The sequence below is a fragment of the Pelodiscus sinensis genome, chromosome 16 (assembly GCF_049634645.1).
Source record: "Pelodiscus sinensis isolate JC-2024 chromosome 16, ASM4963464v1, whole genome shotgun sequence".
Lineage (NCBI taxonomy): Eukaryota > Metazoa > Chordata > Testudines > Trionychidae > Pelodiscus > Pelodiscus sinensis.
Genome location: NC_134726.1, coordinates 17,826,455 through 17,970,633, shown reverse-complemented (window position 1 = coordinate 17,970,633; position 144,179 = coordinate 17,826,455). Strand labels below are relative to the sequence as shown.

Here is a 144,179-nt window from a genome sequence, read left to right as displayed (position 1 = left end):
AGACATAATTACTAAAATATGAGTTGCCTTGGAAGGGGCCTTCAAACTGATCAGCAAATTGACATGAATGAGGTCTTAGTGTATCCAGAGGGAGCTGATTCCATCCTATCATCTCTGGCAGACTACACCACGTCATATATTTTTCCAAATTAATTTAGCAGAGGTACATATCCCCAAAACTGACATCCTTTTCAAAAGACACAAACATCATATACTATATGATAATCACTGGGCTATATATCTAGTTAAAAACCTAAGATGTTGGGGGGAGGGGGGGAGAGAATCTAGACTTCCTCCTCTCATTCCTCCAGACAACTGTATTCTCTCTACAGTTTTGCCCAGCAGAGTATAAAACACATATAGCAAAGTGCAGCTTAATAAACTTGTTAGTCAAGAGTTGTTGCCTCTTTTTGTAATGGTTATAAAAGCACTTTTGTTTAAAATGGAAAAAAAAAACCAAGTAAAGAGAATGCAGTGTCCCTTATCTTTGTGATCATATATAGCCTTAACCAGGGGATTTATCATAGACTGAGACACAAACATTGTGGGAGCCCTTTGTTAAAATATTGCTTATACAGAAGATCCCTGATTATGAATTTTAAATTAAGATCTGGTGTTGATTGCCTGACTAGCTATGACAACTGAATCTGTGCTCATTTTTTAGCATTACAATTTCCAAAATGTCCCAAAATATGGGTTTAGATATAAAGCAAATATTTTTCTAGAGCTAATAAAGCATGTACATAACACGCACACCCTCAGATCACGTACAAGATATAACAATCAAACTTCAGGTAGTCTGAGTTAGTCTGTACAGGATAAACTTAAAAAACAACATATGGTCTGGTAGCACTTTATAGACTAACAAAACATGTAGATGGTATCATGAGCTTTTCATGGGCTCAGCCCACTTCTTCTGATGACCGGAGTTTTGAGTTTAGGATATGCAGACCCAAAATAAATAGGGGAGAGGGGGGGGGGGTGAGATGAAAAAAAAGGAAGAGGGAGGGAAACAAGGAGCAGAGAGTATGAAAATATCAAAGGGTACGTTTAGACTACAAGCCTCTTTCAACAGACAGCATCTAGACTGCAATCACTTCTTTCGAAAAAGTGAGCTGGTTTTTTTGAAAGAGAGCACCCAGGCAGTCTGGATGCTCTCTTTCGAAAAAGTCCTATTTGCATTCAAGAACGCCTTTTTTAGAAAAAAGGCATTCTTCCTCATAAAATGAGCTTTACCACAGTTGAAAAAACTGCCATGTTCTTTTGATTTAATTTCAAAAGAACATGGTGGCAGACTAGATGCAGGGGAAGTTTTTTTGAAAAAAGGCCACTTTTAAAAAAAACAAAAAACAAAAAACCCTGTAGTCTAGACACCCAAAGGGAAAAATAAGTAGGCAGAACTGGTAACCTATAAGCACCTAAGATTGGATAGTTAAAAGAAGCAGGGTGGGTATTTCAGTTTTAGGAATGCTGGAGAAGTGAAAAAACAGATTGACAGAGCCAAAAAAAGTACCCAGATATGAACTACTTCAAGACAGACCCAAAAGAGAAAAACAACAGAATTCTTGTCATTACCTACAGTCTACAACTCAAACCCATCCAACGCATTATACACAATCTGCAACACATCTTGGAAAATGATCCCTCACCCTTAGAGGCCTTGTAGGAAAAGCCTATTCTCGCTTACAGACAACCCCCAACCTGAAACTAATTCTTTCTGGTCATCATGCTACACAGCCACATCATAAGCATCCAGGAACTCACCCCTCAATCAGCCGCGGTGCCCACTCTGCCCACATATCTATACAAGCAAATTCATCACTGGAGCCAACAAATTAAGCTACCAAATCAAAGGCTCATTTAACTGCACATCCACTCTGCCATCAAATGCCAGCAATGCCCCATTGCTATATATATTGGACAAACTGGACAGCCCCTACAGGAAAGAATTAATGGACACAAATCAGATATCCATAAAGGGAACATACAGGAAACCTGTTGTAGAACATGTCAATCTACCTAATCACTCTTTAAAAGATCTCCAGGTGGCTGCCTTGTCACAAACCAATTCTACAAGCCAAATACACAGAGGCGCGTTGGGTTGGAATTACAATTCATCCACAAATTCAATTCTCACACTGATGACGGATGGCTAGGACATTATCAACCTAACATTCCATGAAGGTGCCAACAGCTCTTTGTGTAGATTCTTGCTTTAGTATCCTTCCTATCTAATTGCTATTCTATGATCCTTATCTGTTTGTTTTAACTATCCAATCTTTAGGCACTTATAGGTTACCAGTTCTGCCTACTTGTTTTTCCCTTTAATATTTTCATACCCTCTGCTCCTTGTTTCCTGCTCCCTTCCTTTTTCTTCCTTCTCCCCTATTTATTTTGGGTCTGCAAATCTTAAACCCAAAACTCCGGTCATCTGAAGAAGTGGGCTGTGCCCACGAAAGCTCATGATACCATCTATATGTTTTATTCGTCTATAAAGTGCTACCAGACCATCCGTTGTTTTTTAAGTTTAAGATACAGCAATGTTAGCCAAAAGAAAAAGCAGGCATTATATGTTTTGGAAAAAGTCTTATATCTGAGTTCACTGAGCAGTGGTTGAGAATGTTAACAAAGCCATTGGTGTCATCAGGAAGAATACAAACTTTTTAATCACTTTGGAATCATCCTAAATGTTTGCTTAAGACAAGTACGTTCATGTTGGGAGATAAGGTAGATTATTTCAATTGCAATTTTCTTTTTATTGTTCTGTAATGACAGCAGAAGTGGTGAGATTTAAAACGCAAAAAAACCCAGTTCATATATAGAAACAGAAACATGAATTTTGTCCTATCATCCCCAAGCCCTTCTGTCAAACAAAGTCTCTACTTCAGTCTTTCAGAAGTAACATGCCAAATTACGTGCTTCTGAAAACCATTCTACTATATCCTGTGTCATCCTCCAGTGGCTAGACCACATACAGAATTCCATTTATTTATGTCTAAATCTATGTTTTGCAAGTATCTCCATATGTCAAGTTTATTATAATTCCCACCTTATGCTCAAATCTTGAAAATTTAACAATTAAGAGTCCAAACAAAAGGTCAGACCAGTGGAGGTACACTGATGTAAGATGAGAATTTGCCCCCAAAATACTTATTATACTATTTCCAAACAGGATAAACTCATACTTTTTTTAAAAAGTGTTTGTAATCAAATACTGTGCAGATATTTCGAGTCAATTTTACAGTAATTATTTACATATGTACTCACACCTCTCCTGCCTAAAAGTCCAATTATGCAAAACAAAAACTACTATTTGGGGAAAGAAATAACCTGGAGTGACACATGAGGAGAATTGTATCTTTTCCTTTCTATAAACAAAGTGGGGTTTTTTGTAGTTTCACAGTTCACATTTAAATATCAAGTTTCAAAAATAAATACCTACCTCAGAGTCCTTTTCATCCACAGAACTCAAAAGCATTGCACATTTCTTGAACAACTGACTACATATGATATGATTGCACATTAAGCTGCTTTCATGTCACTTTCAAAACTGACAATTTTCTGAGGTGCTGAAAGTCTAATCTTTCACACTTAAGCCATGTTTGTTCCAACAAACTCTTACACAGTGATAATAGCACCTTTCATCTTTTATCTATTTTACCAAGTACCTCCACTCTATCCATAGATAGAATCAGCTGAGGAAAAGAAGCTAAATGACTTTGTCAAAGGTCAGACGGAGGCAATGTCAAGCTGAAATAAGAATGCAAGCACTAATTCCCCATCCTATTTACTTATTAGAAAGATAACTTAACACATACCCAAACAAAACATAATTAAACATTAAGAATGAAATGTTAGTCCCATTATAATCAATAAAAGGGGCCAGAATTTCACTTAGTGTGTAAATCCTTATAGAGAAAACATAATTAAACCAAACTAGTAAAGAAAAATTATAAATTATGTAAAAACTATTTCAATATGAAAATTGCAAAATATGGTTGTTTATTCTCTAGCCTTTTTTAGAATGTATCAAATTAATTAGAACACATCTCTGTAGAAACCTAACCACAATTAAGAAAAAAATAGAGTCTTTTTTCTTTAATATGATTACCAAAACAAGTAAACCTTCACAGTTTGGAAAGTTACTCAGAAAGTCTCTTTACAGAGTGAAAATTGCACATAGTTTTGCTCTGCTTAATTTCTGATTTTTGAAGTCAGAGGTGTCGTTGTAGATATGTTACTGGAGGGGATTCTACACTGCTCGCTGGGCTCAGAATATTTGATTCGTAAGAATTTGGAGTAATTCCAACCATGCCATCATTTTGAGGTGTTTCTCCTTTCAGAAAGTCGTCATCTTCATCTTCATTTGTACGCTACACAAAGAGAAAAAAAATGTCAAGTGAAGTCAAAGATATAAAAGTACCTTAAATAGAGTTTAAAGCCTTAGGTTTTAATTTCATCACCACAAAAAGTTATCAGAACATCTTAAGAGATTTACGGGAGTATATTATTTTGCCCAGGAAAATAAAGCCGTTCTTGTGAGGTTCTCAGTCTCTGCTTCAAAACATAGTTTATAGATTTCACTCTACAGAGAAGCACGTCTGACCATGAGATACATGTGTCTAGACAAGTGGAGAAAAGGCCAAGTAATTTGGGCCTTTCTGGTATTCATTTGCTAAATGTGCTTTATCTTCTGGCAAAAAATACTGAAACCCAGAAATGTGTTTTTAATTAAACTCTAAAATAATTCAAGTGTCACAATAATACACTCTGCCAATTAAACAGATAAAGCAAGACCAAGTCAGACAATTACCACAATACATATATACACCAGCAATACTGCTGCATTATTCATATAGCACTAACAGTGTCCTACGTACTGTATAGCATACAAAGATACAGTCCTTGCCACAAAGAGTTTTCAGGCTTAGTCATAAGTTTCTGGCTGATCGGGAAAGTCCTGAGGACTTTCTTTTTAAAAAGTTCAGGGTCTGTGGGCCTCACAGTTTTAAGGAGTTGAATGAAGAGAGGTGCCTGTTCGGCAAATAGATGGGAAGACAATTCCACATATAGATTGCAAAGTGTACATAGACAGGAGTTGCAGAAGGTTATGAATCAATTAGATAATGTGGAGATAGCTGTTCTAGGAATACTTTATATAGGCAGATGCTGAATTATCGACATGGCAGAGGGGAGCTTTAATAATTTAAATATAATGTGAGAATAGATCCAAAAACATCTCTGTAAGTGGCATCCACAAGGGTTTAATGAGTAAAAAAAACCCTAAATCTCTTATACTATGCTGATCTCTATGTGTGCTAGCATTCTAACTCACAGCCCACATGTCAGTTCCTCCTTCAATCACATCCTTGTACCTTTTTGACAATTCACAGTCATTGGCCTATAGCAGTGGTGCACAGCCCATGGGTCGCGACCCCCAAGCCCAGCCCACAGCTGCCCACATCTAAGTGCCACGCAGCCGCCGCAGTTGAAAAACAGTTGTGCACCACTGGCCTATAGTATTAGCATCAGAGTACAATTGTTAACACACCCACAAAAGGAGAGATCAAACAGTTACCTAGGAGCCATGATGATACTTCCTAAGGGTATGTCTACACTACCACTCTAGTTCGAACTAGGGTGGTTAATGTAGGCAACCGAAGTTGCAAATGAAGCCCGGGATTTGAATTTCCCGGGCTTCATTTGCATCTTGCCGGGCGCCGCCATTTTTAAATGTCCGCTAGTTCGGACTCCGTGCCCGCGGCTACACGCGGCACGGACTAGGTAGTACGGATTAGGCTTCCTATTCCGAACTACCGGTACACCTCGTGGAACCGAACTACCTAGTCCGTGCCGCGTGTAGCCGCGGGCACGGAGTCCGAACTAGCGGACATTTAAAAATGGCGGCACCCGGCAAGATGCAAATGAAGCCCGGGAAATTCAAATCCCGGGCTTCATTTGCAACTTCGGTTGCCTACATTAACCACCCTAGTTCGAACTAGGGTGGTAGTGTAGACATACCCTAAGTTAGATAAATAAGGCATTTTCTATGTACACAGAACTTCGTTAATTCATAATAATTCAGTGCTGGTTTCCTTAAAAAAAATTACTCCAAAAATTGGAGTGTTTCCGTAATATCAATTGATGCAGGATTTAAGATTTGTTTTTTTAACCACAAATAATTTTTTTTTTAAAACCCACACACAGATGACTTCTGACAGGAAGGAGTTACCTTTTTAAAGGGTTTCTTAAGCTCTTGAAGATCTTCCATACTCAGTTCTTCCCAAATCTGATAAACAGGATCAATGATCTTCTTTGATCTGAAAACATAAATTGCAGTATAGTATAAATAAGCTGAATAAAGTTGCACACAAGAAGTTATAAACCAGGAATATAATTTTTATATTGAAATTCTTACATTTCTCTAGTGCCTTGCAAAGGATCTTATACATTTTACAGATTAATTCCAATAACACTTCCCATGGTAGGTAAATTATCTCCATTTCATAGATGGTAAGATGATGCATAAAGAAACCATAAAGGTTTGCCTGAGGAGACTGCCAGTGGTAGGACCATGAACAGAACATAGATCTTTCAATTATTTATTTTAATGTATAAACAGTGCTCACACAGCCAACTATAATTTTCTTCTAGCATGTAATCCTACCCGCAGGATTTACTGAACTTCTGTCCAACACTTTTGTTCCTTTGGAGAAGGGGTAGGGAGCCTTTTTTGAGCTTTGGGAGCCACTGACTCACAGAAATATCAGTCAGGGGCCACACACAAGTGAGAAGCAAAATTAAAACAAAACAAACAAAAAGAACCCACCAAACCTTCATTGACCTGGCACTCGTGAAAAGGAGAGAAAAATCCCAAAAAAACCCTCACACATGGTCCTCAACAGAGAGAGAGGGGAAAAAACCACTCCCCTCAAGCTCTAGCCCCCTGGGGGTCATGCCAAGGCTCAGGACTTATCCCCAAGTCTGGATAAATTCTGGGGGCCCAAAACTAGTAAATTTTGTGCCCCCCCCCCAGGCTCTGGGCTGGGGCTAAAAATGAGGGTTCAGTGGGTGGGAGGGGGCTGCCAGAGACAAAGCTGGGGGTAGGGGTGTAGAGTCTGGGCAGGAGATAGCATGCAGGAATGGCCTGATGGTGGGGGTGCAGGGTCTGGAAGGGAGGGGCATGCAGGAGTGGGTTGGGGATGTGGGGTCTGCATAGGACAGGGCAGGAGATTGGGGTGCCCACCTGATGCAGCATCCCATGAGGAGGGCACAGGTGTCTTCATTCACTGCAACGAACAGAGCTGCAACGCTTCCTGCAGGCACCGCTCCCTCTGCTGCTCCCATCGGCTAGGATTCCTGATGAATGGGAGGTTGGGGAGGCAGTGCCTGCAGGGAGCCACTTCCTCTCTCCTGCCAAGTAGTGCTTGTGGGCCAAATCCGGCCTGTGACTCGCCTTGATCTGGCCCACAGCATCCCCCGCCAGTGCCAGCTCTCTGCTGCAGGAAGAGTAGGTGGGAGGGCCTCATGAGCCAGATCAAGGCAAGCCGCAGGCAAGATGTAGCCTAGTGGTTCCCAACTTGTGTTCCGCAGACCCCTGTTCGTCCGTGACAGAATTGCAGGAGGTCCATGTAAACTTTAAAAATAAGGATCGGGCCCACAGATCCTCTCTCTCCCTCTTTCTCTCTTTCTTGTTTCCTTCTCTTTTTAATCCTGCCCGGGGGCAGAGAGAGAGATTTTTCTGTACAAGTTAGGATGGTTATCTTTGTATGTTAAAGAACGCATGGACACAAATATTTATAGATAAAAGAATACAAACATTGCAGGCTATTGAACTTCAAGAACAGCTCATTTACTGAATAAAAAAAAGTCTCTGAAAACAAACCAGTTGCCCCCTCGCACATGGCACCAATCCCAGAGATAAAGAAACTACCACTAGGACCTTTTGTTTGCTAATATTATGAATGGGACTCATTAAAGAAGGGTAGATAAAAGATTACTTCAGACAAATTTTTGTTTAACAAATACAGTATGAGAGGATGGACCATTTTCCCTACCTCAGACCCAAAATCTATAGGGTGTACACTTAACTCCAGTTCTCCAGCTTCTGACATTCTCAGTCCTATTAAAACAACTTAAGCAGAACTAGAGTGTTTTGACTTACAATACAACGATATATTTTAGAAGAAAGGAACAGTCACTGTAAGTATGTGTTTTCAAATTTCTTTTATGCAAGGCAGAAATTAGTTTATTTGCATTTGAAAGCTGTACCTTTTGAGAATGTAAGGATCAAAGGGGAAAAAACTGTCAAGAGGATTAGTGCAAGTCTGTACAGAATCGCCTCCACTGCTGCTTCTGATGACTGGTAAAAATTGCCTGTTGTTTCTTTCAATAATGGTGTAGCAGAACACCAACTGGTATTTCCTTAAACAAAAACACAGATAAGTGTAAGCTTCTCTAACTTCAAGGGAAAACAAATAATTTCAGAAGATATTAAAGTGGATTGAAATGTATTACATAAATATCTAAATTCTAGCACAAATGTCCATTTTATGACTGACAGCAGGAGTTAACAATACAATCAGAATAAATGGAGCTTATAAATGAAGTCTTTCTAGCCCATCTATTTACTCTCATCAGAGTATATATACTGTAAACAGTATAGCAATCTTTACTATCTCAAAGCAATGAAACATCTCTACTTAACTACAAGATTTAATTGTATCGGTTAGCTATAAACCAGTCCTGCTCAGTATATAGGTAATATGCCAACAGTGTAGGGGATACTGTATATTATACTGTCGTCTACAGTAATTACACAAACATACACACAAAAAAAGTTAAGTCTCTGAAATACTACATTATGATTATACATCCAGATTGATATATTCCACATAAAATTTAAACTGAAAAAATAAACAAACAGATACCTGGTGATGGCAGCAAACAAGTTAACAATGGAGGGTAAGCAAATCTTCAGAGGATTTAGCTGACACATAACTATGCGTTCAAAATTTAAGTTCTGCAGGTATGCTAAACCTTCAAAATAAGGATGGTATACAAATAAATACTTAGGATTTATTCAGTGTTTTTCCATATTAAAAACATAGCAGATTTAGCTTAGTCTCACAATCCCAGGAAAGTAGTTGACAAATCACCCCAACTTTTTGTTTCCCTATCTGTAAAGTAGTGACTTTTCCTTAGCGCCTTACAGCAAGTCAGTAGCAGAGTTCATTAGAACACTCCCAACCTTATGTCACTTTCTTATTACTACCTTAGGGCAATGTCATGTTTCTCCTGGTTCAGATAATACCTGGAAATAAAGTGCAGATCATGGTACAAAGTGTGGGAATTCTCGAGTGACTTTTTAAAATTATTCTGCATTAAGATTTTTCAGAATTAATATTAAAAGATCACAGTTTTGGCTGCATCGAGCAACATATGATTTAGGGATACAGTTGGGGATGTTAACTGGTCAAGCAGCTGCATGTATAGAAGGGAAGCTCTTGCAGAACATTTAAAGAAGGTAGAGAGAAAAAATATAATAAGGATGTTCCCTGGTCAGGCCATTCCATTATATGAGACTTTACTAATATTTTAAGATAAATGCAAGAAAACTGTGGAGCACAAAAGTCTGTACAGAGCAAGTAACAGAATTCTGCAAGTAGAAAACACAAATAGCATGTGTGATATAACAGGATTCCATATTTAATATGCTGTTTCAGATGCATCAGATGCTTAATTATGACCAATCTATCAAGAAATCAATTGAAAAAGCCACCTAACTCTAACATAGAACTATTCATCAGTAAATCTTCAAGTTCTGGACCAGCCCCCCATGTAAGTTAGAATAGCAGCAGGTTGTTCTAATTTATACTCATTGCTCAGTCTTACATGATCCTTCCATCAGCCAGGATCATCAGGTTAGGACACTCCAGCCACACTCCAGGCATCAGTGACTGAGGGGGTGGAACAGACCCTCCAAATCAGCTCTGTGCCACCCGGGGAACCCTCCACCAAATTAAAGTCACTTGCACTGGTAAAACAACTCAGAGCACCCACTAGTGGGGCCATGAGTCTGGCTGAGTGACTTTATCTGCACTGATTCTTACTAGCTAACAAGCAAGTTATTTAGCTCTGTATTCCAATACAAATTAAGAATGTTAAATATCGGTTAAATATCGGACTATTTAATATGAATAATCAAGTAACCTCATGAATTTTTATCGATTAGTCGACTATTCTATAGTCCCCAGGGATGGGGCTGGCAGCCAGTGCGCTCCTGGCCCCACTGCTGAGGAGCCCCTTGCCAGGGGGAAGCTAATCTGTGAGGGGAGCCAGTTTAAAAACTAGCTCCCCTTGCAGACCAACTGCCTGTTGCCCCGTGCTTCTGTCTTTGATCCAGAGGCAGCAGCAGGTGGCATTAGCCCCTGTCTAGGGAGGGTCTGAGTTCCCAGACCCGGCGTGAGCTAGAACTGAGCAGGATTTCCTTTCCACCTAGAGCCTAATACACTTTAAATGCAGAGCTGCAGCAGCGGTAGGTACTGGACCCATCGCAAGCCAGGACTGAATCGAGCTGCTGGCCAGCCTGCTAAAAAATTTATTGGCAAGGGATGGGGGAGGGAAATGCGTGTAGTCTCTAGCATTAACCGATAAGCTTTTGCTTATCAAATAATCAGTTAATCAATTATTATTATTATTATTATTAATCAATGTCTATTACATCCCTATTACAAATACAAAGTCTTATGCATTTTGTTTAAAATACAGCAAGTTAACCTTCCCGTAATTTAGCAATCAAGATGATCATTAGAAAATTAATTATTTTTAGAGCTTGCACATGAATTCTGCTTTACACTTTGAACCCACTCACCTTTTCTTAAGTTTCCATCCAAAAGTTGCTTGTGGCGAAAAATTAAAGCATAAAACACAGCCTGGCACGTGGAGTAAAAAGGTCCATGAAGAGCAACATCACAGTAAGCTTTTGTCCCCGCATCCTGATTGTCAATGTATACGTGCAGCCAGTTAACCAACAGATCCATGCATGCTTTCACTGTACTATAATGGAGGAACAGGGTCTATGAGAACACCATTTGAACTCACGTATGAAAGATATTTTAAAATATTTAAGAAATGTAGTGTTTACTGTTTATGCAAATAAGCACAGAAATAATTTCATAAATTAGTAGATTACTGTTAGCCTTGTCCTCTGTACCAGCAGTTACTGAATTGTTTAGAACAACACTGAGAACCCCAAGCATCAGGAAGATTAAAGTATTGGGAGGAATGATGAGCCCATGAGAGGACACTTACAAACTGGCCCACCAAATAACATGTTGGGAAATCTTGTCTGAGCTGTGAGGCACAAACAACAAGAGAAATCTTCTGATTCCAATGTCAAGTTAGGTTCATCATTAAGGCCACATCTTCTTTGCCTGGAAGATTAACGCTGCAGCAGTCGATCTTCCGGAGTTCGATTTAGTGGGTCTAGTAAAGACCCACTACATTGAATGCTGAGGGTTCCCCCATCAATGTTGGTACTCCTTGAATTGCAAGGAATAAAGGAAGTTGATGGGAGTGTTTGCTCCTGTTGATCTCTTGCTGTGGAGACAGTGCCAAAATTCAAATTAAGGTACATCTAATCCAGTTACGCAATTAATGTAGCTCAGGGCACTCAACACGTGCCCGTGGGCCACATGTGGCCCGCGGCTCGTCTGTTTGTGGCCCACGGTGCAGTTTGGGTTTATGCAGCCTGCAGGTGGGAGCCAAAACAAAAAAGTAGTCTTCTATTGATATGCACTTTAGTAGTTAAATTCCTGCACTGTCATTGCTCATTAAAAGTACTGTCATATGGGTGGAAATTGGGTAAATGATGCATTTTATTAATATCAGCAGAAGTGACTTAAATGGTGCCTGTGTGTTGTGTAGTCTTGCCTTAATCTTTATATTCATGCCCGTCGGTGTGAAAAGTTATTTGCATATATTTGCATGTATATGCAACCACATTTAAGTTGCAGCCCTCGGCATGTGCTGTGAGTATCACTGTGGCCCCCGGAGCTTCCAAAGTTGAGTAGCCCTGACGAAGCTGGAGTTGCATATCTTAATTCTAATTTCTGTGTAAATATAGGTGTGGCTTTAGTCCACTGCTTTTAACAATAGCATCAGAAATCCTGAAGACAGGGTAACATTAACACACACACACACACACACACACACACACACAAAAAAGCTACTCATCTACCTATTGAGCACTCATAATACAGAGACTAATCTATGAAATGAATAGGAATATTTGCCCAGAAGCTTAGTGCAATGCCTACCACACCTGAAGATGTATATTCAAAAACGAGTTTAGGGGCTGAACATCAGCACCTGCAGTTCCAACAAAGTCAATGAGAACTACAGGTTCGCAGTACCTCTGATAGATCTGGTGTTTGGTTACCTCACTCTCACCCAGCAGATATTAATCTACATCCCATAAAAAAAATAAAAAGAAACTTGTTGGAAAACTCCCAAAAGGCAAACAATAAGGACGTTTTAGCTCAGAGTTATGGTTCTCTGGCAGAGTTGGGGGAAGGAAACTGGCACATAATCTTTCCATACTTAAATCTAATACATGCCATAAATCCTTCATTTTTGCCATACACAAAGTATAAATTATTTAAAATGATCTCGCAGCATTACTTACGCAATTGGAATAAATTTAGCCCTTGCCAAGAAGCTGCCAATGTAACTTCCAGAAGTCTGTCTGATCAATGCAGGAGTATTTGGATTCTGCAATTTTTTCCAAAGGTGTTCTAAGAATGCTTCTGCAAACCCCTGCAAAACAAGACAAATACATATTCAAATTATTAACCCTAGTGCTGATGCCATCTGTAAACATAGACTCTTAAACCAGTGCATTTATTACTGGTATAAAAAAACACAACACCTTTCAATACCAAAATGTTATTATAAAATGTATAACTACAAAAAAGAATATGAAGAGAATAAAAAATATATTCCTACAAATGTTAAAAGGGATCTCCTTTGAGAATTTGCATACTTTGTTTTTTAACATTGTGCTAGCAAAGTGTGAACTTTGTTATGTGCAGGAAATCTGCCAGCAGATTCAGCAGTGTATTGCACACGAAATATCTGAGGAGATGGAGTGGAACAGATTAAATGTAATTAAAATCCTGCTCAAAATTAGGGATGTGAAGGTTTATCTGGTTAATCAGTAAGCTTCAACCTTAATGGATTGGGGCCTGCCATGCACAGGGGCTGCTCTGGCCCGTATTGAGTGCCCCCCGCCCTACCTTTGATCAGTTAAATGTTTTTATCTGGTTAGCCAGTTAAACTGGATTTTACATCCCTACTCAAAATGAGAAGCTGAATATATTCACAATCTTGATGACATTTTTTGATACATGCAAAAGAAGCTGTATTGCACTGTATCTCAGATTCAATGATCTAGCTGGTTCTTGTAAACAGTGAATGTATTTCTTGTGTCACTTTGAATAGATTCCAGTAATTTGTGGTTTAAGACAGTATTGAATAAGCAATTTATATGGGAGAATTTGTAGTGAAGGTTGGGAAGGAGGAAAAAAAGTAAAGAGAACAGGGATAAAAAAATATGCCTTTTCAGCATGATCTGGAGTGACTGGGATATCAGTTAAACAACTTTTTTGGCTAGGGGAACAAAATAAAAACATGCAACAGATATAATAGAAGAGGTGCACTTTAAGAAGTCTATGCTTGTACTTACCAATTTAAAGCTACAGATGTAAAACATGAAATACTGTACATGACATGAAGCATGGGTTGGCAAAATGAGCTTGTCAAAGACAGTAACCAGATCCCGATATAAGTCCTTTGTATTGTTAACTTCAAGCTTCCCTACACAAAAAAGAAGGAGGGAAGGGGAGCTTCTCCAGTCATAAGGGCACTTGAATTGTTCACAAAGTTGAAGTGAATATTTTAAAAGAACACTACTAGACAAACTACATTCCAAATACTAGGGTCTATAACCCGGCATTACGATAAATGCATCCCAATATGAATTTCAGTGAAATTTTTTTAGGTTTAGATTTAAACATTCCCCAGAACTCTCATATATGCAAATACTGCAGTACAGTGCTATGCACAACAGCCAGATTATGAAACTAAGTCACAATGTAAGGATGTTAGATATCGGTTAATTGAATAGTCGATTAACCTCATGAATTCTTATCGGTTAGTCGACTAGTCTATAGTCCTTGGGAGTGAGGCTGGTAGCCAGTGCATTCCGGCCCCACTCCCGAGAAGCCCCCTGTCACTCCACGCTGCTGCCTCTGATACAGAGGCAGCAGCGTGGGGTGCCAAGCAGGAGCTGGTCTCTCAGGGGAGCTGGTTTAAAAAACAGCTCCCCTCGCAGACTAGCTGCCTGTTGCCCCATGCTGCTGCCTCTGATACAGAGGCAGCAGCACAAGGAGGCAGCAGCCCCTGACCAGGGTGGGGGCTGAGCTCCCAGACCTTTTATGAGCCGGAACTGAGCTGGGCTGCCTGCCTGACTGGCTCCCAATACACTTTTAAGTGCAAAGTGGGAGTAGGTCCTGGACCCGGCCCGAGCCAGGACTGAGTCAGGCTGCTGGCCAGCCTGCTAAAAATGTATTGGTGGCAGTGGGTGGGGAGAATGCGTGTAGTCTATAGCATTAACTTATAAGCTTTTGCTTACTGGTTAATTGACTACTTTCTTACATCCCTATCACACAGTATCCCTGTTTAAGACTAGAGAAATACAAAAAATAAATCTTATTTTTAAATATTCTTTCTTGCTCAATAATTTAGAGATTTAGCACCATAGCTTTCTTCTTTCCAATGTTCCTTTCAGATATTTGTTATAAATTTCAAGAGGAAAAAATGCAACTGTATTTCTTCTGCATTTCTCATTATTTGAACTGAGTGGTTGGTTGCAGGATATCTATAAAATAATCTATCATTCTAATGATCAAAATAATCATTAAGTAAAAGCAAGGAGGCACTGAGGATATTACAGAAATTTTATAGCACCAAGATGCCACAGAAATCCAAGGTAGGGCAGGAAAAAATAACACATAGGGCCAACTGAATAAAAACAAAAAAAAGCTCAGACAGGAAAAAGAGAAAGGGGCTCAAATCAACAGATTAAGGACCAGATTCTCTTCACTGTTCTTTCCCGTTGTGCCAGTCTGGCAGCACAAAGTTGTTGAAATGGTTCTCCACATCTAAGGAATCACCAGATTCCTCAGACAACACAGTTGGCTCCTATACTTCATCTCATTTGGCCTCCAAAATGGGGGACATGTCAGATTGGAAACAGGATGGTGGAGTACTCGGAACACTGTTGCTACAGCACTTCAACTATTCTCAGGTGGTGTATAGCAAGTTGCTACACTTTACTTTCAAGCAGTCTCATTAGTTATACTCTAAACTGAAGCTGGTATAAAAGCATTCCCAGCAGCAGTAAACCAGAACTGGGGGAGGAGCAGTTTCCTTATTGTCCAAATATAGCTATGCCAACCAGATATTTGTTAAAGCTTGAAAAAAAAATCTAGCCTATGTCAGTTTGCTAGGAGAAGAATTTTACAGCTGGAAAATCAAATTCGAAATGACCTGCATTAGCAGAACATTTACAGTTATATTTAATTACTAACAAAACAAAAGGCTCAGGCACATTACCATCTACATGGCAGATATCTTTAATATAAGAAAACAGAATGTTCATCAAAATATCCAAGCGCTCTGCTAGTGGGTGGGCCATCGTGTCAATCCTAAAAACATCTTTGTCCTCCTTTGTTTCTTCATCCTCCTCCTGTCAGATAAAACAGTTAAAGAGCTCTAATGTACTATACAAAGATGGTAACAATAAATAAATTAAAACATACCTTTTCTGTTGGAAGTCATATGGTTAGCACTACCAACATAATTTAAAATAATCACATCAACTATGTAATTAATTCTTGTGTGACTTAGTTATAAGAGTTAGAAGCAAATATATACAAATATTTCTATATTATACTAATGATGGCCTTAAGTCAATTACCTACTACTCTGTAATCGGTTCTAAATGTAGTTGTGCATATTTTTGGAGTAAGCCCCATTCCGCTTTGGGTGTAAATAAATCTCTGACACAGTGAGAATAAGTTAATAATTATCAACTTGTCCTAAAATATTTATTCTTTATGTTAAGGTGTTGATGGTACATCACATAAACTAGTAATAACTTTTTAATAGGAGTAAAATTCACATGAATTATCTGGTTTGCTTCCAGATGTTCAGTGATATTTTAACAGAAGCTAGAACTTTTCCTTCCAATTCTACAGCATAGCATTAGGGGAACTGTATCTGCTGGAGGTACCAACTTTCAGCAAGTCTAAGACAAAGCTGAGGCCCTATGTTCCTTACTGTTCTCTCATGTAGGGGTCCAACCTTAACTAGAACTGGATGGAAAATGGTATAGTAAAAGCTCTGTAATCCAGCACTCAATTAACCAGAAAACTCAATCAGCATTTCTAATATCTCCCAATACACATTCAGTTTAGTAACCAGGACTTGTCTACTGCCCAGCAGGTTATGAAATGGCACATTTTGCATTTTAGTTTTATACAAAAGATTCAGAAGGCAAGTGAGATGAAATCAGCAATTTATTCAAAAAGCATCTTCCAGGGTATGTCATAGGGTCATTATAGATTCAGCCCAATCTCCTACACCTTCTACATCTACAATGATAATTGATGTTGATAATGATTACTTTACGGCACTACAAGATCCTAAGAGATTTCTGAATCAAAGAAAACACAAACTATAATTAACATAATTTAATTTAAGTCTACTTTTAGTGATCTGTGCGTACAATACGCACTGCCCATAGTGATCTGACGTGTCATAAGATAATGTACTGTACAGAAAACTCTTATCTGTAAACACCTAAGTGTTTCAAGAAACCATCCACCCTGCAGTACAGTACTATTACTGGATTGGTGAGTATCTATCAGCGCCATCCCAAGGGAAGTGCAGGACCTCAAATCTGCACCAGGCCCAGCCCCCACTTCACTCCTTCCCCTAAGCCCTGCCCCTGCTCCATCCCTTCCTCTTACCTCAAGCCTCTACCCCTGTTCCACCCCCTTCACCTCTTCCCCTAAGCCTTGCCCCACTCCACCCCTTCACTCCCCTGGTTCCATCCCCATCCTTTCCCCCAAGCCCCTGTTCTGCCCCAAAGCATGGAGCCAGAGGGGGTTGCTCTATATCATCCAATGGAATGGTATCTGTATACTATTTTATACTTGATTCATTTGATCATATTCTAATTCTTTGAAAATTCATATTCCATTGATAAAGTGTGAATCTCAGTTAACCAGACTATTTAGTTAACGGGCACCTCTACTTGCCCCCAACATGCCAGATAAAAGAGTTTTTACTATAATTCCATTTTGCAAAGGATTCTGAAATGTGTTTTTGTTCCAATTTAGAATGAAAAGAAACATTTTCAAATTTTTCCATGAAAGAACTGCTAGAAGTCTTGACAAGCAACCAGGTGGACAGTTTGGAAGCTCTTACTCCAGGACAGCCTGCTTGGGAGATTGCTCTGTAGTCAAGGACCCTGGAAATCCCAGTACCATGACAGCTGGTTTGGTAGACTGTTGTGGAGCTAGGGAACTGAACACTTTAAGATCTCAGGATGCCAAGATCAGAGTTCTGTCAGTCATCTAGGGGGCTGCCAATGTGTCAGGAGCCTGGGCTGTTTAACAAAGACAAACAAGCTGTCTGGTTTTCAGTGGGATTTTGTCAAAAAAATCAACATGGTCCTTGTAGATGATAAAGTTGCAAATTCTGACAAAATGTTTCATGTAATTGTTTCCAATCAGCTGTATTGTTAACCCATGTGCTAGGATCCTGGCCAAATTCCATTTGAGTCATTACTTTCCATTTACTAAAATATTGCAAGGCTAAAATCCCCAAATTGACTGAAGTTTTGGACATTTCTTAGCAGTTCATTTACAACCTAGTTATAACGAAGCAAGTTTGTACCTCATTGCCACTTTACAAACAAAATTAATGACTCTTATGTGTCTTTTAATTTTTTTAAATATAAAAACATTCATTTTTATAATTATTAGATGGCCAACCATGTCAAAGAGTCCTTCCTCTGTGGTTTTTTCTTTGCTGTCAGAATTATTAGCAGTTTCTTCAGCATCCTCAATATCTTGTCGGGGGGCACTTACCTGTAGTTAGAATTAAGAGAAAAAAAATCAGTTTTTTTAAAATGAAACCTTTGGTGCAAGAAAATGTAACCACACTGTTTTCTTTAAGTCAGATATCTATGTCATCATTAATAGAGTTTAGGAATGTATGCTTTAAAAAACCCGACTATATTAACACACAGTATAAACTTTTTAAAACTTCCAGGAACTATATTTTCCTAATTTTCAAAGGGTTGGGGTAGCAAAAAGACTTCAGGCATGATCTGGTGGCTACATACATAAAACTGACTCACTAACTCAATTTCCTGGTTGCAGAAAAGGAGATCTAGTATCAGGACATGTGGTCAACAATTATTACTGTACAAATTCTAAAGGTTCTATTTTTGAATGGTCTCTGAATCCCTGACCAAACAGGAGTTGGGAATATTTACAGGGGAAAGTAGGATAATCCACAGATCACTAACAACCTGACAGACTGATTTATATTGAGGTGCTGTAAAATGGAGACCTGTGAATTCTTACATCAAAATACTTTAATGCACAAAAACCTTCTACATTACAGATCATCCATCTGTGTTCAATACTTGAAAAGTAGAAGTATATAAAGATGGGTCCTTGATCCCAGATTCTAATCTCCAGGATGTGGATGCAACACTATATAATTCAATTAGTCTCTAGTGATGTGTGCCACTCTCTCAATCCTGTAATCCATATCTTATTTTGGCATGTTCAAGACTATGCTATAGAATTTCCATGCAAGGGATAATGTTGTATACCATATATGCTGCCACATCTGAGAACAACTGTACACTTTTAGGGCAGAGCTTCAGGTCTTCGGTTTCAATTTATCAGCTTGTGTAGTTTAAGATCGTGAACCCTATCTGAGTGTAATTTCTGTTGAGTTCTAATATTAAAAGAATCATGTCACTGCTAGCACTTGAGACAGCAAGTTTTTAGAAGTTATTTAGTTCTATACTTACATCTAACTTTAATAGCTTTTCAACAATAAGTTCCAAAATTTCAAGCTTCAATGTTGGAAGATACACGGTAATTCGCAACAGGTTATGAACATAACATTCCTGTAACACAACATTATCATGAATATGAATTTTTCTCTTGAATTTTAAATGACAGTCATTTCTTTCAAAGATTCTAGAAGTATAGCTACAAAAATGCAGAACCACAAAATACCACTTATCAAAAGATTTGAAACAGATGTGTATGTTGAACAACTTACAGTTCTGTCCTAACTTCTAAAGAGTTGCTAAAACAAGCTAATACATAATTCAAACAATGTTCTTAAACAAGAAGATGAAGGCATCAGTAAATTGCCAATTTTTTCATAACTATTTTTCCAAGTGTATCTCAACAGCACATGTTCAAAAGTGAAATCTGCTTAAAGTGAACTGAAATAATGAAATTGTGTCACTGCAATTCCTACATTATGAACAAACTGAAAAAATAGTAAATCTATGAGAGTGAAGTGTTGTGAAGTGTAAAAATATAATTAGGAAAGCCCAAAAGGAATCTGAAGAACAGCTACCAAAAACTCAAAAAGTAATAGCAATATTTTTAAGTACATCAAAAGCAGGAATGCTGCTAAAAAACAAGTGGGGCCACTAGATAATCGAGATGCTAAAGAAGCACTCAAGGACCATAATGTCATTACAGAGAAATTAAATGAATTATTTGCAGCAGTTTTCAAGGGTGAGGATAGGGGGGAGATTCTCAAAGCTAAGCTGTTCTTTTTAGGTGACAAATCTGAGGAATTGTCCCAGATTGAGATGTCATTAGAGGAGCATTTGGAACAAACTGATAAACTAAATAGCAATAAGTCACCAAGACCAGATGGCATTCACCCAAAAGTTCTGAAAGAACACAAATATGAAATTGCAGAACTAACAACTGTGGTTTGTAACCTATCCTTTATATCACCTTCTGTACCAAATGACTAGAGGAGAGTTAACATGATGCCAGTTTTCAAAAAAAGGGCTCTAGAGGTGATCCTGGAAATTACAGACTAGTAAATCTAACTTCAGTACCAGACAAATAGGTTGAAACTATAGAAAGAACAGAATTGTCAGACACACAGATGAACGTAATTTATGGGGGAGAAGTCATGCCTCATCAATCTACTAGAATTCTTTAAGGGGGTAAATAAGAATGTGGACAAGAGGGATCCAGTGGATATATTTGTACTTAGATTTCCATAAAGCCTTTGACAACGTCCCTCACCAAAGGGTTTTAAGCAAAATAAACTGTCATGGGATAAGAGGAGAGCTCCTCTCATTGATTGATAAGTGGTTAAAAGACAGAAAACAAACAGTAGGAATAAATGGTCAGTTTTCAGAATGGAGAGAGGTGATGTCCCAGAGCAGTCTGTACTGGGATCAATCCTATTCAACATATTCATAAATTAACTGGAGAAAGGGGTAAACAGATGGCAAAATTTAAAGATGATACAAAACTGCTCAAAATAATTAAGTCCAAAGCAGACTATGAAGACCTTCAAAAGGATATCACAAAACCAGTGAGTGGGCAACAAAATGGCAAATGAATTTTAATGTTGATAAATAAAAAGTAATGCAGGGTGGTATTATGTTTTCCAACTATACACATAAAATGATGGGAATTAAATTAGCTGTTACCACTCAAGAGGGAGAGATTGGAATAATTGTGGATAGTTCTCTGGAAACATCCACTTAATGTGCAGCAGCAGTTAAAAAAGGCAAGCAATGTTAGGAATAGTTAAAGGGACAGAGAGTAAGACAGACAATATCTTATTTCTTCTGTAAAAATTCATGGTATACCCACAACTAAAAATATTGCATTGAGATGTGGTCACCTCATCTAAAAAAATAAAAATAAAAAAATAAAAAAAAATCTTGGCACTGAAAAAAGTTCAGAAAAGGGCAACAAAAATATTAGGGGTATAGAATGGCTGCCATATAAGGAGACATCAATAAGTCTGGAACTTTTCAGCTTTGAAAAGAGACAACTAAGGGGGGAATATGACAGAAGTCTATAAAATTATGACTGGTGTAGAAAAAGTGAATTTAAAAAAAAAGTTATTTACTCCTTCCCTTGACACAAGAACTAAGGGTCACCACATGAAATAACAGGTAATAGGTTTAAAACGAACAAAAGGAAATACTTCTTCACACAATGCCCACAACCTGTAGAACTCCTTGCCAGAGGATGTTGTAAAGTCCAAGACTATAGCAGGGTTCAAAAAAGATCTAGATAAATTCATGGGTGATAGGTCCATCAATGGCTATTAGCCAGAATAGGCAGGAACGGTGAACCTAGCCTCTGTTTGTCAGAAGCAGGATTGGGTAGCAAGGAATGGATCACTTGATGATTACCTGTTCTGTTTATTTCCTCTGGGGCACCATGTATTGGCCACTGTTGGAGGACCAGATACTGGGCTAGATGGACCTTTGGTCCAATACGGTATGGTCGTTCTTTTGAAATAGATGAGTTCAGAGTGTCCTGCTGTTTTTAACCCCCACTTGGTAAGAGTCAAATAAATGTATTTTGCACACAAAACTACATTAAAAGAAAATTTTTAAGATTGCAAAGTCAAGCACCAAAAAGTTATGAAACACTAGAACACTATTATCCATATGCTTTATGATTCAACCTTTACTTACATGACCACATCCATTTTTCCCAACAATTCCAGCCTCATTCAGTGCACATAATGTTCATTTAATAAACAGCTATTCAATACAGGTTGAACCTCTCAAGCACTCTCAGGACCTGACTTGTGCCAAACCAGAGAATTTGCCAAACCACAGGAGGTCAATATTTTCTAGCAGCATTATATTGAGAGGCAGGGTTGGTGGCTGTAAACAAACTTTATGGGACTGCAGAAAAATTGGCCACACCCATGATAAGTGGACATCTGGCCAACTAAAATCTCTGCCTGCCAGAGTCTCATGCTGCTCAAAATGGCTGGCTGCTCCCTTTGGCATTCTATGCTGGGTTGGGGGAGGGAGGGAGAGGATAAAGCTTGGAGCACTGTCCCCAGCAAAATCTCTCAGGGTATGTCTACACTACCCCCCTAGTTCGAACTAGGGGGGTAATGTATGCATACCGAGCTTGCTAATGAAGCCCGGGATTTGAATTTCCTGGGCTTCATTATAGCATAAAGCCGGCGCCGCCATTTTTAGAAGCCGGCTGGTGCGAACCCTGTGCCGCGTGTAGCCGCGCGGCATGGGGTTCGCACCAGCCAGCTTTTAAAAATGGCGGCACCGGCTTTATGCTAATGAAGCCCGGGAAATTCAAATCCCGGGCTTCATTAGCAAGTTCGGTATGCATACATTACCCCCCTAGTTCGAACTAGGGGGGGTAGTGTAGACATACCCTCAGCTCTTACTGATTGGAAACTGGCCAACGGGAGCCGAGATTTTTGCTCAGGGGCAAGGGCAACACACCAAGCCTCCTCTTCCCCCCCCCCCCCCCCCCACTGCCTGAAGCAGAGAGCCTCAGGAACAGTGGCATGGGGCTGCTTCAGCTCACGGGCCAGGTCTCGCCTGCCCGTGGCATAGCTCCTAATAACTACAGTTGTTACTGTGAATGCTCAGCACTTCTGAAATTCAAACACAAAGGTATCATGTTGGGTACCCAAAAAATGAAGAATGCACAATTAGTGACTATCTGAAAAGTTTGGTTTAACTGACTTGCCTAGTATCACACTGGAACTCTGTGACAGAAGGAGAGAATCCAATTATCTAGGCTAGCATTCAACTGCCTTCATCATGAGACTGTTCTCTACCTTCTTGGAATCCCCTGCTTCATTGACTACATAGTTTCCAACTTCTGGGAAAAAAAAGCTGGAGTTCTACAGACAACAGTCTCTTTCACTACAGAACCCTGATTCATACTGTGCAACGACTAAGGCAATAATCCGGGGGAAAAAAGATTAAAGAATGTACCATAAAGCAGATGCATAAAGGACTGAAATTAAGTTTGCACAAACAATTTTAATACTGGTTTATACTAACTATTGAGTGCTTGACTTTGTAACCTTTAACATAGTTCTTGTGTGTAACTTCCCAAGCTTTTAAAAAAAGCAAACTGAAAAAAACAACCACCCAAATTCCATCATGTGGCATCACACAGACACCATGCGGGAGGTCAACAGCACACCTCTGCCACTTGAGCGAACAATAAATGGTAACAGTTGGCAGACTATCATAGTCTATGTGGACCAATGCTAGAGGGGGCCGTGACACTCTTCCAGTGGGTTTCGCAGATATTTGCTAACAGCAGAAGAATAAACTTGAAAAAACAACAAATAGTCTGGTAGCACTTTAAAGGCTAATAAAACATGTAGATGGTATCATGAGCTTTCGTGGGCATAGCCCACTTCTTCAAATGACCAGAGTTTTTCTGAGTACAGGGGAAGAAGGCAAGGTCGTGGAGCACCCATGGGGGCACACATCTCAAAGAACAGTCATTACTGAACAGGGTATCTTCCTTCTCTTCTTCAGGTGATGTCCCTGTTGGTAACTACAAAGCAGTACTCAACGTGGATGGTGGGAATCAGAGTCACTGGTTGGTGGCTGAAGACAGCACCACTGTAGCCACTGCCGTATCAGTTGCCAGTTGAGTCATTATAGAGGAATGCCTGGAAAGGTGTGGTCCGATGACCACGTGGCTGCTCAGTAAATATCCTTAAGAGCCACGTTGCTTAGGAAAGTCATGGAGATTGCAGTAGCACGGATGGAATGTGTCCTTGGTGGCACTATAAATGGTTTGTTGTGGAGGGAATGGCACTTCAGTATACATGATGATATCCATTTGGAGATACGTTGAATGGAAATTGGTGTGCCCTTCGAATGTGCTGCGATGGATATGAAGAGGCATGAGGACTTCTGGAATGACTGCATCCTGTCTATAGAAAAAGCCCGCATTCTGCGAATGTCCAGGGTATGGAGCATAGTGTCCCTGGGGGATGCATGAGGTTTAGGAAAAAATGCTGGTAATTCTATGGGCTCATTGACATGGAATTCCGTGCTGACCTTGGGTAGAAATGTTGGGGGCAGTCACAAGGTCACTTTGTCCTTGATGAAAATTGTATATGGTGGTCTAACCATCAGGGGTCCTATCTCACTAAACTCTCCTTGCTGAGGTAATAGCTGTCAAGAATAGCACCTTCATTAGAAGGAACGTGAGTGGACAAGTCGCCATATTCTCAACAGGAGGTCTCATGTGACAGTCTAGAAAGAAGTTTAAGTCCGAAGTTTAAGTCTGATACAGGCATTGGCTTGTGGTATGTCTCACATTTCTTAAAGCCTGGCAAGCTCGGCATTATGGAGTCTGTGTAAGGCTCGAGCGTTGTTAAAGTCTCAATTGCTGAGATTGTCACTCTCCACTTCCTTTTATCTTCTTTTGCCCCCTCCCCTTTATTTTAGTTTATTTTTTTAAACAAGGGGAGGGATGCCAGCACTGCTAGCAACTACATTCAGAACTGATAGTTCTTGTATTTAAAAAAAAAAAAAAAAAAAAAAAATCTAAAAGACAAACAGTTACAAGAAAACGCCTGAAGGAAAAGGTAAATATAACTTATAAAACTTAAATATAAATATATCTCTGTGAGGAGAATGAAAGTCTGAGGAGAAAAAAGAGCTCTGTCCATAACCGAGTGCGGTAAGTGAGGAACTGAATGAGGAGGGGAGAGGGTCAGGCCGCGCGCGAGAGGCACCAAAGCGGGAGCAGCGGGAGGCACTCTTCATGCATGTCCAGCAGGTCCAACTGGGGCTGGGACACACCTGTCCTCTCTCTTGACCATGGCAGATCCTGCTGTGGCTTGGGCCAGGACAGAAGTTGCAGGTCCAGGGAGGAGAGGCATCACTACTTGCCGCAGGTGTGCAGCTACACAACTTAAAGGGATTTTAGGATGGCAAGCGGCAGAACACTGATAAAAAGTTAGCTCCCAACCCCCAACTCCTCAGGTCAAGGCCTTGCTCCAAAGAATAGGGATGATAGAGGTTTTCAAAGAACCAGGAGGTTTTAACATGGACAAAAACTTATTTTCCCCACACCTCATTCTCAGAAATAACTCAACTGTTTTGGCTGAAATTTTCAAGAATTACAAAAAGAGAGACAGAGACACAAAGATTACTCCGAGGCAGGCACCCAGAAAGAAAATTTCAGGCCAAATGGTTAAAGTTTTAAGCAACTGAAAACAAGATCTTGTAAAGTATTGGGATACTACTGGATTCTCCTCTCAGTGTCAATAAAGCATCTACAGAAAAAGTATTGCTTTTGTTGAAATTACTTAATGGTATTAAAATAACATTATTTGCTACAGTGAGCAGTAAAGCACATATATTAGACTATGCAATGTATCAACATGCCGAACTATAGTATTTTCTACTACTTACACATTTTAAAGATATACATAGTTTGACTGTTCTTACCAGCGTTCTTTCTGATTTATTAATGAAAGGAAAGTTTCCCACAAGTATCGGCATGAGAAACTGTGGTGTTCTGTAATAAGGAAAATACAGAAATCTTTTAAACAAAACAGAAGAAACAGTAAGTGCACGAATTGACTCTTTTTACGAGTGAAGTTTGGAACAAGCCTTTTTAAGAGAATGTTATTTTCACAACTGTAGAATAACAAATTGTACAAGCTGTTTGCATAGGACATTAATGTATTCTATAACCTTCCACAAAAAAAGTGTTATTTTTGTATAAAATCAAAAGTTCCCCGCATTATCTTGAGGGCAAGAGTGGAAAAAAAAGTTAGAGAGCAGACTCTTCCATTGCTTAATTCCACAGAAGCTCCTCCAGTATTAACGTTAAGCTGTCAGAATCTGTTATTTGAAGGGAGATGTTGGAGAGCAACTGCTCTGTGCAGCCTGGCCTCCCTGTTTATCCAGGAGACTTCCATGTGGAAACCCAACTGAGATAAGCAGGGAGGCCAGGCTGCACAGAGCAGTTGCTCTCCAACATCTCCCTTTTGAATGAGCCCCGCTTCCAAGTGGTGATGGCTCAAGGACCAAAGTTTCACAAACTACCATTACACACAACTGCAACCTTCTACAGGCAGTCCCCGGGTTACGTACAAGATAGGGACTGTAGGTTTGTTCTTAAGTTGAATCTGTATGTAAGTCGGAACTGGCGTCCAGATTCAGCCGCTGCTGAAACTGATCAGTTTCAACAGCGGCTGAATCTGGACACCAGTTCCGACTTACATACAGATTCAACTTAAGAACCCCAGGCGTCCCCAAGTCAGCCGCTGCTGAAACTGATCAGCAGTGGCTGAATCAGGACTCCTGGGGCAGAGCAGCTGGGGTGCTTCCAGATTGGTCCAGTAGCGCCAAGGAGCGGTGCTGTGGGACCAACCGGCAGCGCCCCACCTGCTCTACCACAGGCCCCGGGCTTTGCTCCACGTCTCCCTGGTCTGCTGGGGGGGGGGGGGGGGGGGGGGGACACTAGCTGCGTCCCACCCCCTCCTCCCCCCCAGCAGACCAGGGAGCCGCGGAGCAAAGCGGCGGAGGACCCGGGCCGGACCGCAGCGCTTCCAGATCAGCGCCACGGTCCGGCCCGGGTCCTCCGCGGCTTTGCTCAGCATCTCCCTGGTCTGCAAACCAGGGAGACGCTGAGCAAAGCGGCGGAGGACCCGGGCCGGACCCGCGGCGCTTCCAGATCAGCTGGAAGCGCCGCGGGTCCGGCCCCGGGTCCTCCGCGGCTTTGCTCAGCGTCTCCCTGGTCTTCCCCCACCATGTCCAGGGTGCTCTATGCCCCATATTCTCTCCTCTATCACATTCTAGGAGAACTGTGTGCACTCCCCAATCTATTCTCATGGCAGGATTTCTGTTCTCCCCACTAGTCTTTCCAGGACCCTGCTTTCCCCCTTCCCTTTTCCACTCCCCCCCCAGCAGTCCCTGCTTCCACACCTGCCCACCCATACAGTTCCCATGTTAGGCCCTTACTTCCCTCATCACCATCACTTGCCAACCCCCAATTTCTTGTTCTACTCTCCACCCACCTCCCTAAGCCTGTTTTTCCCCAATCGTCAAGTCCAATTCCCAACCAATGCTCCCCTTAGGGTCTCTGTTTCCCCCATTACCATCCTCTAACTCCTCACACTTCTTGATTCCCCAAGAACTTCTACACCCTCATCTAGTGCATGCTGCTTTTCTTCCCCACACTTGCACGTTTGCCCTTTCCATCTCTGGGTTCTCATTTCTCGCATCGCTCCACCACTCTCTTCCTACAACCCCTCCCTGAAAGGCTCTTATTTCTATTAAGAATCTAGACTACAGACAGACAATCACCGTATGCGGACAGTCAAGATGCTGCCTCTCATATGTTTAGGCATCAGAGAGATTCCTATGCCTGCAGCACCAGGAAGTTTTGGAGCCATGATATTCCTCTGAGTCAGGCTTTTCTAGTGTTGTGATTTGCATCAACCACAATAAGGTTTGTGGCTACTGATGCCTAGAGCAGTCCATGAAACACAGGAATTGATTGGATATAGCATTCTCAAGTTACTGTGTTACAGACAAGCAAACACCATAAAGTTGCAAGTTAAACCTTGCTTTGCTCAGTCAACTAGTTTACATTCACCGATTGGTGAAACAAAGCTTTGCATTGACAAAAAGAACATACAAAACTGGATTGATATACTTACGAAGGAACATATTTGGCTACAGTTTGCAGTGCTCTATGACATGTGTTAAAATTTCCAGAAAGAGCTATAAAAATAAAAAAAGAATTGTAATGAATTATTTCTTTTATCAAGTTACATGCAAGGGGCAACTCTACAAGTCAGCATAAATACATTCGGTTAGCTACCCAAGCTTTATAGTTCAATGCAGAAATTACATTTACAAGTTAAATTTTGGAGTCTATTTACTTCCAATGTTACTGTCCACATGTAAATACAGTGAATACTAAACCATGTTCAACACTAAATAACTATCAGCAAAGCAAGTATTATTACAACCCCTACGTCACTGATCTCCCTAGAGGTCAGTGTTTGAGTATAAGCTGAGAAGGTGCATATTTCATGCACAAAATTTCACATTTTCACCTTTTTAAAAAACTTGCTAAGGGCTGGAACTAATTAAAGTATATAGAAAGAAAAACATTAACTGCTACAGGAATTATACAGGTCTTAAAGGGTCAGTATCTTAAAGGGTCAGATTATACTTTTCTAAAGATGTGCAATATTTGGACAAAAAAAAAAACCATAAAAGGCTCATGTCACTCCTATAAGAAAACTACAGCTCTAGTAACACATCCACCAGCAGAATATATGCAGGAGAGTCATTTTAGACAGAGTTAATGCCTGTTCTTGAGTGACAGAGAAGGAAAGAAAATTCATATTTTACAAATATTTATATTTTCTGTAGAAATTCAATCAGTTAAAAGAAAGAGCAACGGTTTTTAAGTGCCCCTCAATTGTGACTTGGTTTTATTTTCTTTACCGAAATCAAATGAAAAAGAACATAAATACCCAAGTTAACTTGATTTTTATAGCAATCACTGTTCTAAGCCTTTGAAATATATATCTATTTCCTAAGCACTCATCTCAATACCACAACAACTGTACCAGTCATAATGCTCTAAAAGGGCCACATTATGATGCAATTAATTTCCATAGGAGATATGTGCATTCAAGGGCAGGAGGTATGAACATTTTGTACTTTTTCTACACAATGTTTTCAATAATATATATCTCCATTAAAGCTACAGTAAAACAAGTCTGCAAACAAACATTTAGACACTTAGAAACATTTTTGCTAAAAGAATTAATAGAGCATACTTAAACCATGCTGCATTAGTACTCACTCTCCTCATCATCGTCAGAATCAGAAATATCCACATCATCCTCCCTTATGGTTACTCGGGCTGATAGGAAAGAGGATGATTATTATGTAGCCATATAAAATGTAAAGATGATGATCTCCACTGCACACAGATCAAAGTATCATTAGAAGATTGATGTCTTTTGAACTACAGCCCCAAAATTATCTACATTACAACAAAAACATAAGAGAATCACAGGGTTTTTTCCCATTTTGGGAGCTGGGAAGATTTTCCACATGACATCGTAATAACAGCTTCACTTTAGAATTGTGTTTATTAAAATTAGCATAATTTTGTCTAAGCTATTTTAGGAAAAAGATTTATCATCAATTTTATATCAATTTTCTAAAAATCCAGGACTTTACAGTTAATATAAATACTCTATTGCAGGGGTGGACAACCCATTCCGGACGAAGAGCCAAGATATCAGTGGATCCAGCGCGAAGAGCAGGGGCAAAGTTGTTGGGGGAGGGGAGAAGAGAGGGAGGAGGAGAACAGGGAGGAAAAAAGGACTGCCCCTTTAAGAAATGCATTTAGAGGCTTTTTGGCCACATCAGGCTCCCACTGTCCGATGCCATCTTGCGGACGCCATTTTTAATTACCGTGCCGGACGGCACCCTTTCCCCAGCGAGCATAGGGAAGTGGGAGGCAAGGGCTATTTTCAGGAGCAGCTTTTCAAACCAGAGGGGGTAGAGCCGAATGCGGCTCGTGAGCCGCACATTGGCCACGGCTGCTCTATTGCATATCAATTGTTCAAATAAATGCACAATATACAATAAAAAATGTAAAGTGGTAATTACAGTAAAACATTCTAATTTTGCATTATGGATGTTAATAGATAACCAGTTAACTGGTTACTCAGCAAGCATCATCTTTAACCAGTACCCAGGGAACAGCCCCCGTGCTCCCAGCCCACACAGGACCCAGAGCAGCTGAGCTGAAGTAGCCCATGCCTGCAGTGCAGGCAAGGTGGCGGGGAGAAGACTGATCCAGCCCGCCCACGTTTAATCAGTTAACCAGTTAAAATTTAACCAGTTAACCAAACAAACAGGATTTTACATTTCTATTATGCATGCATGCTAAGCTAATGTTTGGATAGTGAATAAAAGATTACTAAAAAACTTACGGGGTGTAAAATGTGAAACAATCATGCGGAGACATGATCTAAGGTACACAGTTTGTGCTGACACTAGATTACTAAGAAAACCCAAATATTCTTCCACCACTTCTTGACTTCTGCTCAACCATGGCAGCTTCTGTAGTATTGCAAATAACACGCTGTTAGAAACAATAATGTGAAATACAAAGACATTTTGAGAATTCAACCACTAATCTCAAGATGTATTATTTGGATACTATACTTACTAACAATATGCTGACTAGGTCCTCAAAGTCTTTGGTCAAGTATGCAACAGAAGCCCGAAATTCCTGCAGCCAATTAATGATTTGGGCATCCTTAAAATAATGAGACAAGATAGATATAACAAATTCAATAATATGCCCTTACAAGTTAATACAACTCTAATTTCAGAATCTTCGAAACCAAATCAAATATGACAACTGTGTGGCTATTTCCTCATCTACATGTCATGAATTTTTATAACTTCTATTACTGTGAGTTAGATCACTGGGCAAACAGAAAATTGAGCTTGAATTTACTTCAGTTTTAAGAATAAAAACAGTGGCACTATAGATGAACACAATCTTACATCTAAATACATGACTTGAAATTTCAATCTTACTAAACAAATCCATATCGTTAAACTACCATAGAAAGTAAAAACAGAATTCAAAAGTCTGGGTGCCTGCTTTTCCCCTCAGAATCCATTTGAGGGGATGATATTTCTCATGCAGGCATTACCACTCCTGCAAGCCAGGGACTATCTGCTTCCCTACACCCACTCTTCTCTTGTCCCTGTACAATGCTTTCTGAAGTGCTGAAAAGTGCAAGTGTATAAGGGGTTAGTAGACACTATGGACACTCCAGACAAAGCATATTGTCTCCCCATTAATCCTGAGGGAGTCTGCCAATATAACCTCATGCTATGTTACCTCCTAAACAGAACCCCCTCTGTGGAGAGAAATCACCCCTTTAAGCAGTTGACAGGAAACTCCCTGGCAGCATAGCTTCAAAGGACCTGAGGAGAGCAGCTTTGGACTCTGGGGCCAGTATAGGAGCAGAAGGTTTTTGCATGGAAAGTCCTGTAACCTCTGACAGATCTCAGAGGACCCACAGATTCTGAGAGAAAAAAAAAACACACACTATTCTTTCACAGATGCAAAATATCACCCTCTCCCCTCACCTCTCCTCTCTCCACACTACAGGATCAACAGAGGAAATTTCACACAGAGGACCTTAAGTCTTTCTTCTTCAGGCCTCAGGTAGGTGTTTTGGGTTTTTTTGCAATAAGAGGCAATTGGACCTTGGAATAGTAGAGATGCTGTAAATTAGCATTTGAATAAAGTAGCAGAACTGAGAGGAAATTTGCATGTCAGTGCCCCCTCATCAAATTTAACCCCCATCAATGGATTTTATATATAATTTGCTGGTTTTGAGAGGCAAAAAATCACAACAACAGCATTAGGCATACTGCAAAGTAATGTAAATTTGCAGTATATCTTTAAAAAATACTTTTATCTTCACAAGTTAACGAAAAAGCAAATATAGTCAGGTTAGATAAAAAGCACTGCCCTAAACTTAACCCACTAGAAATAAATCTTAACAATTAATATACTTAATATTAAGCAAATACAATTTGTCCCACAATTACATTCAGTCTCAGAGGAAAAGCCAATTATCTCTGACCATTTATTTTACCTTTATTTCTGGATCTAACAGCTGATGCTTTAACAACTCAAAGTCAGTAGTTTCACCCTGGTAAAATAAATACAAACTGAGTTGTACGATACGGCAGAAAACAACAATTTGAAATACAAGCTTATCCTCTACACTTAATAATGATAGGAATGAAGACAATGGATAAACCCTAGAAATTCCCTGAGAAACACAGCAGTAGTATTCACAAATTGGTTCTCAATTTTAGCTAACACTGTTTTTTAGGAAATAACTTATTTTTGAAAACAGACACTTGTACAGTTACTATTTTATAAAATATGATTATCTCTTTGCAACCTTAGAGTACAGGCCATCCATACTATAAAGTCCAAGATACGTTCCAAAAAACATGGACTTACAGTGAAACAACTTAAAAGCATGGCATTTTTTTCCCCGCAGCTGACTTCCATTTGCACAAATTGGAGGTTTTTTGGCGCAACTTAAGAGCAGGAAATGGGAGGACTTATATCAGTATCAACGACTTTAGTATGTAATGGATGTATATCAGGGCAACTTATAGCGGGAACACCCTGTAAGCTGCTGGGATGGGCATCTAATTCTCCTCTTACTGATATTAGGGAATCACATGCATTGTAGCTTGTATAGGTAAAGTTTACTGCACACACCAGGGACTCCTTGTATTCCTTCTTTCCACCACACAAGGACCGTGTGTGGCAACCTATCATTCCCCTTTATATTAGGGACTTCCTGAAACTCCCCATGCTCCTACTTCATGCCTGAGGGCCTGTGTCCCTCCCCATACTCCATTACATAATATGCCTCAATCTCCTTTATCCAGGGTTCTGTACATCCGCCATACCTCCTTTCTCTCACATCAGGATCCCCCATTCTTCCTCCCACATACCCACAACTCTGTGTGCTCTATATCCACACCTTAATCTCTATGCCAGGGACCCTTTTTTGTGTGTACCATTTCCCCCATCCCAGGATTTCTGTGCCCAATTCCCACTATCTCCTGCTACCAAGATCCCTAGTTTGCCCCCATGCTAAGGGTTCTGCCTTCCATTCCCACCTTCCCTACCCCCATGCTAGGGATTCAGTGTACTCTCCTTTCTAGGGTTTCTATAGTTTCTTATAGTAAACAAGAGTATAGTCACCTTTTGGTATTTTAGTAAGACATCTATCAACATCCCAACTTACTAGGGATATTAACATGTACTCATGTACATGGTTAACCAATTAACCTGGGCTCATAGGTTAACCTGCACAGTAGGGATGCAACAGTATAGTTGATTATCCTATAAGCAAAAGCATATAGGTTAATGCTATAGACTACATGCATTTCCCTCTCTCTCTCCTCTCCACCTTGCCAGTAAATTTTTAGCAGGCTGGCCAGCAGCCCAGATCAGTCCTGGCTTACCATGGGTCCAGGACCTACCCCTGCTGCGACTGCACTTAGTGCATTAGGAACTGAGCAGGCAAGCAGCCCCGCTCAGTTCTGGCTCACACCAGGTCTGGGAACTCAGACTGCTTCCCCAGATGGGGCTGCTTCCACCCCGTGCTGCTGCCTCTTTGTCACAGGCAGCATCACAGGGCGACAAGCAGCCAGTCCACGAGGGGAGCTGGATTTTAAACTGCCTGCCTTAGGCGGAACAGCTCCTGCCTGGCACCCCCCACACTGCTGCTTCTGATACAGAGACAGCAGCGCGAGGTGGTAGTGGGGCTCCTCAGGAATGGGGCAGGAGCGCTCTGGCTGCCTACCCTGCCCTTAGGGACTATAGAATAGTCAACTAACCAATTCATGAGGTTACTCAACTATTCAATCCCTACTGCACAGTTACATATACTCCTTCCCCTGCTGCCTCTGTATGAGATGCGGGGTGCAAAGGGGAGTGGGAGCCGGTGCACGAGGGAAGCCAGCTTCAATATACCAGGAACCCGTATTCTCTCCCCATATCAGGGACTGTGCACAAGTTCCCATTCAATACTCCACCACCATTCTTTTTTCGTCTGGAAGATAAATTATACTATGCTGGAAAGCATTAATGGGTATCATCTATCAGCTGCTTAAAACTATAGCAGTGGTCTCCAACCTTTTTACACTCAAGATCACTTTTTAAATGACAGAACAAGCCAAGATCTACCGCCCCGCCCCTTCCTTGAAGCCCCACCTTCTGTATTCTCCTCCTCTCCATCACTTGCTATCCCCCAACCCTTATACTGCTGCTTCCTCCCTTCCCCCAATTCTTCTTTAGGAAGAGGTTTTTCCAACATTTGGCCTGTCTAGACTGGACCAAATGTCAGAAAACCCCCTTCTTTTGGAAGCCCCCTTATTCCTCATGGAAAAATTGGGGTGACCTAACGAGCATGTTTGCTCTTCCACTAAAAAAAGCGGAAGAACAAATGCATCCCTGGATGCAGAAGAGTTTTTCTGGGATCTCTCCAGAATCCTGAAAAACTCCTGCAGTCTAGCCATACCCTCACTGGGTTGGGACAGGATGTGTAGGCTCTGGGGTGGGAATAAGGGATTTGGCTGCGGGAAGGAGTGAGAGATGCAAGCTCTGGGAGGAAATCTGGATGGAGGAGGATGTGGAAAAGGGGACGCTGTCTCGGGGAGAGGCTCCAGGCCAGGCAGTGTTGGAGTCAGATGTAAGGTTAGGGTACTAAGCAAGCCACAGGCTTGTGGATGTGAGGGTTCAGGAATTTGGGTTGGGGTATGTGAGGGGCTCAGGGCAGGGGGTTCCAGTGTATGACAGGCTCAGATCTAGGGTCTGGGGGAAGGGGGCATGCAGAAGCATTATGATGCTGTGGCCAGATGGGGGCTTGGCCCCAACAGGGGGTTTGTTGACCAGGCTTCATTTTTAAATAAAATACTATGTCAAACACAAAAAGTTTCTGCATTGTCTTTATTTATGAGAAGAGCAGGGAACCTGTTTCGAGTCAGGGGTCACTGATCCAAAGAAAAGTCAGTTGGGGCCACACAAGTGAAATGAAAACACACACACACCCACCCCTCCTCCAAAACCCCCACAAGCCTCACTAATGTGGCCCCAACTGTTCTGGTGGGAGCAGGGGACATGGTACTGAGGAAGGGTGATAGTGGGTTCTGCAGCGGGGGGCAGGGGAGAGAGAACAGGGTGCCAGGAAATCGGGGGACAGGTTTCTGCAGCAGGGGACAGGGTGCTAGTGGAGACAGAGAGTCCCCTGAACCCCCCTTCTCCCAGGATTCCCCTCCCCCTCCAAAAGGAGGGAAGTCCTGTCGCATGCCTCCTCTGGGCCCGATTCCCCCCTCCCGCAGAGCAGGGAAGCCCACGCATGCGCCCCCTCGGGGCCAATCCTCCCCACCCACTGAGAAAGGAAGCCCTGTCGCATGTCTCCACCGGGGCCGAGCAGGGAAGCCCATGCACGTGCCTCCTCAGGGTAACCCCCCCTCCCGCAGATGAAGGAAGCCCCACTGTGCACCTCCGCCATGAGCCTCCCGCAGAGCAGGGAAGCCCCCATCAAGCACCCCCTCCAGGCCCGACTCCCCCCTCCCACAGAGAAGGGAAGTCCCAGCGTGCGCCTCTGGAGATTCACCGGGTAAGTTCCTGGCACACCACAGACTTGGGGCAAGGAAGCAGCCAGTGCTTTTCCGGAACCCCCAGAAGTGACGCACAACTGCAGGACTTCTGTCCAGCCTGCAGGAAACTGCCACTACCTCCATTGTCTCTCGAGGTAGGTAATGAGGCTTTTTGGGGTGGGGAGATATGGGGGGCCCGTAACGCCTCATGATCAACTGGTTGATGACCACAGAACTATACACTACAGATAAGTACAGTGGGGATTGAAGCTCAAAGCTATGTTAATCAAGGGGCAGGAGCTCCATACAGCCCTCCGTTTCCCCCTTTCCATTTTCTGATTTGCCCCAAAATCAACAGGGTTCCAGCCACTACTGAGCCCTAGAACATTCACTGAAATTTTGGAATTCACTGGATGTGACATTCACAAGCTATCACATCACAGACAGATAAGGTTGAGTTGAATGCAAGGCATTCACAGGTTTGCCCAAATACCCAAATGAGAAAGAAGAGTTGGAAGAACCCCTCTGAAATCAAGAGACATGTACTAGTGTAACACCTACAGGTGGAACCAAACCTGGGACTTTTGAGCTCAGTGCATGAGCCTCTACACAGCTTGAGCTAAAAACCAGCTGGCTCTCAGCTGAGGTTGTATAGTACCCTCATTCTTTCTCTCTGTAAGTAGTCTACCTGCCACTAGGACACACCACCTTGAGTAAGCGTGTGGATTACACTGGCATCAGAGAGAGCTTGACTCCACCTGCTTAAAATGAATACACTGGCATAAACACCTAAATACGCTGAGAAACAGTCTGTAAAGAGTAAGTAAGTTCAAAGTAAACAAGCGTCACCTCTTGGTATTTCTGTAAGACATCTGTCAACGTCCCACCGAACCTGACGGTTTTTCTCGGGGGCGAACTGATGAACTCATCTCCTCCCAACATGTTAAGCGCCTACAGGGCAAGACACAGATTAGCACAGCACGGAGGCACCTCGGCAGCTGGGCTGCGACATTTCTTGCATCGCTCCCGCCTGTCAGGCAGGTCACACGGCGGCAAAGCAGCCGAAGGACGCGTCGGGGAGACGAGAACGCCTCACGCGCGTTTCCACAGCGGGAAACCACGACCCGCCCCCCCTCGCGCCCCCCGCTGTTCTGCACAGACACAGCCCAAGCGGGGCAGGGAGAGGAACAGGGGCAGAAACGCTTCTTCCGGCCCGCTCCCCTGCGCCTCACCTCCGCCGGCCGCCCCACGCAGACTCCGGGCAGAGGCTTGCGGGAGAAACTCCGCAGCGCTCCCCGCCGGGGGTGGGGGAGGTGTCTCAATTAGCCGTTGAGCAGACACCACGCGCCGCCCTCTGCTCGCGCCGCGGGGCCGGCCACCTCCATGCTGCCTTGGGACGGGAAAGGACTGGGCGGCCTCCCGGAAGTGAAAACGAGGCCTCCGCACCCATAGAGAGGCTCGCGCGCCGGCAGGAACGGAGCTCTGCTCTAGCTCTGCTCTCGCTGCTCCTGGAGGACTGGCGCGAGGAGCCGGGCGTGTGCAGTGGGGGGCGCCCGGCCTCTGTCGCGCCGGGCAGCGCCGAACACCTGCGGCCCGGCTCGAGGGCTTCCTCCGCTGCGAGGGTAGTAGCGGCAACGTCACCCAGCCCAGGGGATCTCAGCCGGGGGAGGGGCGGTTCCGGAGCTCCGGCTCTCTAGGCTCCCTCCCGCCCTCGTCCTTTCCGCCTTCCCTGGGCTCCGCGTTCCCTGGGCTGCCGGCGGCTCGGACACAACCAGCCTAAGTTCTCCCGAAGTAGCCCGCGGCCCCGGGAGCACCAGCGGCGCTGGGCAAGGCTTCATCTTGGCGGGGCTCCACGGCGAGCGCTCAGGGTGTAGGGGCGATGGGGGTGCCAGAGCAGCGGCTGAATCAGGACGCCTGGGGCAGAGCAGCTCAGGACCAACCCAGCAGCGCCCCAGCTGCTCTGCCCCAGGCGTCCCCAAGTCAGCCGCTGCTGAAACTGACCAGTGCTGACTACAGGAAACCCCTGCCCTGGGCTTCCTGGAATCAGCCTCTGATCAGTTTCAGCAGCAGCTGACTTGGGGACGCCTGAGGTTCTTAAGTTGAATCTGTATGTAAGTCAGAACTGGCATCCAGATTCAGCTGCTGTTGAAAATGATCAGTTTCAGCAGCGGCTGAATCTGGACGCCAGTTCCGACTTACATACAGATTCAACTTAAGAACAAACCTACATCCCTATCTTGTATGTAACCCAGGGACTGCCTGTAGTCTCTTGAGGAAGATGAGACCAGTACCTGCCTCCACTCCCTGCCTTCTGCCTCACTTAAGTCAAACTAGGCTAGATTCACAAAGTGGCAGCTAAGATAGGGGTTTGTAAACACCAGTGCTGCCTGATTCTAGAATTTAGGTGCCTAAAGTGGCAGGTAAGTGCCTAAGTCCCATATGGAAAATCTGAATGCAAAAAAGTAAGTAGGGAGTTTAGAACCCTTTAGGGCTTAATTAACTCTCTTGGGAAATGTAGCTCATACATACTAAAATCAGAACCAAGACTGAATATCAACCAATGAAAACCCTTTCATATTTTTATGCAATTTAATGTGACAGTGACCTTTTCTGCTTACGTTTTGAGAGAGCTCCAGAACATCATCGGAGAACAATGGTGTTAATCCCCCAGTCTCTCCCCTCCTCTGATTGTCTCTTAACGAATAACAGACCTGCTCCTGTGTTCCCAGACAGAGAGTTCCACCCTGACAGCTCCTAAGGAAGTTCCTCAAGACTATGAGAAGACAGTTATGTAAGAATGTAATGTGTGGCATTAGAGACCAAAGGTCATCCATCTTGGAATGTGGGGTGTAGATCAAGTTAACTTAGTCTGAACAAAAACATGCCTTCTGATCCTGCAGTCCACCACCAACCTCTCTCAATGATTGTTTCTTTTATTTAAAAGTATAAGCCCTTGCATTACTGAAAGCAAATATTTAGCTGGGATACACCTGTTCCTTCAGTCTTTAGGCTTGAGACTAAAACCTGCAAGGTAAAGAAGTGAACGTAAGAATGGCCATACAGGGTCAATTTTTGTTGTTTGAATATCTACGCAGTAGGTACATAAGGCACTTGTCATATCAGTTCTGAGTATTTTGTACTTTAAAAAAAAAAGTCTGTCACGCACCTGATATTAAGCGCAGTAACCAAACGCACAACTGATTGAAAGGACAAAGGCCAAGAATAATCTTATATTGCTAGAGCTATTTCAGGTGCATTACTAGGAGAATATAAAGTTATTTATTCAACTAGACTATCATGAAAGTCTGTGAAGCTGTAGGAAGGACTTTTCCAGGGAGGGAGGTGGGGCAGTGCTCCTCCCTGTGTAGCGCTGTGGCCCATGTGGGGGGGAGGAGGTTGAGTTTGCATTCTTCACCTTCGCACCTGCCCCCGCCCCCCAGAACTGGTGCCAACCCCTGGTCTACATTGTCCATGGCTATGTCTACACTACAATGATCTATTGTAGTGTAGAAAGGTACACAAATTGCACTCTACACTGGGCCAAATTTTGGGAAAAACTTCTCTTTCGGAAGACAGGCCTTCCAAAAGAGTGTGTTTGCTCTGCTGCAAAAAAAAAAAGCGGAAGAGGAGACACGTTCCCTGGACGCTGCAGAGTTTTTCCAGGATACCTCCAGTATCCCAGCAAAACCCTGTAGTGTAGACATAGCCCCTGTTGGGGGGAAAAAAAAATCAGACTTCAATCTCTAGCCTGTCCCCCTGGAACTGTTCACCAGCAATATTCACTGCTGAAAGTGAGGTGGTAGGCACGGTTTGCTTTTGTGTTGTGTTATTTTAACTTTTATAAGAGTTGCCATGTAGCACTCCAGAATCCCACTGAATCTGTTTTCAGTGCAGGAAGGGATTACTCTTAACTTTCGTTAGTGTATGGAAGGCAGGGTGCAGGAACTGAAAAATATGGTTGTAATTATAGTATTCAAATCACTTTATTATTCCCACTACAGGGTGCATACAATGTCTATGTTCATTCTGAACTTTTGTCTTAAATTTTAAGAGTTCTTACCCATTCAGCTATCTCAAGATAGAGTGTACAAGAGCTTAATTAAATCAACATTTCAGAATAATGGAATAAAGCTTTTAAATTATTTTGTTGAACACGGTGCATCATTTTTATGGATACTAACAGTCTGAAGATTGATTAATCTGTCTTGTGTTGCTCTGCTTTTTCAATAACCTTTTTAATGTTAAAAATAGTTCTGAACAGATTGGCATTTAGGATCTTTGTTTTAGAAAACAATCATTTTGCTTTTAGATTATCCGACAAAAACTGTTTTAAACATTGGCATTACCCTCCTGTCTTTTACCTGTTTAGCTCTCTAAATGGGGATCGTCAGGTCTGTTCTTCAGTATATTTGCTGTTTCATAGTACACTGACAAAATATTATAAACCTGTAACAAGAGGAAAAGAGAAGCAATAGAAATACAGTACAGATTTAAGTATCTAGATCAACTGCCCTGCATGGATAGTTTCTGAGTAACTATTTCCAAAACAAAAAAAATCTAGTTTTAAAACCTATACTAAGTCAGAGATTAATAGAATATTTCTATTTTTAATTTGTTAAATAGAAATAATCTCATGACTATGTCAGTAACATAGGTTCAAAGAGAAACTTTTGCTATTCACAACTTCACAAAAATATTGTTACATGAAATACTATAAGGGAACATTAAGGACTTCTGGGAGAATTCTGCACCAAAGCACATGCAGAATTGTGTTCATGCACTCAGAATCTCCTTTCACCCCCACAGAAATGAGTTGCATAATTGTTAACTGTCACTGGGTCGCACTGAATCTAGCAAAGCCCAGCTTTCAAGCAGAAACAGATGTGGAAGGGAGGAGGGGTAGGTCCCTGGCAGCTGGAGTTCTCAGAACACCCTGAAAAAAGGAGGTAGCATCCAGGAAACTACAAGCCTGGAATGCAGTAGCATTAGGTTGTTTCTCTCTCTGGATCCCTAGGCTCTGGGGTATGTGTGCAAGTGTCTGGGCTGGTGGCCTACCTTATGGCTGGGTTCTGGGAGGAAGGGGCAGAGAAATAGGAACTGGGTTGTCAGGTTTCCTTCACTCCTCTCTAAAATAAATACATTACGGTTTTCTTTAAAGTGAGAAAAGCACTGACTAAATTTAACTTTAAAAGCACACATAATAAACCATTCACAAGTGCAGCAGTCACTGCAAATCAGGGAGGAACTTCAAAATCACGCTATGTTCTGTTTAGCTCTCAAATGACCATTCCTATAAAAAATATGAAATTAGGATTTGTAAGTCTGTTAGGGTATGTCTACACTACCCTCCTAGTTCGAACTAGGAGGGTAATGTAGGCATACCGCACTTGCAAATGAAGCCCGGGATTTGAATTTCCCGGGCTTCATTTGCATAAGCGGGGCGCCGCCATTTTTAAAACCCCGCTCGTTCGAACCCTGTGCAGCGCGGCTACACGGGGCACGAACTAGGTAGTTCGAACTAGGCTTCCTAGTTCGAACTACCGTTACTCCTCATTCCATTGAACTAGCGGGGTAGTGTAGACATACCCTCAGTTCTGTCAACAATGCAGGACCATCACATTCTTCCCATAAATTGATTATCACTACAACAATAACTTACAAATAAACATGACTGTTTACAGGAAAGCTTAAGTGCACTTATGGGGAAATCCTTAAAATAGTGCTACATTACTATACTTCTATGCCTAACCTTACTGCAGTCTGCACCCCTTTGGTTCTCAAAATATGTTCTCGCACCCCATATTAAAAATCGTTGAAGTAGGTCAGTTTTAAACCTAAGAAATATCATAAAAATCTGGCATGTCTTGCACCCCCAGAAAGGGCATCTCGCACCCCCAGGGGGTGCATGCACCCCAGGTTAAGAACCACTGTTCTATGCCTTGTATGTCTAAATTAAAGTACCACAGTTTACAGACAAAAGTTATAGTAGTTCCTAGTCAAATCCTGAAGTAATTAACTTGGTTAAGAGCACACTAATGAACCAACAATTTTCAACATTCTTAACAATTGCATTAGGAGATTTACTTTAAAAAAAATACATCTGGACCTACCCTAATTTCTTTTAAAAATCTGCTATTAATGTTACAGTTGCAGTCTTGCAAGTAGAAGTGATATGTTTTGTACCTTAAACAAGGCAGATGATCTCAGGCATCCATTACTAAGAAAAAAAACCCACCTTTCTCAGATTCTATCTAGGGAAACAGAACATGAAGAACGAAGAGGAAGCAGCCAGTAAAAAAGACCTTAAAACCATTTACAGGGGAGGATTTCTTCTCTGTCTGCCAAAGTTTGATGGATCCAGATTATTTTGTTTTAATCTACTCATTATCGACAATTTGCACGTGGCTCACAGGAATGATTCACACAAATCCAATGCAAGTGGTGTAAGACCCACCTTTATTTACACATGGTAGGACTGAAGCCCATGCTCACTTTATTCAGCAAGAGAAATAACATGCAGGTACCTGTCCAACACAGATCTTCAGCTGTCCTTAGTTCTACTATAAACACTCTTTCATCTGCTACTTTTAAAGTATTTCCAGGGGGGAAATATTAAACTATTAATACTGACTAGGTAAAGCATTACCTGACAATTTTCTTCTACTCAAGCTTTTTTAGCAATAGTCTGTAGTTTCTAGAATGCTGCCATGTTAGGATAGTATTTTGGGAATGATGCTTCTTCTCATAGTTCCATCCCATTTCTTCACATTAGACCTGTTCTTCCTAGTCTCCCAAAAGAGAGATGTTTATCATATCAAAACTCTAGTTTTATCAGTAAACTATGAAATGTAAAACAAAGTATAAAAATCTGGAAGAAGGAGCACATTTATCAAGTCACATTGGGTGAGGGCCCCCCCCCCCACACACACTATAAAAAATCCCACAAAAACCTATTGCATTTATAATCTTACATCAGTTGTTTCCAAAACTGCTTCACAAAGGGATATCACAAGCACCCTTACAAATAAGGCTTTGCATTCCCATAGTAAAATTAAGTTCACAACTCCTACACCTTGGTTAAAATGAGAGCTTTTCAGCCTACTATTTCAGGCATTTGAACACACATTTATACATGAGATGCTGAAATTACTTATAAAACCTTGAGTTTTTTTGAAGCATAAACCAATTTGTCTTCACAAGAGAAATCCAATACATTTAAAAACAGAGAAATTTTCATATGGCTTGCAATGATACCAATAAATAAAATTTAAATTCTCCAGTCCAACACTGAAATATGTACATCTGGCACAGAGATGGCTCCAAATCTATTTGGTACAGGTTCCAGTAAGGCAGTAGAGTAGACATTATTTCATACATAAGGAATCCTCTTCAACTGGGAAATCCTTTTTCCAGTTTATCAACAGTTTTTTTTCCTAAATGTCAGTAATATCTGTAGTCATGTCTTCAATGGATCCTGAAGAGAAGAGAGATTTTTTTATTAAGATAATTTTCTTCAAGTCACTATTAGAATAGTTGTGGGAAACTGAACAATTTTTAAAACTACTTTTACTCAAGTAGGCAGAAGACTATTTGTAATCTCACTCATCAGTAAAATACCACATTTGTGTGAGTCTACATCGGTGTTTCTTAAACTGTGTTCCGCGGCACACCGGTGTGCAACAAGGCAGTCGGAGGTGTGCCATGGAGAACAACAATTCAAAATGGCCACCCTTAAAGGGAAAAGCAAACTTTTTTTCCCCCTCCAAAACTGTGGCCCTGACAGTTCTCTCCCCACCTCTTTTTTTTGGGGGGGGTGTCAACAAAAAAATCCTTGGTGTTCCTCAAAACAAAAAGTATTGTTTGGTGTTCCTCGGTCTTAAAAAGTTTAAGAAACACTGGTCTACATTCTCCATAAAATTTTCATGGATAAAGAACTGAAAAGTTGCATTGGTTAATTTGTTTTTTTATCTCCATTTATGGCAAATAAGTTATGCAAAGTGTTCTTAACCTTTAATATTTTTAATAAATTGAAGTTTATTTTACAACAGATTTCCTTGGCTTACAAATAGAGTCTTAAAGCTTACACCTTTCTAGACTTTGTATTATTAAAGTTAATGAATTATTAAATGTCTTCAACCAATGCAAAATATTGTCTGCTGGCACACTAATCTGTCCAGCACATTCAATCCAGTAAGTCAATTTCGGGAATTTCTCCCAGCAAGCATTCTTCATTTATAGGACAAAATACCAAGTACTTCTAGAAAACAATCTTCATAAGTCTTATGAAAGAGAGACTCGGTTTAATTCAGATGCAAACAACTACTCCTAAACAAAGGGGCGGGAGGGGGAAGAATACCACACTATGAATAAGATAAAACTTACAGTAACCTGAATTTTATGCATTTCAGTTTGTGTTCTGCATTATACTTACCAATGCAACTAGACAAAAAAGTATTTGGAACAGGGACCTGCTATTTGCTTGGCAGAGTTTATTCATTACATAGTGCCATGTATACCTGTTTCTACAAAATGTGGCTCCACACAGATAACTAAAAAATAGAAGCCACAAATGAATCCCATTTCAGAGAACAGGACCTGGTGAATAGGAACTTTTCTATCTTATCATTTGAAGTAATATATGATTGAACTCATGTTTATTAAAGAGGGCTAAGTTTGAAAAAAATACCTACTTGTTTTAACCTATTGTTAGTATTACCAATTCATTTTGCACACAACTCTCATTAGCCCTTTTGAAAATTCTAAGCTAAACCATTTCAGTCAGGGATTGTGCTATTTGAGATTTCTGAATGTTGTGAGAATAACAGTAGCCATAAAGTTCGTTACAACTTTTCTTTCAAAGCATTCAGTTTCTATGATGCAAATATAAATTTAACATTCGGTGACTCTTAGTTATTTCTCCTTCTTTTCAAACTATGTCCATCGCCATAAGTCAAGATAATGAACTTCTGTAGTTCAGTGACAGCCACACCCTGAAGCAAACAAAAGCAAGCCATTTGGTAATAAAAGACTTTCCTGGTTGCAGTTATAGTTAATGATAAACTAAATGAGGCCAAGAAACCTGCTGGAGCAATACTGTGCAGTCCTCTTACTATAGGTTTCACATAAAGCAGTACACTAGCTCCACAGTCCTAAAAAAATAATAATTTCAGCATCCCCAAGGGCCAGTACAAAAAAAGGAATAAAAAGGCTTTCCCCACCCATTCAGCATTTTTAGTAAAAAGGCTATGGGGGGGGGGGGGAGTAGAGTAGGATAGGTGGGTATCCCTTCCAGTTAGTGCAGCTTTTTAACCTGCTGCTTATTAAGAAGTCGATCTTGTACAAACTGAACTAACACAGGAAAGCGTTTAGCAGCCTGCATGTCAGCAAGTTTGCTAACATCATACTACAGCAGCCTTTTTAAAAAATAGGATGATTTCACTATAAAAAAAATCTGTCAGTCACGTGTGATCGGATCCAGTGACTTTTGAAAGTGGGTCCCCTTCTCCCCTGTCATTGCAAATCGCCGCTTCGCCCCATGTCTTTGGCTTCGGAGCTGTTGTTTGGTCTCACCTGCCGGCGCGGAGCTCAGACGCGCTGGGTGTGGGCCAAGCTGCCAGCTGGCTGGAGCTCCAAGGTGCTGGCGGCGGCGGGTGCCCTGGAGCGAGGAGCGGAGGAGAAGGCGGCGGAGATGCGAGTGCTCAGCCCCCTGACCAGCCCCCGCAGCACGCTGTCCCCGCGGCCCTTGGGCGGGCTCAGCCCCACGTCGTCGCGCAGCTCGGCGGGCGGCACCTCCAGGTTGCCCGCGTACCAGAACACCCACCAGATGAGGCTGAGGAAGATGCCGATGCCGCCCGCGTAGATGAGCAGGTCCGAGAAGAAGAGGTCGGCGAACACCCCCGTGAGCAGCACGGCCAGGCCCAGCGCGTCGAAGGCCAGCGCCAGCCAGAAGGCGGCCACGCAGCGGCCCAGCCTGCCCGGAGCTGCCATGGCGAGGGGACTGGGGACCGCCCCAGGGCAGGTACGGCCACACACACCTGGGGGAGGCCACGCCCCCGCCACACCTGAGGGAGACATGACCCCGCCCCTTTCTTGTTCTCCCCTCACGTGAGAAGAGGACGGGCCCCCTTTGCTAGTCGGTCACTTCAGGTCTTACCCTCCCCCTGGGGCTGTAGCTGCTCCCGGTGGGAGGGGACCGTGCACCTGTCTGCCTGCCCTTACTCCACCGTCCCCTACAGGCTTCACCTGGTAATGGGGGGGGCAGCTCACACCCCACTCTCTCAGGCAGCACTAGCATCCCGCTAGGTCATCTGAAGAAGTGGGCTGTGCCCACGGAAGCTCATGATGCCATCAACATGTTTTGTTAGTCTGTAAAGTGCTACCAGACCAGTTTTTGTTTTTTAAGTTTATCCTGTACAGACTAACTCAGCTACCCCCTGAAATTTCAGTCTTTCCAGCAAGGGACTGGGGCCAGACAAGCTCCTTCATGCTGTCCTCAGTGGAGAGCCACCACGCCACCTGACACAGAGGCAGGATACAGATACACTGTAGCTCTTTGAAGCGGACACACCTTCCTCCAGCTCCTTCCCTCACCTTCAGGGTTTTGACTCTGGTGGAGCTGAGCTATTTTAAATATAGAAACAGATACTTAGGCCAGGCGCAAGGAAAGACAGCCCCAACTAAACACAGCTTTTGAACAAGAGCTTGCACAGATAGTGGGGATACTGCACTTAGGGTTGCCTGGCATCTGGTTTTCTACTGGAATGCCCTGTGGAAAAGCGAGCCTGGTGGCTGTCACCAAAAGTCTGGCTGTACACTTGTCTCCAGGAAGCAGCTGGCATATCCCTCTGGCTCCTAGGCACAGGGCAGCTGGGGGTGTTCCATGCCCCTGCCTGTGAAGCATGCACTGCTCCAAACACAGGCTCCATAGCTCCCATTGGCTGGGTACCACAGCCTGTGAGAGCTGTGGGGTGGTGCCTGTGATTGGGGATTAGCTGCACCGAGGAGCCAGGGGGACATGTTGGCCGCTTCTGGGAGCCACCTGAGAGAGCCCCTGGATGGGTGAGGCTAGACCCAAGCCCTGGCCTTTCCACCCAAAGCACCATCCCCTCCCACACTTCAAATCTGTTGGCCCCATCCCCAGCCTGGTGTCCCCCTGCACCCAAGCCCCTCACCTCCAGCTGGAGCCTTCATCCCTTCACACACTGCAACTCCTGCCCCAGGCTGGTGAAAATGAACGAGTGATGGAAGGAAGCCTCAGGGGGTAGCCATGTTAGTCTGTAAGTGAAAAACCGTAAAAAACAGTGAATGGTCTCACAGCACCTTAGAGACTAACAAAAATGATATCATGAGCTTTCCTGGGCACAACCCACTCCATTCATCTGAAGAAGTGGGTCGTGCCCATAAAAGCTCATGATGCCATCTACATGTTTTGTTAGTCTCTAAGGGTATGTCTACACTACCCCGCTAGTTCGAACTAGCGGGGTAATGTAGGCATACTGAACTTGCAAATGAAGCCCGGGATTTGAATTTCCCGGGCTTCATTTGCATAAGCTGGGCGCCGCCATTTTTAAATCCCGGCTGGTTCGAACCCCGTGCCGCGCGGCTACACGCGGCACGAACTAGGTAGTTCGAACTAGGCTTCCTAGTTCGAACTACCGTTACTCCTCATTCCACGAGGAGTAACAGTAGTTCGAACTAGGAAGCCTAGTTCGAACTACCTAGTTCGTGCCGCGTGTAGCCGCGCGGCACGGGGTTCGAACCAGCCGGGATTTAAAAATGGTGGCGCCCAGTTTATGCAAATGAAGCCCGGGAAATTCAAATCCTGGGCTTCATTTGCAAGTACGGTATGCCTACATTACCCTCCTAGTTCGAACTAGGAGGGTAGTGTAGACATACCCTATGGTGCTTCAGGACCATTTGTTTGACAGACGGAAGGGGATGGAGTAAGAGGAGGTGAGGCAATCAGAATGCTGGCAACCTTAGGTGCACCCTGGCTACCAAGTAATCTACAGGGAGTGCAATTTTGCCTCTAAAGCTAGAGGAAGGAATGAGTCCAAGGTGCAGGGGGACAATTTAGGGTAAGTTTTAATGGCCCAACACTGGGCCCTTAAAAAACTCCAGAATAAGGGGCACCCTTATGGCACATGAGTTATGGAGAATCCAGACTGCTCACCCAATAAACCTGACCAACTTGCTGTGAATTGGCACAGGTTTTGGCAGTTCTAATTTAGTTCAGTGGGTTTCTCACTTCTATAGGAAGCATCTTGAAACTTCCACAGAGAGCAACTTTAACTAGTTAAGCAACTAAGCAGGATCCTGGGTGGGGGACCGCTCTAACCCAGCTGGAGCAGCTTCCAGTACCATGTGGGGCAGGCTGCCAGCTCCTGGCCCTGACCCCCAGTTGCATAGGGCTGACTGCCAACTCCCGGAGCCAGCTGCATGGGGCGGGCTGCTGTCTAGTGGCCTCATGCGGGCACCCAGTGAGGCTGAAGTAGCCTTCTGCCTGCAGCAGGCCATGAGTGAGTGGCTGCTCCCTAACCCTAACTCAAGATGACATTACCAGTAAGGGTGATACTTACAGGGAATAGGATAACCGATTATCCATTCACAACCCTACTTGAAGCTAATTTGTTCTGCCTCACCAGGTGAGTATCTACTACAGAATGAAGGTGTGCTTGTAGCAGGGGGAGCATACTTTAATCTAGCTAGTACACATAATAGTCTAATAACACACATATATATTAGAGAGTTTGTGCATCTTTGTGTCTGTGAGGCTTTTTGTTCAAGAACTCTTAAACAATAAGAGCTAGGAACACCAATTTTGGTATGCAGCTTCCTCTCATCATAACTTAAAGCAAGGTAAGCATTTGGTTGTGCCAGCTTGGCTCTGGGAAGCAGGACAATGGGATGTGTGTGGAATGTGATTGTTTCTCATCCACTGAAAGAGCGGGCTATGATAGCAGAGACAGTTATTCTCTCAAACGACCACAGGGAGGCAGCAAGCCCTGGAGACAGGTATAACCAGAATGACCACAGGGGAGTAACAAGCATCTAGCCCTAGGAAGCAATTGCCAGTTGGCCAGCACAGTTACAGCCAGCCCTGGGGAGCAGCTGGTGGGCAGTCTGTGTCCTGGGCTGGCCCCAAGGAGAAGCTGGTGGGTGCCCCCATGCCTTGCCCTGAGCTCCCCCACCTTCCAGCCCCCTGCCCTAATCCTGCACCCACACCCTCAGCCCTGAGCCCCTCACGCCCCGCTCTGACACCTACACCCACCCACACACACCCTCAGCCTCCTGCTCTGAGGAGTCTTCTAGCAATAGCATAAATGTGGAAGCCTGTTCTTCAGTGTGGGCTAGCAAACTGGCCACATACCCACTGTCCCTGTCTGGCTTGTACACAAACACACTTTGCTGTGAAAGATCTACTCAAGAGCTTTAATGTGTAATGCTTTTACCTTAAGAAAAAGGGTACTTGCTTAGAAAGAAGTGTGTGGTAGTTTAACTAAAAGAAATTACACTGTGGCCTGCATGTGCTAGCAGCCAGCCGCTGAGCGCAGGCGGTGGCGGCTCCAGCTCCAGGACTTGGGCATAAGGTTAGAGGGATGGAGGGGAATTGGGTTAGAGCAGGGAGGAGATGCCTGGCTCGGGAGAAAGGAAGGGGAGGAGAGGGAGATCGGGTTGGGGGGATGCGCATGGCATCCCAGCCAGCACATGCTCAAAGCTGGTCACTCAGTGCACACACCCAGCACCTGGGAGACGCGTGTGGTGGTAGCGGCTCTGGCACCAGGACCCGGGCATAAGGTTGGGAGGGAGGGGGATTGGGTTAGAGTGGAGGGGAGGTGTCTGGCTCTGGGGAAGGGGAGGGGAGAGGGATTGGGTGTGGGGGGGGTGCACACAGCGTCCTGGCCAGCATATACTCAAAGCCAGCCACTCAGCACACGCGCCCCAGCGCCTGGAGGGAGACGTGCATGGCAGTGGCAGTGACAGCAGCAGCTCTGGCTCCGGGACCCAGGCATAAGTTTGGAGGGAAGGGTATTGGGTTAGAGCAGGGAGGAGGGCCTGGATGTGGGGGTAGGGTTGCCAGCTGTCTGGTATTCACCCGGACAGTATGGTATTTTTACCTCCTGTCCAGTAAAAAATTCAGAGAATACCGGACACCTGAGATGTCCGGTATTCTCTGAATTTTTCCCTGGCCAGGAGGTGAAAATGCCGGGCACCTGGCACCCCTACAAACACTCAGCACCCGGCCTCTCCTGCCCCCCAACACCTCCAGCCCTCCGACCCCATGTTTACCTGGTTCCCCAGGGCTGCCGGCACAAAATGGCTGGTGGCCAAAAGTCTTAGTGCTCAACCGCTCCCCTGTTCCTATTCCTGCACTCACTCTTAAAGGGGATATGCTGTTTTAATTTAATTTTATTTTGTTTTTGGCTTAAGAAGTCCTTGGAGTCCTTTTTTTTTCTCAACAACTTTGGTCCCCCCCAAACTCCTGCACCCCCACATCCCCAGTCTTTTGCCACAACACTCCTGTACCATCCACACACTGCAAATCTGTGTCCTGAGCCCATCATACTCCAGCCTCCCCGCCCTGAGCCCCTCATGCACCCTATCCCAAACTCCTGCACCCTCCCAGCCACAAGCCTCTGGTTTATTCAGCACCCCAATTTTCCACCTGACCCCAACACTGTCCAGCCTGGAGCCCCCGTCCTGGGATGGTGTACCGGGACCTATTTTCCCCTGAGAAGTTGGAGCTGGCATGCAGTTCTGCTTTGTTTTTTGTTTTGTTTCGGTTTTTTTGCTCAACAACTTTCCCCTCCCTGGTACATGGCTCTTCGCACTCTGTCCACTGCTATTTTGGCTCTTCGTCTCTAACAGGTTGGCCATCCCTGGTGTACAGTCTCTGAGGAGAAAAGTAATGGAGGCTAGCATTAGCAACCTGACTTTGCTGAAGAGGACCCAGTATAGACAGGGAGCTGTGGAGATCCCAGGGAGGAGAAAGAGAGATGGGGGTCTCCAGCCCTGAGAGGAAACAGCTGGGACTGCAGAGGGGGAATAAGCTTCATTTACCCTGAACTGTTACAGTGTCTACAGCATTTAGTGATGGAATATGAAAATCCTTTCACCTGTGGTGAATATCGACATCTTCCAATTAGTGGTTTCTATTTAAGCACACTATATTTTGGCATTTTCAAGAAGATTTAAGATAGTAGTTCTTTGTAACTTCAATACTATATTTGCATATGTAAGCAGGGGCTGAACTATTGCTTGCTATCAGCCAGCTAGAAGGAGAGAGCTGCCCTGGGGGTGGAGATGCTCACTCAAATTGGTTAGGTCTGCAAGATAATTAACTGTTAACTGTTGATATGTAAATACAGCTCATGTTGGGATGGAGAAGGAATCCGGGGTGTGGTTATGTAAATCCAGTTCAGCCAGGGCTGTTGGAGGATCGGTTGTTAGAATGGAATGTGATGTATTGTAACCAATTTGGGCTGTTGTGGGGTCACAAATCATGCTACCCCTAAATGTGGGAACTGTAAAATATGACACCAGTGCTTGCAGGAGAGACACTATCATTGTAAGAGGTCTCAGATGAACAAACCTCCCCGTTCCAGAATTGAGTGAACTGAGTTTGGGGTGGGGGGAGGGGGAGGGTTTGAGCCAGCCTGCTTCATACCTGCCAGGCGTGAGCTGTAAGACTGGTTCAACCTGCTGTTTTCTCCCTTATTTTAAGGATAGACCTAAAGCAGACTCCATCAAGAGTCTTTTTGCTAGTTCAGTGGAAGCTGGACTCTTTTGCCAGCCTAGGTTGTGGATAAAGAGTTGAAATCACTGGTTTGGCTTGGAGCCAGACCCATTGTAGCCAGCAAGATTGCTGGTGGGAGCGACTGGTAGGCAGCTGGCCAGTGGAGCAGCTGGCAGGAGCGACAGCAGGCAGCCAGTGGAATGGCTGGCCAGGAATGACCGGTGAGCGGATTGCAGGAGCAGCGGCAGGCGGCCAGCAGAGTGGCAGGCGGCCAGCGGAGCAGCTGGCAAGAACGGCCAGCAGGCGGCCAGCAGAGCGGCTGGCAGGAATGGGTGGCCGGTAGGAACAGTGGCAGACGGTACCAGCACACCACAGGAGCAGCACAAAGGTGGCGTGGCCTCAGGCTTAATGAGTGGAGTCATTAGGGTGATGTGTCAGGGTCCGCACTGACTGGACAGAGCTGTAAGTGGGGTGTTTGACGTGGGGTACGGAGAAAGTTTGGGTAAATGAATGGTACCCTTACATTGTTGGACTAGTGAGCCTGAGGGGCAAAGGACATTGCTCAATCCATTTGAGCTGGGACGGTTACTCATGAGGGGTTAGGAACTATGTTTGTGGTATTTTTCTGAGCTAATGCCATGTAACTTCTCTCCCTATTTCATTAGAAGTTTCTTTTCTACACTCAGACTCTGTGCTTATGAGTGGCGAAGCATTGCTTCTCAGAGGCGCCCAAGAGTGTGTGAATTTCCCAGGCTACTGGGTGGGGGCTCGAGCCATTTCTGTGTGAGATGGATGAAAAAGGACCCCTAGATATTGAACCCAGCCCTGGCTGCTGTCCTTACGACCTGGCAGAAGGGTTACACATATTTATCACATTAGCTGACTCAAGAACAGAAACTTTTTTTAATACAGTGTCAGAAGCTTAATACATTAAATGCAAATAAAATTGAGATGATTTTTACATGTCTTTTAGGTCACTTTAGGCGTGTTAGTTAGCATAAAAGGTACAAATACATGAAGTTGACACCAATTCATACACTGGAACTGCATGCAGCTTTGGATTTTCTTGGATGTTTTCTTCTCAGAGGCTCATTATATCTGATTGTCTGTTTAATGATTGGCACCCACACAATTCCTGTGATGAGAAACATCAGTCCAATGGAAAGACAAACAGGCCCAAGTGCATATGGGACACTTACAAATTTAAAATACAAAGCTGTGATGATGATACCACCAAAAAAGACCAGTCCTCCAGTGGCAATGAGTGTAATAGGCTTGTTATAATAAGTCCATGGATTTTCATCTCTGACCAGAATAGTGGGTTCACTTGTTATTCTCACTGAAGCTGGAGAATCAGCAGCAGCTAAAACCACTTCTTCATTGGGGAGTGATTTTATTATAGACATTATATCTCAGGATGTTTTTCTGAAAAAGAGCTGAATCACCTAAAAAAAGTTGCAAATAGGATGATTCTGTTTCAAAAGCAACAATAGCAGAATTCCAGTTAAGGATCTACAATAAAACTGTCTGTGCTTAAGTCACAACTTGGCTTTCAGTTTTAAGTGGGTCCACCCAGCCCCAGAGATTTTGTTGCATTTTTGAACTTTAAAGTTGCTTCATGTGCAACAACTATTGATTTGGTTGTAGAGTCACATTTTCCTCTTTAAAAAATATTTTAACCCCTATTATGGTGAGAATGACATACACTAATCTCCTCCAATCCCCTTCATAAAAAGGATCTGAATAGAGAGAGGAAACAGTCAAATTGTGCCACGTATTATCCACATTTTTGAATGGCGTATATGCCCTTTAATGATCATCGCCAGATTATCTCAATACATTCCATGGTCTCCATTCCATTGGGATAAAAAAGACTGTTGAGAACAACCTAAATTTAGGAAGACAAACTGATATCAGTAGGTGAAACAAAAAACAGGACTATGTAGCACTTTAAAGACTAACAAGACTAACAAGATGGTTTATTAGGTGATGAGCTTTCGTGGGCCAGACCCACTTCCTCAGATCAAATTGTGGAAGAAAATTGGCACGACCATATATACCAAAGGATACAAGGATACAGGGGCAGTTTCTTGCCATTTCAACCATAAAGGCATTGTCTCAACAACCTGATTACCTGCATCCTGCTTCAAAGACCATTTAACAGCAGACTTGAAAGAGAATCATCTGAACTGTCATTCATGCTTAAATTTGACACTTTACACCTAGGTCTTAACAAGGATGCTAATACCTTACCCATTACAAAGATAATTACCTTACCCATTACAAAGCTTCCCCAATTATCACCTCTAATATCATTAGCTCACAGACATTTACCTCTCTCCCTTTCCCCCGCTCATCCCCCTTCTGTTCTGAAATTTGATTTGTCCTTTTCATATGTGTTTATTTTTTTTATTGTATCCTTTGGTATATATGGTTGTGCCAATTTTCTTCCACAATTTGATCTGAGGAAGTGAGTGTGGCCCACAAAAGCTCATCACCTAATAAACCATCTTGTTAGTCTTTAAAGTGCTACGTAGTCCTGTTTTTTGTTTCAGCTAGACCAGACTAACACGGCTACATCTCTACTGATATCAAGAGGAGTACTTAGAACAGTATGCAAGAAAAACTGCACCCATTTTGCTCTAGCCAATTTACAGGCTGAAAAGCCAAATTGGGTGAGGCTAGATTTTATTCAGTGCCACAACAGATGCTACAGGAACTGATGTGAAATACATCAATTCTGTCATTTTATTCAATTTTTCCAATGAGGCTGATTTGTCTCCATGACATTTCTGACCATGGGCACCAAAACACACCCCTCAGAGCCTTAAGAGCCAAGTATTTACTATGAAAACAGTTGACAAGTTATATTTACTTTCAGATTTTTTTTTATTTGATAGGACTAAATTAAATTTTTGCTTTATCTTCCCTAGGTAATACAAAAGCCCTCTAAGAGCTAATCAGTATATTTGTGTTCTGGCCTTCCAGGTGCACACAGGTATACAATGGTGTCTGTAGGTTGCTATGGAAAAATATGGGTCTGTACACTTAATTGACAGAAGGGTAAATAATACACTTTTGGAAACAATATAAAATGCTATCATCTCATCAGTTTTGCACGCTTAACAGTTCATTAACCATTATGAAAAACTATAGGAAAGCGAGATGCCCTTTTACAGTAAGAGATAAGTATTCTTCATAATGCTGCACTACTGAAGTTGTACTAATGTTTCTATGATTCAGAAAATGTTTATTGAACTACAATGCATTGTAAAAGATTAAACTGGTTTGAGATATTATACAGAGTATAACATTTTGAAGATAAGTATCATTTTAATCCCCTAGTAGTCCAATGGGCACTGATACTGTTAGGTCCTAAATGCTACTATAATACAAACAAATGAAAGATTACTTATTATATCTGTGAGGATTCAGTATCATGATTCTGTTTCTTTTGCCAAAGTTGATTACTTCACAAGTACTTGAAGTTCTTCAAAGAGATGTATCCCTAACCCTGGCTCTAGATCTTTGTGACTCCTTGTAACGGTAGAAAGAACTATTAACTCAGATTCTGCCAAGTATCTTCTATGATCTCACTACAGATCAGAGGTGAATTCTAACTCCATTTAATTCCATGTCAGCGTTCCCAATAGCATTAGTGGGAGGAGGATGTCACCCCATATCTGTTGCATTTTGAATTCTTTCAGCATTGCTTGCAGAATAACAAATCCAAAAGCCAGTGTGTGGTTTGTTTTAATAATTCTTGGTAATCACAAAGTGCTGTATGAAATTTAAGTGTACTCCTTATTTTATTCACAGGGAAATGAAGCTGCAGCAAGATTAAATAAGTTGCATGTGGTCACAATATTTAAAAAATAGTATACTGTACTTTAAATCAATATATAAATGTGCCAGGTGATTTCCATTAGATAGCTTTAACAAGTAACACAGCCTTATGAATCTGAGTTATAGGGATTTTACGCTCTTGTTAAAATTGACAACATAAATGGAGTGGGTTTTTAAAGAGTTTTTTTTAATGATAGAGGACATTTTACTTCAATGGTGCAACAAGGAGAGTAAATTAGTACATACATTGTAAAATTGTTTCACTGTTGATGAAAATCTCATAATTTTGTAATGGTCTTTTGACTCATTGCTAAATTTTGCAATGTTTTAATGCTGAGGGGTTGATAGCTATTACTTGTATATAAACAGTAGGGCTGTCAAGCAATTAAAAAAATTAATCATGATTAATCGTGCAATTAATCACGTGCACCTCCCCTTTGAAATGCCACAGCAGCATTTCAACAAGGCAGCTCTGCATGGAGTCTGGGATAAGTTGGAATCCCCAGCTGATCCCAGGCTCCGTGCAGCATTTCCAAGGGACAGCGTATTAGGAGCCTGGGGTCAACTGGGCACTCCAGCTGATCCCTGGCTTTGCTATTGCAAAGCCCCCTTGAAGTGCCAGAGCGGCAGTTCAAAGGGGCAGTGCAGCATTAACGCCTACAATTAATGCATTAAAAAAATTAACATGTTAATCCTGTCCTGCATTAATTGCAGGCATTAACACAAGTCAATTGACAGCCCTAATAAACAGATATGGAAATTCTGAGGGAGAGAGATTAAAAGACTTGTACAAGGATAGTAGACATTGTCAATGTAAAATCAATTCCATTTAAAAAGACTGAAGTGTATGCTAGCTGAGAGAGAAATTACATTTTGATAGCATCAGTTTACAATAAAGCTGTCAAATAAGTGATAAATCTCAGTACAATGGATGGATTTGGAACTAGTTTAAGTCTTAATAAAATTAACAATCTTACAGTGTCTGCTATTTACTTAACATCAAACAAGTTTTATTTTATTAATTGGCAACATAGGAACAGTGGGGAGGCATTTCAAAAACATCTATTCTTTCTCACACAAGAATCATATATGCTCCAAGTATTTTAAATTCATATTTAGAATAGTCATAGTTAGTGTTAATGTCTCTATCAAGTCTTTTTGCAGCATTTTACCTAAATAAATAGATACATTTATAAAAAGAGACCTTGCGATATTTAAATTTAGCAGAAGCATACTATCTGAAGGCTTTAGGGCATTTTGACATTATGTTTAAGAGATACTTCCGGTCTACACATAGATATTTAGGAAATAGATGTAACACTTTTACTGCCAAAAAGAAAAATAAGCACTAACAAGAAAAAAAACACACCTTGCTAAAATAAGTGTTGCATTGTGAAAAAATGTAACTTTCAAACTAATGGCAAAAATAACTTGAAATTTAGTCCAATCTTCACTAGTAATATAGTCTTCTGATATTAATACCAGTTTACTTGTTGCTAAGAATTAAGACAAAGAGACACAAGCTGGTTAAGGAAGATGTAAGACTAAAAGAGACTCCAACTACCAAATGGGATATAAAAAATAAAGTTTAACAGGCTTTTTGCAAAACACCCTTTAAAGTAAACAACCATTAAGGGGAAGAAAATGTACTTTCAAATTGAACATACCTGATTTATTTTACAGTCTCTCTCGAGATATTTATTCAAGAAATTTTCTTAGATCAGCACAGATATGACCATTGTGCAGTAGCTGTTGAGATTTAAGACACATTAATGCCCAGTGATGTGCCTTTCAGAGTGAGGAGTCTGCTCTTGGGGAGCTGTTTCCTATTTAACTCACCATGAATAGAGTGTACAGAAAACCCTCCTATCTGTTTCATCAGCAGTTACATACAGCAGAGAAGATATGGCTTGATCATTAGAGTTGCTCTCCTGGAGTTGGTAACTTGATACCAAGTGTTCCCATTTGAGAGAATATACAGGTTTCTCTTTGCTGGATGTGTCACCAATAGGCACAGCTAAGAAACTTTAAGGTTTTTTCTATTCCTCCCTTTGGAGATTAGCAGAGTGACAGGTTTGCCTAGGTCTTCAGAGCAGGCAAGAAAACACTGCTGTTAAAAACTGTTTTTATTGATAAACTGCCAAATAAACAAAAAGGAATTAAACTCCCTAAATCATCCAACACTGTCCTTGGGGGCAAATACACTTTGTCAAGAAGCTGTGTGTCAGTAAAACCACCACTCTCAACAACTTTTAGGCGGTGTCTAGACTGGCAAGTTTTTCCGCAAAAGCAACTGCTTTTGCGGAAAAACTTGCCAGCTGTCTACACTGGCTGTTTGAATTTCCGCAAGAACACTGACAATCTCATGTAAGAAATCAGTGCTTCCTGCGGAAATACTATGCTGCTCCCATTCGGGCAAAAGTCCTTTTGTGCAAAAGCTTTTGCGCAAAAGGGCCAGTGTAGACAGCTCAGATTTGTTTTGCGCAAAAAAGCCCCGATGGCGAAAATGGCACTTTTTGCAGAAAAGCGTCCGTGCCAATCTAGACACGGTTTTGCGCAAGAAAGCCCCGATCGCCATTTTCGCCATCGGGGCTTTTTTGCACAAAACAGTTTTTAGCTGTCTACACTGGCCCTCTTGCCATAGCTCGGGCCAGGAGAGAAGCACCTATCTATGACTGCTGCAGCGGGCACAGCTGGGGAACAGACAGACAGGACACAAACTCAAATATATAGTAAAAAACAACAAATGGTCTGGTAGCACTTCATAGACTAACAAAACATGAAGATGGTATCAGGAGCTTTCATGGGCACAGCCCACTTCTTCAGATGACCGGCAGATGACTCGGCTACCCCCTGAAGCTTTCAAATATATAGTGATAGCTGTCCCTTTCTTCGCCCCTGCCCTCTGCTGGAACAATGGGATTATAACAGCATGGCCCCTATCTCTGGCCCCTTGCTGCCCCCCTGTGGTCATTATATAATATAACCATCCCTGCTGACATCCTTCACTTCCCATTTTATGAGAACTAATCGAACTCCCAGCCCAGCCCCACCCCACCCTGTCCTGGTAGAACCAAACCTTCACCTTACTTTGAGTTACAATAGGAAGTTGTATACCAAATCTGGTGGTCCTGGCTCCTACCATTTAGGAGATCTTGAATACAGATGCACACTTATAAAATATATAGTAAGATTTACTTTTACATGGGCCCATATTTACATCCCAATAGGTCCAGAATTGATCATACATGCAGTCTAGTCTGCAATCCTTGACTCAAGTTTACTTCAGTTCACTTCTGCTTAGAGGACCTGCTCCCAGAAAATACTTTCTTCGGCCATGACTAATCCTATCAAGTTATGTTCACATTCATTTGGTATGGGCACAGCAGTTTAGCACCGTCCTAACATATAACAACTAAATATTATCATTTAGGCTGAGAATTGTAATTGTGGAACATCTCACTAGTAAGTGAAAGCACACTTGCTAACAAACCTATTAGATTCTGTACTACTAGCACCCATTCTACCTTTAACTTGAAATCACTTTAGAAAATGAAAACAGCAGACTGAGATATTAGAACAAGCACAGGGTTAAGTTAAATCTGTTCTGTAGTTCACAGGACTGAATTCTGGCTTTTTAGCTCAATATTTGATAAACATATCATTTTACTTATCCTGTGGCCATTTTACTTATCACTCTACTTTAAAAATTTGTTGAGTAGTTGAATAAAAAGTGGAAGAAGCCAAAAGATCTATATAATACAGAATGGTTCAGAATCGTAAAACACTAGAACTGGAAGGGACCTCGAGAGGTCTGTACCATCTTCTTCTAGACCATCCCTGATAGATGTCTATCTAATCTGCTCTTAAGTATCTCGAGAGATGGAGATTCCACACCCTCCCTAGGCAACTTATTCTTGTGTTTAACCATTTGACAGAACATTTTTCCTAATGTCCAACCTGAACCTCTATTGCAGCAGTTTAAGCCCATTGCTTCTTGTCCTCTCCTCAAGGGCTAAAGAGAACAATTTTTCTCCCTCCTCCCTGTGACACCCTTTTAGATACCCAAAAACTGCTATCATGTCCCCTCTCAGTCTTCTCCTCTCCAAATTAAACAAGCCCAATTCTTTCAGTCTTCCTTCATAGGTCATGTTCTCTAGACCTTCTCTAAATCTTTCTTGAAATGTTGTACCCAGAACTGGACATAATACTCCAACTGAGGCCTAATCAGCGCAGAGTAGAGCAGAAAAATGACTTTTCATGTCTTGCTCATAACACTCCTGTTAATGCATCTCAGAATCATGTTTCTTCTTTTTTTTTTTTTTTTTGCAAGTGTCATACTGTTGACTCATATTTAGCTTATGGCCTACTATGATCCCTAGATCCCTTTCTGCAGTACTCCTTCCTAGACAGTCGCTTCCCATTCTATGTGTGCGAGATTGATTGTTCCTTCCTAATGGAGTACTTTGCATTTGTTCTTATTAAACTTCATTCTATTCACCTCAGACCATTTTTCCAGTTTGTCCAGATCATTTTGAATTATGACCCTATCCTCCAAAGCAGTTGCAACCCCTCCCAGCTTCGTATCATTTGCAAACTTAATAAGCGTACTCTGCCAATATCTAACTTGTCGATCAAGATATTGAACAGAACCGGTCCCAAAACAGACTCCTACAGAACACCACTTGTTATGCCTTTCCAGCAGCCGTTAAAAAATTCTCTTTGAGAACAGTTACCCAGCCAGTTATGCATCTACCTTATAATAGCCACATCTATTTGCATAGTTTATTGATAAGAATATCATGCAAGACTGTATCAAATGCCTTACTAAAGTCTAGGTATACCATGTCCACTGCTTTTCCCTTATCCACAAGACTTGTTATCCTATCATGTTGCTCTATTGAAAGTGTGACATTTTCCTTGATCACTGGTTAGTTTCAGAACTTTGTCTTTTATAAACATAGTAACCAGTCAGCTTTGTAGCTGGTAAAGAGGTATACCAAAGCCTTATTAGTATGAAGGACCTTGAAAAGTAAGAGAAATAGCTTGTTTAACAATGGAGAGACAGAAGAGATATTCAAAGTGCCAGGAGAATGATTTTTGCAGTAGCATTCTGAACGAATATTAGGTCAAGATTACATTTCAGGGCCAGAGGAAAAAAGTTGTTGTAGTAATCAAGACATGAAAGCTTGGATGAAAGTTTTAGATACATGCATAGATAGGAAAGGCTGTATCTTAAGATATGTTATGCAGAAAAATATCAGCAAGATTTAGATATAGTTTAGATGTTAGAGCTTTAAAACAATTCAGAATCAAAGATGATACCCATTTTGCTGGTCTGACACACAGTGATGAGGTAATCCACAAGCATCAAGAAAAGTGGTGGTGGGGGGGGGGGGGGGGTTGGGAAAGATTAAAAACTGTTTTAACCATTTTGAGCATGAGTTGATGGCTAGCCATCCACAAAGAAATGTCAGAGAAACCAGATGACACTTTAGTTTGCAAAGGAGACAGTAGAAGGGAAGACCTGTAAGTGATCCACAAAGAGATAGTGGTTGAATGAATACGTTTGCGGATGAAATTACCTAGAGATAACGTGCAAAAGGGGAAGAGAAGGAAATCAAAAAGAGCCCCCTTGAACTTCCACAGAACGTTGAAGGAGTCTCCAGAGGACATGCTGAAACATCAGAGACAAGGAAACCAAGGAACCACACTGAAGAAGCAGCCAAGGGAGAACGTGATTTCAAGAACACAGATGATGACTTTGAAGGCAGCTGAGAGGTCAAGGATGAGGATAGTTGTAATAATAGGGCCTACAAATTTACCTTAACAGTGAACTCAACTGCTCATGAATTGTCAGAATTACCTATTATATAAAACAGTTGAGAGGAGACAGACTGAATTACACAGAAAGGGCTTACTGGCACTAATCAAAGAAGTGTAAGATGATGACTGGTAAATAAAGACAAAAAAAATGGACCAAAATACGGGGTTTGGAAATTAAACCTTTTAGAGTGCAATTAGGTTGCTTTTTTGTAGCCCTTAGAAAACACCGTAGGGGAAAAATACCATTTTTTATCGTCACTGCAGTAAGAGTTATTGCTGTAGCACCAATCCCAGATAACCCAACGGATGTTTGACCATTATTACTGCATCAGAAAGCCCCAGATTTACACTTGAGATCTTGCTGTCTCTTCTTCTGCAGCACCAACACAGAAAGAAGAGACTGTCCATCCAGCTCTGCTCAAGCTTGAGAATGAGGAGAGGAGAGAGATCTGACCAGATGAAGCAGATGTTTTGCCAGACCAGAGAGGTGAGCTACGATCAGTGGCCAATCTAAAGTATGTTTATGAATGAACAGCCTCCCTGTATCCTAAGAACATGGAGAAAGTGAATAAGGAAAACTTATTTACTTTTTTCCCCACAAGAACTAGGAGTTACCAAATGAAATTTAATAGGTAGCTGGTTTAAAACAAATAAAAGTATTTCTTCATGCAGCACAGAGTCAATCTGCAGAACTCCTTGCCAGAGGATGTTGTGAAGACCAGGACTTTGACAGGGTTCAAAAATGAACTAGATAAATTCATGAAGGATAGGTCCATCAACGCTTATTAGCCAGGAGGGGTAGGAATAGTGTTCCTAGCCTGTTTGTCAGAGGCTGGAAATGGATGATAGGAGAGGGATCACTTGATGATTTGTTCTGCTCACTTCCTCTGGGGGCATCTGGCATTGGCCTTTGTCTGAAGACAGGATACTGGGCTAAATGGAGTATTGGCCTGACTCAGTATGCCCATTCTTATATTCTTAAAGTCAACAAAAGCTGTATTTCTCCCTCATCTTTACTATCCTCTCTCTTTTCTCTCTTTTGTGTTGTTAAAAACAAGACAAGTCTTGTTTAGAGCATCCACTTACCTAAATAAAGTATTGAAGTGTATTTTTAATATAAGCACAGGAAATAATACAGCCTGTTGGTTGACACAAAAGTAGAAACGATCTAATTAGAAAAGGTTGATTTACATGTCTTGCAGCCCCACTGCTAATAGTAGGAAACACTGATAAGCAATTACAAATCTTGGTGAACACAGCTCCCTATACTCAGGTCTTCTTGTAATCAAGCTGTACTCTAATTTATAGTGACTTTTTTAGCAAAGCAAATACATTTAACCAGGACTCTTGATAGGATACAGCAGTAACATAACTGACAGTGTTCAAGCTGATTGTGGGACTTTCATTTTCTTGGGCATAGGTTTTGGTGTTTTGGGAGCTTTCTTGGCTGATTTTACAAGCTTGCTCCCCTTAGGAGTCACAGAGGATTTTGCTTCTGTTTTTGTGGGAGTCTTTTTCAGCTTCTTTTCCTTTACTGCTTCCTTTGGGGTCTTGGGCTTCTTGGGTTGTTTCTGTTGAGCTGGTGTTGGCAAATCTGCCTGAGCTGCAGCCAATTTAAGTTTTGTTTGTGGAGTCTCCTGAGTCAATGTCGTCATCTTTCTCTTACCAAGAGGTGTCTTAGATTTCTTGCTCATGTTTACACCTTGTCCTGAAGTTTGATTTGGTTTCATCTCCTGTATTTAAAAGATAGGAAAAAACATCAACTTACAACACAGGAAACATTGTAATTGTTTTACAATACAAGATTAATAAAAACGCTAGCACTAAAGATCAGTGCTATCTGCTAAAGAGAATATTCTCTGCCCTAACTTATTCTTTCCTATTTCAGATGGGCTATATTTTGACTGATACTGTACAGAAAGGAAACACAGGTAAGTAGAACATACTGAGTATTTCTAAAGGCTGTGTGCTTAAAATAAAATATCCAAGATGGCTATTTTGAATTTTAGACCAATTTTGTAACTTGTATTATTCATTTATTTTTTCTTCATTTGATATTCAAGATAGATATACCCAGCAAATCTGCACGCTGAGCATAGTTAGAGATGTGAATACAATATCTTCCAAAGTTAACCTGATAGTTTTGAATAAATTTTAATTATATGATTGTGACTGTCTCCATTTCCCAGTTATAACTGGACTGGTATAAAGAGCCCACCAAGGTTCTGAAACTCTATTTTATTGCTATTAAAAGTGTAAATTGTGTGGACTAGTCCACAAAAGATTTGACATTACCATTCTGGGGAGAAGTAATCTCCATTTAGGCAGAAGATGGCACACAAAGAGATTTATTGGATTCAAAACATGCCTCAAACCTGTTTAATTTCCAAGTCAGAATAAGGGAATGAATTGTTACCTGGCAGCTAAGATTATCTATGATAATCAGTCTGTTACTGATGTCAAGCAATTTGATGAAACCATATAATAAGATAAATTGGCAGAATATCAATTTACAGAGTACACAGTTTATCTTTCCAAATGGCAGATAAGTGGAAAGTGAGTTGACCAATCTAAGATTTTGGACATCTGGAGTGCAAGTAACAGATAAAGCAGTGGCTTCTGGAGCAAAATTTTATGTAAGAGAGGATGTTCCTTGTGCTAGTGATATGGTTTCCAAAAAATGAATTGCTATTGTCCAGCTTTTCTTTTAAAAAAATAGCTTCCTCAGTCTGTAAGAAGCCTATAAAAAAAAATCACAAGAGAAAAGAATCCCTTGCTCTTCTGATATTCCCAGTAATACCTATTATGCTTCAAGTGTATTAAAACACACAAGCATGCAAGCATTAGGTTAGGCATACTAATGATTTAATTTCACTATTTCCATTAGCCTCAAGATTTTTCCCTTCTAAAAGTATATTTCATCAACATTTAAAAGCTTCACACAGTTAAAGCTAAACTTTAAATTTCACAAACTTATTGTTAAAACAGAATTACCTCTTGCCCAGCAATGCTGGTGTCTGTCTGAATAGGAACTAGTTGTGGAATTTCTCCATCATCTTCATCTGGGTCTGTCATTGCCAAAGTTTCATCTTTTCCTTTCTGTACTGTCTCAAGGTCTCTGGTAGCAGCATTTGTATTATTCTTTTCAGTTGTCACTTTAGCTTTAGTTGAATTCTGTTCTGTGGCTGCCTTCTGCTTCCTTTTTTTCCCTTTCTTTTTCTTACAGAAAAAAATAAAAACATTGTCAGTTATACATCACCTCCCCCATCTACCCTCCCAGTATGATCCTTATTATTACAAATACAGTGATCCATTGTATTACAAAGGCAAGAATGATCAACCCACTATTGCAAAACTTCTGAAATTGAAGATCTTGAGAGTGTTAATTTCTTAACCTACACTAATTGCCATTCTTCAGTGACAGCGATTTTATATGCAATGTTATCATGAAGCTAACTATTCAGCAGTTCAGATTTGGCAACAAGCAAGGAGGAAACAAAGCTGAGTTACTTTTCAAGCGCTTGCTAAAGATATAGAACTAATGTATGAATATATATACAGGCGGTCCCCGGGTTACGTACAAGATAGGGACTGTAGGTTGGTTCTTAAGTTGAATTTGTATGTAAGTCAGAACTGGTACATTTTGTAGGGGAAACTCTAGCTAAACATTTTTCCAGAGCTCAGTTTTATTCTCCCACACCTCACTTCCCTCAGTCCTTTATTCTCAAGCTGAGGTGTCTGCTGAGAAAAGCCGCTCTGCGTCTCCCTAGTCTGCTGGGGGGGGGGGGGGGCACTAGCTTCGCGTCTCCCTGGTCTGCTGGGGGGGAAGCAGCTAGTGCGGGGTTGCCTCACCCCGTTTGTAAGTAGGGATCTGATGTAAGTCGGATCCATGTAACCCGGGGACTGCCTGCATTAACAAAATATATGTCAAATTATATGGTTAGCAGATTAGTGCACTAGTTCTTCATTTTAAAAATCCCCCCTCCTTCCTGTACAGAAGTTATGCTCTGACATCAATATTGACAAGTTCACAAAGTGCAGAGGGATGAATTTACAGCTATGAGCAATTAAGTAAAAGGCTACTGTTTTCAATTAATATGATTAAGAATTTATTGTGATCTGTTGCATTTTACTTATGAAAATAAGAGAAGCAGTGTATGCTGGCTACTGGCAAGCTGACAGGTTCTCTGGTCCCATGGGCAAGGTGTATGTGTCTGGGGCTGGGGAGGGGAGGGCACTATATGCCCCTGAAAGGGGCAGGGCTGGGACAGCCAGCCCTCAGGGCTGCCTGAACCGCGCGCGTGCACACCCCCCCACCCCCAGAGTACACTGCTCCATGTTGGGCTCTGGCAGTGATTTAAAGTAGCAGTAGCCAGGAACCCCAGAGTAATTGTCCCCTTTGTCTGCCCCACCCCACACCAGCCCATCATTAGGCCTGCTTGGCTAGTCCATGAAGACCAGACCTCAAAGCAGAAATAAGGATATAAAGAAATAAAGGAATCTGTTCCCATCCTTTACCAGGTTAAGGGGGGAAACTGGCAACACTATAAAGATTATGTTTTCAATTTGACACTCCTTCAAGTAGAAACAGTGGTTTTCCATTACCATGTACTGTTGTAAAAGCACACACTTATGCCAACAAGTGTTAGGTGATAACAGCTCACCCATCACTTATGTGCATTGCTATCTGTGCATTGCATCCACATGGCTGGCATCCTCAATGCCAATATATTAAACCTAAACATGTTTTCCATAGAGGCAATCAAATAGTTAATGGCTATAGCACCACCCTGTGGAAAGTTATTTTGTAAGCGACAAGTTGAATCTCTCAAGTCCAGAACCCTTAGGACCTGACTGGTTCTGACCGAGAGAGTTTTCTGGACAACAGGAGGTCAACATTGTCTAGCAACATTACCAACACTTTCACTGCTTACTATGCTTTTAGAGGTAAATAAGAACACAGAACACTGAGAGCTTTAACTAGTGCTGTAAACAAACTTTATGGGACCACGGGAAACTTGGGCACACCCATAAAAAGTGGACATCTGGCTAACTCAAATCATTTGGGAAGATGGATGTTTCTGGACAAGAGCGTTCTGGATTAGAGAGGTTCAACCTGTAGTAAGAAGTTAATAAGAAGTTTTTACCTGTCCTCCCTTTTGAGACACAGATGGCTGCTTGTCAAGCTCATCTAAATTGTGGATGTAAGAATTGAAGATTGGAAGAGCAACAGATTTGAGTGTTTTCAGATGAAGAACTTTAATATTTTTCCAATTCTGCAATAATTTAAAAAGTAATTATAAAAAAGAAATGTTTAAATCAAGTCCACTTCACATTTCAATTTAATCGTGTGACAATACCTTTGGCAATTTATTGGAAATCACCTCAACAGCAACGGCGATGTTTTCTAATAATTCATTAGCTTTCATTCCAGTGTGACCTATGCGTGCTGTACTGAAAGAAGAGAGAGGTATGCTGTTAACCCTACAGAAAATCAATCTTCTCACTGAAGCACTTGCTTTTAGGCATATCAAGAAATTAACTGAGTACTGCCTATTCAGAATGATCTTAATTAAAAAAAAAGATGCTGGACTATACAGTTAATATACAGGGTATTTATACCAGCCGTCTCACTATTTGGACACTTGTTTTTGTGATTTATTTTTTCTTTGCAAGATTCTATTACACCTTCTCATACAATATATTGTTCTAGTAAATTGGTTATTATTGTTAATAACTAACCCTAAGCAATCAATAGGCAACATAATTGAGGAGCATATGAGATTAATGTTTACTACACTGTGATGAATAGGACTATGGTCATGTCATCTCAATTTTTTTTTCCAAGTTACAGCGAAGAGGTGAAAACTCCTTGTTAAAGTTTCTACTTAACCCCTCCCCCCACAAACCACGGTCTCTGTATAAACAAAAGCTCACTGCAAATACTCTACATTTGGTTGAGTCCTTACTTCACTTTATTCAAAGCCCTACTGGAGGGGAAGTTTAATTAATTAATTTAGCATTGTGTCCTGATCCTACTATTAGGAGCACAAGAGTGTCCTTCAAGTGAAGTGCAAGCCAAAAATTGATACTTACTAACAGCAACCCCTGTTGGTTACTGGAAGTATAGTTCCCTGGATATGTTTGTTTAGTTCCTTAGCTAGATTCTTGGCTTTCAGGTTTACAGATAAAGGTGCCCTAAAACAAAAACAAAAAAAGAAAAAAAATTAAGAACAGTGCAATCTCCAAGAAAACTATAGTATAAACAAGCATTAACTAGGCTTACTTTTTGCTTTGATAAAAGTGTTTCCCTATATGTGAGGGCAAAAGCCTTCTAATTCGATCATCGGCCAAGAAGAGATCAAATCTATTCAACAGACGACGCTTTGCTTCAAATGGTTTATATTCACTTTTGAGAGTTTTATATGAGATGATCTGTAATGAGAAAGTAATGTTTGCATTAAACTCCCTTGCAAAAGAAAATGAAGTATTTCTGCAGTTGTATATAACTGAGTGGTATGACTGCCAATCCATTAAGATTTCTGCATTAAAAATGTATTCTGGTGTCTTCTTCTCTACTTTATTTGAAACAAAAAGACCAACTGAAGAACGGACAATGCTTTTTTTAGTTTAAAAACAGGTTTTTTCAGAATAAAAAAGTCAAAACAACACAGATGTCAGATAGCAATAAACGCATGTTACTGCCAAATGTAGGTCACACACCATGCTTTTTTTTTGTGTAAGAAAAAAGGTGCCGGTACTCTGGGGCAAACTCGTTGAGCAAACCAAAAACAAACAAACAAAAAACACACCAAGCTAGGGGCAGAAATGCAATTGTGGCCTCTTTAAGAGCCATTGTGCTGCGCTGGCAGCTGGAAAAAAAATGCTGTGCGTCCTGAGCATGCTTCCATCAGGAGCCGAGCCATCCCAGGAAAACAAGTGCCAGTACCATTCCTTTTCTGTGGGCTGGGAAAATAGGTGACGGTACGCTGTTCCAGGCAGTACCACCACACAAAAAAAGGTCACAGATAATCCAACTAAAACCACTTATTTTAAAATAAAGTTTTTACTACCTTTTATTCATATTAGAACCCAGAAGCCAACAACTAAGAATGGGCGAACTGTGAATTGTTTCAGCTTGCATAAGAAAATTCTGTGTAACAATTCATATAGGGGTGTAATAATGTAGTCGATTAACCGATAAGCTAAAGCTAAAGACCAGGGATCCTCAACTAAATTTTCCCCGGCTCTGGGGGTCACAAATTAAAAAAGGTTGAGCACCACTGCTATAGACTACATGCATTTCCCTCTCCCCTCCTCTTGCCACTACATTTTTTAGCGGGCTGGCCAGCAGCTTGGCTCAATCCTGGTTTGCAACAGAGCTGGGACATACCCCTGCTGCAGCTCTGCATTTAAAGTGTATTAGGAGCCAGGCAGATAGGCAGCCCAGCTCAGTTCTGGCTTGTGACGGGTCTGGGAATTCAGGACCCCCTCTCCTCCCAGACAAGGGCTACTGCCACTCCGCCCTGCTGCCTCCTTATCAGAAGCAACAGTGCAGGGCAACAGGTCCATGAGGGGACCTGGTTTTTTAATTGGCTCCTCTAGTGGTCCAGCTCCTGCCCGGCACCCCACGCTGCTGCCACGCCCCTAGGGACAATAGAATAGCCAACTAATCGATAAGAATTCACGAGGTTACTCAACTATTCAGTTAACCGATATTTAACATCCCTAAATTCATATGTACACACTACCTATTTTTGATCAGTAAATAAACCTCTTAAAGCACGGGTGGGGAACTTAGGAGAGTTACTGTCAAGTTATTGTAGAACTTAGACTAGGAGACACTGATAAAAAGTTTCTAAAAATACTTTAAAAACTATTTTCAAATTATTGTAAACTAATGGCATGTTAAAAATAAAATACAAGAAGCTATTAATCAATAAGCCTGCTCTGATCAATTGTGGTAAGATAATACTGAAAGCAGTGACAATTTTACTTCTTTGGGCAAATTCTGAAGTTTTGAAAATTTGATAAGCTACAAAAAATTAGAAGTCCGAAATTTTGAACCAGCTGAATTAATTTAATATTTTCCATTAGAAATCACATGTTTTTCTTTGTAAGTTTTAAGGAGAAAGACAGGATACTAACATCCCATATCATATTCCAATGTCTTCCTTTACCTGGCTGATACTTGTGATCCCATTCTGGATCAAGAGTTTCTTGTACAAGTTTTCGGTCTGTTCTGCAGATAATTCAGGTTCATCTTTTGTGAAGAGGCAAACTTCAGCTGTTTCTGGTCGAATACCATAAGGAAGTGGTCTATAACAAGAGGTTAAGATGGGTGAAAGCATTCCGAGAATAAATGCAAATCTCTTTTTCCAAAGTTAGACCTAGGTAGAAGTTCAAAATCATTACAGTGATAAATGCTACAGACTAGGGATGTCAATATGTAGCGAACTATATGATTAACTGATAAGCCTAGGCTTATCAATTAATCTTATCGACTACATGCATTTCCCCCACCATTGCTGACTCTATATCAGAGGCAACAAGAGGTTACAGGGGAGGAAGCAGGAGCCGGTGCTGGGGCAGCTGGCTTAAAAGCCAGTTCCCCCCAGGACTGGATCCACAGTGCCACGTGCACCTCCACCTCGTGCTGGCAGCGAGAGTTGGGGGGGGCAGCGGAGCCTCTGTCCATGGGGAGCTCAGCCCCCCTACGGACTGGGGCTGCTGCTAGATCAGCATCTGTCCACGCCCTTCCCACAGACCTCACAAAGTAGAGCATGTGAAAAGAAGGATATGTTGAAACCTTTGCTGGATTGGGACCATTAGTAGATAGATCTATAATTTCTTATACAGCATCACTGCTACTCAAAATAAAATATTCATTTACTAATTAATGGCACAAAAGAAAGAAGTAGAAAACTTTTAGCAATTTTATAAAAGAATTGAAAAAACATTTAGTGTTATCTTCTGAACTGAGAACAATACTGAAAAACAGACACCAGCTATTTAGAAACTAAGAAGATGGGTACACTAGATACAGATTACAGGCAGTCCCCGACTTACGCGGATCCGACTTACGTCGGATCCGCACTTACGAACGGAGCTTTCTCGCCCCGACTTCCGGGAAAGCCCCGTTCGTAAGCTGCTCCGGTGCCCCTGGTCTGCTGGAGACCGTCTCCAGCAGACCAGGGGCACCGGGCGGGTTCCCGCACTTCTGAGGCTTTGCCAGGGCAAAGCCTCAGAAGCGCGGGAACCGCTGCTGCTGCCACTTGGGTGCCGGTGCCTGTGGTCTGCTGGGGACCGTCCACACAAAAAAAGCCTCAGAGGCGCGGCACCCCCCCGCTGCTGCCGCATGAGACCCGGTGCCTGTGGTCTGCTGGGGACCGTCCCCAGCAGACCACAGGCACCGGGTCTCATGCGGCAGCAGCGGGGGTTCCCGCGCTTCTGAGGCTTTGCTCTGGCAAAGCCTCAGAAGCGCAGGAACCCGCCCGCTGCTGCCGCTTGGGTCCCGGTGCCTGTGGTCTGCTGGGGACGGTCCCCAGCAGACCACAGGCACCCTGACTGAAGCCGCAGCCGCGGGGGGTCCCGCGCCTCAGAGGCTTTGCCAGAGCAAAGCCTCAGAGGCGCGGCACCCCGCTGCCGCTGCGGCTCTGCTCCCCGTGTCCCTGGTCTGCTGGGGGGAGGGGGCGCAGCTAGTGTGCTCCCCCCCCCCCCCAGCAGACCAGGCTTTTGTTTTGGACTCTGGGGCAGAGCAGCTGGGGCGCTGCTGATTGGTCCTGCAGCGCCCGTGGGCACTACTGGACCAACCCGGCAGCACCCCAGCTGCTCTGCCCCAGGTCCTGATTCAGCCGCTGCTGGTCAGTTTCAGCAGCGGCTGAATCAGGACGTCTGGGGCAGAGCAGATGGGGTGCTGCTGGGTTGGTCCAGTAGCACCCCAGCTGCTCTGCCCCAGGCGTCCCCAAGTCAGCTTCTGCTGAAACTGACCAGCGCTGACTACAGGAAGCCCCAGGCAGAGTTGCTCTGCCCCGGGCTTCCTGGAATCAGCTGCTGATCAGTTTCAGCAGCAGCTGACTTGGGGACGCCTGGGGTTCTTAAGTTGATTCTCTATGTAAGTCAGAACTGGCCAGTTCCGACTTACATACAGATTCAACTTAAGAACAAACCTACAGTCCCTATCTTGTACGTAACCCGGGGACTGCCTGTATAGGCATAAGTTTAGTGTTATTTATGCAAGTAACCTAAATGACTTCAAGCAAGGCATGGATCTGATCCTTTATATATCTGATTCACAAAACAAAGAAACTCCCAAGCATACTTGGTCATTGCTCCAAAGTTGTGATGATACTGATAATTCATGAAACAAATATAATTATTTCTTTAAAAAAAACCATAGTGGTCTCATGGGAATACTAGCATCGAATGTAAGGTCAGTCCACTGCATGCCACAGCAGATGAAAGATACTTATAGAATACAGAAAATCTGAACCTTTGAGGAAAGACAGTAGCACAGTTCTTACATTTTGATTACTTGTTCGTGTGGTGGGATCTTCCACACGGTCACCATTAAGTATACATTCTCGTTCTCATTCAAAAGCAGTTCATCCGCTTTATTTTTGGTCTTTGTGTAAGCGAGCAAGGCCTGCACTGCCTTTTTAACCTAGAGGGGTAGAAAAATAGCATGAAGTGAGCATGAAGCGTTAGGGTTCGCTTATGAGCCCATCCCAGTGAGATATGGGCAGGCTGCTTGCGGGTAGTTCTGCCCGGCAAACCAGCGCTCTCCCCCCCAGCACCGGACGGGAGATGCGGCTTTACAGGTGCAACAGGCTCGGTCTGCAGATGGAGCAGAGCTCACCGCGGAATCGCCTCCACCCCGCAGTGCCAAGCCCCGTCCCGCAACCGGCCCCAACGCGCCAACTACCGACGCGCGGCGGCCGAGGCCTGAGCCCCGCCCCAGTGGCCAAGCGAGGCAGCAGGGCCCCGGGCGCGGTACCTGAGCGCGATCCAGCTTCTGCTCCGCCGCCGCCGCCGCCATGTTCCCCGCCGCACACGTGCGGGAGCTCGGTCCTGCGCACCCGCGTGCGGCGCGGCGTGATGACGTGAAAGCGTCTGGCTCAGAACCCGTTCGCGGCGCGTCTCTCGGCGTGGGGCGGCAGCGCTATGGGCGGGGGGAGGCCTGTAGGAGCGGGATGGTCCGAGGGGCGGGGCAGGGCGCTGTGCGCGCGGAGGGGGAGTGGAGGTTCTCGCGGGCACTTTGTCCTAACCCCGCCCTCCTAGTGCTGTCTGGGGGCTCTGCCTGGCTGGTCACTGGTGCAACGTTTCTAACGGGCGCCGGGCTAGAGGGCGCCGTGGTGCTACCTGCAGCTGTGAATGGGCCTGCATGGCACAGTGGGAGAAATACCAAAGGGCTGTGTCTAGACTGGCATGATTTTCCGGAAATGCTTTTACTGGAAAAGTTTTCCGTTAAAAGCATTTCCGGAAAAGAGCGTCTAGATTGGCAGGACGCTTTTCCGCAAACGCACAAAACAAATCTGAGCTGTCTACACTGGCCCTTTGCACAAAAGGACTTTTGCCCGAACGGGAGCAGCACAGTATTTCCGCAAGAAGCACTGATTTCTTACAGTGGGAAGTCAGTGCTTTTGCGGAAATTCAAGCGGCCAGTGTAGACAGCTGGCAAGTTTTTCCAGAAAAGCGGCTGATTTTCCGGAAAAACTGGCCAGTCTAGACACAGCTGAGGCGTGTCTGTGTTAACGGCTTAGCACCGCTGTGGGCTGTGTGGCTGGTCAGAATGTGAAAGGTTAAGTGTTAAGCATCACTCGCTTATCTGTTCTGGTTAGCCAGTGCGGGGGCTGGAGCAGCTCCACCATGGGCCCCCGTGGTCAGTCTGCTACCAGTGTCCAGAACGGCCCCGGTGTGTGGCTGGCCCAGGTCAACATTCTTATATGCAAAAAGTGTTTCTTTGGCCATTTGGAGCATCTGTGGCTGGGCAAAGCAGCTTATGGTGAAATCAGAAAGCTTGTCAGAGTCTGCAGATAATGGGCAATGTCATAGAATAGCGGTCATTCCAAAAGCTCATGGGTATGATGTATAAAGATGCAGATGTCAACATATGTTGAAGTGGATTTCGTGTTAGTGAATTAATGGCCACAAAATCTAAAGTCCTATCCTTAACTTCATAGAGGCTGAGAGTGCTGCAAAATGAAAATGGTAACAAAACCAGTAACAGTAAAGAACTTGTGTTTTAACGGCCTTTGGAAAGAAGGCAGATCCAAAGACCTCAAAATCATAGGTATAGTTTTATATTTTGGGGTGGCAGCTCCAGCCAGGCTGGACATGACAAATTCCATGGCTGCTCAAGTCTTGTAGTTGGGGGTGGGGTGAGCAACACCCATCATGTCCCATCCCCCATAACTATGACCATTCTTAAGACTCCTGCTTCAGATACTGGACATACACAGAGACAGGAGAAGGAGGAGAATAGAAGGGGGATAATCATGGAAGATAGATCAGGCTTCAATGATCTAACTTACATATTAGATCAACCTAAGCAAGTCACTCAGTCTACGTCTACATTGGCGCGATCTTGCGCAAATGCTCTTGAATGAAAGAGTTCTTACGTTAAAGTAGTTGCGCAGGAGAGCATCTACATGGGAGCCCGGAACCATTTTGGAGAGGTCAAAAGGGCACCAGCCCTTTCTGGGGGCGGGGGATGGAGCTCCTTTGAGACACGTGCTTAAAGGGATCTCTCCAGACAGCCGTTTCTCTCCTGCTGCGAGCTTTAGGACCTCTTGCAGGGACTGACAGCCGTAGCAGTTCTATTTATGATTGCCCTCTGCCTTGTTGGACATAACAGCCTTGTGCCTTAGTACCATTAGCTGATTTTTTGACCTCAGCGCTCTTCTTGTGCTATTGAGCCAGAGGTGGCCTTGTGCCTGCTCTGGCCCCTTCCGGCCATTTTGGAGTGCCTACAGCTGCTGCTCTATGCTGCTGCACTCATCGTCCAGGACCTCGAGGTGCAGGTCGCTCTGGACTCCCTCACCAGGGAGGCAATTGTTGTATATTGGGTTGTAGATATAGATCTTGTTGTTATGGTAACTGAGTAGGTCACTGGGGTCAGCCCAGCTAGTCTGGGCTTGTTCTGGTGAGTTCTGTGCTATGCAATAAAATGGACACTTGCACCTACTCCAGCTCTCTGTCTTTCCACTGATTTCTTCCTATACTCTGAAACTCCCCACGACATAACAAGTGGCGACGAGGATGGGATGCCTGTGCTGCCTCCAGCAACAAAAGAAGTAGAAGTCAATGTAAGAAAACAAACTCTTTCTGGCTGTTCTGGAAGGTGGGGGTAAGAACTGAATGCTACCCTGTGCAAACTGAAACTAAGATCAAGGAGCCCAGAGACTGGAAAAGAAAAAAAAAGGGGGGAGTGCAGCAGCCATGGCTACACTTACAGGGCCACTGGGACCTTTTGAGGAGACTGTAGAGCAATGGCACGTATATACTGAGCGTTTTGAACTTTTTGTTATTGCAAATGACATTAAAGAAGAGAAGAAGGTGCCAATATTTTTAAGTGTTGTAGGGGCTAAGACCTATTCTCTGCTACACAGTTTGCTGCTCCCTGTTAAGCCAGAGACCAAATCTTACAATGACATTGTGGAAATCCTGGGGTCACCTTATGCTCCAAAACCACTGGTAATTGCAGAAAGGTACAGGTTCCATAGCAGAGACCAAAAGGAAAGTGAAACCATTGTACAATTTGTAGCCAATTTGAAAAAGCTTGCTGAACACTGTGAATTTAAGGAGATGTTAAATGATGCCATACGTGACAGCTTAGTGTGTGGCCTGCACAGTGAAGCTATACGGAGGCGTCTGTTAACAGAAGCTCAGCTCACCTTACCGAAGGCCATTGATATTGCGGTCTCCCTGGAACTAGCCACACAGGAGGCACAATACCTTAGTGCACCCCCCGGGGTGCATAAAATGTCCCAAGAACCTACTCACAAAACAGTGGGGAGTCAGGAATGTTACCGCTGTGGTAAGACAGGTCACCATGCAGCAGAATGCTGGTGTAAGAACCTAGTGTGTCGACAGTGTGGAAAAAAAGGACACATTGAGCGTGCCTGTAAACAAAAGAAAAAGAGGCCTGTGGCCTGGTAGAACAATAAGGAAAATCTGCATACCATCGAGCAGATGCCTGATGATCAAAGCGACACCTTGTCTGAAGAAGAAGTGTCATGCTATGTTTTGTCTTTGAAAGGGGACTCCCATGAATACTGGGTAACCCCACTGTTGGATGGCAAACCGGTACGCATGGAAGTGGACACTGGTGCAGCAGTTTCATTGGTCTCAGACTCGGTGTATAAGGAAAAGTTGAAGCATCTTCCACTTAAGGCAACAAAGATCATTCTGAAGACATATACAGGAGAAGCAGTACCCCTGTTGGGCACTACTGATGTTAAGGTGGAACTAAATGGACGGACTGCAGAATTACCACTGTTTGTGGTGAAAGGCCATTACCCAGCCTTAATGGGGAGATCATGGCTTAGGAAGATCCCACTGGACTGGGCAGAAGTGCACCGGATGTCTAAAGAAGAAACAGGTCTGACTGATATATTAAAGAGACATGCTGCTGTTTTTGGAGAGGATCTGGGAAGTATGAGGGGAATCACCGTGCAACTGAACATTAAACCTGGTAGCCAACCAAAATATCTGAAGGCTAGAACTGTGCCATATGGTATCAGACCAAAAGTTGAAGCAGACCTGGAGCGCCTAGTCAAAAATGGAGTCCTAATACCAGTTACCCATAGTCCATGGGCAACTCCAATAGTTCCAATATTGAAGAAAGATGGTTCTATTCGGATTTGTGGGGATTTTAAGGTCACTGTTAACCCTGTTTTATGTGCAGAGCAATACCCCCTTCCTCGCATCGATGACATCTTTGCGGGCCTGGCTGGGGGACAAAGGTTCAGCAAGATTGATCTGAGTCAAGCATATTTACAGATGCAAGTTGAGGAGGAATCCCAAGAGCTGTTGACTATTGTGACTCATAAAGGGCTTTATCGTTACTGTCGCTTACCCTTTGGAATAACTTCTGCTCCAGCCTTGTTCCAGAGAGCTATGGACCAGATCTTGTGTGGCTTGCCAGGAGTTCAGTGCTATCTTGACGACATCCTGGTCACGGGTGGGAATGAGGAGGATCACCTTAAGAACTTAGAGGCTACCCTACAAAGACTGGAAGAGTATGGCCTACGAGTCCGTAAAAATAAGTGTGCATTCTTTCAGCCCTCTGTTGAATATTTGGGACACATCATTGACGCTACTGGTCTTCATAAGTCCCCTTCAAAAGTTAAGGCTATTGTGGAAGCTCCACCCCCTCAAAATGTTAGTCAACTTCGCTCATTTCTAGGACTATTGAACTATTATGGAAGGTTTATTTCACAGCTAGCCACACTATTAAAACCACTTCACGAGCTCCTTGGCCAGAACAAGGTCTGGAAGTGGACTGACGCCTGTGATGTTGCATTTAACAAGGCTAAACGTGCATTGCTAAATGCAGAGGTCCTGACGCATTTTGATCCATCCTTACCTTTACAGTTGGCTTGTGATACCTCCCCATATGGAGTGGGCACGGTCTTGTCACATGTTATGCCCTCAGGAGGGGAGAAACCAATTGCTTTTGCTTCACGCACCTTAAGCACAGCTGAAACTAACTATGCACAAATTGAACGTGAAGCATTGGGAATCGTTTTTGGAATTCGGAAATTTCACCAGTACCTGTTCGGACGGAAGTTTACACTTCTCACTGACCATCGACCTCTGACGGCAATTTTTGGTCCACACTCAGGTATTCCACCAATGGCTGCTAGTCGTATGCAACGATGGGCATTGTGGCTTTCAGGACACACATATGAGATCAGATATCGGAAAGCCACTCTACATGGCAATGCAGATGGTCTCTCTAGGCTGCCTTTGCCAGTCAAACATCAAGATAGTGGCCAGAAGGAAATCTTTTACTATGAGCAGGTAGAGAACAGGCCCATCACTGCTGCACAAGTTAAGAGAGCAACTCATGTTGACCCAGTACTCTCCCAAGTAATAGAACTAGTGATGTGTGGAACATCTCTACGGAACTCTCAGGTCTCATCTGACCTTGTCCCTTACATGTCCAGGAGAACGGAGTTATCAACCCATTCGGGGTGCTTGTTGTGGGGAATGCGTGTCATTATTCCAAAAATACTGAGACAACAGATGTTAGAGCAACTGCATTCAGGTCACTGTGGAATGGTGCGCATGAAAGAAATTGCACGAAGCTATTTTTGGTGGCCTGGTTTGGACAGTGACATTGAAAAGAAGGCAAGAGCTTGTATTTCTTGTCAGGGTGTGAGGAATGCACCTCAATTGGCACCTCTGCAACCATGGGACTGGCCTGAAAAACCATGGCAACGTATTCATGTTGATTTTGCTGGCCCATTTGAAGGTAACATGTTTTTGGTGGTGGTAGATGCTCATTCCAAATGGCCAGAAGTCTGTATAATGCCTTCCACTACTGCTGAGAGTACTATCCAAAAATTACGGGGAATCTTCTGTCATTTGGGTATTCCTGAACAACTTGTGAGTGACAACGGTCCACAGTTTGTGTCTCAGGAGTTTGGAAATTTTATGAAAGCAAACGGGATCCATCACATCACTTCAGCACCGTATCACCCGGCCACAAATGGATTGGCTGAAAGGTTTGTCCAGACAATGAAACAAGCTTTGAAATCGGTTAGAGAACATTCACTCATACAAAAGAGTCTGGACACTTTCTTACTATCCTACAGAAACACTCCTCACACTACAACCAAAGTGTCCCCGACTTTTCTAATGATGGGACGTCAGCTACGCACGTGCTTTGATTTGCTGAAACCTTCAGAACCACGACAAATTGTGCAACGTCAGCCGGAAGGTCAAGTTATCAGGCGTGCATCTAGAGCAAAAGACCGAACCTTTAGTCCTGGACAGACAGTTTTGGCTCGGAACTATGTTCCTGGAGCTAAATGGGTCCCTGCCACTATTATTGCTCAAATAGGACCTGTTTCCTATACTGTCCGGACTGCGAAAGATCTCATCTGGCGGCGGCATGTAGATCAGTTATTGACAGGTTATTCCTGCCCCCAGGCACATCTCCAGTTGAGTTGCCTGTCCTTCCCACTGCTGGTGAGCTACCGTGTCAAGAATCACCTGCTCCTGACTCTCCTCCTCCATCACCACCAGCGGCGAACAATAACCTCCTCCCTGAGCAGGCTGATCCAACAGCCTCACCTGTTCACCCTTCAAGTTCCCAGCCCAGTGTCAGGCCTGCACCCATAACATCTTCGGGTGCGATAACGCCAGATGTCCGCCGTAATCCACCTAGAGAAAGGAGGCCTCCTCAACGGCTGGACCTTTAGTTGAGATTAACTCACAGATGGGGCAAAATAATCCCCAGGGTTAGCTGGGAACTTGAGGCGTTCTACCCTCATTTCATAGTTAGTTTTTGTTTTCTTAAAGGGACGTTTTTATTAAGGGGGGAGGAATATGTTGTATACTGGGTTGTAGATATAGATCTTGTTGTTATGGTAACTGAGTAGGTCACTGGGGTCAGCCCAGCTAGTCTGGGCTTGTTCTGGTGAGTTCTGTGCTATGCAATAAAATGGACACTTGCACTTACTCCAGCTCTCTGCCTTTCCACTGATTTCTTCCTATACTCTGAAACTCCCCACGACATAACAGCAATGGCATCCCTGTGGCATCCCAACCCCACCATGGAGAGGCCCTTGTGGAGACTGGACATCAGTACCAACTGGTGGGACCAGCTGGTCCTGGAGCAATGGGACGACCAGCAATGGCTCCGGAACTTTCGGATGCGAAAGCGGACATTCCTGGAGTTATGTGCCACCCCAGACAGCTACCAATCAGTGGCACACCGGTTCAGGGTGGGCAGATCGACCGTTGGTGCCATCGTCATGCAGGTAAGTCCTGGGGGGGGAAGGGTGCTGCACTCCATGCCCGGGGCAGGCAAGACTCCAGGCTGGGGGGATGGAGAATGCCCCATCACCCAAGAGTTTGGGCTGTCCCTCCCTTGCACAGACATGCTGGGGGAGTTGGGGGTGGCCTGTGGGGGCCCTGGTGTATGAGTGTGAGGACAGAGGGCATCACGGGGGGAACCCCCCCATGGGAGCACGCACTCACCCTGCCTTATGTGATGCATTCCCCTGTGTTTCTGTGCACCCTTCTGCAGGACGTCTGTGCCATCAATGATGTCCTGCTCCAGTGAGTCATCCGCCTGCGGGATGTGGAGGCTACAGTGGCCGGCTTTACTGCCCTTGGGTTCCCCAACTGCGGGGGAAACCTGGATGCAACCCACATCCCTGTCCGTGCCTCGGAGCATCGAGCGGCCCATTTTATAAACTGAAAGGGGTACTTCTCCATTGTACTCCAGGCCCTCGTGGACCACCGTGGCCGCTTCCTGGACATTTATGCGGGCTGGTCCGGCCGGGCACATGACGCCAGCATTCTACGAAACTCCAGCCTGTTTGGCAGGCTGGAGACGGGCACTTTCTTCCCCCAGTGGGAATTTACTGTCGGGGACATGCCCATGGCCATGTTTGTTGTGGGGGACACAGCCTACCCCCTGCTGCCCTGGTTAATGCGGCCCTACATGGGGCGGACAGACCACAACCGAGCACGGTTCAACGACCACCTCAACCGGGTCTGCAACCAGAAAGCATCCTGGAAACCTGAAAGCCCGGTTTCGCTGTTTGCTCACCCATCTGGAGATGGGTGAGAGGAATGTCCCCGAGGTAGTGGCCGTGTGCTGTGTGCTCCACAACATCGTGGAGCAGAAGGAGGAGGCCTTCCTCACAGCATGGATGGCAGGCGAGGGCCAGCCCTTTGAACAGCCCCACACAGCTGCCATCCGCCAGGCGCACTATGATGGGGTGTGCATCCGGGAGGCCCTGATGGAGATGTTCTCCCAGGCCCCACAGTAGGGTAGCCTCTGTCTCCTTTGACATCTTCCTCCCATTCCCAACCCTTACCTCCCAATGAACAACCAACACAGGTTTTTTTTGGAAAACAAACAAGGTTTGGAACTTTTTATTTACAATGGGGGGATATACGGGGAGAGGGGGGAGGAGGCTCTGAACTGGGAGGGGAGAGCTACTGCTGGGTGGGGTGGCCCCTGTGACTGCCTCTGCAGGGGCAGACCAGGACATGGGGGTCAGGCCGCATTGGGGCAGGCAGCACAGGGAGGTGGGTAGGGTGAGGTGCATCAGAAGGGGGCATTGCGGGAGCAGGAGGGGCTGCAGGAGGAGGGGGCATGGGCATTGCCATGGGAGCGATGGCGGGTGCATGGGGCAATGCCATGCCATAATGCACCGCGTGTCCAATGTGTGCGGTGAGGGCAGTGATAGCATCACTGACGCGTTCACACTGGGCCGGGAAGTGGCCCCAGGCCTGCTGGCACCACTCCAGGTCCGCCTCCACCCAGCGTGTGATGGTTGCCTCAGTCCATTCAACGGCCTGGACGTGCCGCCGAAGGAGTTGGTCCCGCTGCCAGACCTGCCGCTGCTGCAGGACTGGGGGGTCCCCCGCTCCTGCTTGGTCCCGCTGCAGGGAACAGAGGAAAGGATGGGTCAGTCAGGTAGCCCGGCCACTGTCCCTGCAGCCCATGCCCTCTGCTCCTGAGCCCAGATGACACCACAGTACTGTGGCTTGGGCCCACTCGGTCCCCTCCCCCCCCGTGTTGTATGTTTGCATACAGTACCACCCCCGGAGTAGGGTCCTCCTCCATGTATTGTAACCACCGGTCTGTGTCCTGGCCCCTTGGAGAGGGAGGGGAGGGGGAGAGAGAGAGAGAGAGAGAGAGGCGGGGGGACATGTGTTAACCTGTGGAACTCCCTGCCAGTGGAGGCTGAGGCTTTGGGCTAATCAATGGTGTTTGACAGGGAGTAAAATGAATCCCCACACAGTGCCTGGGAGCACATATGGCAGACGTGGTCTGGGCTCTCTGATCCCCATCTCATGGATGTCTCCTGGATGGAACCAGGAGTGAACGGGGAGTGTCCCATCCTTGCAGCGACACTCAGGTGACCATAGGGCCAGCTCGAGTGCTTTGCCACTCCCCCTCCCGTTAGCCCTCACACACGTAGCCCAGGGACATGTGTGGCCACAGTGGGGACTTCCCTCGGGGGGGCAGCCAAGGCACTGGGAGCTGGCGAGGGGCTCAGTGGGGGCCACGCGCACAGGGCTGTGTCGCTGCAGTTTTCCCAGGAGCAGCTGGCTGTGCTGCACAACCAGGCATGGGACAGTGTGCTGTTCTGTCTGCTGCACTCTTTCCCAGAGGTGTGGGCTCTGGCCTGAGCCCCTGGGGCCCTGGCTGGTTCCAGCCGGCATCCACCCTTCCCCCCTGGTCCTCCGGATGTGTGCGAGCAGCATGGTCCCAGGCGTGCCCTGTAGCTGCCTGCCACAGCCACATGCTGCTCGGTCACCAGGCTGCACGTGGTGCAGCTCACGTGGCCTGAGTGCCGCTCCCTCCCCCTCCCCTTTGGGCGCCTGGCTCCCCCCCGCCCTTGTGAGTGCAAAGTGCAACACTCACCAGTGGATCCTTCCCCACCTCTGATGACACACGGGAGATGTCCGGGCTGCCTGAGAGGACCTCAAGCTGCAGGGTCACGGTGCTGCCCTGGTCCTCCTCCTCCTCCTCTTCCCCACTGGATAGCTCTGGGTCGTCCCCCGCCTTGATGGGCCTGGTGACAGGGGGGAGGGAGGGGCGCCTGCTGGTGTCAACTGGCACCGATGGTCCCTGGGTGCTGCCTCTCCTAGGATAGCATGAAGACGCTGGGCCTCATTGGCCTGGACATAGCCCAGGTGCAGCTCCTTGACCTTAGCCCAGACCTGTTCAAGGGCCCAGGCTGGATGAGCCTGGTCAGAGAGCACTTGGACCATTCGGCAGAAGATGTCCGCATTCCGCCGATGGGCACGGATGTTGTGGAGGGCCTCTTCCTCTCCCCAGAGGTCCAGGAGGGCCTCGATTATCCCTGGGGACCAGGAAGGGACACGCCACTTTGTGCCCCTTGGGGCCTCCTGCGCTGGGGGTGCAGGTTGTTCCCCCCCCCCCCACCGATAGCGGCCATCCTAGGTGGTCTGGTGGCTGTTGGAGGGAGCAGAGCTGCACGGCAGAGCTAGGTGGCAAAGCTGCTTCTGCCTCGTAGCCTCTGCAGGCTGGGTTAACAGGAAGTCCAGAGCTGCCTGCGCGTACGGCGCATCTACGCAGCCAGTAGGGCTTTTTTCCATTTGGACGGCTCTTGCACAAAACCTCTTGGCTGCCTGTCTACACTGGCCTCTTGCACAAGAATAGTTGTGCATGAGGGCTTATTCCTGAGTGGGAGCGTCACAGCTCATGTGCAAGAAGCACTAATTTCATACAGTAGAACATCAGTGTTCTTGTGCAAGAACTTGTGGCCAGTGTAGACAGACAGCACGTTGTGCAAGATTGCACTAATGTAGACACAGCCTCTGGGTTTAAAAAAATTTCCTCCACCTACCTATTGCATCTCAGGGAGCTGGATTAACTACAACAGAAAAACCCTTCCCATTGATATAGATGGTGTCTATGCTATCATAGCAGACCTGAAGTAGCTGTATAGATGTGGCCTGAATTGGTCTCAATGGAAGGATGGTCTGAGATTGTCATTGTCAAATGAAAATTGCTCTTCTAAGTCAATGTGCAGGGAGTACATAAAAATAAAAGCTTAGTTTTTCTGTTGTTCTAAGACAGCAAACCAGCTCCGGGGGGGGGGGGAGGGGGGGGAGTAAGTATAAAGTAGGTCACAGAAAAAGAATGGGCCCATCCGTGGAACAATTTGTAATGAGTTTGGCTTACAGAGCTGGAATTGTCAGTTTTAATCTAGGTGATTTGGTGCCATATTTGTTCCAAGGCTAGAAATAGAACAAGGCACTTCAGAAACCATCAGCTGTAAAGTAAATTATTTATTAGATAATTTTTGCAAGGCTAGTATAAACTCAGTAATTATATTGGAAGCTAAATGGCACATATTTAGAGGGATATATATATATATATATATTTTATTGTAGTATGGTGTGTGTACAATTAATAACTCGTCACTTTATTAAATATAGTCCTCTCTGTGCATTAGTGACACACGCACATTTTTTTCTTATTCTGTGTACACTGTTTAATAAAACAAAAATAGTCACATGTCAATGCAGGAAACCTTTATGAAAATGAGCAGGCTTAATTTTCTGCCGGCCAAAAGCTACATTTAAATGACTGAAAGATGTTTGGACTATACATTAGACTATTTACAATGTAATCTCATCACTAAAGTAAAACTAGAGAAACATCATTAGATTCCCCAACTCAAGTTATTTTTCATTATTACAGTCAATTTTTGTACAAATGTAGGATTTGACAGGGCTGTCATACTTCACTAAAATAATTTAGCTATTGATAGCCTGTGCTAGGGGAAGAGGGAGAAGAGACCGAGCCTGGCCTGGCCACAGCCTGGCCCTCCCTGGTTGCCGTGGGGTAGAGCCAGGGTTGCCTGCCTACCACGAGAGGGGGGTTGGTGAGAAGAACCAGCAAGGAGCACAGCCCCCTAGTAACTTAAAAATTCTTTTGGGTTCCTGCCATCAATTAGTCCGTTGGAAATATAACCCCAGATTGCATCAATGAACGTGTGCACACTAATAAATGACTACAGAAACGTTGTAATTTGAATCATGGTAAATTCTGCCAAGTAAATCCTAACTAGTTCATGGTCCATGTTGATCAATTTCAGGATTGTAAGACTTAAAAGCAGTACATTTCATGGTGATATAACTGTGGGAATACAGATTCAGGAGGTGGGGAGGGGGTCACAGAGCTACTTTAAGGGGGTTGTGCTATTGCCACCCTGCAGCACTGCTTTCTTCAAGGTAGGGTGCCAGAGGGCAGCTTTTGGCGGGGCACACAGTGATGAAGGTACTGCTTCCAGCAGTAGCACAGAAGTAAGGAAGTGGTCTCATCATACCAGAGGTGGGCAAAAGGGCCTCCACGGGCCGGATTCAGCCTGTAGAGGCCCTGCTGCTCCCCTGCCCTGCCAGGAGCATATGGCACTTTGAAGTGCTGCTCACAGGGCGTGGGGAAGAGTGGAGGAGTCTTTGTGTGCTCCCCCAGCCAGAGGCCAACCAAGGCCTGGTGAAGGAGGGAGCAAGGAGGAGCTGCATGAAGTTTCCTTCGCCCTGCCCCAGCCCTGCAAGGAGCTCGTGGCACTTCAAAGTGCCACAGGCTCCTCGCAGGACGGGAAGAGGCTTCCTTTGTGCCCCGGCCCCGACTGGCCTGGGGGTGGGGGAGCATGCCAAGCCTCTTCTAGGGCATGGGTGCCTAGTGGGAAGGGAGGGGCAAAGGGGCTCCCCCAGACAATCATGGTCCTGCCCCTTCCTGTTTAGGCCCTGCCCCTTCTGGGGTGGCCCTGAGCTACTTCAGAAAATGTTGAAGTGGCCCCTGGGCAAAAATTCTTGCCCACCCCTGCAGCATACCATGCCATCCTCACTTCTGCGCTGCTGCCGCTGGGGCCGGGGCAGCCTTCAGAGCTGGGCTCCTAACCACTAGCCACTTCTCTGCAGTCACTTGGCTCTGGAATGTGGCTGTGTAGGGGAGACCAGATTTCATGTTCTGTGACAAGAGTTCCCTGTAAGCTGTGTGCTGGTGCAGTTCAGGAGAGACTCAAACCTAGCTCTTAGCAGAGCACCCACACCTAGGTGGTTTGTTGCTATTGCAGGTGCACATTTGCACATGCCTCAGTGCACATAAAAATTATTCCACAGATGGGTGGAAAACCTTCACACATAGATGAAAAAGATTAGAGAGAAAGTTATCTGTGATGTGTTTTTCATGGATGTGAATTCAGTAGGGACCTGATACTGAAGTTTTTTACCTTCCTTGTGTGTAAAGCATTTTTCTAATTTTTACAGGTTCTAAACATCCATGTTCTTGACCTGTTAACGTGATTACTCTTACTTGCATTTATCAGATCCCTATTCTGGGGGAGGAGGAATGTAGTCTAAGATTACATAGAAAATATAAAAATGTCTCCAACTATAGTTTTGTTGGGTATTCCTCCTCAAAATGTTTCTTATGAACCTCCACATACTAGTTCCTTCTACAATTTTAAGTTAGACGTACACAGGGATTTCAGAAATGCCACCCAAGGAAAAAAATGAACCAGTCTGGAGAAATAACTTCTAAAAAAAATGAATAAAAAACACCACACAACCCACACACACCACAACAACCCACAACACATACCCTGGAGAATAGAGAAGAAAAATTTAAGCGTATATTTTTAGTTTTAGCTCAGTTTGCAAAATCAAAGACGTGCTAGATATAAAGCTTTCTGCTAATATTTCTTTTATACTTGGTTTCAAAGATATACTAAGTAAAAAATGAGAGGTCTAAAAGCACTGGCCTTAGATGACAAATAAGATGTAACATTCTGCAAGTTTTGTCATTCCAGGCATCAGCACATTATGGGTGTGGATTGTAGCTGAGTAAAAATATGGAATGTGAAGAGAGAGGATACATTATAGCAGATATTTGCTCAATATCTCTCCCCCATGCTGTGTCCCTTCCCCCCCCCCTGCCATGCCAGTCCAGGCCCCCCCTACTTCCTCCTCTCCGTGCTGCACCAGCCCAGGCCCCTTTTCTCCCCCCCCCCCCCACTAGACTGGCCCCTTCTCCCTCTCCCACCAGCCCAGACCCCCATTCTCCCTTCTCCCCCGTCCATGCCAGTCTGAGCCTTCTCTCCCCCTCCCCCCCAACTTTAAGCCGCCCTCTCCCAGCCATGGCACGCACCAGGCCTGGCTTGAACCCTGGTGGCTGGGGAGGCACAGCCTACTGAGGTGGGGAAAGCAGCAGCACAGGGGGCTGCTGTCATTCCATAATGAATATGCAAATAAAATTGTACCCATCTGCCAAACAGTTTGTGAATGGGTTTGCCGGTCCGTAGTATAAAAGGTTGGGAACTAATGCTTTATTTTGGAAACTGTAGGGTTACAGGCAGTTTTCCATTTTTGCTAGAAGTCATAGTGGAGGATAGGAGAAGTGCACAGAACATTCACTCCTTAATTTAATGGACATGGGGTTAATTTTTAACCAAGACACCCATTTTTCCAATTTAGGTTTGGGATTTTTTTTTTTTTTTAAACAAACAGTAATCTCCATTCACATTATATGCTGCTGATTTTTCTCCTCCCCAGTTAGGCATCTTGACCTTTCTGACACTTCCTGGCAATCATCTGCTATAAAACTTCCCACCTTTCTTTCTAAACCCTCGCCCTCTTCTGTTATTAATACCATTATCTTCTCTTTCACTCAACATTGGGGCCACATTACACTCCATTCTATCTTGCCCTACACTCTCACAATGTGGCCAAATCCATATGGTTACTTCTTCCACTATAACTTTTTCAAAGTCCCACTCTTGTTTAAGCTTCCATTTCCTTTCACCTTTTCCTCTCCCCAATAGTTACTCGTTGCTTTCCCTCTTGAAATCAGTGTATAAGCTTTTTAGACAACTGACTATTTAAAAATACATTGTAAGTACCTATCTCAGTTGAGGCCCAAGCTTGATTATGCCACCTCAACACTACCACAGTATGAACAATAGCTATTTCCCAATTAGGTTTCACTTCCAAGGCACTCTTTCCCCAGAAGAGACCATTCTTACTTCTGTAATAGTACGCCATCATTACTGGAACTGCTAATAATGAATCTATTATTTCTGGAGTAGTCCATAGTTTTCTCTAAACAAGCAGTACAAGCAAGATCTGAATTTGTAATATTAAAGTATGCTGGGAAAATTATTTCAGGTCTTTATACACCATGTTAAAGTCAGAGTTTTTTCTCTAGATGACACTTTGGAGAACAGATTCAGATTCTACTACAGCAGTCAACACGTGTAAGTAATTCAGTGCAACTCAATGAACCAACCAGAACATTTGGAAGAACGAATATCTAGAAGAGGCGTAGTGGTGGATGTGGAAGGTTTTCTGTTCCACCCCCTATTCTGTGGAATTATGTTACCCAGGGAACAGAACTACAAGCACTCTGTAGGCAGGCAGTGGTCATCCGAACAGTCTGCATTACTCACACAAAACAGGCAAGACACAACATTTACTCAAACTTATGGCGGATAGCATATCTAGGCCTCTTACAAAGACTACATTTCTCAAAATGGCCATAATATTTAGTGAGTTGGTAGCAGAGATTATTCATTAAGCAACCTCCACAGGGCATCTTATACCATTGGGGGAAAAAATCTGTAGAGTAGCCTCAAGCCATTCACCAGCAAAAATCCTTGTGGAATAAACTCCATAAAGCACCTTGTTTTCCAAATAACTATCCCCAGAAGATGGCTAGGACCACTAAATCAATTAGTATAAGTGTACATCAGGAAACGGTGTCAGCAAATGTTTAACAGTTTCTGCCTATCTGCAAATATCATCAAAAGAATATTGTATACTCTATATTAGGTGGATGATTAGCATGCCTATGGCACTATTTTATGAGATGTTTGTTTCCTAACTAGAAAGAAATAATGAACTGTCATTTTTCATATTACAGAATAATCAGGACTCTGCTACTATATGAAAAGATTTTTTTTGCATTTAATCATTACATATATCAAGGCTTCCAAGTTCAAGAACAAAAGATCTTAATGTAAGGTCTCTATAGTATTTTTATCTGCTGATAAATTAACTCATTTTTACACACACAGTTCAACTTTATGTCTTAGTTCACATTATCTTTTCCTCTTATGGCTGGATAAATCCTTTATTTCTTTCATCTTCAAAGTAGTAAGCTACATGTTTTGAGAAAAAGAAATAAGAATTCAAAATAACTGTTTAAAAAAGTTTATTACACTGAGGAACTTATTAGCAAGTAGTACTTATTTCAACACAAAGCAGCTGCACCATTCCTTTTTCCTTAATGATCTAAATTTAGCCCATCAATTCTAGTAAAACTGCACTAACAACAGTAATGTGGTATGAAGATTTAAATGTTCATTAAATGTATGCAATTTGAGTAAAATTAAAAAAAATCAATGGTCAAAGGATAAAGGTATAGATATATTTAGCTCTTATACCTAAAAATGAAGCCAATTGCCCTGTACTTTCGCTTTGCATTTTGCAGTTAATATGCTTAAAGGCTGTATAAGATTCAAACTGAACACCTTACAACCTTATCAGAAATTTGTATTGCTTTAACAAGAGCTACAACCTATGATTCAACATATTGTTAATGCACTTCAATCTTAATTCAGTTTCCCTTAACATACAAGGCAGTTTTAATTGCATTTATGTAAATAGGATTCAAATGTACAAGATTTATGATGGAATATATCACAGAAATCCTTCACAGTTCCATGAATCTGTTAAATTTCCATCCATCAGTTGATTTTCATGTTTCAGTGATGAATTTGTTTTCAATCCATGATCAAATCAATCAATTTAAATCCTCTCTGTAAATTTCCTCAAAAGTGATAATTTAAGTAGTTAGTGCTTTAGCTGCATTTCAATGCTTTTTTAAAGCATATCTTTACAGTAAGTCTTTTCTGAAGTGTCACTCCCCAAAGGCAGTTTTAACAGAGAAAATATCTAAAGCAAACATTTTGGGAGCCAATTTTATGAACTAGAGAATATTTAGTCAATCCCAAAAAACAAAGAGCTTTGCAAGAATTTCCTTGACTAATTTGTATAATGGTTTAAGATCCAGTGCCTGTGCTTTGCTTGTGTTCATTTAGTTGGGGAAAAAAAGATGTTTGTTTATGTTTTATCTAAAGCTCTCAGATTTTCCCAGAAAAATAAAAAGCCCAGAGATTTGCAGACTTAATAAAATTTATTTAAATTTCATGCATTACGGTAGCGACAAGTGTAATCATATGAAACTGAAGGACAATAACTTGCGCTGTCCATACAATGTAGCCTTAAGTGAAATGAATGGGAATTCCACAATTACAAAGAAACAAAAAAGGATAAATAAAACTGAGTTCTGTAAACTGAAACAGTCATGTGACTGTCAGCTTCCGGGGAAGGCAAGGGCTCACCACTATTTAATTTTACAATTGCAAAATATTTAGTTTAAGAAAAAGTATTCTGAAGAAACTCTGAAGTTAACCCTTTAATCTAGTAATGGAGATTTTCATTAATACTTTGTAGGTCTCACATTTCCCATTCATCCTCTTTCTCACTGTTCGAACCAGGATGGCAACAGGAGATAATTCACTTTTACCTGCAACTAGGTATGGTTTTAATATGTAGCTCTTTCAAGCTGTACTAAGGAAGTTTAATTTTAAACTGGTTATGGGTATAATCTCTTAAGAAAGCTCTTCACCAGTCTACACAAACTTAAATTGGTTTGATACGCAAAAATTTGTAGACTGTACTTGGTTCTGCACCTCCTAAATTTCAGTATGTGCACGTAGGATCTTAAATAGTCTCACTCCCTCAATTCAGACAGATGTTTAAAAAAGCAAGGATTATCCAGCCTTCTAAATTAATGACAGAATGAACTAAGTAACCTGCAGAACTGGCACCTATTCGACTGGCCCAGTTTTCAGGAAAAAAAAATCACTTATAAATACCATTACAGACATTATTGCCTCAATTACCATGTTTGTGCAACTTCCATTGATTTACTGGTTAGCATTTTCTGAAGGTTAAGAATTTGATTATGTCATACTTTTTATAACAACACAGTATAGAGTTCTATCGTTCGACCCAACTTACTGTGTCTAAGAAATTAATTCAACCAAGATGTGCTATAGATATAAACCAATGGAAAGCTAATAAAATAGTGTCAATACTTTCATAAAGGTATTTAATTTAAACAATGCATGAAAATACCCAATAGAATGGGGCAAAAATTCATTTTATACAAACTTTGTCAATTGTCTAATTGCCTCATTTAAAATGCAGGGAGGGGAAACAGTGGTGAGGAGTTTTGAAAACTCCAAGTAATTGAATATTTAGAAACTTGGAAAGTTAAAATGCTAATGCAACAGTGAAACATCTGGATAAAAAACATTATTCAAAAGCAATTCCAATACCAAAAGGATTTCAAATTGTTTATTAACATGGTAGTTGTCTTTGTAACATGTGCACGCACACTCACACGCTGAGTGATTTGCCTGGAAAAAAGATGTCTTAATATGCCAGGGGAAATTAAACATTAAAAATCCTTTAGATTTTCATAATTATAGGCAATTATGTCCACATCACTTACAAAGCTATTGCCAAATCTTTGCAAGCAAATTTGGGAGAAAAAAACCCTCTTTTTGGGAAATTCAACAGTGGCATAGCAGAGCTCTCAATATGAGAAAGCTGACAATGTGGACCTTTGCTGTGAAATTTGTCTTTGCAAAATATGGGGAGAAGTTATCAATGGGCAGAAAATAAGAAGGCGGTGTGAAGTAGGCTTTTGCAGAGTCAATTTTCCTCACAGTATTGTGCAGGGTCATCGAGAAAAGTACTTAGTCTTTCTCCGGAACCAGCTTCAGAACTTTTCCAATTGCAATGGTCTTACCTAAACCAAGAAGAAAGATGCCTGTATTAGGTCTTTATTGGTAAATAATGTACATACCTCTAGAAGCATGAAAGCTATCTAAATCATACAGATTCCTCAGGGTGACAGAGATAATTATATAGAATAGTGGAAATTATTTTTCATAACAAGAATACAAGTGTATGTTAATGGGAGCAAAAGTGCTACTCTGTCAGAAGATAAATCAACAAAGTTCCACGAGTGAAACTGTTCTATATTTGTCTGAATTTTTGCTTTCTAAGAGAGGCTTAATTGTAAGTGCTTTATTTATGCTAGTTAAACTTATACAGGTTGAAGACACCATTCCTGCAAGGTACATTCCAGGACACGGGCATACATGGAAGAATTTAAATAATCAATAAGGGACAACACTTAAGGAGCAAAAGCATGTTATTTCAGAAAGTAATACCATACGTTTTGTTATGGATGCATATAGCCAAAAGTCTAGAACGAACGGCAAAACACATACTGCCTCAAGAGGCAACATTTTGTGACGACAAGGCAGGTTTTGTCAGGTAAGTGAAAAGTTATTTGTGAAGAAGGAACATCAGCGAGCTCCTGCACTAAACTTCTTTACTGAAAACATCTACTTCAAGGCTAAATGGACTAATGTTATTTTAAGTCATTTTTACTTGAAGGAGAGGCCTTGGGAAATTTTTGTGCAGTTGTGCAATACCCATTTATTGACACAGAAAGACTGGGGTGGGAGAAAAGTGGAACTATTTTTCAGCGTCTGATTCCAGAAAAGCTTGCAGAATATTATGCCTCACTTAAAAGACCCAGTATTCATGTGTGTCGGTTTGATTCTACTAGTCAAGAGAATAAAGTTGTTAACTTGGGTATCTCATCATGAAATTATAGACTGCAAAGGACAGAGCGGATACAGAGATATAAAATCCTGGTTATAATCAGTTAATCAGTTAAATCCTAGGTTTAACTGGTTAACCGATTAAGTGGGACCCGCTAGCAGCCCCAAGCACAGGGGGGAGCTGTTGCTATCCCCCCATGCTTTGGGTTGCCGCTGCCCCTTCCCTCCCACCCCTCGGTGCTTGGGGCTGCCGGCAGCCCCAAGCGCAGGTAGCAGAAGCTGGGCTCCCTCACACTTGGGACTGCTGGAAGCAGGAGCCAGCCTCAGGTGCAGAGGGGTGGGCTTCAGCACTCAGCCCACCTCATGTGGGAGCTAGCTCTTGACCCCTGTGGGGCTGCAGCAGCCCTTTGCCCACAGTGGGCTGCTGGTATGTGAGAGGGCTGTTCCTGGGTACCAGTTAACACATCCCTAGTCTGATTATTGTAGGAGTAAAAAAATTGGAGACTAACAGCCAAACAGAATCATGCTGAACAGGTTAGTGAACAGTAGGGATTTGGCATAACCTAAAGATGAAGCTGCAGACAGTACATGACTACTTTTTCAACAGTTTGGGAAGCTGGTAGATGCTCAGAATTCCAGTATGAAAAAAATGGTTACTCGTGTAACTTATTCTTCAAGATGTGTTGCTCAGACCTATTCCAATTAAGATGTACGCAGTAAACCAGTAAGGTTTACTTTTGCTGCTATCTGTAGGGTTTGCTGTGGGGCCCCCTGGAGTGGCACTAATGCAACACCCTGCTGACCCAAGAGCCCCTCAGTTCCTTCTTGCTGGCTACTCCAATAAACGGGAAGGAGGGTGGGTATGGAACAGATATGAGCAACATAAATCAAAGAACAATTACAAAGGTGGGTAACCATTTTTCTTCAAGTGCTTGCTCACTTGTATTCCAATTGAGGTGAGTCACAAGCCTTACCCAGGAAGAGGGGTTGGAATCAGAGTGGGGCTGACTCAAAGCCCATGGAGCTATAGGCCGCATCCTGTTGTGATTCTTGCACAATGCATAGTGTGACGTGAAGGCATGCACTGAGGACCAAGTGACGGCTCTGCAGATTTCCTGGAGGGGCACTTGAGCCAAGAAAGCTGCTGAAGAAGCCTGCGCTTGTGTAGAGTGCACTGTGAGAAATGGTGTACAGACTTTAGCCAGATCATAATACACACGATACATGCAGCAATCAAAGACGAGACGCTTTGCGAAGAGATAGGTAATCCTGTCGTACGATCCGCCACTGCCCCAAATAAGTGCCCTGAGTTCGGCAAGGATGACGTGGAGCTATTGTTCACCATGTAGGTGATGTGGATGGCGAATGAGGTCTCCAAGGTGAACTCCTAAACCCAAAGCGGACAAGTCTATGGTAAGTAAAAGCGTGGATTGCAGGGTGAGAAACTGTACACCAGCCATCACCGAACGAGGATCCAACCACCAGCAAAGGATGAAGATTACGTGATGGGGAACTGTGACCAGCATGTCATGCCCCAGCCAATACATGAATGCCAGCCAAAACGGGCAGGGACAGACACAGAGCCTTGCAAACTGGACTATGTATGTAGATACTGCTATGTGGCACATGAGTCTGAGGCATGTCTGGGCCATGGTCACTGGGAAGTTGGCAAACTGAGTCAGCGCCCCAACCCGTTGGTCTGGCAGAAACACCTGAGCCTTGGTCTTGTTGGGTTTTAAGAGCAAGCCTAATCTGAGCAGAGTGTCCCGAGTAAGGCGACATGAGCTTTTACCTCCTGATGAGAGTGGCCCGGCAAGAGCCAGTCATCCAGGTAAGGGTATATTTGAATACTACAGCACCTGAAGAAGGCTGCTACCACAGTAATACAATTGGTGAATACCCACGGTGTTGCAGCAAGCCAAAGGGGAGGGCAGTAAACTGAAAGCGCTGTTTGCCCACTAGGAAAAACAGAGGTAGCATCTATGAGTTGGTTTGATTGTTACACGGAAGTAAGCATCCTTTAAGTCGAGGGCGGTGTACCAATCTTCCGGACACAGGGAGACCAGATGAAACTTGTAAGCATCTACAAACCTATTGAACTCTCCAAAGCCCAGGATGAGCTGGAGACCTCCCTCCCCCTTTGCCTTCGGAACAAGAAAGTAATGGGAATAAAAATCCCTGCTCCTGAAGTCTGCTGGCACCTACTTCACTGCCCCAAGGTCCAGGATCTTGCGCATCTCCATGCTCATGAGAGGGGTCCCTGAAGAGGGACAAGTGGGGGACTGGGGGGGGAGGGGGGGAAAGTGAGCGAATGGAATGGAATGGAGTTACCAGTTTTCACCATCCAGAGGACCCAATAGTCTTAGGTGTTAGTCTACTCAAAGGGTTCTTCGTCAAAGGAGAGGTTCTGCAGAGTTTGCTGAATGTCAGAGAGAAGGCCTGATGGCTGGAGCTAAGTGGCCCAGCACATGATTATGCTTGAGATGACTAGTGCCTCCAAGTCCCTGGTGTCCAGACAGACATGAGAAACGGCCTTGCATCCTGGACCAAGGCAGTGAACTTGTCCCAAGTCTCCTAAGGCACAAAGTCCTTGGATTTAATCAAAGAGTCCCAGGAGTTATAACAGCAGCTCAGGATAGCCTATTGATTCACTATCTGGAGTAGCAGAATCCTCCTCCCCATCCACCAGCAAGTAGATGGATCTTCTGGCTGAGAAAGTCGAGGTGTTTGGTGTCCTTCGACTTAAGCGCGAGGGCCTGGTGACCTTGGCACTCTCCTGTTTACCGCCTCTACTACCAGGGAACAAGGGGGAGGGAGAAGGTAGTGTAAACAAATATTCAAACTCCTGACTGGGACAAAGTATTTTCTCTCAGCCCCCTTCACTGTTGGTGGAACAGAGGCAGGGGTTTGCCATAAAGGTTCGGCCATGGACAGGATGGTCTTACTGAGGAGAAGTATCAGCCTGGACAGTCCTTCAGGGGCTAGAATGTTGACTATTGGATCATTCTATTCCAGGACCTCCTCTACCTAGAGGTTAAGGCTGAGGATTACCCTGCAGAGCAGGTCCTGTAATCTAGGGCAGGTGTGCCTGTGATGGAGCGAAGAGAACAAAGACGCCACTGGAGGGGCCGATGTCTTGGCCATCCTCAGGTTGGTCCTGGGGTTCCAGGGTTGGACTGGGCTGGGTCTCAGGTGGTGGTGTGGCTGGAGGTGCTGGCCGAATGACGGTGGCCTCCAGGACCTGGAATCTCAATATTGCCCACTGAGCCCCCATCAACTATGTGCCCTAGCCTGATGGAACACCCACCATGTTCAAAATTGCCACTGCGATGGCTCCTGGGTTCCAGCTTGGACCCTGTAGGGACAAGGACCCACCCATATTGATCTATCCAAAGCCACCATAGGTTCCCTCAGAATAGAGGCTGGCAAACCCAAGTGAGATGGCCAAGACAGCATTGAACCAATCACCACTGAGGGGGCAGTTGGTGCTGAGCTTCATTGCCATCAAGGCGAATGACTATAGGAATACCACGTGTGGGAAGACACTGTATATGGCACCTACAGGCTGCACGGTGGTGACCTTTGTTGGGAGCATGACCGATGGTGGGAACAAGACCAACATGAAGAGCTGGACCAGCAAGGAGAGTTGTGCCCAGATTGGTGCCAAGATGGAGGCTGGTGCCAAGGCAGGCTCCCCTGCAACATGGAGTAGTGACAAAGAGGGGCTGCTGCACATTCCAAGGAAGATCCATGCTTCTGACATCGGTGCTGAGACGACTGAGATGCCCAACTGCAGTTCCAAGAGCATCTTTGATGCTGGACGGTATGGGAATGGCTGGAGCGAGACAACTTCAAGCCTCACCAAGATCTGCTCGCCATGGAGGCTCAAGTGGGAATGGCTTTGAAAGGGCGAGCTGTGAGTCAGACCAATGGTGCTCAGCTGAGTGGTGCCAGGATTCCAAGCGACAGGAGATGGAGGCTTGAGCGAGAGTGCCAAACATGGCCAGCTTTCCCCATGAAGTTTGATGGGGAGCAGGAACCTGTCTTTGGCCACTGATACAAAGGAAGAGGGTGTGGCCACCTTTGAAGGCGAGGCTGGAAAGTAGAACTGGTGCCGGGGGGGTCTTATGAGACAGACTGTGCCAGGAGTCCTTTTTCGGTGCTGGGCACAGAATCAAAGGTAGTGTGCTACACAATGAAGCATTCAGACTGCACAAGGTGGACTTCATTAGAAGCTGCTTGAGACAAAAGTCCCACTCCTTTCTAGTCCAAGGTTTGAAGGCCTTGCAGATCTTACACTTATCTGCTTAGTGAGCTTACCCTAGGCACTGAAGATAGGAATCATGGGGGTCGCTCAATGGTATAGACATCTGGCAAGAGTTACAGGGCTTGAATCCCTGGAGCTCTGTCATGTCCCAGGTACCAGAAGGAACACGAGTGGAAAAAGGAACCTCCCCTTCAGAAGGAACACGGGTGGAAAAGGGAACCTCCCCTTCACTCCAGTCACTACAACACTAACTGTTATTAACTATTGTTAAACTAAACTAGGGATGGATGGCACTTCCAATGCAAAAGAGCCAAAGTTCCAATAGTCGTCATTGGCAGTAAGAAGGAACTGAGAGGCAGTTAGGTCAGTAACTAAGTTCTCTTAAACTGAATGACCACACAGTCCTTTAATGAGCCCTGTGCACAGGCTCAGAGCTCCGACATAGGCAGGGAGCTCAGGTGACTGTCAGGGGCATCTCGCTGACCAGCATCTTCAAACAGACCTGCCCGTATCAATCAGAGGAGCTACGAGAGCAGGTAAAGAGGGAAGATGAGGGAATAAATGGCTAGGGGGAGAGCTGTAGAGTAGAAGAGTTTGGGGGGAGGAGGAAAGAAGGAGGGAGAATCCCATCTATGTGAGGAGAGAGAGGCAGAAACCCAGCACTTTCCTCAAGCCTCCTGGGCTGGGAAAGGGGGGGGGGGGAATTAAGGGGGAGAGAGTGGCACTGGGGGTGAGGTGGAAGTGGAGAGTGAGTTTGTGCTGTTTGTCCCGGGGTGCGGTGGAGGAGGGGTGGAGAATTTGTGCTGTGTCCTGACTCTCAGCTAGACTGCTGGTGCCTGCAAGTTTGAGAAGCAGGGTTTTATCCCAGCCCCCCGCTGGGTTGGGGGGGGGGGGGAGCAGACTGCATAAGGTAGGTGGGGGATAGGGGATGAGTAGGTGCTGGCATCTGTGTAGTGAGATTGAGCCAGGAAGAATTTGTTTGGGGTGTCCTGACATTTGCTGCAGTCCCCTCTGGCTGATTGGGGTGGAGGTTGCGTGCGTGTGTGTGTGTGTGTGCGCGTGTGTGTGTGATTTGCATGATTACATTTCAAACATTTTACATGGGTGTTAATGGCTTAAGGTAAGAAAGAAAGGCGGTTTTAACAGAATTTTTTTTGAGTGTTGCAGATACCTAAAACTCTGATCTTAATGGTTTTTTAAATCCTGTGTTACTAATTAATACATGTTGTATTCTATTGCATTAAAGCCAGATCTTTGCTATGTGGTAGAGTTCTGGCAAGTACTAGGTATGATGCTAGTTGTTTGGTAGGATGAACCTTTATTTGCAAGCTCTTTGAAACACGCATCTGTCTACAAACCCTGAAGCCATCTGTTAATTTGTTCTGGGGCTTCTACTCTGAATTGGTGACACATACAAGGTGAGAGTTTCAGACAGGAGAACTTGTATCTGTTTGTACAGGTCTCTGTTTCACTTGTTCTTGTATAGCAAGGATTCTAAAGATTCCCAAGAAACTGCATAAGCCTTAGCGAATGCCTTTTACTTTACTTTCCAGTGTCAGTAAGTACTGTATTAATATTTGCGAGGAGAGCATAACTGATTCTAGTTGACTCAGATTTGTTTAGCATCTGAAAGTTGAGCTGTGTATGGATAATATGCATTTTGATGTGTTTTACTTGAGTAAAAAGCGATGATAATACATGTACTCCAAGGGTAGCGTTAATTTTCTTTATTTGATTTCATATTAAATATCATAAGCATTGCTCCTTGTTAACTATCTCCTGTTTTAATATATTTTCTTCCATACTAGTGGACGGTTTAAAAATCTGTCTGGTACACATCCACACAGTACTTCAATATTGGTACTGCACATAAATTTCAACTGGCCCAAGGATAGAAAAAGTTAGAGGAAACACTGGTTGGCAGGGTCTTATATAGGACATTGCAACAGTGCCATTTCAGGGGGCTCCACAGCCGACCCAACAGGTAGCACCTAGGGTAAAAATTTTCTGGCAGCTGTGTATGCAGTGTGCGCACACCTCAGTTAGAATACATATAAGCAAGCACTTGAAGAACCTGTACTTTTGACTCAGTGGTGATGAAATGCAAGCATGATTTCAATTGTAAGTCCGTGTTTTGAAGCAACTCCAACCATTAACATCTAAAATCATTCTGATTTTAAAACAGTCCATTTACTTTCTCAACTGGGAAAAATGTGTCAAAGATGGGAGAAACTCTCAGGAAAACATTTACTTTTCAACTTAGCTGCAGTAATCTCCCGACAAGGGCATAACTCCAGGAAAAGCTAATATATCCAGAAATGCTGGCATTTTAAGAGGTCATATTTTACTGCGTATTTTTACATTTCTGAAGTGGCTACTTTTATCACAAGCTGAACAACAGCATATTCAGCCAGTCTGATGAGGAAACAAGTAAATAGAAAGAATGGGGATCTTTATATGTCCATAAGAACCTTAGAAACATACAGAAAATGGATAGACCCTTTGTGCTGCACACTTCCTTTTCTCAACTTGAAAAATTCAGACTTACAGACTCAAAAGGGGCAACACCCACAGCCGTCCCTCACTTGTTTCCACATAACCTCTACCTCAGAAACTTAAAGTGGACATATAATAATCTACAGTTACTAGGTAAGTTACATTTCTGGGGCTACTGGTCAATTCCTGGGAGACTGACTAGTTCATAGACTTGACTCCTTAAAAGTGTTGTTACTAGTAAAGAATATAGGACTTCTCAAGATCTGAGGCCCAATTTTGGAGACTAATATTGTGAAAGAAATGAAGTACAGGCATCAGCCTTGCATATCTTAATGATGGACACATTTCTAAAGCACACTGTAGAAGCTTTTACAGACCTAATACATGTATCATACAACTTTTGGTTATGAAAAGTTAAGTGGGATAACGTTTGAGCCCCTGACCACTGAAGATATATAGGAAGTCCTATAAGATACATAACCCACAAACTTGCTAATATGACAACCATACCCTGGAGGATCAAAAACAAAACCCTAGTACACTGTTAATTTTAAAAGGACTTGTATAGCAATATCATGCATAAAACTATTGCAAATACATTGTTTTACAACTCAAAGAGTGTATGTCTTTAGCATATTAGTCAGGATGCATGGTTGAAGAGATGAGTACTGATTTTTTTTTTAAATTCAGCTTCCTGTTTTATAATGCACTCTTTCACTTTAATTTGCAATAAATGTGAATGCATTTCTATTATTAGCAGTGGCCATCTAGTCTCTTTTCTATTGTACAATGGTATTACTGTTTTGCAGTAGGCATAAGGAACATTTTTCTACAGAAAATTTTCTACTAAGTACCACAATTAAAAAATGGACAGCCAGTAGTTCCATTTTTTCATTTCAGTTGCAGTGTTTGAGATTCTTATTCTATATGTAATAAGATGGTGTATATGTACAGAAACAAAATTTTAATAGTTGCACAAATACTCTTACCCTCATCTCTTAAAGTAAAACGACCCATCTGAGGGAACTCTTTGAATGTCTCAAGACAGATGGTTCCTGCTGTCCTTAAACGGGCAATGCATACTTGATCTTGTTTCACAAAACGCGGTCGTGTCTTACTTTTTTCTCCTGATTTTTTGTCTACCAAGCAGATTAAGGCCTGCACAAGAATGAGACGTTTTAATTGTTAGTAAAACAGTTCAATGACAATTTTATTTTCCCCTCAGAAACAAAGCACCAGTATTCTTCAAGCCTATTTAAAAGTACTATCTACTTGAAATGTAGTATATTTAGAAAAAGTTAACAGTTGACTTACATAACGCTTGCTCGTGAGACACTCACCACCACCCTATCACCAATTATGGTGATTTTATAAGAGTTTTTTTTTCCTGCAAATGCCCCTCTCCCTTGTTACTGCGGGGGAAAAATCCACAAAAATAAGAGGAAATGGTCTGTACCTGGAATACAGTGAAACTGACAGACAAAATGCTGTCAATGCACAAGTAAACAAATTTTAAAAGGTAGAAAGATAGCCCTGCACTCTTGGTAGTTTTGGGTACGAAGATACTCAGACAATAAACAATATTCTTTTATGATTTCAAGTTTGAACAAATAGTAGTATTCAGAAATCTAAGTGTTCAAGGGGTTTATACCAATATTTACACAAGACATTTATTTGTTGCGTTATGTTAGTACGTAAGGGTCCAATCCATATTGGAGACCTGTCATACTATTTTCTTTACAAACAACTGAAAAACAAAGTTTCTGGTCTGAAGAGCATGCAGTCTTTACATTAAAAAATTAATATAAACTCACTGTTATTTCAACTTCTTCAATACAGGTATGAATGTGCAGCACTGCATTATAACCAGGGCAGATGATGGATTTGTGCTCAATTATCACTATCTGTAAAGTAATACAAGAAGTTTAATATAACTGCATTCCACACATACTATATCCTAAATAGGCAGAGACTAATCAGTTAGGGCTAGCTCTCTATCACACAACTTTATCTAGAATTTTATACATGTAGCGTGTAACATCACTGAATACAACTTTTCAGAAACAATGAGTTTATGCTAAACTCTTGTCACGAGACAAATAAAATGACCGAATGTCTTATAATACAAATGTATGCTTACTGAACAACAGCTAGTGTGTAAGTAGGAAAATATAGTTTTGCTTTAAGATTAGCGATTTCTGAAACTTTAAGTAGAGTATTCACATTCAGAGTACATTTGTTCCAAGAATAAAACATGTAATTCACTTATGACTCTTACGAGAAATGATTTTAGATCTTGGATTAAGATTTATGAAATCATACAGTGGTCTTACACCATAGTATCTGTGAAAATTCTGAATTTCATATGCTGTAGTTTAGTTAGTGTCATTCACTCTTAGTAGATACAAGATACAAGGAATTACAGAACTATATTTCTTTTAGTGTACCTGGGCATCAAATGTACGTCCAGAATGACACAAGTTATTAGGATCACAGAGTATAAACCCTGGAAGGATCTCCTCCTCTTCTATTCCTTTAAGCCTAATCTTCAGGTTTTCACCGGGGGCTACTGAGTCAGTTTCTACATCATCAGAAAGAATTCCAAGAACTTCCACGTTGTGCTTAAAGAAAGCAAGATTCAGGTTTTCTGATATATGCATTAAATAAAACATGTCATTGTCGCTAAAAAAAAAAAATCACTAATACAAAATGTGTATAAGACCTACACAGTTTGTCAGCTACATCTCTGCATTTGCGTCTTCAGTTTAAATGTATGTTACACTAAACATATTATATACATTTCACAATTATATGAAAAATATGAACATGGAAGGAAATTTCCTGGTATCGCTCAGTTATTAAAATATAATACAGCACATTTGTTCTGTTCAATATTCTAATTCATGCAATATTGTGATATGGTGTATTTTAGATCTTAGTCTTCTACGGCAAGTATCAGAAGGCTTCCATCGCAGCAAAGGCATCACCACTCCTATGTATCCAATAAGCATTTACGGAGGAAAGACACACAAGGGATAAGTCTTGTCTACTTTGGCGAGTATATGTTGTGGTGTTCTAAGAACTAGAACAGTATTCAAAACAGTGTGTTCAAAACAGTAAAGTTTTAAAATTTCTCATGAACTTGATGTTCAACCAAAGATGAAAAACCATCTGCCAAAGTAATGTTTTCTAGAATGTACTTTTTCAGCACTGATAAAATGACCCATGTGTCATAATGAACGAAGTGACTAACTGCAGATCATGAGAGAAGACTCTGTAGAGCTTCCTAAATTAGGGATGCAGGTTTATGAATGTTCTCAAACAAAACATCATATAATCTAATTGGCTGACATTCCTTTATACAAGGGTTTCCCAAACTTTGTCTGTGGAGCCCACAAGTCCCTCTACGCTGGGCAGTAGCATGGCCTAACAGCTGCTTCATGAGCCACGCCCAGCCAGGGGCTCAGGGCTCCAGCAGAAAATTTTCTGGCTGGGGAGGGGCCCATCTCCCCCCACTACAGTAGCAGCTCCTTGTTGAGGTCAGAACAGCGAGTCTCTCCCAGCCAACCTCACAGGGGGATAGGAGAGCACCATGGGGTTGAAGCATCAGTGCTAGCTTCCTGCTGCGGGGGGGAGGTGGCAGGGTCCACCTGCAAGATGGAGAGAACCACTGATCTAATCACATTGGGCTTGAAGCTCCTGTGCAACGTCCTATGCATTACTGCAGTGTGCTGTTATCTACGTTAGCTGTAGGCTCGATGTTCTGCGGAGCTATGCATAGGTTTATATACCCCTCCACCTTCATTTCATGTTGCAATATTAAGCTTATTTATTGAATGTTGCCACAATAATTCTCAGTATAGTAGGTCATTTATAAAATCAGTTCTCAATTATTTTTTTAATTAAAAAAAAATCACTCCATACAACTGTTAATATTTTTCTTGCAGAGCTCCTGGACCCATCACCCAGAGCTCCCCAGCTGATCCCAGGTTCCACGCAGTGCTGCTGCTTTGAAATGCTGCAAGGAGCCTGACACTGGGTTCCCCACAGCATTCAAAGCAGCAGTGCTGCACAGAGCAGCTGACCCCGGGCTCCGTGCGGCACTGCCACTTTGAAGTACCCTCCTCTTCTCCCCCACTTGCAGCCTCTATCTGAGGGGGGAGCGACTAGCCGACTACCCTGTCAACTATCCAATAAGCAAACTAGTCCTTCACATCCTAAGCTCCATGGAGCACACTTTGAGAAACCCTGCTTTATACCATAGCCTGTTGTTCGGTCTCATGCCGTCATTCACCAGTAAGGACCAGTGATGAACAATTAGATTAATATGAAGCAGCATGTAAGCAAAAGAATAAAGAAATTCATCCTGCCCTGCAAAAAAGTTCACTACTGTTCACTTTTGTAAAGTTTTAGCTCACTACTGCCACTAACAGGAGCCCATGTCATATTAAGTATAGAAGAACATATTGATGTACACAAATTTTATGTTTATGGTAATTTGCTAAAAGCATCTGCAACTTCTCAGTCTCTCCACTAATTTGCCTACTGAGTTACAATTACTAATGATAAACACTGATATATCAGTTTTATCATGAAAAGGGAATAACTATGTAAAGTACTTTAAGCCAAGTTTCAAGCTCATCTAAGAATTACATCTCAAATCAGTTCTTTAAATTGTTGAATCTTCACCTCCCCCGCCACGCCTGGCCAAGGAAATAATTGCTCAAGTTCCACAGAAAGTGTATTTTAAAACAAATCTTTTCTTGATCACTTGCAAATAAGAAGTGCCAGGTAAAAGTGTCCAGAGAAACATTAAATTTTCACTAAAATAGGCAAAGTAAGTTTTAACAAGAAAAATATGGTTACAAAGTGATTTGACCCTTATGGAACAATTACATTTTGATAAACTTGTTTTACTCAAATTTCAGGAGTAATTATTTTATTCAGTGCTGTGATGACTGATTTCTTTAGTCACCTACACAAGTAGAACAAATGCTTGTAATTTGAGCCCCAATAGAGATAAGGATGTAAATCGACTCTTCATGCCCTTCAAGCAGGGGTCGGCAACCTTTCAAATCAAAGAGCCAAACTACATCAAAATTCAGAACAAGTGGTCAACAAAGAGGCGTATAAGAATGCCCATTTGTATGACTGAAAATATACAAGGTAGTATTATGGATAATTGATGATTAATAATAGCATAAATGAAACATTGTACTCACAGACTTTATTTAATGGGACTTCTGCTGCTGAATCTTTTCACACATTTCTTTGAAGTTTACATCGTAACTGGTCAAATCCAACTTAATGCATGCATTCAGGCTGTCTTCTGTCAATCTTATGGCAGGGGCTGGTGACGTGGGGGTGCAGGAATCTGGGTTGGGGTGTATAATGGAATCAGGGCACAAGGTTGGGGTGTGTGGAGGTATTGGGAGTATTATGGCAGGGGACTTGGGATTTGCTCAGGTTTGTTGTGTGTGGGGTGTAGGAGTGTTATGACCCTGTGGTCAGATTGGGGCTGGGCCCCAATTGGGGGTTTATTTAAAAATGAAGCCTGGCCAACAAAGTACAATATTATATCCAACTCAAAAGGTTTCAACATTATCTTTATTTATGGCAGGAGTGGGGAACCTTTTTGGGTCAGGGGCTACTGACCCACAGAAAAAAAAAATCAGTCAAGGGACCACACAAGTGAAACGCAAAAAACACAAAAACAAAAAACAACAAAACATCCACCCTAGCCCTCACTGATGTGACCCCCCAACTTCACTCCCTTGGAGGAAAGGGCAAGGAGGACTGACGTTCAAGGCCTCAGGCCAGATTTACTCTTCTGAAGTCCAGGCTTAGTGAATTTTGATGGCCCCTCTAAGCTCTAGGGTGAGGCAAAAAAAATGAAGGGTTAAGTGCGCAGGACAGGACCAGGCTGACAGTGAATGGGAGAGGGATGAGAGTGCAGGATCTGGGTGGGAGGAGGTGAGGATGCTCCCTGGCCATGGGACAGAGGGCAGGAGCGAGCTGGGGGCTGGCTGCCTGACCAGGGGGTGCCTAGGGAAGAGGGGGGAGGGGGAAATTCTGGCCAGGGGGCAGAGGTGAATGAGAGGATGGGGGCCTGGGCATGATGAAGTGGGAGGCACTTATTTTCGCACTGCGTGGCAGGCACCATGCAACATGCCTCCTGGTCCTTCCATTCCCCAGAAGCCTCCAGGAAGGATTTGCAAGGGAAGCCTCCAGAGAAGTGTTGCCCGGGGGATGAAAAAGGGAAGTACGCATGGAGCCATTTTTTGTCTGCTTGTTTCCCGCATGCCAAGGGAAAGAAAAAAGCAGCACACCCAGACATTTTTTGCTCTGCTTGTTCCCTGCATGCTGGATCTGGTGGGGAGGCTCTGGGCTTTCTTCTCTCTCACTCCCCCTCCCCCGGAAGCTGATGCTGATGATCCAGTCTTGTAGGGGGCCTATAAGGCTGTAGTCCCAGCTCCCTGCTTGCTGGAGAGCTAGAAGGTTGAGCTGGGGCTCCAGAAGAGCCATATCTAGCTCCCTAATTATCCATATCTGGCTCGCAAACCACAGATTGCCGACCCCTGCCCTAAATGAAGGTGGGCTGGACATCAAATATAAGTTACTTTGCAAGATCACTTTTGAAAAGAAATTTTCAGACACTTTGTTTCCAACTTAGAATCTTAATTCAGGTATAGACAGAATGTCAAAAACAAGTATGAGGCAACTTTCAAGACCTTTGGCATTACAAAATGTACTTTTAACCATGCTACTGAATACTATTTACTCAGATGGTAGCAACACAAAGCTAGCTCCTCTGTACTGTCAATTTTTAAATCTTTAATGCAAAAACATGCCCCATACTATTAACTTGCTCCTTCTAGTTTTCCAGAAGAGGTGACGTGGAAATCAGTCTAAGCATCAATGCATTTTGTATTAAAAAAAAAATCAACTCTTTCACAAAACACATAAGCTCAGCTTGTTCCATTCCCACTTATAAAATGGATAATGTGCAAGAGGATGGTGGATACTAACTCCCAGCAGAAAAAAGGATTCAACTGGGCAAATATACCTACTGCAAAGTAAACTATACAGCTCCAATAAGCCAGACTGATTTTGATGACCTAAAAATAACTTGAGTTCAGTGATGAAATGTAACTTTACTTTTGAATGCGGAGGAAATCAAATACATACTCAACATGCAGAGAAAAGTTAACTGCTAAACTTAGATATTAAACACTGATGTTTTCCTCCATAAATTCTATAGGTTTCCACCATTTCAAAACAAAGCTGAATCCTGCTTGACACTCTGCCAAACATGGACGTTCTTATCAATTTATTTACTCTAAACCAAACTGATGTAGCCTTAGAAACTTTTTAAATACGGAGGGTGAAAACTTGCCATACCTTGTTTGGCATCATCACAAGCTGCTGTCCTTTGCAAATGGAGCCTGATTCCAGCTTTCCCAAGACCACAGTGCCCATATCCTTTGTAAAAGAAACACTATTGTAAAACATTTTCATAAAATATTGCTCTATTTTACTGTTTAGTCAAATGTCAACTTAGAAACATCAATTCATACATCAAATGATGTTGCATTACTGCATCTAAGTTAATGTTTTTCTCCTAGGAAAATATCTAAAGCACGAAAGGGTCAGCACTAGAACATATTTAAAAGCAAAAGTCACCCTTTTAGTCAATCCACTGTATCAAAAAACAAATGACACCAGGCCCACCACAAGACAGAATACATGAATACTTTATTTTTCAAGTCAGAGAGGAATAAATGGACCATCTATTAGATTTACATAATCAATTTCAAATCCTACTTTCATTTTGTACCTTATATTTATCCACAATTGGCAGCCTGATTGGTCCATCAACTGAACGGTTGAAGTTTGGCAAATTATCCAGATATGGAATAAATGGTAATCCACTAAAAAGAGTAAAAATATTTATTTAAACAAACATTTTGCATGGTTTAAAATTTAGCTGAACAGTATGGCTTATTGATTAGAAGTAAAGAAAAGAATATTAGCCCAACACAACAGAGAGAAAGACTTTAACCGCTGAACTGGTGTTTCTCAAAGTGCAACATAGGCCTGCTTTGGGAAAGGTGCTAGTGGGTGTTAGAGAAGAAACAGGTGACCCAGGAGCAGTGGCGTCAGCGGAAATGCTTTATTGCCTATGCACGTTTACCCCAGACATTCAACACAATGTCCGAGTGGCAATAAAGTAGTTCTGTTTACAGCATCTGCTCCTGGGTTGCCTGTTTCTTCTCACAACTGGCATTGTGAAGAGGATCCCAGAAAAGTGTTCTGCCTGATCATCAGGTCTCAATGGAGCCCACTGGTAAGTCTGACAGGCTCTTTACTACAAGAATGGTTAGGGATTGTATTAACAAGTTGGTGGGGAAAACGGAGGATCATCAGGATTGGTCTGCCATCCGGGGTGGGTGGAAGCCTCCCTTGTGTCCAGGAGTTCCCCGGGCTATGCTGGTGCAGGTTCTGTGTGAGGGTCTCTCACATTTGTGGGAGGAAGTTGCTAATCTTGGAAGCAAAGTAGAAACTCTGCAGCAGATTGCTGGGAAGCAGCACACTGTTAAATCATTAGTGTGCGTTGGCAGCCGGGATGGCTGGAAACTGCAGGGATGATTTTTAATCGCCATAAGTCAGAGAACCTGGCCTGAAGGGTCCAGCAGATGCTTTAAAGCAAAATTCTTACCCCCCCACTACTCCTACTTCTTTTACCTCATCTAACCTCCCTACTTCTGTTACCCTTTCCTGCCCCTCTTTGAAGCAAAATTCCTGTTTCCCTCACCCCCTCTCTTCAAGGAGAGGTACACAAACATAAGACATTTAAAATTTTTAAGAAAGGGACCAGAAGGTAAGGGGGCAGTTGAAAAGACCAGTCTCTTTGCTAAATTGGTAGAGTAAGCCTGTGTCCATGGAAAGGGACCATTCAGCAAGAGAGAAAAGGGCAGGAGCCAGCCAGCTCAGCACAGGGACTTGAGGCAAAGGAGGGTATGGGTGCAGACCTCCTGGCAAGGGCTGGAGAGTGGCATTGCCACTTGGACGTTGTGTTGGATGTCCAAGGTAAATGTGCATGGGCAATAAAGCAGTTCCATTGACCCCATCCGCTCCTGGGTTGCCTGTTTCTTCTCTTAACAGTAGGCTACTCTGTTTTGTTTATTTGAAGGTACCATAGTTATGGATCCTTGCAGCTCCCATTGGCTCCAGTTCACCATTTCCAACCAAGGGGAACAGCAGGAAGTGACTACCACATCCCACGGCTCCCTTAGATTGGAAACTGCGAACCAGAGTCAATGGGAGCCGTGAGGGCCTTTAGATAAAACAAGTGACTCCCCGAAGTGTACCGCAGGTGAGAGTGAAACACTGCTCTAAGCAATTAAATCCTTAACATCATTAATACGTATGGGTTAACAGAACATGGTAGTGGAAAATGGTTATATTGCTTACATTCACACAATTTAATTTTAAAACCACATTACAGGCCTTTTTTAGAACAGTTCATTCATTCATTGCGCGTCTTGCTAGAAATGCTAAATCTGTTCCACGAGTGTGAACATAACAGGATAGTTTTCAAAGCCATTTTCATTAACATGGTTTAATTGCCTTGAGCTATATGAGCAATCTTAGCATTAAATGTCTATAAGCCATGTCCACAATCTTATTAGATCTCTACACAGACTATTCTGCACCCCAGCCAAACACGCAACATGAAATCACTTGAAAATTCAAGTGGCAGTACAGCACTTTCAAAATCTCTCAAAAAAAGGAAAATACTCTTATGGTCCAGGGTAACCTTTAACTCAATATACAACAATGCTTTTGTACTTAAGTTCTTCAACAGTTCCCAAATGCTTCTACTTTACTTCTTGAACATACTATTTTCTACTTGCTTTTGCAATAATAGATTTTCCCTCACATGTATGTTAGCTAATCATCACATTGGACCTGACTAGAAGATATAAACCTACACTTCTGCCTATCTTCACTGCAGTGCTGCCTATTACTGAACTATTATTTCTTCTTCAACACAATGACAAAAACTAAGATACTTACATATACCAAGGACAGAAATCTGATTGCTCTTTAAGGTTTGCTCCAGTCAGTCCCGAGCAGGGCATAAAATGAATATCTTTTTTGGGATTGAAGCCAACTTTCTTCAAAAATGGCACCAGCTTTTCTTTACATTCTTCGTATCTATTAAAAATTGTAATGCAACTAAATCATGATAAATTAAAACACTCCAGTAAAGTTCTTTATTTGAAATCTCATATTGTAATTCTACTTGAAATCTAATATTGTAATAAAAATAAAAAAGAAATCTCACGGATTAGATCACTATTGAGTATTTGATCTGTGACTTGTCAATCAATTTGCCACATGAAGTAACTTTAGCAATGTATGCTTTATGCCCCCCCAAACAAACTGAACGGTAAGAAAGAAAGTTTAAAATAAAATTGCTGAATGCCCTTTTCGCTTAAGTTACTGGAGTTATTCAAATTATTACTAAAGTAAATCAAAGTCTGGCAAATTGAACTAATTATATACATTGATAGACTTCCTCCCCATTTTCAAGCATTTAAAGTTTTCCCAACTCTAAAATAATATTAGAGCTTGTGGCTTTGTTGGACCTACATGCACAACAAACCACTAAAATTCATAATTGCCTGCTTTGCCAGGGGATGCTCTACAGGTTATGCCTATACTTTCACGCCCTTCCACTCCAGGATCAAATGAGACTTTGGCAAAGAACAGCAGTAGCTGGAAACTACTGTAGCTTGTAGTTCAGCTATAGCGAATTACATTAAAATATTTTTTAAATAATTTTTTACTTCATAGAAACTCACCTTTCATTACTCCAGTTTACAGTTGGATCATCCATTTTATTAATAAGAACTATTAAATGTTTTACACCTGCTGTTTTTGCTAACATTGCATGTTCTCTTGTTTGTCCCCCCTTTTCAAATCCAGTTTCAAACTCTCCTTTTCTTGCAGAAATAACCTAAATTTTAAAATAGTGTGTTAAGAATTAAAAAAAACCCCTTAAGAATTAGAATTATTCTCAGTTAGTTCTGCAATTACAAAGGATTTAAATTCAATAGTGCAATCAACACTGAATGCTTAAACACCACAAGCTAATACTCAAAGCCTTTTGACAGTGGTGACATTAGAAGATGACTTATAGTATACATATCAGAACTAAAATGCGTACAAGTATTACTAGACTGTTACATTAAGATTTGAAAGTTTCAGACAACACAACTGACAAGATAATATTTAATACATATAATTCTGATTTAGCTATAAATAACAGTTCTATTACACACAGATGTCCAATTTGTTTTTCTTACCAATACAGCCAAATCAGCTTGAGAAGCTCCTCCAATCATATTTGGAACAAAACTCTTATGCCCAGGGGCATCTAGGATTGTGAAGTGTTTCTTCTCTGTTTCAAAATAGGCACGGCCCACTTCTACTGTTTTACCTTTGTCTCGTTCTTCTTGGTTTGTGTCTAAGGCCCAAGACAGGTACCTGCAAAAATGTTATTCTAATTCTGCATTAATATTCACTACTAATGTGTGAGTTTTCTTCAAGACTATTTTTTTTCACATGCACCGTTTTAAACTGCCTCCGCAACACCAACATCATCATAAACATTTCTAAGATTGTGACAGATGTAAGATTTTGTTCAGACACAACATCCCTGTAGTGCTAAATCATTACTACTACAACATCATACTAACTACATTCACGTTATGGCTAAGAATCCTGTTATTCCAAACTCTACTTTCCTGACTGAATTCCCCCCAAATTACATTTTGAACACATACATACACCTGATGCTTTTTCTCAACTTAGAGATAAATTACTATTTGAAAAAATACCAACAAATTAATGGTCAACTTGATAACAGAAGGAAAGATTCAATGTTTTCTGCTTTTTATACACAGATAACAAAACTAGTTTTGACCTGGCATTTAAAATCCTCAAGAGAATGTGTGCTTTGTTAAGTTAAAAAAAAAAAGTTCATTTTCAAATATGACCGTTAAAACGGCATCAAAACCATTATGGAAAGTTTGATGTTGCTAGTGCCTATAATTTCAATTTTTGCTCACTGCTCTTAGGCACAATTTCAAATAGATATGCAATTTTATGCACTTTCTTACACGTCCTTTTCTAGGCATTCAAGTGTGATTTTCAATGAAGAGTCAAATAAGTAACTCATCTTCAACATTCTTTCACATTCATCACCCTCTCCATTTTCAAGTCCCCAAAACTGTTCTCACAATATCAAAACAGATCTCACATGACTGGAAGTTGCGTTATTCTTTCCTGTTCCTCAATTCATATCTTAATCTTTTAATTGTAATACCAGGTTGATATCCAATATTCCATGTAAAAAACAGGGACACAGTTACAATTGATATAAGTACTGTAATCTTCTATTTTCTAACTTATGCATAGAAACCACCATAATTTTGTATAACTCATTTATTGGTAAAGCATGGAAGAGTTTGTTGTCCCGAACTTTGTGACACAATTATTAAGTCCTTATTTCAACAGACAATTTGATATTTTCAAAAAAAAGGTTTATTTAACAAAGGTAAATGAAGAAAACACTATAGCAATCCATTTTTTATACTGTGTCAGACTGAGCATTAGAGACAGCTGTTTCTTCAATAGTCCCTATTTACTGCCTGTATTATATGTAGACTAGACCTTGTCATGGATACAAGGCATCCCTCACCACTAAAAAGACTGAGGTTGAGACACACACAGACCTGAGACTATCAGTTCACCCTAAAGAAATTGGTGTGCCATAGAATGTAGCAGGAATGTCTAGGATCTCCTACTATGCCCCTTTAAATAAACATATGTTAACAAGTTATTTTCTTGGCAGAAAGAGAAAATATCCTTTTCCATCTAAAAACAACATTTAATGATCTCCCAAAGAGGCATACTAACAGAAGCCAGATCATGCCTCTGAATCCATTTACTAGATCTCAAAGGTGTGTGTGTGTAGATCTGGATTCTAGCTTTTTATGGGGAAGGAGAGGGGAAGTAATGGGGAAAAGACAGTTACTTATCTGTATTGTAACTGTTTGACATTTGGGTGCAGACACTTATCCCACTACAGCTTTTGTGTGTCAGACCTGCACAACTTGTGTAGTAGTATTTTGAAGATCAGCAGTCACAATACAAGTAAATGTTTTTCTTCTGCAAGTGGTGGCAGTTGTAATATTCCACTCAACTGACTCACAAACTAAGCAGTGAGGCTTCTAGTCTACTTACACAACTGCACAACTTTTGTCCCATAGTTTGCCTCCCACCTAGATAATGCAGTAACAGCATAATGCTTGGTAAAAGTATGCATGGAAGACCATTTAGCATCCATACATATGTCCAATATTGAAGTATCACTCAGGACTGAAATTGAGGTCACCTGGGCTCTCAAATTATTCTATGTCTCTGGGGTGTAGCCTGAGCTAATCCAAAATCCATGGTCTGGAAGTCATCTGCATGGAGACTAGCCGACTTTTCATCCAATTGACATAGGAAACAAAACATATTTGATGTGTGTGAATAAAATGGTGTAGCACTTTCCAGATAGACAAACTGGTGCATGGCATTGTAACAATGATACTGCTCATCTGCACTTAAGTGTAGTTGAAGAAAGAATACAGTCAAGTAAATAACCTGATTAAGGTAAAACTGTGAAATCAGTATAGACAAAAACTTTGGACATGGTTTTTAGAATACTCAGTTTTTCAAGACAAAATATAGAGAGGCTGTCATTTGCTGGATGTTGTAGGCACAAGACTGTTTCCCTTCTTCCAAATGATAGCCCAGGAGTAGATTGTCATCAGCTCAAATGGAGGACCCCGAGGATGGCCAACACTTGGGTTCCACAATGGGTAATTCTGCTTCACAGGAGGAAACAGAGACTACACACCTTTCAGAAATCTCATTGCCATGGAGTTTTAGGAAAACCAACTTTACTTGGATCAGAGGATGGAACAACAAGTAGTGAACTGTCAACAAGAGAACTGTCAACAAGATAAGAGCCAGACCCAAGGACTTCAAATGTAAAGAGTAGTCCAAAATGTTCTGAACATGAGCTACCATGGGCTGAAATTTCCTTAATATGAATCAAACTGAAAAATACATCCTCTTAACCAGAGAAGTATGTCTAACTTTTTTTTTTTTTTTTTTTAACTATTAAGCAGAATCCTCTGAATTACATCTGAGGATTACCCTTCTTTCTTCTCTGACCTTATACCATCCATGTCATATGATGCAGATCACTCAGTGCTGAATAAACCTGATCATGGTAGTGAAATAGGTTCTGAAGCAGGTCAAAAGAAGCAGAAGCAATCTGGGTGACGGAACAAACATATTGAGGAAGTCGGAGAACCAACACAGTATCCTGGCTTGGTCATGACAAATATCAGTTGGCATGGTCCAACTTCAGTTTGAGGATATCTGAAAGGGGTACAGGGAAAGGCATACATCAGGTGCATTTCCCAGTTTAGATGGAAGGCATTGGTTAGATGTCGTGCAGCAGGAACTAAACTGATGGCTCTTTTTATTGTCCTTTGTTGCATCTAGGTTGATTAATGGGATGCCCCATTCCTTGAAAATGAGCCTCACTACACTGCTCTTTAGAGACCACTCATGATTGTTGGAGAAAGCCTTGCTGCTCAGCCAACTGGTTTTGAAAACCCAATAAGCATGCAATGGCTTCCTTGATTCAGAAGTGCCAAAAACGTATTGCTTCCTGATATAGTTGGAGTACCACTTCCCTGCTTGTTCACACAACACATCGGTGGTATTGTTGGTGAGTGTGGGAACCATTGCTTCCCTCATCCCAGAAGGCACTGTGAATGACTCAAAACTCCACTGCTTTGATATGACACAAAGCTTCCTGCCCTGACTGCAAACTCTAAATGTTTAGCATTCCTAGCTGTGTGTCTACAAGTGACTACAGTTCTGATTGGCATAGGATGGGTAAAGGGAATAATACCCTATGTGACAGATCAGGATGGTGAGGCACAGTAAAGTAGTAGAAGGCAGATATTATGGCCCTGGATAAGCAGTTTTCTGTTCCTGAAATAATCTGGAACAAAAGTTACTCCAGACCAATGTGATCACCTGATTCCAATTAAACTGCGGTTGGGGCTATTTGGCTAATATGGACTCCAAATAAGGCCCCACCCTTACTCACTAAAAGCTCTCCCTCTAGTCAGTCTCAAGGGCTATGTCTACACGATGCGTTCTCAGCAAAAATTATGCTAACGAGGGACTCATTTGCATGAGTCAATCTCATTCTCATATTTTCTGCCATCCATTTTTGAGCTAGGGGTTTTGCGCAAAACCCCCTTTTTCCACAAGATTGATATACTTCCTTTTTGAAGCATAAGGATTTTGTGGAAAAAGGTGTTTTTGCGCAAAAAGAAAACGTCCCCACTGCTTGTTTTTGCATAAAACCGGCTTGAATAAAATATGCAAATGAAGCACGGTAAAATGCTAATCCACAATTCATTTGCATAGGCACTGCCAGCAAAGCCAGCAGTGTAGACATAGCCAGAGAGGAAGCACGGCGGAAGGACTAGATAATAAAACACCAATTACGCTCAGGGAAGGGAGTCCTGAGGTAAGCGTGAAGGTGGTGTTGGGGGGGGGGAGGGGAGAGGAGGGAGACAATGGGAGTGGGCCAGCAAAGTGCAGCACCTCTGGCAGTTAAGGAAAGCTGCTGCCACCACGGTCATAGGACTGGAACCCAGAGTAGAAGGTAGGCCTGGGTCATCCCCCCCGCCCAACCTTCCCCTGATCCACTATAATGACATACGTCTGAGAGGAGAAACAGGTTAAACTGATCTTATTAAACTTGAGGGGCAACAGAGACTGTGGAAGTTCTCCCACCAACCCCTTTGCTAGCCTATGATGGAAGTGGCTCAGTAGGCTGTGACCCTTGCCTCTAGTGAGACACACAATATTTTGAGGGTAACAGTAAGTCTCTGAGGCAAGCATAATTCTCCAGGAAGTGTAGGACTAGGGATGTTAAATAGAGGTTAGTAAGCTAATCAAGTAGTCGATGGAAGTTCCATCGACTACTTGATTAGTCAATAAGGGGGTTCGTTGCAGCTCTGCTTTTTAAGGCCGTATCGGCCTTATCAGCCATTTGCGGACATACCGTGGACAGTCCACAACCCTTTAGATGTCAAGGTCCTCTTCGAATACAATGGATGAACAACAACAGCTTTTTAAAAGTAGTAAGAGCTGCCGGCTCTTACTACATTTAAAAGGAAGAGCTGCAGCATTTCCAACTGGGCACAAGTTGGGACTGCTCGGTCCCGGGTCACGCTGGGTCCTCCTCTGCGCCCCTTACTCCACCGCAGAGACGGTGCTGGGGGGAACCAGCTTTTAAGCATGCTCCCACACTCCCCCTCTTGCTGCCTCTGATACAGAGTGAGGGGGAGGGAAGCAACTAGTTGAGTAGTGACTTGACTAGTCACTTACATCCCTATGTAGGACACACCAAAGCAAGGTTGGAACTTCATCAGACCTATTACTCATTGTTCTGTTTTGCCCAACACTGTGGCATGTCCAGTATCTGGAGGCATAAACCTGTTCTGTAACAGTCAGCTCACAACAGACCAACTTTAACCATGACTAAAGAGGATGAAGACACCATCTCGGATGCTGAACCACGTAAGTAACTTCAGCTATACATGGACCACGGTTGGATGAGACTGGAGACCCAGACAACAAACAGAACTGATTGGAATCATTCATGTTAGAGAAAAGCCCTCAACCTCAGAGATTGTAAAAGGCCCCACAGAACTTGACTTCTGAGTTGGAGTCCAAGTCAATCCCAAATCAAAGAGGTCTAGCGAGAACTGAGGAAAAAGAGTAGCCTTGATAACCCTGCAGAAACGCAAACTTCAATTGTTGAGACCACAGGGAATGAAGATAGGTTTCACTTTTTGCTTGGACTTGGGGATCAGTAAGTACTAAAAGTAGAATCCCTTTTTACCATGAAAGAGATCCCCCACAAAAGGAATGGGACCAAGGCCTGTTAACACAGTAAAGCTGAAGACATACCTCTCAAATTTCAAGCATGTTAATGTGTGGCAAGTCACTGAAATAACTGACCACTGACAAAAATCTGTTTCACATTTCAGTTGTACATCAAGCCATATTTAAGTTTAAAACTTCTTTAGAAAGAATACTCCTTCATTGTATTGCTCAAAGCATTTCTGAAACAGGATATGTATGGGGGAGGTTGTCTCTGCCCAGAATATTCTGTAATTGGGGAGAAACTCTATGTGGTTTTATCATGGAATACTAATATTAAAGGTTGCCCCTGCATAGGCTTAGCTGAATACAATTAATTCATGGCACCTTCCATTCATCACTCATGTCCAAATACACTTAATTCACATAAAAATCTGCCTCTTTGCATTGCTTCATAGCTAATGCTTACAACAAGGTTCTCTTCTGCTGTGCAACCGCTTCATCCTCTTGAGATGCTTCTGAAAGAGTGCACAGCTGCTCAGCAACTGTTGGTGGAGGTAGGAGGCCACAGGGTGGCTGTTCATAGGCTGGAAGGCTAACGGTTCAGGGCCCTATTTAATTCACTCATCCTAAAAGTGGAAAGTTTTGTGTTCCAGACACCTCTCTCCCACCCTAACTCCCAGAAATGTAAGCTTCAAGGCTCCCTCCCTCGGACACCTCTTTTGATACTTAGAGTGAAGGGTAGGAAAACACAAGTGTGCCCTTGCTGTCTAAGGATAGTTTCCTTCTTCTATTACACTGGTCTACAATTTTTTAGAAGTCGTCTGCTTCAGAGATAAAATGTGCTATTTATTATGTATTTTGATGTTTTGAATTCAAATATGACAATTAAAACAACTGATTGGCTACTGTTTCCAAGATATTTAAGTTTTTACATTTTACGTCTATGTATATTGTGTAGATAGTAGAGTTTTAATCATAAATTGTAAACCTAGGTCTTTTCATGTGTTTATGGTTGCTTTACATGATAATATTTCACCTGCCCTGTTTATGTAACACTTTAAAAATCAGCAAAAGGGTTATATAAATAAAATTTATTATGAAACAAGAGGCAAAAAACTATTATGTACATAGTTTAGTCCTATTCAGTGTCTACTCGGCGCTTCTTGGCTTGTCTCTTGTATTCATTAAATGGAGCATCTCTTGTCACTGTCCAGCAATAGTCTGCAAGCATTGATGGGCTCCATTTGCCCTGATAGCATTTCTCCATTGTTGCAATGTCCTGGTGAAATCGCTCGCCGTGCTCGTCGCTCACTGCTCCGCAGTTCGGTGGAAAAAAAATCTAGATGAGAGTGCAAAAAATGTATCTTTATGACGTGCTGCAACCAAGGCTTTTGTATGCCTTGAAGGGGTTTTCCACCAACAACCTGTAGTTGTCTGCCTTGTTGTTTCCGAGAAAATTTATTGTCACTAACTGGAAGGCTTTCCATGCCATCTTTTCCTTGCCACGCAGTGCATGGTCAAATGCATCATCTCGAAGAAGTTCACGAATCTGAGGACCAAAAAGACACCTTCCTTTATCTTAGCTTTACTTAACCTTGGAAATTTTCCACTTGAAAGCTGTTTGTGTTTTGTCCATGGCCTTGACAAAGCTCTTCATCAGACCCAGCTTGATGTGTAAGGGTGGTAACAAAATCTTCCTTGATTCAACAAGTGGTGGATGCTGAACACTTTTCCTCCCAGGCTCCAATGACTGTCGGAGTGGCCAATCTATCTTGATGTAGTGGGAATCTCTTGTACGACTATCCCATTCGCAGAGAAAACAGCAGTACTTTGTGTATCCAGTCTGCAGACCAAGCAAGAGAGCAACAACCTTCAAATCGCCACAAAGCTGCCACTGATGTTGGTCATAGTTTATGCACCTCAAAAGTTGTTTCATGTTGTCATAGGTTTCCTTCATATGGACTGCATGACCAACTGGAATTGATGGCAAAACATTGCCATTATGCAGCAAAACAGCTTTAAGACTCGTCTTCGATGAATCAATGAACAGTCTCCACTCATCTGGATCGTGAACGATGTTGAGGGCTGCCATCACACCATCGATGTTGTTGCAGGCTACAAGATCACCTTCTATGAAGAAGAATGGGACAAGATCCTTTTGACCGTCATGGAACATGGAAACCCTAATATCACCTGCCAGGAGATTCCACTGCTGTAGTCTGGAGCCCAACAGCTCTGCCTTACTCTTGGGTAGTTCCAAATCCCTGATAAGGTCATTCAGTTCACCTTGTGTTATGAGGTGTGGTTCAGAAGAGGAGGATGGGAGAAAATGTGGGTCCTGTGACATTGATGGTTCAGGACCAGAAGTTTCATCCTCTTCCTTGTCTGACTCAAGTGAGAATGATTCTGGTGCATCAGGAACCGGCAGTCCTTCTCCGTGGGGTATGGGCGTATAGCTGATGGAATGTTTGGATAATGCACAGTCCACTTTTTCTTCTTTGACACACCTTTCCCAACTGGAGGCACCATGCAGAAGTAACATGATCTGTTGGCTCTCTCCAAATCATTGGCACTGCAAAAGGCATAGATTTCCTTTTCCTGTTCAACCACTGGCGAAGATTTGTTGCACAAGTATTGCAGCATATGTGTGGGGCCCACATCTTGTCCTGATCTCCAATTTTGCAGCCAAAATAAAGGTGATAGGCTTTCTTAACCATAGTAGTTATACTGTGCTTTTGTGATGCAAAAGTCACTTCACCACAAACATAGCAGAAGTTATCTGCACTGTTCACACAAGTACGAGGCATCTCTGTTCACTTTGGCTAAACAGAAATGTGTCCCTTTGCAAAAACAAACACTGACAAATAAGAGAGCACAACACCGTATGATTTCTAGAGCTGATATAGGGCAATTTGTTCAGCAGAGTGATGTAAGCTTCGTTAAGATTGCATCATCCATGACTTCTAGGAATAACATGATGCAATTCATATCATGTATGACGCAATACCAGCTTCAGATTGCATCATTCATTGTTTTGCCTAAAAAGCAAGTACTGTCCAAACCCAGTCATAGATTTATTCATAGATCCAGTCAAAGATGTATTTTAGTCATTTCTGGTTTAAATTGAGATCCCTTCCCTTTATAACTCACTTATCCTCCGCTATTCCCAAGTCAAGGGTCGTATATACTGACCCAATAGCATATCTTGAAAACTAGAGCCAATCAACAATTTTAAGCACCATTTTTGTTCTCAGTGACCCAGAATTAATAAAGTTTCACTACATTTATTTCAGAAGCATTTTGGCTGTAGAGCAGTGTTATCATTACCAGTCAGTGACTACTGTGCAACACCACAAATGAAAATAGTATTCTGTACAACAGGGGTTCCCTTCCTTTTTCTTTCTAAGGCCCCCTTCCACATGCTATAAAACCTCTATGGCCCACCCTGTGTCACAACTGTTTTTCTGCATACAAAAGCAAAGGCAAGGATTGGGGAGTAGCAAGCAGGAAAGTTGCCCAGGGTCCCATGCCAAATGGGGGTCTCACAAAGCTAAATTGCTTAGGCTTCAGCCCCATATAGTGTCTTTGGCTATATGTGTGAACCCCAGAAAGTCTAATGTTGATCCTGCTTGGCAGACCCCATGAAACCTGCTCATAGCCCCCTGACTCTGATTGAGAATTATTGCTATACAATATTGAAGCAAAATCTGCTCCTGTGTGGAATGTACTGCACTACACAATATAGCGCACATCAAATCCCTGGCTTGAAAAATTCTGCAAAAAACAGAACCAACCAAACACTTCAAAACCCAATCCCAACAGAAGAGCTAAACAGGATACCATATACTCTAAAGTAAGATTCATACCAGGTTTCTCTGTTTTTCTCTTTAGCTTCTCTCTCATATTTCTCAAGTGTTCTTTTGTCAACCATTCCTGTCAAATACCTAAGGTGTGGGGGGGAGGGAGGGGAAAAAAGAGATTACAATAATTACATTATAGCTAAAAATTTCTATTCTAGTGGAGTACATGATTGATTATTCTGTAGATGCAAGATACAGTCTGAAAAGAGTAACAATGGAGTTTCTGTTCTCAGAAGAGCAATTTCATAATTCAAAAAGTAAGCATGGCTACCTGTTCAAGTAAAGAGCAAGCAAGGCATATGCCTGCCTACCATATGAGCTCTATGGTTTAATGGTACACAAATGACACACTTAAATAAAAAGCAGAACATTGTATATCACATTTAAAAATGCTGCATTAAGTTTTAAAAGGGAACAAAAACTAATACAATTATTTCATAGACATGACCTCCCAAGGAACTGTCTTAATTTAGAATGTCTTTTAACCAAGCAACTACTTTTTTTTGTTCTTTTAAAACAACTGTCTAAAATAAAATATATGCCTATACAAAAGCATCCATAGTTAGACTAGAACAGTACAGAAGATTAATCAAACTTCTAATTTATCTTAAAACAAATATTAGAGACAATAATATAACCATGTACAAGACAGGGATGTTAATGTATAGTCGTTCAACTGATTAACCAATAAGCCTGGGCTTTTCTAAACAACTATATGCACTCCCACCACCCTTGCTGATGCTGTATCAGAGTCAGCGGGGGGGGGGGGGGGGGGGGGGGGGGGGGGGGGGGAGAGAAGGAGAGGCGGAAGCCAGTGCCCATGGGAGCCAGCTTTTAAGCGGGTTCCAAGATCCTGCAGAATCACCTGCATCCCCCCTCCCCCCCCCGCTGCTAAGAAGGGCAGGGGGTGGGGGCACAGGCAGGAGCCATTACAAATGAGAAGCCAGCAGCAGCATGGGAGATGGGGGGGGGGGGGGGGGGAGGCTGGCAGGAGCGGATACATGCAAGGATGCATGCAGCCAGCAATCTGTGTATGCCTGCTCCACAGATCTGCCTCCCCTCTCACCGCTTGCTGCTTCCCACAGAGACAAAGAGTGGGCGCAGTGGGATCTTAAAAGCTGGCACCTCCTGACCACTAACTTTGCAGTGCTGCAGCCCCACCCCTCGATGCTGTTGCTTCTGTATCAGAGGCCCCCCATGAACAGGGGCTGCTGGGATAGAACAGCCTCTGTCCGTACTCACTGCAGAAAGAGGCTGCTCTGGGGGATGCTGGCACAGGCTCTGTCTGTGGGGAGCTCAGTCCCCTTACGGACAGGGGATGCTGCTGCAAAGCAGGCTCTGTCTGTGATGGGCCTGGGCTTGCTACAGACAGAGGCTGCTCCTTGGGATGATGGAGCAGTCTGTCTGTGGGGAATTCTGGTCTGCTGTGGACAGAGGCTGCTGCCTCTGTTTCAGAGGCAACAGTGTGGGGCAGCAGGCGGGAGCCAGTCTGTACAGGAAGTTGGTGTTTTAACTCATGGACCATTGAATAATTGTGTAACCGGTAAGATATGGTGTGGTTACATGATTATTAAATTAACCAACATCCCTAGTACAAGACACTCAAAATATAAAAGGGGAAAAGGAAGAGAGGTATCAGAAACTGGCATTATATTCTCAACCAAAACCGATCATAGGTGACTGAATTACTTCCCACAGAACTACAAAATGGTAATACAAATCAGAAACCTTGGCATAAGATACGTTTACATAAAAGAAAAATGCCAACAATTGGGTGAAGGCTGAATACAGGTACTTTTGAATAGTGCCTTAAACTGACAAGGGAAGGAAAACTAGCATTTTTTCCACAGACCTTTTACCTATTAAAAGCCTACAGATCGATATTAGATTCTGATTGTATAGTACTAATATATACTTTTCCTTAAAGCTTCAATCTGGTCTTATAATGGTAAGAGTAGGTCTATTTAGTTTAGAAAGAAAAATAGTAAGAAGGGAGATTACTCAGAATAATTAATGGCTGAGATAAGGTACAAGAGGCACTACTTACTTTCTCACAATAAAAAAGTGATACTGAACCATATTAAAAAGGCATAACAAATAGAACTAAAAACAGAAAAATTAACTTATGCAATTAATTGACAGAAAGCATCTTCATAGCATTTTTAACAATTTAACGTAAGTGGATGAGTGCTTCAAGTGACAATAGATGTTTAAGGTTTTCTTTTGGGGGGGAGGGCCTTTAAAAATGTAACATCATCCTGCACAATAAAAGCCAACCTCTAAAAGGCTGGGCTTATGAAGAAACTACTCTAGTGGCCAAAGGATGCAAGAGCTAGGTTGGCCTCCAGGCCAGCCCCTCCTGGTGGCTCGGGAAGAGCCCAGCAGCTGGGGGAAAGGGAGAGAGCTAGCAGACAGGGGGGAGGGGAAGCTGGGACCAGTGCAGCCCTTCCCGGCAGCTGAAGGCAAGGAGCCAGGGCAGGGTGGGTGGTCTAAGAGCCAGGGCAGCCACAGGGTTGAGCCCTCCCTGGCAGCCAATGGCAGGGGGAAGAGCCAGGGTAGCCTTGGACCCCCTCTGGCAGTGGGAAGGGAGGGGGGAAAAAGAGCTGGGTTGGGAAGCCTCAGCCCTCGGTCCTCACTAGCCAAGGGGGAGTCGATGAGTGTAGCGAGCAGAAGGTGCAGTATTAAAGAACAGCTCTCAGAAAAAATGGAATTAAATATTCTAAAGAAATTTGTTATGTAATGAAATATGCATTTGTACAGGTATACTTTTGTTAAGTAAATGACACTATTGCAATAAGACTGGAGCACTGAAACTAACAAATCAAAGACAATGACTTATTAAATTAATAGACCCAGAGTGGTATTTCATAAAAAAAAAAAAAAAATCTATGCTCACTGAACCTATCAATCATACTATTTACTTCTACATAAATATCATAATCCACAATATTAAAGATTGTAACAGTTTAAAACAATCATGTTTAAAAAATTACGTACATTATTTGTCCTCCAATGGTTGATTTGCCAGCATCTAACAAACATACAAAAGAAAGATACTTTACAAAATCCTTTAGTTTTAAGTATTAAAGAAAGAGAGATCCAAGGGAAGTTAAGTCCATCAAGCCCATTTCATGCTAATATAGCATTGCTTTGTAGGATACATTTTTGTCCTGTTTAATTTTAATATATCCCAAGCAATGGAGTTTCTACCACTTCCCTTGAAAGACTATTCTGCAATTTAAGATTTCATTGTCAGTAAATTATAGTCAGTCTGTATTTTCCCCTATTGCCATTAATAATTCTTTATCTTTCATATGTTCATCCTTCACTTATTTTATTGTGTTTAAAAACCACAAAGTGTGTCTCAATTTCTGGTAAGCTCATCCATTTTTGTTGCTTCTCTCTGAATTCTCCAATTTGTTAATATCATTTTGGTTGAGAAGCACCAATATTGTAGGTATGGTTTTACCAAAAATGGATTAAAAGAAAACATTTTCTGGCACAGGATGTTTTGATTCTGTGCAGCAGAGATTTTTTGATAGTCTTCACTTAACTTCCCAAGCCAAGAAAAATGCCAAGCAGATCCTGATTTGAGGCCCTAAGTATGGATTTTATTTTGTCCAAGAGAACACAGGTTTTCTGTACCCTTTTCTTACATGTTACCTGACTATTTCAAAAGCAGCAGCATAACTAGAGTAAGATGATTCCATCACCTCAAAGCAGGATGCACACTTTCATTTTCTTAGAATGGAGCAGGATTAACTTCCAGCAGAGCCAAGAAACTGTGCTACTTATACAACACTTGCTGTGCAATGTGCCAAGAGGCCAATCCTCATCATTCTGAAGTTATAAAACTGAACAACAGCAGCATGTTTGTAAAATAAACTAATATAATACTGAAAGAGCTATCCACGACCGTTCATCTAGCATGGGATTATTCATGCAACCTAATTATTCTAGAAGATAAGTAAAGTCTCTGTATCAAGAAATCAATTCTTCAGCCCAAACTGTACATAATAGACTAGTTTATTAGATTCCAAAGATACATTGCTAATATTTGTCAATCTTATTTCAAAATTATTCTACCAATTCTAGTAGCATTCTAACCTAAAAAGGAAGAGAAAAAGTCACATTTTGGATTAATTAAAAGGCAGAATTATTCAAGAACATACCACACATTTATTAGAAATTTCTATCCTTTACCCGACAGTTGTTCATCTGCAACTTACCTACATGCCCAATGAATACTACATTTACATGTTCTTTTTTAGGGGCACCTGGTGGTGCTACTACAGATTTAGGTTTTGGTATTTCCTCCTCTTCCTCCATCATTTCCTGGGCACTCTCCTCAGCATGACTTGCATCTCCTGATGGGCCACCTCCTAGATCTGCTTCACATGTTTCTTCTTTGTGGTCCCATGATTCTTCTGGGGACATTTCTGTCTCTCCATTTTCTACTAGAAGTTAATGAAACAAGTACATTCAAATAAATTAAGAATGTAACTCAAAAAAAGCTAGTCAATATTTTTATTTCATCACTAACTAATTAAAATATCCTTTTTATTTTCAAAATCAAGATACAACTATTCTGTTTTGCAGATATTCAGTTTGTGGATGCCCTGCTCTGCAAAGCAGGTACTTTTTGCTTAATTTGAAATATATATTATTGCTAGCTTGGCTGCTGAGATCAGAAAATTATGACTGTCAGGGATTTAAGAAACTTCTATTTTAACAAAGCAGCATTTTTACTGGGGAAAGAAAACCTGAACATAGACTTTAAAATAGCACAATAGTTAACTGCAGACTAATACTTGCACTCAAGACCACACTGAAGACTATCACAATTTTTGCAGTAAAAGGGAAAGCTGCATACAAATTCTGGGAAAATATTATGTAATGAATTGTTCTTATTCATTGTTCAAATAATCCCATTACATTTGCTATCACAAAATTTACTGCGTTGGTATTTTTAGTACCCCTTTAGTCTGCTTTGTGCCTGGAACAGAAAAGAGAAATGCTGAGAATTTTGTATCAACCAAAAAGCAAAGGTCCAATTAAGGCAGCCTTCAATTTAGCTAACAATAAATAAAGCAAAGTGATATTAGGAATTGTTTATGGCAATGTCTTACCAACAGGTTCTGAGACTTCCATACTAACAGCAACATTTGAACCTAGACAAAAAATTGAGGCATTATGTATATTTGCTTAATGTGAAGCTAATAACAAACAAATAACTTTGGAATACCATAATGAATGCTTTAATAAAGATGTTTTCTGCAATTACTAAAAATATTTATTTTTTTCTTAACCATATTTACTGGAGCTGCAAAAGATTTTTCAAATATGAAAACCCGGTACCTTCATAAGATGATGATTGCTCGTCTTGAGAAGATTCTGCAGGTGCTCCTTAAAGAAAAAAAATCACTTTTAAAACAAGAATTAGATGCAACAAATGTCAGGATAATCCCATAAAGACCTGAGTTCTATCAAATTTATCACAGAAACAAATAGTCATATCTAACAAAATAAACCCTCCTCTCTGCTATAAGGACACTAAGTACAACCTGCCAGTATGAAGATTAAAGGAGGCATATTGCGTTTTAAAAACTATGTTACATATGACAGTTTGAGGACATTAAGCACTAGAACTGTTTCTTAATATTTCTGATGATGAATATTTAAAGTTATAGAGCAAGAAAAACATTTTGAGAGAGTTTTGAAATTCATTTCAGGTGAAGAAAGCTGTCTTTAAAAATATTACTTAGACTTGGGCCATAAATGATTTATATAAAATCCTGGTGCTCGCCGCCTCAAATGGTCCATATCTTCTCTAGGAAAACAAAGAAGAAGATTTTTTTTCCCACACATGGTAACTAACAAGTAGTAAAATCCCAAAGAAGATAAAGCAGTTGCAATTTTATGCGAGTTGGCAGACAAACCACAGGTTTCCCCTCTGTCTCCATTAACTTTTACCTGCCAATATGTGGAAAACTACAAACTGTTGTGTCTTCACTAGGATTTTACTTCATGTTAGGTAAAATTACTTGCACTAATTAGTCACTGGCAACTCCCCCATTTTCTGTAGTGAAGTATCTTACTTGCTTAACTAAAACCAACATATCGCTATACGACTAGATCTTATGAAAGCCTGTGAATTCTCAAATACCACCATACACCCCAAGAGATCATTTTCCTTAAGATCAAAAGTCAAAGCTCCCTTGGTAGCACTCTGGCCTCTGAGACAGAGGACCAAGGAGCCAAGTTCAGTATTAAGTAGGGATGCAATAGTGTAGCTCAGCGTTTCCCAAACTATGGGCCGCGGCCCGATACCGGGCATGGGAAAAAAATACCGGGCCTCAGCATGGCTGCCGGGAGGGGAGCAGAGTGGGGCAGGCTGGGAGGAGGGGGGGGGGGGGGAAGAGGGAACTGGCTGCCGGGAAGCAGGGTTGGGGGCAGTGGTGCTGTCCCGTGGAGATCCAGGCAGCGAAAGCAGATCCAGGCGGTGAAAGCAGGCCTGGGGGCAGCTGGGCTGTCCCGCAGAGATCCAGGCGGTAAAAGCAGGCCTGGGGGTAGCTGGGCTTTCCGGCGGAGATCGGGGAAGGCAGGCGGCAGAACCAGGGCTGGACAGGAGCCGGGGGGGGGGTTGGCGGGGGGAGATCAGGAGGAGGAGGACATGAGACCCAGCTGCTGGAAATAGAGCTGGTCGTCGGGGAAGCATGGCTGACCCGGGGAGATTGGTGGGGGGCAGGGGTAACAGGCCACCAGAAGCAGGGCTGGACAGGGGCAGCAGGGCTGGACTGGAGAGATCGGGGGGGGGGGGGGGGGAAGCAAGACTGACCTGGGCACATGCAGACCCTGGCAGACGAGTGAGTCTGTCCGGGGATTCCGCCCCCACACATACCCTCCCTTGAGTAGTTGCGAACTGCCTGGCAGGTAAACACACTCAGGCAGCGTGAGCACATCTACCAGCCAGGCAGTTCGCAGCTAAGGACTGATACACCTAATTATAATAAAACTTACCTAATCAGAAAATACCAGGCATTTTATATATCTGGTAATTTCTCAATTTCTTTCCCAGACAAAACCTTCAAATACTGGGCTGTCCACTACAAAACCAGACCCCTGGCAATCCTAATCATTTCAACTTTCAAATAAAATCTCATATCCCCGATGGATTAGGAAACAGACAACACAAGCTAGAATCAAACTCCGAATCTTAACACCAGCACTCACAAAGTTAGTTCTAATATGCTATCTATTACCCCTTTGAAGCGAATATGTAGACATTTTAAAGGTACACATTAATAATCTTCTGAGCCATTATATCATTTTTATCTGAGCACTGAACTATTGGTCTAGGGCAAACTCATAATTTGTCTACCATGCAGAGACGTTAATCTGCACAAGTGCCAGGAGTTAAGTTGAACAAAGAATGGTGGGGACGATGCATGTAATTTTGGCAAGACACTTAAGAGCAGATGGCCTAATGTTCACGAGATATACAAAGCTGGAGAAACAAGACACGTGGCAAACTGAACTATTTTTGAGAAAGTGATACCACAGATAATTTACAACTTTATTTCCAAAATGGAGACCTTTAACAGAAAACAAAAGATGTTCTCTTTGTATGTGTCTGTCTTAGTGATGATTGAGAGTGGGGCATGGATGACCTAAGGGCTAGCTGGCTGAGGGGGGCAACTCACATTTATGCTGACTGGTTAGGGAAACCAGAAAGATGGAAGTTATATCAGTTTCCTCGAGAGACGCTAAAGGTCTCCAGCTCCTTCTAGATAACCATCTCCAAAGAGTACTGAAGAAACAGCTAAGGGATGCAGAGAACTAAACAACTTAAAGGGTGCTGGGCCTTTGACAGTTTTTCAACTACTGTCTGAAAAACAGTTCTGTTTAACCCAGGAGTAGGGAACCTTTTTTGGGTCAGGGGCCACAGACCCATAGAAAAATCAGTCAGGGGCTGCACAAAATCGAGAAGCAACCCCACGCCCCCAAAACCAAGAAAACCCACACCTCCGTGACTTGGCTCCTCCCTGAGAAGCAGAAAGACGCTTCCCACACATGCCAGAGCCTAGAGGAACACGGTCTAGTAGATTTAGTGCTTCCTCCCTCCCCCAGGCCAGGCAGTGAGACAGGGCCAAAAATGAGGGATTCAGAGTGTGAGAGGGGTCTGCAAAAAAGCGGGTGTGGGGTCTGGGCGGAAGGGAAAGTGCAGGCATAGGCTGGTGGATCTAGGAGGGAAGTAGGGTGCAGGAGCGAGCTAGGGGTGGAGGGCCTGGACAGGAGGTAGGGCTCAGGAGTGGAATGGGGGGTGTGCATGGTCAGGTGCAGGAGCAGGCTCGAGATAGGGGGCAGAAGAAAAGACACAAGAGAAAAGTGGGGGTGGGAAAGTCTAGGTTGCAGGAGGTGTAGGAGCAGGCTAGGGGTGGAGGCTGCAGGAGTGGGGTGAGAGTGCAAGGTCTGGGTGATGGGGGGGGGAAGACACTTAACTGGCACAGCTTTCTGGTGGACACACATGGCTCTATGTCCCCCACCACTCTCCAACGGCTCCTACTGGCTGTGATTACAGCCAATTGGAGCTGTGGGGAAAAAGCCTCTAGGCAGTGCAGCTCTGCTGTTTCCCCAGTGGGAGAGGGGCGGAGGGGGGAAGGAGCAGCAGCAGCAAACAGAGCTGCTTCGTCCTCCCACCAGGCACAGCCTATGGATCAGATCCAGTCACAGCTTGCCTGACTGTGGCCCATGAGGCTCAGAACTCCCCCCACCCCGCAGTGGGGAGTCAGCATTGGTGCTCCAGCTCCATGGGGGCGGGCACAGGGCTGGAGTGCCCAAGCCATGAAGTGTGATGAGAATTAAGTATGTGCTACAAAATGCTGAGACTAAAAGTAATGATTACTGTGGACAGAATTGTTCTGAGGCTCATACATCATAAACTAGTTTTATAATTCATCTTCAGCTCAAGTTAATTTCATTCACCTTAACAATTTAGAGATAGCTACATAAAATAAGTTTTCCCACAAGCATAACTTGTCTGTAATATACTTAAACATATAGTGGAAGGTAGCATAGGGTGGCATTCACTTAGGCTGTGTCTACACTGGCATGAATTTCCGGAAATGCTTAAAACAGAATAGTTTTCGTTATAAGTATTTCCGGAAAAAGAGCGTCTACATTGGCAGGCTGCTTTTCCAGAAAAGAGCCCTGATCGTCATTTTTGCGATCGGGGCTTTTTTCCGGAAAAGACTCCTGGGCTGTCTACACTGGCCCTTTTCTGGAACAGTGTTCCGGAATAAGGACTTATGCCCGAGCGGGAGCAGCGTAGCTTTTCCGGAATAGCAGCTGATTTTGTACAGTAGAGCGTCGTTGCTTTTCCAGAAATTCAAGGGCCAGTGTAGACAGCTCGCAGCTTATTCTGGAAAAGTGGCTGATTTTCCGGAATAAGTGGCCCAGTGTAGACACAGCCTTATAGATGAAAACACAGAAAGGTCCTCAGTTAAAATTCCAGGTGGAGCCTCATGAAATATGATTTTGGGTAAGCCAATCTTCTTGCACCTCAGAATAACTAAGTATTCCATTTATTTTGGAATAATTCTTAAAGGAGAAAATCAAAGCTGGACCAAAGAAACTAAGTAAAAATGCCATCTTACGTATAATCTGAAAATGATCTTGCTTTCAATGTCAGGCATGTTGCTGAATTTTTGACAGCCATATTAAGCTGTACAAAAATTCTCATCACATTAAAAGTAACAAGGGAAAGTGAAGAAATTAAAAAAAGATTGGGAGGCTCTCTTTAGAGAAAAGAGAACAACAGCGGCTGAATCTGGACGCCTGGGACAGAGCAGCTGGGGTGCTGTCGGGTAGGTGCCCGCAGCGCTGCACCTCAGCGCTGCGGGGACCAACCCAGCAGCACCCCAGCAGCTCTGTCCCAGCTGTCCCCAAGTCAGCCGCTGCTGAAACTGATCAGCGGCTGATTCCAGGAAGCCTGGGGCAGAGCAACAGCTGCGGCGCGTCTGGGCTGTCCCGCTGCCCGCGTCCTCCGTGGCTTTGCTCCACATCTCCCTGGTCTGCTGGCCCCCCAGCAGACCAGGGAGACGCGGAGCAGGTTTTCTCGCCCCAGAGGACGCGGGCGGCGGGACCACGGTGCATCTGGGCGACCCGCCGCTCGCGTCCTCCGGGGTGAGAAAAGCCCCGTTCGTAACTGCGGATCCGACATAAGTCGGATCTGCGTAACTCGGGGACTGCCTGTAGTCCTGTATCACCTTAGAAACTAACAGATAGATAGATGAGCTTTAGTGGACAAACCCCACTTATTCAAGATCATCTGAAGGACTTGTTTTTGCCCAGAAAGCACTATTCTAGTCTATTACAGTAAAACCTGTGTTATCTGGTATGCTCGGGGATTATGGCGTTCTGGTTGTCTAAAAATTCCGGTTATTTGAGGATCCCATCAACCTAGGAAAAACCAATGGACAATAAGAGCATGTCTAAACTACATCCCTTTATCGATAAAGGGATGTAAATTAGACATTGAAATTGCAAATGAAGCTGGGATTTGAATTTCCTGCACTTCGTTTGCATAATGGCAGCCACAACTTTTTTCCAAAAAGCTACTGTTGGGAAAGAAAAAAGCATGCGGTTAAGATGGGGATCTTTCGACAGAAATGCCCGTTTTGAACATCCAGTAACCCTGGGATCTCCTGTCGAAAGATTTCCGTCTTGTCCGCAGTTTTTTTTTCAAAAAGCAGCTTTTCAGAAAAAAGCCACGGACGCCATTATGCAAATGAAGCACAGGAAATTCAAATCCCGGCTTCATCTGCAATTTCAATATGTCTAATTTACATCCCTTTGTCGAAAAAGGGATATAGTTTAGACATACCCTAATAGTAAAACTCAAGTTTTTAATATTGGTAATTTTGTAGTGTGAGGCAGCTGGTCTCACATCTCTATTTTGAATTAAAGATGATTAGTACTTCTTAAATAAAAAATTGTTAAGCCTATCACGATATACCAAAGTAGGCCTGTGCACCTGAAGACGTGACAGTATTGTGGCTGGGGGCAATACCAGTTAAAGTTTTCTGGTTAACAGAATGCCAGATAAAGGTTTTACTGTAAATATATTTTAAAAATATAAGTAAATGTAGTATTTATGAAAGGAACCAATACTGGTACAACACAGTCAGTTGTGTGTAATTTTCTCATTCCGGTTTTGCAAATATATCTTAATCTTGACTTGCACCCTCCTTTTGAGTCAGACACTTCTGAAGAGATTGAATATGGTGTGGTTCCTTGAAGGAGTGTTACAAGAGCCTAAAATTTTAGGACATTTGATTTTGATTCATTTTAATTGACTCTATCCCTTTAATTTTTTTCTCTAAAAGCCAAGCACAATAACCATTAATACTCCTCCATAGTATCTCACTTAGATTATAAGCTCTGTTCAGCAGAACCACACCACAATGCGATACTGGCCCACCATTAGGACTTTAACATTTTACTGAAATGCAAATACAGGCAGTCCCCGGGTTACGTACAAGATAGGGACTGTAGGTTTGTTCTTAAGTTGAATTTGTATGTAAGTCGGAACTGGTACATATTGTAGGGGAAACTCTAGCCAAACATTTTTCCAGAGCTCAGTTTTATTCTCCCACACCTCACTTCCCTCAGTCCTTTATTCTCAAGCTGAGGTGTCTGCTGAGAAAAGCCGCTCCGCGTCTCCCTGGTCTGCTGGGGGAGGCGCTAGCTTCGCGTCTCCCTAGTCTGCTGGGGGGAAGCAGCTAATGCGGGGTTGCCTCACCCCGTTTGTAAGTAGGGATCCGATATAAGTCGGATCCATGTAACCCGGGGACTGCCTGTAAATAATACAGATAACAAAGGTGAATAAAATTGTTCCAAAAGCTGGCAGGGGCAGACTGCTGAAGAACACTTAGCAGCCTGAGGAGAGGGGGGACACCTGACGGTGTTGCTCAAACCACTATTCAGCACAATTTGCTAATCGTGAGTTTACTGTCTGATTTCCAGGGCAAACTCCACCTCCTGTCCAGATATGGTCACTTAAGTAGGAGGCGGCAACTTAATGGGGTAAAATAGAACCACACAAAAGAACCATGTTGGTTCCACCAGAGTCTTGCTCATCCATTACTTAATGTGACAAGATACTCCCAGCTTAAATGGTCATAGCAGTGATGGCCAGTTCAAGGAATGAGAAGATATTGTTTGGAATGGCAAAAACTCTAAGGGTACATCTAGACTATATTCCGTCACTAATTTGCATATCTTCTTTCGATCATTTTTTCAAAAGAACCCTTCTTCCTCAAAAGATGAGGTGTGCAGGGTTTTCAAAAAGGTTTTTTTCTGAAAGAATTGAGTCTAAATTGCTTTCTTTAAAAAAAAAAGCTTTCAAAAAGTGATAGGAAGAAGATATGCAAATTAGCACCAAATTTGCATATCTCCTTTCGGAAGAAGAACATAGTCTAGATGTACCCCTAGTGAAAGAAAGCTGTTCCAAGATAGACAAAAGTGCTTTTAATAGACAAGGGCTTAATATTATGAGAACTTAAGTAAATATTTGGTAATGTACCAAACTAAGCCTTTGAATCAGCTAGAAGGGATGAAAGTTATGTCAACCAGGAACTTCAAATCAGGTAAAAATGATACTGCTATACAGGCAGTGTGCTCAGCAGCTGTGAAGAAAGGAGGGAGGAACAGTGCCTACTAAAAGTCTGAAACCACATCTATACCATGGCTCTATTCCTGCAAAGCTGTAGCTATGTTGCTACAGCACTATAGAATAAGTTTTTCCATCAATGTAGGTAACATTGATGGAAACCTAACATATCCATGCTGAGGTGAGGAGTGGGGGGGAAAAGGGGTCGAATTAACAGCAGCGCTGAGTGATGTACTCTTTCTCACCCTCTGGAAACCGACCTAGGTCAGTCTAAATTTTAAATGTCAACCACACCTAACTGCAAGCCAATTAATATGGCTTCTGAAATCTCTGTTTGAAACTTGGAAGCTGAGTCTCCAGGCCTCAACCAGAAAAGGGGCAGCATACAGAATAGGAAATGAGGGAGGAGGCTAGGTTAAGGAAGGAAGGTATTATCGAATCTACACACATAAAAAGAACTACCAAGGATATTCGTTTTTAATATTGCTATTGAATATTTTATACACTTTTCTACGAACCACTAAATGAAAGTTTGGTTACTGATTCCAATCAGTATTCCATATTTATGGAAGTTAAATATTAAGGAGACTATAATATTCATTTAGATATTAAGTCAGCATGCAATAATTAATAAGCCATAGCCAGCAAGAGATGATGAGTTATTAAGCACTGTCTAACAAATGGATGATTATGAATTACTGCAACCCTGATATCTGAAATAGAGGGCTGTCTCACACTGCCATCAAAATGATGGAAGAAAGATTTCAAAAATCAATAGTGAGGTTTTAAATGTCATATTCAAACAAGTTTCAAAATCCTAAGTCACAAGAGTAACCTTGTAATCTATGAATAAAAATTTATGAGTGACAAACTGCCAGAAAATTAATCCATGTTTTTGACATTTGGAAGGAAACTCGGTAAATTTGGAACAGGTATTAGTAAGTACCTGTTGTTTAATTTCACCTATGTAAAAAGTGAAACCCATGTATATGTTGTTTGCAAAATACAGTACTCCTAAATCCTTTGAAATGAAAAGCAATACAGAAATTCAAGATATTAAGATAGAGAGAACACTGCCAGCTAGACAGGGCTTCTCCTCAACAACCTCAAAGAAGTGTCACAGTGGAAAGGTTATTAAGTGCTTCAAGAGATCCTCTTCCTAAAAACAAAAATGATCTCTGAAACTGTTGGTGACAGACACAAGACCAGTCTCCCAGCCATGTCATGTCTAATACCACCTAGATCTGAGACTTACCACCTGTTACCACAATCTATTTCACCAGCCCCCATCCACTGTGATCTCTCAAAAGTATTTTTACATCTAATGTACTTTCTGACCCTTTAGGATGAAAAGAAATACAAAAAAGAAATGTAGAGAAGCTTTGGGACTTATATATGAAACATGAAATAAATTAAAAATGAATGTCAGTCTTCCAACCCTGCTTCTGAGGATAAAGACATCTTTATTGCAAACCCATATCTACACTTCTTCAGTTTTACCCCATCTCCTTCCTAAAACTGCCCAGCATATAGATCCAGTAGCTAAACTGTACCACAAAGTCCCCTTCTGCCCAGCTCCACTCCCAACCTCTGTGGCTGTATTGAGTCACAATAAACAGGTATTACATTCTCTCCTAAGGCTCCTTTAGCTAGATTTTGAAATGTTATCCTCAGTCCCCCTTCCTCTCCACCCCTGCCCCCCAAAATTATGCTCAAATTCCCTATGCACCACCAATAGGGAATTTGAGTATAATCAGACTTCTTCTTTCTCTACAAAGTTCAACTTCAAAGCTCCCTCCTCATGCCAAACTCAAATTCTCCTCCCAGACCTCAATGCCTTGCTGCCACAATTCCCCTCAGTAGCCTCACAGTCCACATCCTTCCCACAGGCCTCACAGGTATTACTCCCCCACCAGGTCTTACCAACACAGGCTACCTCCATCTGCCCCATATGTTGTCCTCGTACCCAGTGTGCCCCTTAAGCCCTTGACACCATCCACAGATCCCACTTCCAGAGATGCCTCCCAGGGGCTTCCCCCCCGTCAATGCTATTCCCAAGCCCCCCCGTGCGCCATCAACCTTTTCCTCCAAGCTCTGCTGAAAACGTTGCTCCCCTCGGCTTCCACATCCCTCCTCCAACGCTGCTCCAACACCCCCTCCAGCCCGTTCCCGAGCGCAGCCTTATTCCCGGCCACAGCACCTAGAAACCGATCGCTCCAGGGCCCCACTCGCCTCCCCCCGCGGCCGTTCGTTTCCTCTTCCCCCCAGGACTGCGTTTGCGTCCCCCCTTCCAGCGCACGTGGCCCTCCCCGGAACCCCCCCTCCCGCAACGTGGCCCCCGCGGCGGTTACCGTGAGGCGGAGGAGGCGGCGGCAGGCCGGGCGGGGGGGAGGGCGGCGGCAGGCCGGGCGCCGGACCCCCCCTCAGGAAGGACGGCACGAACTCGGCGGCGTGGACATTGGGCACGAAGGGCTTGGCGTTCACGTTGAGCTGGCGGCTAAAAGCAGCCCCGAGGAGGAGCTCCTGCTGGTCGGCCTGGGCCTCTGCGGCCGGCGGGGCGGACCCCGGCTCGGCGCCGCTGCCCGGCTCGATGTCCGCCTGGTCCCAGCAGTCGGGAGCCGAATCGCTGCTACTCCCGCTGCCGCTCCCGTTCGCCTCCATTTTGTGACTGCCCCACAAGCCTCTGCGGCTCCCAAGCCGTACGGGGGAAGGCGGCGGCGGCAGCACCGACTCAGCAATCCCTCACTCCAGCGACTCCGCGTGTGCCCCACCGCCCTGCGCAGTGTGACCTGCCGGAGTTCCCGTGCCTTCCCTCCCCCCGCGCGCTCATTCGCCGCCATCTTGGTAGTTATTTCTTCCCCGCTTCTCGTTTCATAGAATGGATGTGCTGAGGGGTAGGGACTACGATTCCCATTAGGCTTTGCGCGCACATAATCGTTCTTCCCCCTCGGAGAGTCGGGAAACGTAGTTCTTTTGGCCTGCGGGGTGTGAAAGACCCACATTTCCCAGAAGCCTTTACGCGCCGTTCGTGAAGTTTGCGCCTCTTTCCCCTCCCTCCCACCACAGGGAGACCGGAAATAGTTCGGGGAGCCATGCTGCAGGAGAACACCAAATCCCAGCAGCCATTGGGCTGCTTTGCTTTGTTCCATTTTTTTGCCGCTGCACAGAGGTATGGGAAATGTAGTTCTCCCCGGAACTACCTCCCCACAACTAACCTAGGGGTGGGAAAAGCAGGTAGCCGCCCTCAGTGTGATCCTAGCTCTGACCCAGCTCTAGTGTGATGCTATGTTGGAGCTTCAGTTTTCCCCCTTTCGGGGAGTAGGGTTGCCAGGTGTCCAGTTTTCACCCGGATAGTCAGTTTTCACCTAGTATTTTCTATTTTCTAGGATGGAAGGCATTCCTGCCGTGTCTGGCGGGGATATTTAAAGGAAAGGCACGGTGACTTTTCTTTTTTTTGCTCAACAAATTTGATCCCCCATTTGTTTTTCTCAACCAATTTTTTCCCTGCCATGTTTGGTTTTTTTTTTTTTGAAAGTATCTGGCAACCCTGCAGGTGAGTGTGTGGCACACAAAGTAACCTGAGATACATCAATAATATTTTCATCTTCTGGACAGAGGAGCTAAACACCCTCATACATTTCCAGCACAACTTCAGCAATCACCAGTACACTCTCTCTAGAACACTCCCACACTAGGATCAATTTCCTGGACACCATGCCCAGCTCCAAGAATGGAACCCCACAAATTGAGTGACCAGACATCCTGATTTTATAGGAACATTTTTTTTAAAACCAACAAATAGTCTAGAAGCACCATAAAGGTTAACAAAATATGTAGATGGTATAATGAATTTTCGTGGGCACAACCTACTTCTTCATATGACAGGAGTGTTGGAAGTCCAGATCCAAGAATACATAAGGGAAAGGGCGAAGTGAGGAGAAGGGAAAAAATGGAGGCAAGGAAGAAAAAAGAGACAGTGAGTAGTTTCACTTCAGAGCAGTGATCACCAACCAGTATATCAGGATCTACGGGTAGATCTTGGAGCCTCTGAAAGGTGATCCTTACTGGTTTGGCCAAGAGGCTATCAAGTGCCAGCACTTCAGCTGCCCCTCTCCACTGCTGCTCATTTCCTGCCCTTTGGCTTGGAGCCATCTCTGCCCCTGAGCAGCCTTCTGCTTTCTGTGCAGGGGAGGTGAGGGCGCTGATGTTAAGGTGCCTCTCTCCCACTTAATATCCTTTCTCCACAAAGCAGAGAAGGGGCACAACAGGATTTGGGATGGAATTTGTTGGCTACTTTAGGGAGCGGGCCACAGCCAGGGCAGGGGTGAACTTGCATTAGCCCCACTGTACCACCACCTAGGGAGCCACCTGAGGAAGGCAGTGCCTAGCTGAAGCCCACATCCTGAACTCCTACCCCAGTCATGAACCCCCTCCTGTACCCCAAGCCCCGAGCACCCCTGCATCCAAATGCAGTTCCAGAGTCTACACCTAGAGCCCCCACCTGCATCCCAACTGCCTGCCCCAAGAGCAGCTCAGAGCCCCTCTCACACTCCAGATCCCTTAATCCAGGGGTTCTCAAACTTTGTGATACCATGACCCCCTAAAATGCTAAATGAATTTGTGTGCCCCCCCTCCTCCCCTCACTGCCCTGGGTTGCTTCCTCCCCCCTTCTCACCAGACTCCTTTCTCTCCTGGTGTTCCTTCAAGGTGTTTGCAGTCCTTAACGCCCTTCCCCCCTGCAGGCTCCTTCCCCCTGTCTCTTTCTCCTCTGTGCCTCTTTTCCACTCCACATCCCTTTGGTTCCTTTTCTTTCTTTCTTTCTTTCTTTCTTTCTTTCTTTCTTTCTTTCTTTCTTTCTTTCTTTCTTTCTTTCTTTCTTCTCTCTCCTCTCCTCTCCTCTCCTCTCCTCTCCTCTCCTCCGTCCTCCACTCCTCTCCCGTGTCTTCTCTGCCTCCTCCTCTGACCCTCACATGCCCTTATTTACCTCCAGGTCCTCTGCCCCAACCCAATACCCCAGCCTGCTGCCTGAGGGACACTGGGGAAGCATTCGGTTGCCCGGCAACCGTGCCCCGGCCGGCCCCTCACGCATCCTCTCCTGCGCCGGCCTCACTCTCCCACCACCTTGCCTCCTGCTGCAGCTGAGCTGTGCTCCTGGAGTCCCGCGGCTCTGGCCACGCTGCGTGGCTTGCCGACGGCTGCCTTCCGCCGCCCTGCAAGAGGGGCGCAAGTGAAAAACTGAATCCAGCTGCGACCCCCTCTAAGTTGCTTAAGAGAAAAGCTGTTTGAGAAACGCTGCCTTAATCCAAGACCATATGAGAGATGGACCTGAAAAAAGGTCTTCCATCTGTCAACAAATTGCTTTTATCTAAAAATAAGTGATTACCAAGATTTTGTACCCATTGTTTGCTTAGGTACCCCATTGAGCTAAAGGGATATAAGGGGGCCAGCAAATAATAGGGGCTCTTGACAGATGCCAGGAAGCCCCCCCACCTTTCCATCTAAGATGATTGTTGGAAACATCTAAGGGTATGTCTACACTAGCCACCCTAGTTCGAACTAGGGTGGCTAATGTAGGCATTCGAACTTGAAAATGAAGCCTGGGATTTAAATATCCCGGGCTTCATTTGCATGTTCCTGGGCGCCACCATTTTTAAATGCCTGGTAGTTCAAACTACCTGCCCGTGGCTACACGCGGCACGGGTTAGGTAGTTCGAATTAAAGCTCCTAATTCGAACTACCGTTACTCCTCCTGCAATGAGGAGTAATGGTAGTTTGAATTAGGAGCTTTAATTCAAATTATCAAGTCTGTTCCACATGTAGCCGCGGCAAGGTAGTTTGAACTACCGGGCATTTAAAAATGGCGGCGCTCGGGAACATGCTAATGAAGCCCGGGATATTTAAATCCCGGGCTTCATTTGCAAGTTCGAATGCCTACATTAGCCACCCTAGTTCAAACTAGGGTGGCAGCGTAGACATACCCTAAGACTGCATAGGGGGAAGGATCAGACTCACGCTGGGACACTGCTTAGCTTGTGAAAGCGATGTTTAAATCAAGTGTTCAGGGGTGGGGGACCTTTTTTGGGTTGGCAGCCACTAACTGACAGAAGAATCAGTCGGGGCCCACACACAATTGAGAAACAAACAAACAAAGAAACAAAAGACCAAAATAACAACAAATCCCCAAACCCTCTGTGACAGGGCGCCTGCCCTGCACTGGCCCTTTAAGACCATGACTCAGTCCCTGAGCCAGGGATGGGAACAGAGAGGCCAGCTGAAGCTGTTAGGCTAGTGAGAGCCCAGCTGTCAGCTATACAGAGAAGCTCTGGTGGCTTGGAAAGCCCAGCTGAAGCCGTTAGGGCGAGTGAGAGCCCAGCTGACAACTATAAATAGAGAAGCACAGGTTGCTTGGGGGAGGGAGTCAGTGGAGGGCTGACTGGGGAGAAAGCAGGAGCTCCTAGGAGGGAGACAAGCTGGGGATAGCCAGCAAGTGCTGGGAGAGGGCCAGTCAAGACTCCTCCTGGCTAGGGGTTGGAGACAAAACCCTGGTTTGGAGGCGGTTCATGATGCCGACTAGGTAAGCAGGGCAGTTGAGACAGCCCCATAGCCAATGATGAGCAACCCATATGGACTGTAACTTGCCCTGAGAGGGGCTAGATGAGGACAGTCAGGGGGCACTGAGGCATGGTGGGGCTTGCACTGTGACAGATGGTGGAGAATGTGGGCACCGTAACCGCACCCTGAGGTGAAAAGGGGCTATTGTGAGCAAATGGTGGTCGGTAGGCCACAGATCTAGAGCAGGGGAGTCGGGGGGAAAAAAATGAATAAGTATTGGAGGGCTTGGGAGGCCCTACAGGCTCGGCCATGGGAAAAGGGGAGCCGGCCACTACAAAGGGGTGACCTTGGACTCCATAGTAAACCAGGCTCAAAGAGTTGGGGGCAAGGGCTGAGCCTGAAAACTTGTTTTGCCTGTGGGCACAGGGGACACCTGAGGAGGGAGTGCCCCTATGGGGTGGGAGCCAGGAGGCCCCACCCAGGTAATAGGGACAAAGGGAGAACAGCCCCTGTGAAGGCAACAGGGGAGGCATGGACATGTTGGGCCTGTGGAAAGCTTGGCCACCTACAGCGGGTGTGCCCTAGGAGGACCTGGGGAGCCCTGGCTAGCACGGGGGGAAGGTGGAGGCCACAAAGTGCCAGGAGGAAGACTCGGGACCACCAACCCTGGATGGGAAGGGAAACCAGAGGGTGGACAGAAGGTGGTTTGGACCCGGGCGAAACCAACGAGCAAGGGAGCTCAGATTGGAGTCCCTCACAGAGGTCTTACAGACTGACACCAGCGAGCAGGCGACGCCCATTCAGAGGTGCATATGGCCAGGTGATGGCTGCCTACGGGCGAGACCGCAGGATAGGACAAAGATTACCCTGCAGGTAAGGCTAGAGGGAAAGCCAGTGACCGCCCTTGTGGATTCTGGGTGCAGCCAGACAATGGTACGAACAGAGCTGGTCCCAGAGTGGGGGGCAGCCGGGGGAACCATCTCGATGCAATGCATACATGGAGATGTCAGAGCCTACCCCACTGGGTGGGTTCGTCTGTCAGATGGGGTAGACAAGGTGATCTGCAGGGTAGCGTTAGCCCCAAAATTAGTATACCCAGTACTACTGGGCCGGGACTGGCCGGGTTTCAGACGCATCCTGCGGAACTGGGATGAGCAGGGGCAACCGCCACCAGCAGGGATGGAGAACTTGAAAAGGGAACATCCCAAGGCCCAGAAGAGGAGCCTGACCCTGAGAAAACCCTTGCTTTGGAGGAAGTAGGAGGTGATGAGGACTTCCCAAGAGACCAACGAGGAGACCCCGCCTTAACCCATGCCTGGGAACAGGTGGCAGGAGAGACTGGGGACCCTGATGTGGGAGCAGAGGCTCGACCAATCCCGTGATTCGAGGTAAGAGCCGATCGATTATATCGGATCGCCCGGTCGGCTAACGGGCAGACGGAGGTTAGCCAGTTGTTGGTCCCCGCACGGTACCGGAGGCAGGTATTAGACCTTGCACATGCTAATCCCTGGGCAGGACATTTGGGGCGGGAGAAGACCCTACAACGCATAACGCAAAGATTCTTTTGGCCAGGGATTTATAAGGAGGCCAGACTTCTGTGAGTCCTGCCCTGAGTGCCAGAGGACGGGTCAGGGAGGGATTCCAAAAGCCCCCTTAGTTCCTCTCCCTGTGGTAGAAGTGCCATTCGACCGGGTGGCTTTAGATCTAGTAGGACCTGGAGAGGTCCTGAAGAGGACACCAGTATATACCGGTCATAATTGACTATGCCACCCGATACCCTGAGGCCGTCCCACTCAAGAATACGACGGCGTCAACGCTGGCACAGGAGTTGGTGCAAGTATTCTCCCGGGTGGGAATCCCGAGGGAGATGCTAACTGACCAAGGGACCAATGTGACTTCCAAACTGATGGCAGAACTTTGCTGCCTCTTAAACATTAAGACATTGCGTACCTCAGTTTACCACCCGCAAACAGATGGACTTGTTGAATGCTTCAATAAGACATTAAAAGGCATGTTGCGGCGGTTTGTTGAGCTAGACCCAAAGGACTGGGACCGATTACTACTGGCACTGTTGTTCGCAGTGCGGGAGGTGCCCCAGGCCTCAACGGGATTTGCCCCATTTGAATTACTTTATGGCCGACAACCCCGGGGGATATTGGACTTATTGCGGGAGACATGGGAGAAACAGGACTCAAGGGTGAAGGGTACGGTACCGTATAGTTTAGACTTACAACAGCGACTCCGGACAGTAGGGGAGCTGGCTAAAGAGAACCTCCTCCAGACCCAAAGTAAGCAGGCCCAATATTACAATTGTGGGACCAAATCCAGAACATTTCAGCCAGGTGACAGGGTACTCCTGCTGTTGCCAGCACCAGACTCGAAATTACTGGCCAAATGGCAAGGGCCCTTTGAGGTCATACAGCAGGTAGGATCAGTTGATTATGAAATCAAACTGTCAGGAAAACGAAAAGACAAGCATATCTATCATGTCAATTTACTAAAGAAGTGGAACGCCTGAGAGGGTATGCTTATCACCTTGCAGCCACCAGAGCCGGAGCTGAGACCCTGGGGAGGTGACTTGAAGGCCGAAGGGGCAACGCATATCGGGGCAGAGTTGATGGAGGAACAACAAAGAAAGATGAGCGCCCTCCTTCGGGATTTCGAACAGGTCCTAACTACACAACTGGGTAAGACCTTTCTTATGAGTCACCATATAGCGATAACCCCAGGTAAAAGGATCCGGGACCACATACGACCCCTCCCACGGAAAATGTGGGGACCAGTTCAAGAAGAGCTACAACGGATGTTGCAAATGGGGGTGATCAGGGAATCAAGAAACGAATGGCGCAGTCCCATCGTTTTGGTGCCTAAGCCTGACGGCACAATACGGTTTTGCATAGACTTCCAGAAAGTCAATGCAATTTCGCGATTTGATGCGTATCCTATGCCCAGAGTAAATGAACTGCTGGAACGGTTGGGTAAAGCCCACTACATCTCTACGCTCGACCTCACTAAAGGGTATTGGCAGATTCCCCTGACGCCAGCCTCTGAGGACAAGACTGCGTTCGCCACACCATTTGGCCTGTTCCAGTTTACCCCAATGCCTTTTGGATTGAACGGGGCGGCAGCGACGTTCCAGAGGCTGATGGACAAGGTATTACACAAACATCGTGAGTATGCTGCTGCATATATTGATGACATTGTCATTTATAGTGAAACCTGGCCGGAACATCTGCAACATCTGAAGGCGGTCCTCAGAGCCCTGACCGATGCCAAGCTCACGGCTAACCCTAGTAAGTGCCACTTTGGACAAAGGGAAGTGTCCTATTTAGGTTATGTGGTGGGACGGGGAAGGATAAAACCTCAGGTAGACAAGGTAGAAGCCCTGAGAAAGTATATGGCTCCCACCACAAAAAGGCAAGTCCGCCAGTTTCTGGGCCTAGCTGGTTACTATCGGCGATTCATACCCAATTTTGCCACGATTGCGGCACCCTTGACAGACTTGACCCAAAATACGCAACCCCAAAAGGTCCAGTGGAACGTGCAGTGCGAGGAAGCATTCCAAGCGTTAAAGCACCGATTGACGCAGACACCGGTTCTTCATCAACCTGACTTTACAAAACCACTTATAGTGCAGACGGACACGTCAGACAGAGGTCTAGGAGCCGTCCTCTCGCAGGAGCAGGAAGGGGAGGAACATCCTATCCTGTATTTAAGCAGGAAATTACTACCGCGGGAACAACAGTATGCCACAATTGAGAAAGAGGCCCTGGCAGTTAAGTGGGCAATAGAGGCACTACGCTATTACCTGCTAGGGGGAGCCTTCACGTTGATAACAGACCATGCGCCATTACGATGGATTCAGACAATGAAGGAGACCAGTCCTCGGATCATGAGTTGGTATTTGGCCTTACAGCCTTATAAATTTGAGGTCTGTGCCTTGGCTGAGGAAGACTAGAGCTTCTGGCCCAGCAGGAAAAGGTGGTGCTCCCCAGAGAGCAGGAAGGTGGACATCAGTGGCTTAATCAGCACATCAGGGGAAAACCCCAAGGAGACTTCTGCAATCCAACCCATCATACTCTCCACCTGGTGGTAAAGGAGTGGCTTCTTAAGTGCTTTAGCTTTCTAAGAAATTAATAGATGACATTTTCTGGCTTTTTGGTGTTTGGTACAATTATATTTTATGATTTCCATTTACTTATTGACTCAGTTTTATAACCACCACATTACAAAGCCTATAGGAAAGCCTGTTTTTATGTGATTCCTGACTCTATCAAGAGGTCAAGTGAGATCTTACTTTCAATCAAATGCCACACACAGAAAGGGTGTTTTCAGTTCTTTTCCCCCATTTAGAAAGGCTGTCACAAGCTTTCTTTTGCTAACACCTTTGAGATGTGTCCCTTCTGCTGTCTACCTCCTTTGTGTAGAAAGGAATTTAGCACCGTCAGTGTCTGCCTTGAGATTATCTACACACTGAACTTGTGGGCAGCACTATCTTATTACATATATGCTTAGGCATCCCTTAGAAGGTTGTACTTCACACTGGATTTCAGATGCTTTGGTTTTAACACCCTTTACTATCCCTGCACTCTGTTCTTGCATCTTCTCCATTGTTCATGTTTTATTGGGGGCGAGGGGAGGGAGAGTTGGCACATAAATGCAAATAGGTTTGATCAAATTTCCAAAGATAAATGTCAACAGAAATCTTACATAATTTCTGTATGGAAAATAAGTTTCTTGCTGTGTCTGTGAAGCCTGATATCTGTGCCCTAGAATGATACTGTGATCCTGAGACATAATTTCAGAAGCTCTTGTGGCCCTCCCCAGAGTTTCTAAGGGTGTGCAAACAGGTTCATCAAGCTTCTTCGTGCATCATAGGTGAGTAATGCAGAATCCTAAGGCTTTAACTAACAATGTTTTCAACCTGGAGTATTAGGCAGTACTTAAAAACATGAGCAAAGCAGACAAGTAACATCATGATCTCTTAACTGGTAAATATCTGTTGGAATATAAATAGTGATTCTCTTTGGGTGTCTCAGCAATATAAAGCATTTTACTTTTTCAAATAGCCCCATTGTATGTAGAACTATCTGGGTTTGCTGCCAAAATTCTTGTAATTGAATTTTTTGAGGAGTAATGTTAGTTCGAACCAAGAGGTTTGATTTGAACTAACACGGCCTGGCGCGCACTTCCTGGTTCGAATCAGCTGGTGATCGGAATAGCGCGCAGGTGAGATTATGCTAATGACGCGCGGGGTATTTAAGTCCCTGCTTCATTAGCAATTTCGGCTGCCTATATTTGCATCCCTAATTCGAACTAGGAGGCATGTGTAGACATACTCCAGGATAGGCGGGAGTGGTGTCCCTAGCCTTTGTTTGTCAGAAGCTGGGAATGTAACACTTGATTCCTTGTGGAACATCTGGCATTGGCCATTATCAAAGGACAAGATATTGGGCTAGATCAGTGGTTCTCAACTTGTTTCAGTCCACAGACCACCAGGCCAATCAAAAATTTTTCGTGGACCACCTCCAGCACATGTAGCACAGGACAAACGACACCGCAACTGCTCAGCACGAAGGCAGCGGCTACACTGACACTCAGAGCCTCAGACAGAAGTTACTAGCAACACAATGCGGTTGCATCTTAGGTGATGCTATGGATGATACGCCATGTGCTTGTGAACACGGCGTAAAACAGCCTAACGGCGGGGCCTGCTAATGCCATGTGACTTCGGACAATGTTCCTGTGGACCATTGAAAGTCACCATGGACCACCAGTTGAGAACCACAGGGCTAGATGGGCTCTTGGTTGGTTTTCCTAACTTGTGAAGGAGATGATTAGAACAACCATTAGGGTAAGAATTTGCAAGTAATATGTTTCTTAGTGTATTAGGGTTAACTGGCATTTTTGTTTATTTTGACTTAGTAACTTACTTTGATCTGTCTGTTCACTTGCAATCATTTAAATCTTACTTTTTATACTTAATACAAACATTTTTGTTTATTATCAAACCCAGTGTAAATAATTGTTACCTGTGTATGTCTCTCTTTC

At 43.5% G+C, this 144,179-nt stretch overlaps 3 protein-coding genes and 1 long non-coding RNA gene across 5 annotated transcripts; all 4 read right to left on the bottom strand.

The window, feature by feature from the left end:
* Positions 1–3,981: 3,981 nt before the first annotated feature.
* On the bottom strand, positions 3,982–36,815 carry RRN3 (RNA polymerase I transcription factor RRN3). The gene is made up of 18 exons (XM_075899359.1): positions 36,622–36,815; positions 36,239–36,340; positions 31,852–31,908; positions 30,399–30,488; positions 30,160–30,289; positions 29,016–29,075; positions 27,853–27,916; positions 25,631–25,700; positions 19,181–19,279; positions 18,126–18,221; positions 15,679–15,811; positions 13,748–13,878; positions 12,689–12,819; positions 10,874–11,058; positions 8,931–9,039; positions 8,272–8,424; positions 6,233–6,320; positions 3,982–4,373 (listed from the first exon to the last, which is right to left on the bottom strand). The coding sequence occupies exons 2-18, from the start codon at positions 36,329–36,331 to the stop codon at positions 4,215–4,217; spliced, it is 1,848 nt and encodes a 615-aa protein (XP_075755474.1). The 5' UTR covers positions 36,332–36,340; positions 36,622–36,815; the 3' UTR covers positions 3,982–4,214.
* Positions 36,816–41,824: 5,009 nt separating this feature from the next.
* LOC142818596 (uncharacterized) lies at positions 41,825–45,406 on the bottom strand. The gene is made up of 2 exons (XR_012896136.1): positions 44,960–45,406; positions 41,825–42,863 (listed from the first exon to the last, which is right to left on the bottom strand). It is a non-coding gene; the product is annotated as an uncharacterized LOC142818596 (long non-coding RNA).
* Positions 45,407–59,275: 13,869 nt separating this feature from the next.
* On the bottom strand, positions 59,276–71,954 carry RSL1D1 (ribosomal L1 domain containing 1). The gene is made up of 9 exons (XM_006136281.4): positions 71,794–71,954; positions 71,321–71,460; positions 68,978–69,116; positions 67,084–67,232; positions 66,894–66,995; positions 66,158–66,251; positions 65,945–66,073; positions 63,792–64,016; positions 59,276–62,530 (listed from the first exon to the last, which is right to left on the bottom strand). The coding sequence occupies exons 1-9, from the start codon at positions 71,833–71,835 to the stop codon at positions 62,180–62,182; spliced, it is 1,371 nt and encodes a 456-aa protein (XP_006136343.2). The 5' UTR covers positions 71,836–71,954; the 3' UTR covers positions 59,276–62,179.
* Positions 71,955–89,936: 17,982 nt separating this feature from the next.
* GSPT1 (G1 to S phase transition 1) lies at positions 89,937–134,370 on the bottom strand. Of its 2 annotated transcripts, none has more exons than XM_075899358.1 (15): positions 133,928–134,370; positions 124,262–124,309; positions 124,033–124,074; positions 123,133–123,357; positions 121,901–121,934; positions 118,910–118,987; positions 109,373–109,553; positions 108,869–109,023; positions 108,078–108,218; positions 105,835–105,928; positions 105,399–105,479; positions 100,445–100,618; positions 99,812–99,901; positions 98,987–99,155; positions 89,937–90,408 (listed from the first exon to the last, which is right to left on the bottom strand). In XM_075899358.1, the coding sequence occupies exons 1-15, from the start codon at positions 134,235–134,237 to the stop codon at positions 90,356–90,358; spliced, it is 1,875 nt and encodes a 624-aa protein (XP_075755473.1). In that variant the 5' UTR covers positions 134,238–134,370; the 3' UTR covers positions 89,937–90,355. The 2 variants fall into 2 exon arrangements, with proteins under 2 accessions (XP_075755473.1, XP_075755472.1); XM_075899357.1 differs by having other exon boundaries at positions 123,133–123,360; positions 133,928–134,368.
* Positions 134,371–144,179: the final 9,809 nt, after the last annotated feature.

What these genes read in the sequence shown, in the direction of transcription:
- GSPT1 (XM_075899357.1), bottom strand. Translation starts at nt 134,237, where the DNA reads ATGGAGGCGAACGGGAGCGGCAGCGGGAGTAGCAGCGATTCGGCTCCC. An exon ending in ACCATTGGAGGACAAATAAT is followed by an intron (nt 118,988 to 121,900) that starts GTACGTAATTTT and finishes CCCACACCTTAG; the next exon opens with GTATTTGACAGGAATGGTTG. An exon ending in CAATTGTGGATAAATATAAG is followed by an intron (nt 105,480 to 105,834) that starts GTACAAAATGAA and finishes TCTTTTACAAAG; the next exon opens with GATATGGGCACTGTGGTCTT.
- RSL1D1 (XM_006136281.4), bottom strand. Translation starts at nt 71,835, where the DNA reads ATGGCGGCGGCGGCGGCGGAGCAGAAGCTGGATCGCGCTCAG. An exon ending in CACTTTTATCAAAGCAAAAA is followed by an intron (nt 66,996 to 67,083) that starts GTAAGCCTAGTT and finishes TTTTTGTTTTAG; the next exon opens with GGCACCTTTATCTGTAAACC. An exon ending in TTTCCAATAAATTGCCAAAG is followed by an intron (nt 66,074 to 66,157) that starts GTATTGTCACAC and finishes AAATTATTGCAG; the next exon opens with AATTGGAAAAATATTAAAGT.
- RRN3 (XM_075899359.1), bottom strand. Translation starts at nt 36,331, where the DNA reads ATGTTGGGAGGAGATGAGTTCATCAGTTCGCCCCCGAGAAAAACCGTC. An exon ending in TCTTACAGAAATACCAAGAG is followed by an intron (nt 31,909 to 36,238) that starts GTGACGCTTGTT and finishes TTATTTTACCAG; the next exon opens with GGTGAAACTACTGACTTTGA. An exon ending in AAAAGCTATTAAAGTTAGAT is followed by an intron (nt 18,222 to 19,180) that starts GTAAGTATAGAA and finishes TTCTAACTACAG; the next exon opens with GTAAGTGCCCCCCGACAAGA.